The following is a 142,835-nucleotide window of genomic DNA, read 5'->3' as shown; positions in this document are numbered from 1 at the left end:
AAACAGGTACAGCACTGGCTGCTCAGTGATATGTCATTCATACAGATTACAAAGCAGGATGAGATGTTATGCTCTATAGCTATAAACTGTCTCAAATCAATATGAATTGGCTCTGTAATTAAATTTCAAGCAGTTCAAATGAAACAGCAAGTACTTTATTTAGTTTAAAAGAAAACTCTAATGAAAAACCCATTTAATGCATTTATATTAAACTATCTCGGATATGATTAGCGACTCAGGTGCTAATTTGCTGTTCTTTTTCATTATTCCTGTGAGAAGTTAGCGGTTGTGTGCAACGCTAAAGGGCTCATCAGGTTTCACTGTTGGATCCTAAAAACAGGCTCGAGCCTCTTTTCTCACCAAACAATTTCACGTTCTACTTTATATTAATGAGAAATCCAACAGAGGACACAACAAACGTTGGACTCAAAGCTGTAGCTGAGACTCGGCTCTTACAACACTGTAGCTGAGACTCGGCTCAGCTAGTTAGCAATCTACTAGATGACAAGCACTAGCACTGACAGCTGTATTAGTACGGAAGTTGAATATGTTATAGATAGTTATAGATAGAGTGTACAGATGGACAGACTAAAGGAGTAAAGCATTACTGTAAAGTATGTAATTTTTCAAAGGGGGAGGCGGGGGACACCTCCATGAAACACCTCGATGAAAGCTTGTGTTGTGTTAGCAACAAGCTAGTGATTAGTGATTGTGAGTTTATGATGTATTTACTTTCTCAAATGTCAGTGTTATACAGTTGAGGTCATAAGTTTACATACTACATATCTTATGTAGCTTCTGAAGGGTGGTATTAAATGAAAAAATAAGACCTTTAAATAAAATAACAACTTACACCAATCACCGTGTTCAAATGTTTACACCCCAAGACTCTTAATGTATCGTGTTGCCTTCTTGAACATCAGTGAATGTTTGCACCCTTTGTAATAGTCGTGCACGAGTCCCTCAGTTGTCCTCAGTGTGAAAAGATGGATCTCAAAATCTTATAGCCGCTGTTGGAAAGGGATCAAATACGCAGAAGATGCTGGAAAAGCAAAGAATGTGCAGGACCTGGAGGATTTTTCTGAAGAACAGTGGGCAGTTTAACTGCTCAGGACAAACAAGGGACTCATGAACAACTCTCACAAAACATAAACACAGTCGTTGATCATCCAGGTAACGACACACAGTGTTAATAATCAAGCGTGAGTAAACTTTTGAATGGGTTCATTTGTGTAAATTGAGTTATTATTGTGTCTTGTGGTTTATATGTATACATCTATTATGTGAAATAGTGTATTCAGGGCAGCAGTGAAGGCATATGTAAACTTATGACCTCAACTGCAGATTTAACCAACAACCATGTCTATGTTGATTGAGCTACAAGTACGTGATAAGTAAGTAAAAAAGTGGCATTTTATTTACTGTTGTCATTGTGAGCGGCCACGTAGACATGAGGTTGAGGTGGATTTTTCCTTCAAGGCAGATCGGCTCTAGTTTCAGGAAGCTGTACAGAAGTCATACGTTGCTCTGTGATCTTCGGGTAACTGAATGTGGTTCATTTGGTTTGAACTGAGAAAGCTGAGCAAGCTTCATGCTCCAGCCCTGTGTCTCATAAACACGTGTACACACATGTAGAGAAATGCACACATATGGACGTACGCACGCAGTCTCACACACGTCAATTTAACACCCTATCCGTCAACTTCATATCTGTAACACGCAAAGAACGAAAACTCAAGTTGTAAAATTTTAACACTTTCTGTCTAAATTTACATGCTTTTTTTAAAGACTTGGCTCCCCCACACACTGCACCAGTCTTTTTATGGCTCTTCTTTGTGTGCTGATGGAGAGGCACTGCAGTAATCGTGTGTGTGTGTGTGTGTGTGATTGTGAGTGTATAACAAAGCCCCCGCCTCTGTGCTGCAGGGAGGTGGGCGGACACACTCGATTATAGCCCTCAGAAAGAGGCAGAGGGTTAACAGACAGAAAGTAGAGGGAGATGGAGACACACAAAAGAGAATATGTATTAGTCCAAGCGCTGATGGTTTTGCTCCGATCACCTTGTTAGCTAGAACACGTGCTTTCTTCCAGGCTGCAGTTTGTGCGGTTACTCGATGCTGATTGCTGTTCCCTCACTAATTAAGCTGTGTGGTCATGCTTATAATAACTACGCTCATCTGCTCTGTGCTCGTTCTTTTTGATATACTATCTTCATTTACAACATTAATTCACAATTAATCACACTGCAAGACCTTGACTCTATGCGTGTACTGCATTGAGCTCCATATCCACCTTTTTACAGTTAAACCATTTCAATATAGCGGGAAATAAGAAGTGGCACACTTTCTGGAGGAGACCGTGGTGTATCCTGAGGTGATAAACCAAAACTGCAAATACTATCGTTAGAGGGAATCTATGACGGCCATTACGCAAAGATTTCCCCAACAGTGTATCTGAACCTTTATGCAATATAGTGTATGCGTAAAAAGCAATATCTTGAAAATCTACACTATAGAACTGGGGTCATCAACTCGGTTCAGATGTAAACCCAGCAAATTATTTCACTGGACTGAAACACGGACTGTAAAAAAAAAATTCTATAGCAGAACCAATAAAGGTAAATTATTTATCTTAAGGCAGCTCATCAGACCAAAAACTAGCTACAGAGGTGTTAGAAAGGGAAGGCTTTTTCATATTTAGTCTTTCTGGACTGATTAGTGAAAAATCTGTTCAGAGTAGAAGTGTGCATCAGGAACAAAAAGTTGCCGAAGCAGGCAGTTTTGATTTTAATACAGCTTGTGACACAAAGAAAAGCCATGTTCGTTAACATAGGATGTTATGTAAGGGTTGCATGCTTGGCTCTGCACATTCAATTATTCATCTTCAATAACTGCTTTATGCATGTCATAGAATTCCTAATTTGTTTATATTTTGAGAAATAGTTTATTAGAAATATACAGGGTATCCCAAAAGCCTCGATACATTACAGTAGAAATGAACACTTTTGAGCTAAATGTCTTACAAAATGTTTCTCATATATATATATATATATATATATATATATATATATATATATATATATATATATATATATATATATATATATATATATATATATATATATATATATATGCCAGATAGCCTTTAAGAATGCCTTTGACAAAAGTAGAACATATTGAATTTATTCTCACGGTTGGATCGGAAGGCTGTTGCAAGGTTGCATTGGACTTTAACAGGAAACATGGCAAACACATCACACACAACATTGTTGCCAAACCTATTAACAAATTCAAAAAGACTGGAACTGTTGCGGACCGATCGAGAAGTGAACGTCCATGAGCATCCACTGACGAAAGCACAACCAACGTGGTGCTGGCACACATAGTCCCCTATGTGTGGAGACTTTTGGGACACCCTGTAGTCTGCAGGTACAATCAGAGTAGTGCAGTGGAAGGGATTGGTCAAAATTGGACAAAAGTGGTACCGTGAAGCACTAGTGTGGAACAAAACATAACCACTTCAAGGTGTCTAATTTATAAACATTAACTAATGATTTACGGTTAAGCACTGAAAGGTAACTGCTATTAGCAGTCACACTGTACAGTATATGTGGCTTATCTGTACCTTGACCTTTACAAATTTTCATTCAATACCCCTGATATAGACAAATTGGCAAGTATGTGTGAGTGTGTATGTGTACACTGCACTTGGAAAGGTTCAGGGGTTTGCCCTCTTGTGAGGAAAAATCAATCCGTGTACATATGGCAGACTAGATGCTATTGAATCTCATGGTGCCAACTTAGCGGACACAAGAGAAATGTTCAGACAATACATGGACACGGCACGTACAGGAGCGTGTTCTTGCCTCTGTAAACATTGCTTCGTCACAGAGTGAACTTGAACTAAATTATGCCTACACCCTCTCAGGTATCGGTCTGTCATGCTGTGTGCATGCACGAGTATGAGACACGGACGAATAGGATCTTTAGGCTGCACAGATGCAAAGCCGCTGTTGCTTGGTGACACAGACATGGTGCTATCGATCCCTCCAGGGTCCTGATAAAGGGAATGTGTATACAGGATTGTGTGTGTGTGTGTGTGTGTATGTGTGTATGCCAAATGGACATCATGGCTAATGATTATTCCATCCCACTGCTCACACTAATGTTATCAGAACGTAAAGCCCAACAGGTTGATTGAATTCCCTATTCGCGTGTAAATGCCATCAGTCTGCTAACAGCCCACAGCAGGCAGACAACCCCGAGGCTTGACTAAATAGCCGTGTCATATACTGCATGATGAAACACACACACACACACACACACACACACACACACACACACACACACACACACACACACACACTTTTCATCTGAGCCATAAAGTGCTTTTCATTTCATTTCGAGTTTTGCAAGTGAAATGAACCTGGGCAATGATCTTTTGCTGACTGAAGAACTCATATAGGATGTATTTGCCTTGTGGTGGGGATGCAGCAAAGACGAATACTAATTATCGAGCGAATCGATGATGGCGCTGGGACGACATTGTACACAGTGGCACTGAGAGAGCACAGATATCCGCTTAATTAATGACTGGCACTGTCCAACTCCAGCACACTCACACACGTGTCCAGTCAGTCACTTGATTTTACAAAGCCATAATGATTCAAATGTACTGGACTCCATAAAGATGGTTGAGAACTTGGAAATTAGACAACACTCGCAGATTCGTTCCTTCAGGTGAAAATGTTTATTACAGACGGATGAATACGGGATAGAAGAATGAGAGCGCGATAGCCCGCTTGTGCTGAACATGTACTCTATATATATATATGAAGCGCAGAGCGGGATACACTTCTGTGTACCGTTAAGAAGCAGTTCAAACAGGCTTTGTTTCAGGGTCTTAGAAAATGTCCAGAAGGACCTTGAACAGAAAAGCGTTTGTGTCTCTGCATGGAGATAAACTGTACTGATCTAAGTGACATGACCTTCTTAGGCGTTTATCCTCAGATGAACATGAGCAGAACAAGATTACAAAATAAAATTGAATAATTTCCCTCACATGCTCCAAGTCACTGCATCCCCTCACCCTTCATTATCCAAGGACGTACCCTTAATGCAACACCTAAATCTCTTACTCTTGCACAGCTTCATGAGGAGTCATGGGAGTCCAGTCTACATGTATTCTGTGGACACAAAAAAAGGCCTGTGATTGTACGCCTCAAAAATGTGATGTGGAAGGTACTGCAGGAATACGGGGTATCTGGGTTACTACTGTTCAATCCGGTCTCTGTATGAGTGCAATTAGAGTGTCTATATATTTGGGGTCAAGTTGAAATTCTTAAAAGTTTAGAGTGGGTGTCGGACTCCATCAGAGGTGTCTTGTTTTCGGTCCTGTTTGTGGTTTTCATCAAGACATGGCCAAGGTTGGACAGGTGTCTGGTACAGGGAGCTAGTCAGCTCCTCTAAGTCCAAGCCCATGATGCTCTTCAAATCGAGAGGAGAGAGTTGATTTGGTTTGGGTACTTTAAAAGAAAGCCCCACAGTTTCCAATTTACACTCCCCACACAACACTTACAGCCTGTGGTGGTGAGGCAGGAGCTCAGTTTGCAGACAAAGCTTTCTGTTGACTAGTCGTATCTACATCCATGTCCTCACCTTATGGTGAGGGCATGAACTGTAGATTGTGACTGAAAGAACAAGGTCATAAGTAGAGGCAGAAATGAGGCTCCTCTGCAGGGTTACTGAATTTACTCTCCATGATAGTGTGAAGAGTTCAGCAGCCTTGTTGCTGCTCCTCTGTATCAAGAAGAGCCAGTTGACATGGTTTGGGATGCTCCACACTTTACAGAAATGAATTGGTCGCTCCCTTCAGGCACCTGGCATCTTTCTGTTTACTGCTCAAGCTACACCCCCATTCTTCAACATGTGGTCACGAGCTGTGTGACGGAAAAAAATAGTCGCAAGAAGAGGCAGAAATGAGGGTCTTCTGCAGGGTTGCTGAGTTTGCCCTCTGGGATAAGGTGAGGAGCACAAGAATAAGTGAGAATAGCTTGGAGTAAAGCTGCTGCTCTTCCAAATGGAGAGGATCTAGCTGAGGTGGTTTGAGCACCTTACAAGGATACCCCCTGGTCCAGCTTCAGCTAGAGCTGTGTCAGGTCTGTCCCACTGGACCCAAGATACCAGGGCAGACCTAGGACCTGCTGGAGAAATCTCAGTGTTTGTTTGGGAACATCCAGGGAGGAGCTGAAATCTGTGGCCAGGGATGAAGGCTCAGCCTGCTGCCATGACCCTCCTAATCTCCTACCTGCAATACATGTCTTTGGACTGGGGGATGAAACTGGAGTACCCGGTGGAAACCCCCAAAGCACAAGGAGAGCATGCAAAGTCTGTGCACACATTCAAGCCCCCAACCACAGACGTGTGATGCAAACATGCTAACCACTAAAAGCCACCCTGCCACCCCAACAGTTTATTTATAGCTACGTTGATTATTTTCATTGCAGCCAGTGTGTGAAATTGTGCTTCTTTCACAGTGAATATAAAGTATTTGTACTTGCTGACAGTTGTAAAGTTGATTGAACTGTAGTATACTGCAAGTATGTCTGAAATTAGTCTCTAATTGGCATTGAAAATGCGTCTATAATGACGCCATAAAAACTTATTTTGAAGCTTGTACAGCGTTCCCATGGACTTTAATATTGTACCTGCAGCAGGAAACCTTCATTCTGGCTCTTGAATGAATGACTTTTGGTCATGCCCAGTGAGTTGGCTAGCTATTTGGGATTAAGTTTAATGCTTTAAATTCGCACATTCAGGGATACTTGAAGAACACAATGGACAGAACGTGTTTATCCTTCAGTGTGTGTGTGTGTGTGTGTGCAGATTACTGCAACAGCATGTATTAAAACCCTGTTTATGTGTGAGCTTCCTGTTTAAGACTGATCTGGACCTCTGAACATTTCTGCATTTGAGGGGGGCTATTTTAGTCTTACAGTGTGTGTGTGTGTGTGTGTGTGTGTGTGTGTGTGTGTGTGTGTGTGTGTGTGTATGTGTGCACGCGCACGCAAGTGCTTGGGGGCTTTCTACGCCTCTCTCTCTGCCATATATCTCATGAACACAGAGGAGCTGGCTTTCCCAGATTACACCCATTCCCCGGAGAAGGAGGTTGACTCAGCATGCAGCTGCATACAGATGTGTTAGTGCATGCATATATCTGTGAGCGAGGATGGGCATTTATTCCATTGGATGATTTCGCAGCAGCAATCAACAAAAGTCCTGACAACGCAGATAGAAACATGTATTTTGCCACGTGAGAAGTGCTAGCTTGGGCGTGATTTTTCTGTTCATTTTTGCTTCCTGTTCTGTATCCTGCTACTTGCAGATTCGACGGCATAACAAATACCGGATGTTGTGTATGTGTGTGAAAACGTGAGAGTGATGGGAACGGGACATTCAAAAGGGTGTACTGTAGAAGGGTAAACTTTGCTGCATTCCTCCAGCATATCTACCATTCATTTCCCAAAAGATAATCAAGAAAGACAATCAATACAGTAAAAGAGTGCTAGAGTAAAAGAGGAAGGCTAAAAATGTGCACAAAGTGAAAATGTTGAGAGAGAGAGAGAGAGGGAGAAACAGTGGCAGATTGCAAGAGAGGCTGACAGAAATGCCTCTTTGTCTGTTATGTTCGAACACTTTCACTTCCTGTGACCCAGCCAATCATTAAACTAGAAATGCAAATGTAAGGTTTTTTTTGTTTGTTTTTTGTTTTTCCGGGGGGGGTTCAAACTAAATGCTATTTGAAATTAAAAAGTTTGTATTTACGGATTTATTCAGCATTGTTTGGAAGAAGTCTCCAGCGTCAGAGTTGGTTTTTTTGAAGGTTTCTGCCATGGGAAGATGGCACACTTCATGGTTTTCTCAGTAACACACCAAGCTGAATTTTTTTGTCTGTTTAATTTCAAGAGAGCCTGGTGAGGAAGTGGCTGTTTATAGCTGCTATAACCAGTCCGTACAGGATTTCCTAGAAGCCTGAGGTTTTTTTGCAATTCCACGACATTGTTTTGCGCTGTCTTTCACAGTGATGTTTATTTGGCCTTATAGCTGTACCCATGTTTGACACTCGTGAATCAAAGGGGGCTTTGGCTTATGCGCGTCGTATTGACGTCACGTGACGCGTCTTGGCCCAAATCTGCGGAAAATCTGCGGTAATTTTGAAAAATTGCACGCTCCTGCGAATACTGCAGCATTTCATTGATTTTGCGTTCATTCCTGCAATTGCAAAATCACAACATCCTGGAGGGACTATAATAACATTATCACAAGAACTAATCTGAATCAGGAGATTCCACAACATTAAAAATGCAACTATAAGAGGATAAAAATTACAACATGGCAAATTGCAGGGGAATAAAACATTCTGTTATTGAATAATTTAAAAAAAAATCCACTTCACAGCACATGCTGAAAAGAGAACACACCAGCTATAAAACGGCAGGGCATCATCCTGAAACGTATTCCGCGTACTCAGCAGTGGAACTGACCGTTTCCTGTTTACTAGCCCCTTCAACATGGGTCACAGGTTGAATCCGGCTTCCTGTGTTTTGACTGTGATGGTGCCAGAGATAAAGCCGTGTCTCCATTCAGAGGACCAGGAAAGGAAGGACGGAATCCTAAACATAGCCTGTGACAAGATTTGCATGTTCATCTTGATCTCCGTGCATGTGTACTCCGTTGTAATATATTAAATGGGATCTGACTCACAATGCTCTAGGCTTAATGAAGACGACGCTTTAAACACATAGAATGCCAGGCATTTTTGCGGTTTGGTAAGATTAAACAGAATCCCGCTGCGTGTACATGTTAGCCAATGCTGGAATTTTTTTCCCCGAGGTGATTCAGTCAGTCGCTGAGGCATACTCTTTTCTATAATAGCTTCCCTGAATCATCAACATCCTTTTCAGAAGATGACAAGCAATAGCTAATCAACAGCAGCTTTGAGAAGACATCAGGTTAGCAGATGTGTCATCACGATGTGTAAAGTGACCTTACATGCCTTGACTGCATTATGCTTTAATTTCCCCAGTGGAATTTCATGGTCAGCTCTGCTCATCCATATCTAGTGGCTCATTAACATTAAGGTCATGATTTCACCCTGCTGATCAGGGAGACCCTGATCTCTCAGACTTGTGTCATTGTTATTTTCTATCTATAGTACAATCAGTTGGGTGCAGGGATGCGGGAAGTTATTCTGAGATTCATTTTTTTTTTAAGCAGAAGGCTGACTATCATGTTAAACAGCATTTCCCCGATAATAAACTGCAGTACAATTTATATCAACTATTTGTTGAGGAAATGATGGCATAGGAGATATCAATGCCATAAAATAAAATAAAAATGAGAAAATGGTGGCATGAACAGATCACAAGCATGCACAAAAAAGAATAAAATACAAGCAAATCATGGCATGTGAATAGATGTCATTCATGTTCAAAATAAATACAATCAAATAAAAACTATTGAGAAAATCATGATGGATGACATTCATGTGCAATGTTTGAGAAGAGCACGACACATGTAAAAGTTTTGGCACCCCAGTCAGTCAAAAACTCTTTTTGACCATGAAGAAAAACTTTAAACATCATCATGTATGACTTCTAATTACTGCCCGTGCACAATTTATTGTTATTTGCTGAATAGAACTTTTTGGACAAAAGTTTGGACCTCCTTCCAGTACCAAGTGAAAGAGCAACACCACACTCTTTTGTCTTTTAGCTTGCTAACATCAGCTGTTTTGTGCTTCACTGCTATCCCGCAGTGCTTTGTTTGTGAATCTCCAACCCAACTGCCCAGTCCCACAGTTTGACTGCACTGATTTAGAAAGCACTACAGTGCCAAAAATATCGAAAACACAAGGTCTTATCTGTTTTATAATCAGTCAGCAAGCCACTTGTGCAGGTTAGCAGAGTGAGTGTACAAGCTGTCTGCAGGGCTCTGTGTGCATTTCTGATCCAAATAACTTGCGATAATCTGCCTGAGACAGTTGAAACAGCGGAAATGCTTCTCTGTTACGATGCCTCGGACTCTATTTAAGTCATAGAGGAAATCTGGGGCGTCTTTGGCTGTACTACTTTCAAGTACTATGACGTAGGATGAATCTGATCTGGCGTATGACGTATGATGCCTTCGAAAGTTCCCACCAATCTGAAGGCCAATTTCTATTACAGGATTGCAAAGGTGACTTGGTTACAAATAGACCCCATACAAATTTAAGGAAAGAAAACCAACATCAAGTGTCTTAGAAAGGATTGCACCAGCATGAGCCATCAGAACAGCTTGTGCCTTGGCATCGATTCCACAAGGCTCTGTAATATACCGGAGGATGAACACCATTCGTCCAAAAGATTCCCTATATATAGTCCCTCAGTTGATGTTTTGACGGTGGCAGTGGTGGTGTTGGTAGAGAGCACTGTCTAAAATCTCCCACAGGTGTTGAATTGGGTTGAGATCTGGTCTGTGTGAAGGACAAAGTAAATGATTTACATCGTTTTCCGCCTCATCCAAACCATTCACTGAGCCTTCATGCCTTATGGATGGGGGTGGAGTCACCCTGGAAGAGACCACTCCCACCTGGAGAGAACTATTTCACCATAATATAAAGGTGATCGCTCATATTCACATTATATTGATTTGCAGTGACACCTCTTTCTACAACGGAAGCCAGTAAAAGGTCTCTCACAGTACAACTGTAAAAAAAAAAATAAATAAATAAAAATAATTAAAAAAACAGTTATTCCTTTAATTTGTCAGGCTTCTATGTTTCCGAGTCTTGTTTTCTCCCTGAGAAACTAACCAATCGACTGCAAGAACACTCATTTGACTACATCTCCAGTCTTTCGAAGACTCACTAAATAATGTTCTGCAAACACAGTCAATCTGTGCAATTAAGCTTGCAGTAATTTATTTCCTTTGTTAACAGACTACTCTAGCGGTCTGTCTGTCTCTGTGTGTGTACGAGATACCCAATATTACAGGTTTCTGAGATAGATTTATTTTCCTTTCTGCCTCATTCTCCCTCCTGGACCAGATAGTGAGCATGGGTGAGTCGGTGAAATTAACTGAGAAACGAGAACTTCATTGATCCAAGAGTGTCATTACTACACTCAAATCTGGGGAAAAATCCAACAATACAGTCTAACAAATAAGACTAAATGACAAGAGTTTATGAAGTAGAACTGTTCAATATGGGAAAGACACTGTACTGCTCTTCATTCACAAATTTTCCCAACACATTAGATATGGGTGTGATCTTGAGTGTGACTGCATAAGTGTTCACCAGTTGCTGTAAAACCAACAAATTTGTTCCAATGCAACAATTTGCCATCAGAAATGATACATTTATACATAATTAAAGTGTCACATTATTTCAATTTACGTATAGCTGTTCCTGAAAGCTCCCACAGTGTGTTCGAGAACATGCCTAAACACAGCGTATCATGAAGCCCAACAAGATATCAAAACAAATCCAGGACAAAGTTCTGGAAAAGTATTACCAATCAGGGTTTAGTTGTAAAAAAATTTAAATATTCCAAACTTTGAACAGCCCCCCCACGAAAAAATTAAATCCATTATTATATTGCACTATTGAGACTGGTTAGAGGAAACCGTCCACAGAAAGTGACTCAGTGGCTGGGTTTTTTATGCAATCTTCAGAGAAAAATGCCGGCAGTACTCTGTCATAGGATTCCACCGCTGCACCAAGTCAGTTCATCAAATTTCTTCCCAGATAGAGCTGTCTTGGTGAACCTTAAGCGCTATTATTCTGAAGTGGAAACGTCTAGGATTAACAACAGATACAAAGCATTAGGCAATGCTTGTCCATGCAAGTTCACATAGCGTCGAGGCAAAAATTGCCTGCGCTCTGTAGCAACACTCACTACCGAGTTCCCAACTGCCTCGGGAAGCAAGGTCAGCACAAGACCTTTACGACATGGGTTTCCATGGCCAAGACTAAGCTCACTACGCACAATACAATACTAAGTGTTGGCTGGAGTGGTGTAAAGCAAATTTCCACTGGACTCTGGAGTGGTGGAAACATGCTCTCTGGAGTGAATCACACTTCACTATCTGGCACTGATGAACAAATCTGGGATTAAGTGGATCCCAAAAGAGCACCTTCCTGAATGAATAGACAACTATAAAGTTAGGTTATATTTTATGAAATATAATGGTTTGGGCTGGTTTTCAAGGTTTTGGCTAGACATTCTACACAATTGCATGCTTCCATTTTTGTGGTTTGGGGAAAGCCTTTCCTGTTGGTGTGGAAGAACTTGAGTGGTCAGCACAGAGCCCTGACTTCAACCCCAATGAACACCTTTTGGGATTAATTGTATTGCCAATTAATTGCCAGGCCTCCTCATATGACGTCAGTGCCTGGCCTCACTAATGCTCTAGCTGTTGAATGGACAAATCCCCCTAGTCATGCACCAAAACATATAGTGGATGGCAAACAGTCCATCCATCCCTCTTCAATACCGCTTTATCCTTTTCAGGGTCACGGGGGAACGTGGAGCCTATCCCAGGGGCATCGGCCACAAGGCGGGGTACACAATCCATCACAGGGCATACAGTATAAATCCCAATTAAGTGCATTTCAGTTCCAGTTTGCGACACTAGAAAATGTGGAAAAGTTCCAGGAAAGTATAGTTATGCAAGGCAATATATTGGTGATGTCTAACACATAACTGGTGCTAATGTGCCATTTTGGAAACAGATAGACAACTATACAAGCGCATTTTTAAAAGGCTTCTGAACCATTTTATTATTACCCAGATATTCCCCAACACACCCCAACTGGCTTCATAGCAGTGTATACAGTATAAGCCACATACAGCTTCAATAAATCATTATGAAAACTCCCAGTCTGAGGTCAAGGGTCAAGGGTCAAACGCCATTAAAGGGAGATTTCTTCTTCATCTGGATCCCAGGCTTACAGAGAGTTTAGCACAATCCAGAAAAAAGATTCTCAGAGCTGAGGTTCATAGAAAGGAGGGTGTGTGTACAGTAATTGTGAGGGTGTGTTACACTGGAAGGATGAGAGAAGAACAGAGTCCGGCTTAGGCTTGACCCCCGTTGTCGACCTCATGAACTGATGAGACATGGGGGACATAATCCCCCACATTATCACAGTTTACCACAGTTTCACCACAGCTGCAAATATTCACCTAGGCAAATGTGCAGTTTCATTTGGTATAATCAGATTTGCTGAAAGTTACTGATCACTCATGCGTACACATTCACACCCACACACTCACACACCGCTGCCTGTCCAGCCCTAAAAAGTGAGGAAGCATGATAAGGAGGACGCGCCTCGCTCTGTGGAGGAAGTGAGAGACTCCAGATGCGCTGTAATGAGATCAGGACAATCAAGGCACAACAGAACAAGTCTCTCTCGACACTCTCGTCCCTGCACTGAAACTCTACACCGCAGTTCTTCTCAGTCCAGACCCATCTGTCCTTTTTCCTCACTCCAAAGAGGACAGGTGTGGAAGCACACAACACAGCTGCTTGGCTCTATTATCCGAGAGCCAGAATGAAAGAAATGTCTGAAGAGTCCAAGATTGAACTGCTCCAGGGTATAGCTTGATGGCTGCTTTGAGACACAGATGGTCCACAGTTCAGCATCACCTCTGTGGGTTTTTTGGTTCCACACAAGCTGTGGCAGATGTGCAACCAGTGGTTTTTGGCAGCAAAATTGACAAAAATACAAAACAGCCCTCAGCGATATATATATATATATATATATATATATATATATATATATATATATATATATATATATATATATATATATATAAACTAACCAACTTTCAACATGAAGTCAGTGTGTCAGCAAGTCTGGGTATGAGTGATGGATTCCCTGAGTTAAAGAACACCAGCTCAGAGTGTTTATTCAACACAGATCATTTAGAGGTAATTCATCACTGGAGATTTTGGTTGTGCACAAATGCTGCATCATGATGCAATTAAACACCATGCACCATGAACAGGATCCTGCAAGTTGCATCGCCAAAAGCATAATCATCTAGAGCTTTCATTAGCAAGCAACACACACACACTGAATGGAATTTAATGCATTTATTAATTCTCCGCAATGAATTAAAGCAACGCATACACGCACGCGCGACTCCGGCGTTCGCTCTTACCTCTAAAGTTTGGAGAAGCCAGTTACAGTCTCGTGCACTGAAAAACTCCAGAGATCAACGGGGTATTAAAGAAAACCGTGTAAGACAACTCCAGCCTTCCTCATTGCCCCTCTTCTAGAGCACTCTTCTAGTGTTGGAGTTTGTAGTGATGTAATATGAGCGTGACAAACGCCGTGCCTCAGTCCACACCGCTCGTGCCTGTTGCTGCTGCGGGTTTTTTGAAGCTGCGCCTGCGTTTGTCCTCCGCAGTGCTGCTGCACTTCTCCGCTCCGCCTGCAGAGGTCGCCAAAAACAGCGCCGCCGCGTGATGTTCTGGGTTGCCAGATTGGGCAACTCTTTTGGAAATGAAAGAAGATTAAAAAAACAAGCGATAATGGTTATGATAACTACTGTGCGCCAATGAGACAGGAATCTGATTGGTCCAGACGGTGTTGATTCATTTTCTATAACAGCAGCTCTGATAATTATATTATATTATATGAATATACTTGTTCTGGTATCAGTAGTAGTGGGTAGTATGCTTGCGTCACACCTCCAGAGTTGGAGGCTCGAATTCCACCTCTTCCCTGTGTGCATGAAGAGCCATGTATGTGATTGTGCCCAGCAATGGGTTGGCACCCCTGTCCAGGCTGGACCTAACCTTGTTCCCTGAGTTCACTGGGATAGGCTCCAGGCTGCCTGTGACCGTGTGCTAAAAATGTGCTATGGAAAATGCATGTATGGATAGATTTTTAAAAAGGCTGTTGAGAGTACAACTGCTATAACATAAGTAATAATAGGAATTGTCTCACGGACGTTCCACAATATTAAATATAGCAAAAAAAATTTTGAAGTCGATCATGAATAAAATGTAAAATGTAATTGTTGCCAAATTGCTGTAGTATAAAAGGAATAAAACATTTTGGAACATGCTGTTACAGGAAAATAATCAACTTTGTTTTGTGCTGGGAAGCATCATATCATGCCATTGTTGATTATTTTCCTATAGGAGCATGCTCTGTCGTGTTTTATTCCATATATACAGTATCTCACAAAAGTGAGTACACCCCTCACATTTTTGTAAATATTTGATTATAACTTTTAATGTGACAACACTGAAGAAATGACACTTTGCTACAATGTAAAGTAGTGAATATACAGTTTGTATAACACTGTAAATTTGCTGTTCCCTCAAAATAACTCAACACACAGCCATTAATGTCTAAACCACTGGCAACAAAAGTGAGTACACCCCTAAGTGAAAATGTCCAAAATGGGCCCAAAGTGTCAATATTTTGTGTGGCCACCATTATTTTCCAGCACTGCCTTAACCCTCTTGGGCATGGAGTTCACCAGAGCTTCACAGGTTGCCACTGGAGTCCTCTTCCACTCCTCCATGATGACATCATAGAGCTGGTGGATGTTAGAGACCTTGTGCTCCTCCACCTTCCGTTTGAGGAAGCCCCACAGATGCTCAATAGTTTCTAGGTCTGGAGACATGCTTGGCCAGGCCATCACCTTCACCCTCAGCTTCTTTAGCAAGGCAGTGGTCATCCTGGAGGTGTGTTTGGGGTGGTTATCATGCTGGAATACTGCCCGGCGGCCCAGTCTCCGAAGGGAGGGGATCATGCTCTGCTTCAGTATGTCACAGTACATGTTGGCATTCATGGTTCCCTCAATGAACTGTAGCTCCCCAGTGCCGGCAGCACTCATGCAGCCCCAGACCATGACACTCCCACCACTATGCTTGACTGTAGACCAATGCGAGGCCTGTTCTGAGTGGAACTGTTAAACCGCTGTATGGTGTTGGCCACCGTGCTGCAGCTCAGTGTCAGGGTCTTGGCAATCTTCTTATAGCCTAGGCCATCTTTATGTAGAGCAACAATTATTTTTTCCAGATCCTCAGAGAGTTCTTTGTCATGAGATGCCATGTTGATCTTCCAGTGACCAGTATGAGGGAGTGTGAGAGCGATGACACCAAATTTAACACACCTGCTCCATATTCACACCTGAGACCTTGTAACACTAACAAGTCACATGACACCGGAGAGGGGAAATGGCTAATTGGGCCCAATTTGGACATTTTCACTTAGGGGTGTACTCACTTTTGTTGCCAGTGGTTTAGACATTAATGGCTGTGTGTTGAGTTATTTTGAGGGAACAGCAAATTTACAGTGTTATACAAACTGTATATTCACTACTTTACATTGTAGCAAAGTGTCATTTCTTCAGTGTTGTCATATTAAAAGGTATCACCAAATATTTACAAAAATGTGAGGGGTGTACTCACTTTTGTGAGATACTGTATATATATACATATACACATATAAATATATATACACATATATAAATACACACACACACACACACACACACACACACACACACACACACACACACACATATATATATATGTCATCCTGTATATTATCTGTGATATATATATATATATATATATATATATATATATATATATATATATATATATATATATATATCACAGATAAGTGGGAGATTTCTCAGTTCTCAAATCTAATTGCTCAGAAGGTGATGATTAATTTTCTACAACAGAGGTTCTGACAATAATTCCAGCTGTACTTCAAATGACTGGTGTATATTAAATGTACTTGTTCCTAATATTTTAATACAAATGTAACAATATATTTACAGATAAGTGAATGCAATGTGTCTACAGGATGAAAAAAATTCAAGTCAAAATCAACAGAACACCAAAAGTGTTTGGTCATGACCCATTTTATAGACCTGATTTTTGTAAGGACTCTGGAGTCATAACACATTTGTCAGGAGGAATGGGATGAACATTAAAACTGAGAGGATCTAAGAGAAACTGAAATTGCACTGAAATCAGTCAAAAAATGGCTGGGACAGTTATAAAGGCAAATATTGAATACATCATTCATTAGAGAATATTTATCAACAGGAGACTGCAAATTCAAATCACAACAATCTCCAATCCTGGCAGCCCAGGAGAGCAGAATTATTCTCTCAGAGTGAGAGTGACACTAGAAATTTGTGGGTGACTGTGAGCGTATATAAGCTCAGAATATGTGGAAAATAGCACTATTCAAATAGCATTACTCTCCGAGTGTGTTAAATTCAATTCAATTCAATTTTATTTGTATAGCACTTTTTACAATAGACATTGTGTCAAAGCAGCTTTACAGAAATATATAAACATGGTATACAGATATTAAAAGTGCGAATTTATCCCAATTGAGCGAGCTGGTGACAACGGTGGCAAAGAAAAACTCCCTAAGATGATAAGAGGAAGAAACCTTAAGAGGAACCAGACTCAGAAGGGAACCAGACTCAGAAGAGAACTCAGAATGAGTAGCAGTTAGATGCAGATGTAACTGCAATCTGGCAACCCTGCAATCTTCTGCTGCTCCAAACATCTGGGCACGCATGTAAAACTATGTTACTGATACCCAGATATGCATATTGGAATGTCTAAGATTAGCTCTGAAAAGCATGAGGAAAGCAGAAGGTTTTTTTTTTCTACCATATTTATAATGTTGTGTACAGAAACTGCAGCATCTGTGCCCATCTGAAGCACTCTCTTCCCACTGGGCATTTCCAGTTAATTACAGTTAATATATCTTTCCTTATTCAGTTCAATTCAATTGTATTTATATAGCAATTTTAATAATGGCCATTGTCAGTTTCCTGAGAGGACATGCAGAAAAAACCTTTAAGAGGATCCAGACTCTGAAGGGAACCCATCCTCTTCTGGGTGACAACAGATTATAACTCATTACTGCTCCACAACTGAGTATGTTGAAAGGAACATGAAAATAAGCATCATTAAACTTTTAATTTTAAGTCACATTGTATCAGACTGAAGTTATCAACTTTTCATACATTGAGACTTGAGTGTAAACTGTTCTTAACAGTTGCTGTCTTCAGGCTATCCATGTGGGGTCATCCTCTTACAGGCTGGTTCTAGCTAGTCAGGCTACTTCTATCTGGTGAGGCTGGTTCTAGCTGGCCTGGTTTCTGATCCCTGTTCATGCTGGGTCTGGCCTGTCAGGCTGGTTCTAGCTGGCCAGGCTACTTCTAGATTGTCAGACTGGTTCTATCTTTCTAGGATACTTCTAGCAGGCTAAGCTACTTCTCACTGGTCCGGGTGGTTTTGCCTGGGCAGGCTTTTCAGATTTGATTGTATTAGAGGACTTTGGACACCTGACATGCTGGTTCTAGCTGGTTGGGCTGACCAGCCTGGTTCAAGCTCATCAGGCCAGTTCTAGCAAAACAGGTTGGTTTTAGGTGGTCAGGCTGGCTCTAGCTAGAACATTAACTAATTCCTGTTAGGTTTAGTGGCAAATTAGCCAATCAATTACCCCAGCCAAAACCAACTAGATAAAGCTGGGAGATTAGCTAAACTAGCCTAAACCAGCTAAGGCCAGCAAACCATTTTATGCAGGCCTGAGTTTTTTTCTAAAGGAATAAGTAGAAAAAGTACAAAAATGTGCAGTTCTTTGTTTTGGAGCTCTATTTAGTCCTTGAGGACACAGCTCTAGTCACATATTTGTCAATGTTGCATTGACCAAATTAACCACTAGATGCCGCCAGAAATCTGTGTTTAAAAATGTTATTTATTTAGCTGCTGTATGATGGGAATTAAATCTTACTATTGGAAGCCGTAAACAAATAAAAATAAATATTATTTATTAACTAATAAATACACTATTCAACAATTAATATTGTTTATTAGTAGCACGTGAAGGTCAGGAAACCTGACATTGTTTTTGTATATTATAGATTCATAATGTTTTATCACTTTTATCTGGTTTAAGTATTATGTGTAAGGGATTATTATTTATTAATGGTATTTACAGTATACACTGTATGCAATATATATTTTATGCTGTAACTTGCATACATTCTTTCTATCTCTTTAAACACATTCCTGACCATACCATGATATCATCACATAATAACCATGAGAGCAAGAAGCCTTCGAAATGTAGATTTATTCCTAAACCAGTACGTTTGTCAGAATTCTATATTCCACTCATTAAGTCAAGCCCAGCAAAGAATTTAATCTATAAGATACTCTCGGTTACTATGACAACATGTGCCAGGGTCTGGCTAACAAACTGTGTTGTGATTTTCAGGCACTCTTATGAGCTTCCAATCACCAGTCTTGCAGGAACCAGTCCAATTTTGTAAATAGAAAGCCTATTCAGTTCCATATGACTGTAGCATATACCATGTCCTGTGTCTGTTACTTTGATGGATACATAATGAAATATTACGTTCACAGACTGATGAACAAGAAGATGAAAGCCATTATGTAATGTGTTTTGCTTCAGAGAGCCCATGAAGTTCCTGCCCCATCAGCCCTACCCATCCATCTGGTTCATGTTAATAGCCTACATTATGAGACGTTATTTCGAGAAGAAAAAAAATCCAACAGATGTGTTGCAAGGTCTAAATTCTCTTCATAATCCACCTTCCCTATTTCCCCATGTACCTTTTGTGATTTTGGAGTTCTGACTGCATTTATACAAGGTACAGGGAGATGTCACAGATTCAGGGGACTTTAGGGGTCATTATTCTCCCTAGATTATACAGACACAAAATTTTCTGCTATTACAAATGTAAATGAATGCATTTACTTCTACAACACTTTCCCTCTAGTAGTCAAATCACTCTATGCCATTAGTCATCCATCGTAATTGACTCAGAGGGTGCTTATCATTTCTTTAATTGCACTTCTTCACTACTTAGCATCTCCCTCTGATGATGCAAAGACAAGGAAACAACGACAGAGAAAATTATTATTTTATTTTACGAACTGACAGTCTAAAAATCAGGAAGGCAAAACAGTAGTTACATTTTTTTAATTAAACAACATTTCTTTCTTTCTTCCTTACGTTTTCATTTCTAGGTGTAGATATATTATTCACCCATTAAAATTCTGAGATTTAGCATGTCTGATAAGTGCATCAACCAAATGACATAAATTATATTCTTTATGGAGATGTACCTTATTGTCAGTTTTTAAACACAACAATTTATGCACATCTGAAAAAAAAAAAAGTTTGCTAGTAAATTCTCAGTAAATAAAAAAAAGGAAAGAAAAATAGTTTAATGTTATGCCGTGTAGGGAAAATTAGCTGTTTAAATTGAGCTATTGTATTCTCCATCAAATATGCAAGATAGACTAGCAGATCAGCTCGAAAGGGGGAAATTTGGCTAATTTAGTATTTCTGATACGTCCAGCGATAAATTAATGCAGGAACTTAGAGTATTCAATAATTATGCATAAGATATTTACTCCATGGGCACTGGAAATTATACCCTAACTACAGTGAGACAGCATTTGAAGAGCATGTAGCAGCATCAGCAATTTAAGGCAGTGGCCCTTATAAACAAATAAGACACGTGTGTTTAAAAATAGACCAAACTTTATTGAACTATTCTATGACACAGAAACTAATCTAAGACATAAACAACAAACACACCAATATACACACACACGCACACACACACACACACACACACACGCAAACACACCAACACACGCATGCACACACGCACACACACCAACACACGCACGCACACACACACAGGGGTTCCCAAACTTTTCCAGGGCAAGGCCCCCAAAATGACATTAACATTTGACCGAGCCCCCCCCCCCCCCCCCCCCCCCTTGCAAGAGGTCTTTAAAACACATTAAAAATGCAGACTTCTGAATATATCCCCTTTTTTATTATTATTAATAATTCATCTTACATCTTTACATTACATTACAGTAGAAATTGATTGTGTGTGTGTGTGTGTGTGTGTGTGTGTGTGTGTGTGTGTGAGTGTGTGTGGTTGTATGAGAGTATTTATCTTTCACACCAAGTTGTTGAGGTCTCCCGGGCGCCCCCTGGCGGCCTCCACTTTGAAAACCACTGCACTAACACACACGTACGCGCACACACACACTAACACGCATGGTCCACACTCCAGCCCTCTAGGTGGCGAGAATGCTCCTATTGTTTGTTTGCCAACACCAGAAGCAGAAACAGTAGAAGAAGAGGAGGAGGCACAATAGGAATATCCTGAGGCTGGAAGATCTGGAGCAGGCAGTTTTGCGCCCGTTGTTCCTAATGCGTCCAGTAGGGGGAGACTGTACAGTGTAAATCATCAGTGCAGATTTAATAACAGAACAAATCTAAAAGCGACACGAATAAGGATGTATGTTAAATAATCTGCTCAGGTTTTTGTTGTTCTTTCTGGGTGGGCCGTGTATCTGCCTGTTCCAGGTCTACACCCTCTCCATACAGTGGAGCCACGTGTGTGTGAGACGCAGCTCAAGCTCACACTCAGCCTTGTCCATGTGGAGAGAGGATTTGATTTGAAAGGAGGAATGATAGACAGTAATCTCTTCTCTTCTACACCAGGGTGAGTACTCTCCATGTTTCACTGCGTGTAGACTACTGAACATGTCGCTGGTCCTTTCTTTGAATTTTATAGTATGTTATATGATATAAAGAGTGTGATGAGGTTTTAATGTTTGCTCGTTTAATCCATTAAACACAGCGCTGCCGGTAAACAAAACGGACATTGTGTTTCATGTCGTCCTTGTATGAAGGAGAAGAAAAACATAGTCTGAAGGACTCGCTTTAAGACATAAAGAGCTCATTGAGAGGCGGATGTAATTTCTTTGTATTGGTTTATTCTTTACATTAATGTATATTTCACCCTTCCAGAGTTATGACATGTATAGCACATGTTGCTTGCGCGCCACGCAGGAAAATGACGTAGTTCTCACTAGCTTGATCGATAATGTAGCAAGTTCGGATCATTTTACTGAGTCGGCTCTTTGAATCTCGTTCAACGAAATGAACGAAATGAAAAAAAAGATTCGTTCATTTCAGCAGAATATAATTAAAATTTTACATATTCAATTCCCCAACACATCTAGTACTTAATAAACTATATATATAAACAAACAAACAAAAAAACTGTAGGCTAATGCAACCAAGGCTGAATTATGAGAAACAGAAATGATTCATTAATTGCTTAGAATTAGGTCTTCAGGCTATGCAGTCTGTTAGTTCACCTTCCAATCCGAGTTCTTCTTTCTTTTATCACGTCACGTCTGTTCCCCAGAAACAGAAAGAATTAGATCACGTCTCGAGTCTTCGGATTCGAGTCGTTCGTTTATCCCGTTTCCGGTACTGCATGAACGACTCGAACCCGAAAACTAATCATTTCTGTTTCCTGTACAGAACCTATGGGGATGTTGCTGCGCATGCGCGGTCAACACAAAAGGAATGAATGAATCACTCTCTGAGACAACTCGTTGTTCCCGAGTCATATTAAAGATTCGTTCAAAATCAACGAATCGTTCAAGAACACATCACTAATAGCAAATAGACCTGGAGTGGAAGTTTGCTTTAAATGATACGCTAAATTTATCCTACAGAGTGTTTCCTAGAGCTAAACGTTCTTCATATAAAGAACTAAAAACTGCACTTGTGTGGAGTCTCACCGTGGTTGTAAAGAAGGGTTATTTGTGTTACTGAAGCTTTCATCTTCCCATTCTCCTCTGACCTCTCTCATCAGCAAGGCGTTTTCACACGCAGAACTGTCACGCACTGGATGTTTTTTATTTTCCCGCACCATTCTGGGTACGGCCTGTTGTTGAGACTGTTGTTAGTGAAAATCCCAAGATGTCAGCAGTTTCTGAAGTACTCAAACCAGCACACTATCAAAGTTCACATTTTTCCTCATTCTGATGTTGGACGTGAACGTTATTATTTTATGCATTGTGCTGTTGCCAGATGATTTGTTGATTGGATCAAAGCATTGATGTAAATCTTTTCGGGATGCTTAAACTGCTTCAGGTTCACCAGAAGTAGGATGTTTGGAGACTCAGGAGACCAAGAGCCAGGTTATAGTCAAAGAGATGGGTTATTATGCGTGCAGAGAGACTCTACAGCATTTCGTAGACTAAGTCTTAGTCTAAACATAAGTTGGATACAGTTTTTGGCTTTTGTACATGCAAGCAACATACCCAAGGCCAGTTAAGGAAAGCATGAGAGAAAATTAAAAGAGAAAACACCTTGATGAAAACATAATCAAGGATAGAAACCCAAAAACGCCATGAGTGAACAAAAATCACATTGAACTGTTCTTAAATGATTCAATCATAATCATCTAAAGGAAGGATAAATATTTCACATCATGATTGAGTAGGTTTGCAGGTGTTCCTTTATCAAGTGTATCCAGTGTGGGGGGAAAAAATATTTAGACACCTTTGTCTTTTGACATACTTTCAGTGCATATATCAATTTACACACAATGCATTTAACTTTGTGCTTACAATGTATTATGACTTTTGTTTTTTAATTCAATTAAGTTGTGAGGCATGGATATGTAGAAAAGTCTGATTTCTTTGGAGTTTTGGAGGTTGATATTAGGTTGGCATTACTTGTAGAGCGAAATGCAGACGCCCGTTTTTTTTCTGCCGTCTCGGTTAAAGTGGTACATTGACAGTGTCGTCTGAGTAAACTGACATTAGCTGACATTAATGTATTAGCCTGAGTATACAGAAACATGCTACTCCATTAACTGTGATGTCAGTAATGCACGTCACCTGAAAAGGCAACACCACACCTCCTGGATGTGACGAGATCAGACAAAACTGTCTGAGGTTTGTGTCTTTTATACATAATAATCTAAATTAAACATATACAGTTTTGCCTGAGATGCTGAATCTAACACAGTACTAAGGGTTTAGTACTAAGTGTGGGATTGTTCAGGCTTTATTACCTGGTAGTAACATTAGCCCAATAGCTTGAGTGCAAATCTAAGACACTTTGGGATTGAAGAGATATTAGGGGGAAATTATGTAACTTTTCCTTTTTGGATAAATTAAAGCTTAAAACCATCATTACATGTTCACGATGTGCAGGAGAATCAAGATTAATCGACTAAAGAGCATGTGTGTTAATCTTTGCCTTTTATGAACTTGGAAGAAAAAAAAGTCCTGGTTTGCCCCACTGAGGGGGAACCCGTAAAGGCTCTATGCAGAAACCTACATCAGAGGGTTTCTCTTTTCAAAACGAATGTCCTTAGTATGTTATCATTTCTATAGTAACAACTCACGCAGGCACATTTATGGTTCACACGTTTGCCTCGCACCTTCAGGGTTGGGGGTTCAAATCCCTTTTCCACCCTGGGTGTGCGGAGCTTGCATGTTCTCCCTGTACTTCGGGGGTTTCCTCTGGGTATTCCAGTTTCCTCCCCCAGTCCAAAGACATGCGTTTATCATTCCCAAATTGTCCATAGTGTGTGAATATTTTTGCAACCCCGTCCAGGGTGTCCCCCGTTTTTTGCCTCGAGTCCTCTGGGATTGGCACCATTCTCCCCCACGACCCTGAATAGGATAAGTGGTACAGAAAATAGATGGAGGGATGTTTTCTGTGAGGAGTCCTCAGCATTTTTGGAAGGAGTCTCCAGTTTCAGTACTTTGTAACAGTCAGAGGTAACGGTGTAACTAAGTTCTCTGCCAATGGATGGAGGGATTTGCAGTTTTCGGTTTCCCTTTAACATGACAAAACAAGCTGTGTTGTTCTTGTCTTAATAACTTGAAGATAAGGGAGATAAAACTGCTTATTGCTATCATTTAAGTGATAACAGGAACTTGCTTTATGAACGTTCTATGACGGTAAATGTAACTATATAAAAAAATTATGTTCTTCTTTACTTATTAAAAGTTAGTGGACAGTGGGGGTAGTGGATTAACCAGTCAGGGTGGTCAGAAATCATACTGGTGTCCCTGAGTAAATGTTTCTATATCCCACTACTTATGCTTTGCATGAGTTAACATGGGGAGAGTTTATAACAAGAGGCCCAGTCTCGTGTGAAAGATTCCCAGAAACACAAAACGGAGCTCTGTGGCAACAAAGTCAAATGTATTTTCAGAAGCAGATTATCTGTTCAGTTCGCCCAGACTAAAGGCTAAAGCAGTCATCCACCATCAGCAAAAATGCTTCAAATCATTGCTTATAAAAATAAAGTTGATGGCTAATTGCTAAAGAACTACGCTAACTAAAGATAGCGACGACTTTCTCAAAAGCGCCAACTGATATTTACAGCCGGTATCGTGACTCAAATATGACGAGGGTGTACCTTTTATATTCCTAATGGACACGGAAGTTAAAGATGATTACTTGCTATGTTGACCAAAGAGAAAAACACATTCTCATGAAGTAATCTGGATTTTATTAATAAGAAACAAATGTGAATATTTTCAACCCCCATGTATTTGAAAAAATAAATAAATAATTATGTATAAGTGCCAAGACATAGCAGAACTAGCGACGACAAACAGCACAAAACAGACATACCACCAAAATATTGAGACCACATCTGTCCGATCCCAAAAGTACAGACAGTAGCATTTTTGAAAGCTAAAGCAAACGCAACCATTGATGGAATTTACGCAGAAAGATAACCACTCCCTTCATTGTAATTGAGGGTGTGGGTTTTTTTATTGTTTTAATATCTCATCAGGAGTCATGCTATGCAATTCCTAGTGAAAATATACTTTGCAGATGTTGCCCTTCCTGAGACCTATCAAACAGTTTATACCCAACTGGGGGGAGGGGTCAAAACATTATTTCATTGACCTTCACAAGCAATCTACCTTTAGATAATCTCTACCTTATACTTCGATGGTTCCATTAAGTGCACCTTTCAGAAGCCAAGAATGCTTAACTGTGTACAGAGTGCCCAAATTCTTTCAGCTCAAGAAACCTTTAATTATCAAAGTATTTGCCCTGCCCCCAAGGTGACTTAAGTCAGCCATGCCTGCCAGCAGCCAACTTAACAACCCATATCCAAACACTGCTTTCAAATGTCCATATCCCATATACACCATCAGCTTTCTAAAAAAAATTATAATCTAGAACTTTTGGGCTAAGGTTCTATGTAGAACAGAGAAATAGTTCCAAGTAGAACCCATTTAGAAAGCTAGAACTGTTAACCGTTGAGAAACCCTTTAAGATTGTTCCTGTATATTAACCACAGTCTTAGAAAATTATAGAAATAGAATATTGAAGGGTAATTTGGTTTGTCCCTCTTGTTACAAGAAGTTTAAAAATGATTTTTGCTTTATGAAACAATTCCAAGTAGAAGCTCTCCAGAAAGCTAGAACTGTTAAGCTCCCAAAGAATTACTATATAGGAACTACACACTTAGGTAAACTGGTTCCTCAAGGGTTAAATTGAGAACTTTTGGTATGTATAAATCCCCTATGGTGGTATGTATAAATCCTTTGACAAGGAAACCAAGTGCTCCAAGGAGAACCACAACAAGAAGCTAAGAACCATTGAAAAACACCATATATTGAGAAAACACTTAAGCCTAGAACCTTAAAGAGCTCTTTGTTTTGTCTCTCCAGTGAAATTATTAATGGTTCTATGTAGATGACTAGAACCATTAAGCACCCAAAGAAACCTTTTTTTTTCTAAGAGTAGTCCCTGTATAGTAACTAAATTCTTATGGTTCAATGGCTCAATCAAGATCTGTAAAGGGTTCTTTGACAGTGTTTCCATATGAGCGTGAGCTCCAAGTAGAACTTCTACAGAAAGCTATGAAGACTTAATTATCCAAAGAACCCTTGACCGACACCCTTTCTAAAAGAAGCAGCGTGATATATATAGTACCTATAGTGCCACTGTATCTAATCCCATAAAAAAGAACCAATCAGCTGGTTGGATAAGACCAGATTTTAAGACTGATGGATGTGCATATCTACAGTGCTTTCCTTTATTGTCGAAAAGTGTGCATGCGCAGTAGTCTGAGCAACCTGAAAAGAAAAACCTTTACATGTTAATTAAGCAAAGACCATTACATACTCCATTGTTTTTTGCATCTATTTTAAATCTGTGCTTGAAAGGTCATCTTGTCAATCAATTTCTTGTCTCTCCTTATTCAAGAAGATTGAAGCCAGCTCTCCTATGACTTAAAATAACTGCCTGGGCGCGTTGCCAAAATGGCCACCAAGTTGCCAGATTTTACAATACAAACTTCTCTCATCCCTCTCTCCCAAATGTCCACGTCCCACTTTGCATGAGCCAGATTTACTGTACGCTTTCTATGCATTCATGGCCGAGGTGCTGGAAGCTTCATGAGAGTCGTATATTCGACTAACAATGTGATTCACAATATATGCAGAGAGCCATGGGAAACTCCTCAGTGGTCAAAGTGCTTAGAATGAACAATCCCATAAGGAGAGGAATAAAAGTGTGCTCCTTGTCACAAGGCTCTTTAACTTGCATGCAGATTGTTCAAACTTTTTTATAAAGGTCCAGTTACATAAAATTCCTTATAAAGGTTCAAATAAGCAACTAACATTACCGAAAAGTGACAACCAGTACATTTTAATGCTTAGTCATTAGTGATGAGTTTACACCTATAAAAAACTATCTGAAGTGGCTGTTTTATCTATGGCCACTCCCACAGCCCATTTGACAACTCCCGAGGTTATTTTTGCACCTGCCAGCGATGAACGCATACTTCTCCAACTATTCACCTTTAAGCACAGTGGAGGATTTGCTTAAGACAGGGGTTCCCAAACTTTTCCAGGGCAAGGCCCCCCAAATGGCATTAACATTTGACCGAGGCCCCCCTTTTACGAGATGTCTTTAAAAATTAAAAATACAGACTTCTGAATATATCCCCCTCTTTTTTTTAATAATTACATCTTACATCTTTACATTACATTAGGAATTGATTGTGTTGTGTGTGTGTGGTTGTCTGCGAGTGAAAAAGAAAAAATCATGTATTTATTTATTTTTCACACCAAATTGTTGAAACGCCCACCACATGTTGTTTGTGTTGTTGCTGGCTCCATAAATCTGAACCAGAATAAACAGTCGGCATGTACGCTCACAAACGCAAGAGACTGGGAGAAAGATGCTCACCTTTATTGGGACTTATTTTGTCTTCGCCTTGTAGTGGCTGGCATGTGTAATCCGTGCACAGAAGTGTACATGCATCATAACCACGAAGACTCAACGTTTCCTGCAAAGCCTCGCGGTAACCCTAGTGCTTTGTTTCTGACACCAGCTCCTAGGACACGACTAAACAATGGAGACTCAAGAGGGAGCACCTCGAGACCGGTGAGTTTGATTCACTGCCTGTTTGTACACATAAAGCTATGATGTCATACCATAAATCTCCCCCCAACACCCCCCCCTCTCTCTCTACCCCTCCACCCCACCTCTCTCTCTTCACAGTTGGCATTTTGTAGGAATTATTTTCTTTATCCTTGGACTGGGAACACTGCTGCCATGGAATTTTTTCATGACTGCTTCATTGGTAACAATCTGTCTATGTATAATATATACATATACACACTCGTGGACACATGTATACACTGCAGACTATCAGATATACACCTTTACACTACTTTGGACCGTTTTGCATGACAATTGAGCTCCTTTTCCAGAAACAGGAAATCATGGCTTGTTTTTGAAAGAGTGCCTGCAGTGAATAGTTCACCTGCTTATCCACGGTTTGCACATATTGAGCATTTTAGTGAGATAGTTGGCTTCCTCGTGTCCTAAAGCTTTCCTGATAAGAATTTTTTATTGAATCTATTTAATTTTATTTTATTTATTAAATCTGGTCCTTTCAGCCTTGTGTTTCAAACCTGAGGCATTTACTTGATTACATACCATTCCATATTTTGCCCTGTGCAGTATGTTTGCAGTGTTTAATGATTAGTGACTGTTACCATATTAAATATTAACAATAATAAGTGTGTGTGTGTGTGTGTGTGTGTGTGTGTGTGTGTGGATAGTACTTCAATAACAGGCTGAACACGTCTGAATGGAGCAATGGCACAATGACGTCCACAAAGGAGTATTATTTCAACAACTGGATGACTCTGCTTTCCCAGCTGCCCCTGCTGCTCTTCACCCTTCTCAACTCCATCCTCTACCCACGGTGAGATGCTGCGTTGTTGAATACTGAACAGTGGAATTAGAAAACCTGAAAATGTGCTTTCGCGTACATTTCTCGAATGTCAGTCAAATAGCACGGGCAATTCCCTTCTCAACTCCCTGAGACGACAAGAGGAAGAAACTTTTGAGAGGAACCAGACTCGAAGGGAAACCCATCCTTATTTGGGTGACACCGGAAGTGCCATTATAAATCATTTATTTTCAATAACAATACAATAAAGTCAATGAATAATTGGGTTTCTTGTAAAAAAGACAAACACGAGATATACAGTCGTGGGCATACGATGCTTGATGATGAAAGCATCTCTCTACATTGTACATTGCATAACTTTTTTATACCCCTGAGACCTCTTTGAAGTGTATCATGACCAGAGTACCAGATGGAAGGTTCCTGAGGATCTAATCTAAGGGTTAGGGTTAAGATTCCAGAGACTGTGAGAACAAAGGCAGAAGTTCTCCCGTGTAGACCAGGGGGTCCCAGGATCAATATGTGTGGGTGAAGGTGTGTGCGTCGGAAGAATAAACGCACATTATATTGTAAATGTTATTTCCTAAACTTATATGATATTTATGATGTCACCACATTGCTCACCATCCAATGCCCTGAAGAATATTTTGGTTACGTATAGTTCATATAACCAGGTCTGGTTCACATGGTCTCTCTGATCCACATTCCTGACCACTGTAGTCTTAAACAACCGTCACATCCAACTCAAATTCGCCAGAAAACAGCAGAGAAAAAAAATCCAGCATTGTTCCTACTTTTTCAGAAAATTCATCATGGACGCTACAGCTAATTGCAAAAGCTATCCATCCATTTTCCGTACCGCTTATCCTACACGGGGTCAGGTGGGAACCTGAAGCCTATCCCAGGGAACTTGCGGCACAACACCCTGAATGGGATGCCAACCCATCGCAGGACACAATCGCACACCCGTTCACACACTACGGACAGTTTGGAAATGCCAATCAGCCTACAATGCATGTCTTTGGACTGAGGGAGGAAACGCCCTGAAGCACAGGGAGAATATGCAAACTCTATGCACACACAAGGTGGAGTCAGGAATCAAACCCCCAACCCCGGAGGGGTGAGGCAAACAGGCTAACTACTAAGCCACTGGGATGGTTTTTAAATATTTCAGTTAGTACATACTACAACTAGGAACAGAAAAGAGGAAATCCAGAATTATGGAAGTGGCATTTGAACTCCGGGCCTTGTAAAAGCATGGTGTTGTTCTGCCCAGAATTAAGAACTGAGAATGTATTCCCAATGACACGCATTGCACGCTCTTGTTTATGGCAGTGGTTCAGAGCTGCGCTCAGTTTTGTTTGTCCATGCTAAAGGTTAATGGTTTGGTTCATTTGGGAGATATTGGCCTCGTTGAAATGAACACAGGAGCCCTGAAGGCTGATGGCAGGAACTCACTGTAACAGCATCCATCACTAACTCCGGTTAATCTGTTTCTGTCAGGATCTCCGAGAAGATACGGATAGCAGGTAGCCAGGTCTTCATCCTCATCCTCTTCATCCTCACCGCCATCCTGGTCAAGGTTCCAATGGTGCAGGACCGCTTCTTCTCCATCACCATGGCAACCATCTGGTTCATAAATTGTGAGTACTGGGCGACTTTTTATTTATTTAAAGAAGACACCTTTTTATCAGTTTATAGTTGCATATAATGGAAAGTCAGCAGTTCATGTTATAACATTACTTTGATGTGTGTGTGTGTGTGTGTGTGTGTGTGTGTGTGTGTGTGTGTGTAGCATTTGGCGCAGTGCTGCAGGGGAGCCTTTTCGGCCTGGTAGGCTTGCTACCGCAGAAATACAGCACATTTTTCATGAGCGGACAAGGTCTGGCCGGGGCGTTCGCCGCTCTCGCCATGCTGATGGCCATCGCAAGTGAGAACACAATTCTACACTGACACACACTGTATATAGCAACACACTTGTACATAGTCATATGACGATAGGATACTGCTTCTTTGGATTTTTACCCAACCCTGCGCGTTTAATAAACGTAGTATAATGATAGATGTGTTTTGTGTAACAATGTGACAGGTGACACAAATGCTGAAACTGCAGCTCTTGGATATTTCATCACTCCGTGTGTGGGGACTCTGGTAACACTGATCAGCTACCTGCTGCTGCCCAAACTGGTGGGTGTGTTCATCTTTCCTTAAAAAATGCTGTTGAATTTTCACTCGGAGATTTGAATGCATTTTGATGAACGTATAATATAATAATACTATTGTCTATACTGCAAACATTGTATACATCACATAAACCAATGAAGATAAGGGAGAAAATGATCAAAAAGGCAATAACTTTACTATTAACTTTAAGAGCCATGGAAACATTCACCTTTCACGAGCTTTACAGCGAGGCTGAATTCCATCTGGCATCCTCTTCACTATAAATGCGTACTTCTTAGGGTATAACCTAATAACATTAGCATATCCACTATATAATCAAAGGATTGTGAATACCTGACTATCACACTGCCATAGGTGCTTGTTGAACATCCCATTCCAGATTTAGTCTCCACTCTTCTGAGAAGGCTTTCCGCTAGATTCTGGAGCGTAGCTGTGGGGATTTGTGTTCGTTCAGCCTGAAGAGCATTAGTGAGGTCAGACATCGATGTTGGGCAAGGAAGCCTGGTGCACAGTCGCCGTTCCAGTTCATCAACAGGTGTTCGGTGCCCTGTTGGAAAGTTACTTATATGTAACATCATATTAGGCACATAGTTTGTTCACTTTCTATATTTACAAGTAGAAAACTGATATCACTTATGACAAACATTGTTTAGGCCCAAATTTTTTTGGAAGAAATTCATGACCGGTGAGTAAAAGGAGAGCGTAAAGAGAACAACTGTCATTTTTGTCCTTTAATAACATCAAATTCATCGTATGTTCCAATAGTATTCCGCAGTGAAATTCCTTCCAACAGCTATAGTGTGTATGCTGTGTGTGTGTGTGTGTGTGTGTGTGTAGGTGTACAGTTTGTTAGTCAACAAAACTGATGCTAAAAGTCTGATTAATCCATTTTGTATACTTTACACACGTGTTGTACAGGAGTTTGCCAGATTTTACCGAAACAAGAGCAAAGGTCAAAGCTATGAGGTTGATGCTTCTAGGGAGCTTCTACCTAAAGGTACAGTCTCACACACACACACCAGACTGATATGTGAACCAGCATGGAGTGTTGTAAATAGGTAATACGATATTGATAATTCCGTACTTCACAATCCAGTATCACAATAATCCTCACAATCAGATCGAGTAGTAGCTGAAAATAAATAAATAAATAAATAAATTATAATTTTGAGGTGTAACCAGATACGAAGACATTATTTGGACTGAACAGATAATGCATCCTAAACTAATACAGATACAGATACAAACTGTAGTAGCTGGTTTATTTTCTTTGTTTGTTTTACTTAAATATGCAATTGTAAAAAACAGTTCTCACCGGAGTTCTTGGGAACGCTGCCAGGAACTTCAACTCTAAAGCCACACAAAGCACTTGAAACTAGCCCAAAATGTTCAGGTAGAGGAAAGTATAGATGCATTTTTATTCTTTTTCCTCAGTCTTTACCTGGGAAACAAGTTAACAGTGGTGCAATACATGGAACCTGCCGACCCTGCTCACAGAATAAAAATCAAGTTAACGTTATATGAATCAGAGATCCATTATTCGTTTTTCATCAGTGGTTTGCCCCAGTAGCCCAACCTAAATCCTGCCTCAGTGAGCTCCAGAGTAAAACCATATTTCTACCATTTTTCAGTACAAACAATTACAAAAATTATTTTATTTATAGAGCCGCTGCTCTATATCGCTTGTTTTTCATCCTTCTTAAATGATCGTCCTCCGGGATTAATAGAAGAAAATCATCCTGGAACATCATAGAGTCGTTTCATATAGTGAAATGCTGCATAAAGAATGCCAGAAGCACTCGGAGCGTTTATGGCTATATTGATGCATGTCAAGTCAACTGATCTTCTGATCTTGATTTCTGATCTTTCTGGAACATAAGAAACCTTAAAAACTAAAGTAAATCTCCACTAGCAGCTACACGCCAGTGGTGGTTGAGGAGATCCCCCCCACCATACTACGTAAAGTGCTTTGAGTGTCTGGAAAAATGTAACTGTAACTAAATCTATTTCTATAACTGTAACTAAAATCTTATTCTTGATGGAAAAACTGGAATTGCCGTATGGTTATGTTTCTGCTGTCATCTATCAAAAATCGATGCATTTCCAACACCGGTCTTGTACGTGTGAATAAACATTTTAAATTTCTTTGTTGCCATGAGCTTTGTTTTGATGGTAGACAAGCCATTCCCACTTTTTAATTAGGCTCGACTTTTTCAGTCACATTACCGATTTACTTGCTAGCAACCCAGAAGCGCTGGACCATAACAAACGCCTTCATTTTGGGATTGTTTACTTTTCATTCAGTCCTTATCTCAAATTCAGTCGTGTCATAGCGCCACTTGTCGTGCCTTAGCAACAGTGTGATAGGGAGAAGTAAAGGCAAGCTAGTTTCCTGGACAGGCTGAGAACGTTTTGTCAGGATGTAAACTGTCAGTTTCTTAATCAGTTTAGTTGTCCACGCGTCAACATTTTATACATTATATACACCACTGCAAAATCACAACCTTAACCAGGTTTTCACAGGATGGGGACGTGTGGGTGGGTCCAAACGGCAATTACTCAATGCTGTACCATTATGACTTTACTATTTACTTGCTAACATTAGTTCTTTCCTCGTTTTTGGATCTTCTGGGCCATCATTGCAGAAATTGGTCTGCAGAGGTTTCATTACCCAGTTCTAGATTGGCTGGTCGCTAGCATGCGGCTTGATTCTGAAGTTTCACAAGCATGACAAACATCCACTACAAACAACATACCACCAAAATGCCTTAGATCATCTTTTATAATGGAACATCAGTCTTTCGCTTATATTATTCTCTTACTCTTCTTTATGGCAGGCATACAGGAGAATGGGGAACCGAACAGTCAGGCCACTGATTCGGTGCCCAATGGATCTCCCTGCAGTCCGGAGAGTGACGTTGCCAGGCAAGCATTTGTTAGCATTGACGCTGAGCATGACAAGCAAGTAAAGAGCTCCGTGTTGGAAGTGTTAAAAAAGGTGCGTTGAGGGATTGGGTGGATCTTTTTCTTTTTCAATATTTTCACAATAACAGTAGTTCTGTACTAAAATCAGTAAGACGTGCTCCCTGTGAGATGGGTGAAGCAATTAATGAATGCAAGGTCATAGGGCAGCTGAACACGCTTGGAGGAGAAATTGGATAGAAATAAGCAACGGCGTTGGACCACCAACATCCAACCAATTAGGCTAAAGAGGCTTTCGAGGGACCACTGATTTGGATTTCATCTAATTTCCACCGAAATTGCTGACTGCACCTTTAAATCTCTTTCTGTTTAGATTTGGGTAATGGCGTTCTGCATAACATCCGTGTTCACGGTCACACTCGCTGTCTTCCCCGCCGTCACAGTGGACGTGAAGACCGTTTACGAGGGAAAGTGGGGTATGAGCACCAAAATGCATGCATCACTCTTCAGTAAAGAAAAACCAAAATACAAATGAAAACTTACTGTAGATCCTCACTGAACTAACCTTTCACTCTTTCAGAAAATTATTTTATCCCTGTGTGCTGTTTCCTGCTATTTAACGTGATGGACTGGATTGGAAGATCCATCACGTCTCATGTGCGATGGGTAAATGAAAGTTATAGTGTTTATTACTTGCTTTTCTTTCTTTTATTCTATTAATGTTTTACAGAATCTCTCTCTCTCTCTCTCTCTCTCTCTCTCACAGCCCTCTAAAGAGAGTCGGTTGTTTCCAGCGCTAGTGGTCTCCCGTGTGCTCTTCATTCCTCTGCTGATGTTCTGTAATGTTCAGGAACGTCACTTCATGCCTGTGCTCTTTGGCAACGACTGGTCCTTTGCCATCATCATGGTTTTCTTCTCAGTGTCCAGCGGTTATTGCGTCTGCCTGTCTATGTCTTACGCACCACAGTAAGTGAATAAATACGTAGTGACCATCTTTAGTCACGGCCTTCGAGCAGAATTCAGGCGGTTACCTGCATGTTAAATTATCCATATTGCTTCTTAACTTCATTTATTCTCAAATTTATATTCACGTCACACCTCTCTCCCAGGTTGGTGGCTTCACAAGATGGAGAGACAGCAGGTGCTCTGATGACGTTCTTCCTGGCACTGGGACTTTCTTTGGGAGCTGCTCTGTCTTTCTTGCTGCGATTAATCATCTAGTCTAATCTGCACACATTTGAGGTTGCCAGGCCTGATTTATGCGATTGCTTCCTGTTGGATCCTTCACCCACACCATCTGAGAGGTGTGCTCCGTTACCACAGGAAGCACTCGGGACAAAACGAGCTAATCACTTTATGTAGAATATTTTAGCATTATTTGTAAAATAATTTAGCGGAAGGACTGGAAGAAGAAGAAGAAAACTGGATGTTGGCCATTTTTATTGCGATCATTTACTGTAGTTGTATATGTTTTATTTTCCAAAAGGGAAAGGGTCTTTGACCGAACAAAAGTGAATAGACACAGCATATTCTTGAAAAATAACCCTCAATTCACTTTATACCAAATACTGCTAGAGTAGTTAAATGAAATTGATTGGCTCCTGAGTGGCATAACAAAAAAGTGATGGTGTTCCTCTCTCCTGTCAAATTGTTATTGTCTGCAGAAGAGGGTAGATAGTGCCTTCCTTTGAGTGAGTTCAGGTGTCCTGTAACATGGAATGAGCAGCATTCTGGTGGCTAGATTCATGCGACCATGAGGAAGCAAGTGCTAGCATTCGTCATCCCTGGTTGTTAGCGGTTACATAACAGACAGGAAAATAGGCAGGGGGGAAAAACCCAATATACAATTTTGCCACAGTAATACAGGAGACACCTGAAAACTACTCTTTTTCCATTTTATTTATTTTTCAGCTAAAGCAACAGTGGGTACGTCAATGGATGAATGGATGGGAGAAAGAAAGGGAATCGGCATGGTTGGATGGATGGTTGGGAGAAAGAATGGGAATCTGCACAGATGTATTGGGGAAAAAGAATGGAAAGGAGATCGGCATGGATGAATGGGAATCAGCATGGATGGGAGAAAGAAAGGGAATCATCATGGATGGCTGGATGGACAAATAGGAGACAATGGAAATTGGCATGGAAGGATGGATGGGAGAAAAATGGGAATCGGCATGGATGGGATTTTTTGGGGGGGGATTTTAAGGATTGATTTTAAAGATTTTGACTGCAGGACGTTTTAAATAATATTGACTTAAAAGGCTCTAGAGTCTTCTAGAACTGACACAACAGCCATGTACCTCCTTATTATGACCAGAGATTTCCGTTTGTATGCTGGCAGGAAATAAAGGGTTAACCAGGGGTGGTTCCTTAACCAGCAGTGTAAAAATAGATGCTGATTATGTTAACTTGTAGCCAGTAAACAGTAGCTAATCAGTAATAACTATAACCTCAGAAACATTCACATTTCACACCTCGTTTCATTTCTATGTAAAAAGGGAAAAATGATCATACTGTGGGGTTTTGGTTTTCCAGACCACGGAGGGGAAAAAGGAAGAGAGAAAGGGAAGTTTTGTGCTTATTAGTTATAAGAAACTATATATCACGTTTTAAACCTGGTTCTCAATGTACACACACACACACACACACGTAAAAACAGTAGATGAAGAACATTTAGTATATTTCATAATGGCTAGATATCAGGCTAGATATTTATTGGCTCAGTGTAAAACATTTTGCATACATTTTAAGATTTTGTTTAAGATTTATTAACACTTCGCTTTTTATACAGAGAATGACCGAATTTTAAAACCATTACCAAATATTAAATATAACAAAAGTGGATTGTAAAGGATTTTTTCTTTTTGGTCTACTTTATACTTTAAAATTCATATTCAGCATAAACATTTGTAACTGTACTCTAGTAAGGAATATGTTCTTAGAATAAGGGAAAAGGTCATTGCTTGGTTTAGAGAAAATATGTTTTCCATTGAGGAATTGTTTTGATGCGTTTTTGAAGATGGCGTGCAGTGACGCACACTTGCGTGAACGTTCCGAGCAAGATGTTTCCTCAAACGGTTTCCTATTTTCTCTGTGCTTGAATTTTAGGTGGAGTAAATTACAGGCTTTTACCGAAGCTGTTTTTCAGCTCTGACAGCTCGTCTGCGAGGTCATTACAGAGTGTTACGACAGCTCTGCGATTTGGCCCTGTTTTATTTCGACTGGTTAAAAAGGGAGCATGAGAGCTGAGGAGGACTTTTCTCATTTCTTTACATGCTTTTATGCTGAATCTCTGTTTCCATGGCAGCATTTAGAAGTGTAGAGGGATCTGTTAGCACTCAGCGCTGTGCTGCAAAGTCTGTACGCTTGTGAAAGTCGTGTTTGGAGAGTATAGGAAAACGTTTAAAGCCATATTGTTCTCACAGATTATGAATTCGCTGACAGTTAAGAGTCATCTGATGTTATTTTTAAGCATTAGAAGTTTTTTTTTTTTTTTTTTTTTAAATTGCAGTAAATTTCAGTGTTTTAATCCCAGATATGCCTGTGAATACTGACCTGACAAGTTCAGTTACCTCTTTTCTGTCATTTATTTTATTGTTATTTTTAGTGTTCTAGTTATGCATTATTAACCCTCCTATTATGTTATTACACATTTGACTCTTTTTCTCTCTGAACTTTTTTGACTTTCCTTTTAGGGTCATGTGCTTATATATGCAAATATGTCTTCTTATGGCTTATCTCGGACAAGGTTTACTGTTTGAAGCTGTTCCTTTGCGTGTATTTAAACTGTGGAAGTCATTTTGACACATAACATAATGGAGGTAACTTTTTCCCCCAACATAATAGGAGGGTTAAAGAAGCCGTTTTTAATGTTTATAGTCCTTGGCTTTCTGGGAGGTGAAATGTATGTAACTGAAAACATTAACAAACATTGACAAAACATTGACAAAATATGCCTCTTTTGAAACTGCATATGCCCCATGAGTGTTTTTTGTGGTAGGCGGCGCTAATTTCTGGTCAGGAAAATAGTGAATCCACTGCATGACTATTTGAAATCAGTATTTCTAGTTGTTTAATAAACATTACAAACGGCAGCTTTTAATTATTCTTTTGTTTTTAAATCACAATCACTTATTTCCTAACCTTTTTTTCCTTTTACAGTCAGGGGTTGCCTAATTTGACAGCTACAGTCCTCATACACTTGTTCATTATTGTTTTTAATCCGTTTTCTTCCCTTCCTTCTGTGTTTAAGCTTGACCAATTTAAGTACTTTATTTTATTAACTTGTGTTTTTTTTTTGTTGGTTTAAACTTTAAACGAGGTGAAAATGAAAGGACTAGGGTTCTCCTAGACCTGTACTATAACATGAGAGTAGTTATATCATACACTTTCTGTCAAACTGTCAATCAAAGTGTTGTGTGTGATAATTTATGACCCTCTGTGCTTCCCTGACTGACAGGTCTGTAGGGGTGGTGAGGGGGGTAACCCTATGGAGTTTATCAGATGATCAATCTGGCTCCTTTGTGTCTGGGGGTGTTGTGGAGAGGTGTGTGTTGGGGGGGAATAGTCCCCCTCCCAACGAAAGGTGTTTATGTTAATGAGTTTGGTTTTTGGTGGGGTGAAATACGTCTGAAAAGAAATAATGTTTTTAATATGGGGATGTGTTTGTGGTACTTTGTGGCGTTATTTCGTTTGTCTAAACACATTGTTAGAAAAGCATGATGTTTGAATGTGTACATATATGAGTAGAATATTTGTTTTGTGAAATAAATGAAAACAATTGTTGATTATGTTTTTTAGGGATCCCGTTTTACCTTTGAATAAAAAGTTTAGGAGTTAAAGCGTCTTTAAAAAAAATAATAATAATAATCGTTTGTATTACATACATTCTAAACACAAACCTTTAGGATGTAAAAATGATCAAAAGAGCTGTTTAAAAATAATCCGTATTACTAGGTTTCCAAAAAAACACATAAAAACTTTAGGAGGTAAAAATGGTTAAAAGAGCTGTTTAAAAAGAATAGCGCATATTACACGACTTCTAAACAAAGATCCTTACGAGGTAAAAATGTTAAAGTGCTGGTTAAAAGATGTTTAAACTAGGAGATAAGTTTTTTCCAGAGTTGTCTTCCAGTCGCTGTGTTAAGCAGTAATGAAGTTAAACTGAGACACCTCACTCTCGCTAAACCCCGCCCACACATACGTGTTTTCAGACACGCCTCTCTCTCTCCCTCTCTCTCTAAACACACCCATATACGTGTTTTCATCGTAGCCAGTACGTTCTGTCAAAATGTCAATCACGGCGGTAGAACTATGGTTTGTGTTTTTCCTGACCGACAGTTCTGTAGGTACACCTAATTTATGGCCAGGGGTGGTGGGGGTAACCCTATCCACTGTATCAGTGGGTCTTTTTGGCACCTGTATGTCTGGGTTGTGTCCTTCCATTCCTGGGGGTGTGTGTTTTGTGTACTGTGGGGGATCTCCCCCAACAAATGTGTTTATGTTAATGACACTGTTGTGAAACGTGTTTCTCCCTGAATTAATCACACACAAATGTATACCTTTTTGTGGTCTAAGAGAATGTTTGTTTCTGAACTTACTTTTGTGGTATTGTTTTATTTTGAAGCTTAAGGATGGTTTAGGGAAATATGTCTGAAAAGAATATCAATGTTTAATATGGGTGTGTGTTTTTGTTACTGTGTGGGTTATTTTGTTTGTGTAAACACATTGTTAGAAAAGCATGATGGTTGAATGTGAATATATATGAGCAGAATGTTTGCTTGTGAAATATATGAAAAAACTGTTGATTACGTGTTTGGGAGAACGGCGTGACTTTGAATAAACATTTACTGAAATAAAAACCCCTGAAACAGATAAACCATCGATGTGGCCAAAGAAATGTAAAAAATGTTTTTACATATATTCTAAACATAAACCTTTAGGAGGTAAAACGTTTAAAAGTGCTGTTTAAAAGAATCGTGCGTTTTGTTTCAACTATAAACAAGATTTTGGAAAATGGTCTGCCAACGAGGATACTTACACAGAACTGCCGTTAAATACATATGATTTTGTCTATGCTTTGACATCCCATGTCCCCACTGGCTGACAGTCAAGTCATGTACATTTAGGCCCTCTGTCACACTGTTTGATCTGAATGTGTGATCTTTCCTGGCAGTTGTCTGGCTGTGTGTGAGAGAGACATGTGATTTCTGGGGGTTTTGCTGACCAGAATGCTTACAAATGTGTATATGTTAACGAATTAAGGAGAGAGTCGTGCGTCTCAGTGCGTAAATAATGGTTAAGAAGTTGTAGTTAAAACACAGAAGAATCTCTGCAACTATCTGTTACAATGGCTGCTCCGAGAAATCCTAATACCCCTAGAGGAATGCTGTGTATTCACCAACAAGAGGATCTGTTGAAATGAGAGAGGACCTGACTTCTGCTCCAAGAAAAAAAAACCCCAAGATGTTAGTTTGGCAATTTATTCATGAAGATATTGTAAAGACGTTGTTGTTTAACCCTGAGCAGGGCGTTAACAACTCCAAAGATCGTGTCTTAAGGCCGAGGGTTTTTTTAGGAGGTAGAAAAACATGTAAAGATGATGTTTTAAAGGAAATGGGTGTTTCGTCCATAATGGTAAAAAATAAAAAATGGTTGTACGGCAATGTGAAATAAATCGGTGGAGACATACTGAGTACACTTCTGTTCCACAGTCTATAAGGATCCCCACCATTAATGTAGTGTGAAAAATGTACATACCCCCCGTGACTACATTGGTTAAGGTTTAAACATTTTTATTTTGTGATGGCAGAAACACAAAACTGTTGTACATATGGTATCTGGTGATTTTAGAATTAGACCCCAACTGTCAAATATGTTTTGACATAGAATGTGAATTGCTTTGTCAGGCAAAGAGCACCATGGTATGGAAAGAGTATGATGAGGTAATCTAATGCTGAGGAGTTCTACAGTACTTTGACTTGGGAACATTCCAACATGGCCCTCAGAGAGGCATTATCTAAAGTACGTACATATAATATAGATCAGATCACCAGTATGTCTTTACCCACTCCTGATCTGTAGTCAAAATGATTAGTTTATTTACTTGTATGGGTTTTATGACAGTGAGCAGTCATATACACTATAAGCCAAAGTTATAGAAACAGGAGAGTTATTTGTAAAGGTTTCAAAATATTTTAACAGTTGAGGCATATTTCCAACAGAACAGAATATTAGACATTTAGTGTAAACTAGGGTAAAAAAAATTCTCTGAAATATATCGGTGAAAATATTTTTCCATTTTAAAGGCCTCATATTAGAAACGATAGTACAGCCTTTGTTGATAAGTTACCAACTCATACTTTATAACAATTTGTTTAGGAGCATCTGAATCTGGCAAACAACTTTTATTCCATTTAGGCATGCAATAAAAGTTAATAAACAAATTAGGAAGAAATGACTTGTACACTACTGCTGCGGGTATTAAGTCAAACCATTTTGTTCAAACTTCAGTGTGATCCATAGAGTAGCAGAAACCTATGGCACCTTATGAATACCATGTGGAGGATTAAGTTGACTAGTCACTTACAGTTACAAAGGCATATCCTTGTGCAGGATCACCTTCGCACCAGCTTTGCCCATTGACACGTCTTCTACCATGTCAACATATAAGAAAAGGCAAAAAGTAATATGAGATGTATACGAATATATTTTATCAAATATAAGACATTATAAGGAAGAAACATAATAATATTATTTAACATGGTCTTCCAATCAGCCCTCTTAAGTGTAAGAGCATTATCAGTATTGTACGGCAGTTGGGACAGTAGTTAGCTTTCAGATGTCAGATGAAAGACAGCTTTTTGAGTCACAGTGCCAAACTACTGGCAGAATATTTTGATCCTTCTTTTTCAGCATAAAGGACTGGCATTTATTTAACAGACAGATGGCACAGCCGTATACTTGGTCAGAGGATTTAGGAATTTTTTTAAGAAAGGTTCGTTGTTTTTGTTCTTTTATCATAGCTTCAGTTTGTATACTTACTTTGGTTAGTGTCTTAAACTGTTTTATTAGGTGGTGACAGATTTGGTTAACAGGGAATGATGATAGGTGAAGATTAAGTTCATATGCATGTACAAAATAAAACTGTCTATATCTATATTTGTCTGCAATGTATCTGTTTAAGCACCACTTTATTAGCGATGAATAGCCCATTAACTAATTCATAGACCCCCTTTCTACCTTTTTAACTTCGTTATACATGTTTTGTTTCAAGCATTGTGTGCAGAAATTGCAAATCATTAATCTGAAGGTTAAGGGATCCTTAGACTTTTGCTTCTTCAGCATCAACAAAGTATAAACAAAGACTAAACTCAGAAACAATATAACTGTCTGGTTGTGATCAGAATAAAAAGCAAAGTGAAAGGTGACTTCACTCCCAAAGCGCTAAATGAGATTTCTCTATGTTCTATATGACCTTTCTACAGTATATGACATTAAGTCCTAGTTTCCAGCCATCATTACAGCATAGGAGAGGAAATCTTTGTTCATCAGATGTGTGATGTACATCTAGACAATCTGATAAACTACACACAACATTCATGTTGAGAAAATTCAGCTTGCTCTTTGTTCCAAAATAACATTGGACCAGATCCATAGTTTACATCATCTGCTCACATGTATTTAATCTGTATTACGAGTACTGAACAAGTTAGAGGAAGAGAACGTGTAGCTTTACTGTTCATTGGAACTTTATTGTTTATTTGGATCTGTCTTGAATCATTTTCATATTCAGATTTTTAAAAAAATTCATTTCATTATGATTTTTTATGAAGTACCTTCAACCTAGGAGAGTCTGGCATCTAACATAACGTATGAATGTAGGAACATGGATTTTCAAAATGCGCTCCACCGGCACCCTAGTTGAAAAGCAAGTCAACCATGTCAAATCTTCAAAGATCAGGCAGTCCCGGAGTAAGGAAAATAAAAACACATCACCTATTTAGATTATATCTATGATTAAATTCACATTCAATTAAGAAATGAAGCTCATGTTAAGGCTATGTCTTCCACAGATGACTTCAGAAGAAATTGATGACCGATTGCCTAGGCATTTTGCCTCCATTTAAAATAAACACTCACATGCAGATACAGAAGGTATGATATTGTGCACAAAGGCAAGACAGACTGGAATATTTGAAATGAAATTTATAATATTTGCAATGATGGATACGAACCATATGAAAACCAAGTAGATGAAACAGTGTGGAACAGTGGCTGGTGACTCAATATTCTTGTAATTTACTGCATTTGTAATGATGATGATTTTTCAGATGAACTTGAACACTCTTTTGGTGGATTCGTGTTAAAAATATGTTCTGCCTGTGATTGATTTCACAAAATATATCCATTAAATCTGCATTGCAAAAATAGATCAATAACTAAATTAATTTATTTTAAAAATCTGAGCAAATTTGTGATATGAAAGGTTTCCCATGATTGGAGATAATGTGCCACAAACCCTGGCACCAAGGATTCCATATAATCCGGGGCATACACTCCTTCACCTATGAACAACAAAACACAGAATGTGACCATATAGGGCCATGATCTGTTAAACCAGAAAAGTATCAGAAGTCCAGATAAGACTAATGAGTTCATTGTCATGACTTTTTGCATGGCATATGTTTCCATATTTTCATCATAGGCTGTGGAATTATATCTCGGAGTACTCTGTACAAGATTTTACATACAACTAGTTCTAAACAACCACAATAGTCCGGGATTTGTGTATTAGACCTGTACCTGAGCATTTTGCTTATAAATATATACTCTCTATCTGAAAACATTCAAATCCCTGTCAGAAATTAAGGTTAATTTTCAGACATTAATGCTAGTGTACAATACATCTAATGTATTAATGTATGGAGTTAAGTTTTTTCTTCATATGATGTGTATGTGATGTAATTGACTTAACAAATCTCTACAGCATGATGATTCATTGATGGAACTAATTTGCATTATAATGAAACTTTATAGCAACAGAGGTACATTTCATGAGGTTTGGCACCCAGCAGTCCAAATACAGGCAAACAATTAGCAATTTGCAATCTTTTCATGTGACTCCTTTCAGAAAATGGTCTTTCTTTGTTTCTTATGCACACAGAACCTACTTTTCTTTTCATGAAATCACACACCAATTTACTATTCCTGTATAGGGGTTTGAGTAAATATAGATAAACTCATTACTGTACTGTAGCTCTCAGAGTTACTACACTACCCCCACTTGGTAATTCAGGCCGTAACATCATCTTGTTAACAAATACCTCCTCAAAATCCTTGTGGCCAGGCTGAACTGCAGGAAGGAATTGTTAACAAGATGATGTTACGGCCTGAATTACCAACAAAAACACACACCCATATTAAACATTCTTTTCAGACATATTTCCCTAAACCATCCTTAAGCTTCAAAATAAAACAATACCACAAAAGTAAGTTCAGAAACAAACATTCTCTTATACCACAAAAAGGTATACATTTGTGTGTGATTAATTCAGGGAGAAACACGTTTCACAACAGTGTCATTAACATAAACACATTTGTTGGGGGAGATCCCCCACAGTACACAAAACACACACCCCCAGGAATGGAAGGACACAACCCAGACATACAGGTGCCAAAAAGACCCACTGATACAGTGGATAGGGTTACCCCCACCACCCCCACCACCCCTGGCCATAAATTAGGTGTACCTACAGAACTGTCGGTCAGGAAAAACACAAACCATAAATTAGCCCTCTAGTTCTACCGCCGTGATTGACATTTTGACAGAACGTACTGGCTACGATGAAAACACGTATATGGGTGTGTTTAGAGAGAGAGGGAGAGAGAGGGAGAGAGAGAGGCGTGTCTGAAAACACGTATGTGTGGGCGGGGTTTAGCGAGAGTGAGGTGTCTCAGTTTAACTTCATTACTGCTTAACACAGCGACTGGAAGACAACTCTGGAAAAAACTTATCTCCTAGTTTAAACATCTTTTAACCAGCACTTTAACATTTTTACCTCGTAAGGATCTTTGTTTAGAAGTCGTGTAATATGCGCTATTCTTTTTAAACAGCTCTTTTAACCATTTTTACCTCCTAAAGTTTTTATGTGTTTTTTTGGAAACCTAGTAATACGGATTCTTTTTAAACAGCTCTTTTGATCATTTTTACATCCTAAAGGTTTGTGTTTAGAATGTATGTAATACAAACGATTATTTTAAACAGATTTATTTATTTATTTTTTTTTAAAGACGCTTTAACTCCTAAACTTTTTATTCAAAGGTAAAACGGGATCCCTAAAAAACATAATCAACAATTGTTTTCATTTATTTCACAAAACAAATATTCTACTCATATATGTACACATTCAAACATCATGCTTTTCTAACAATGTGTTTAGACAAACGAAATAACGCCACAAAGTACCACAAACACATCCCCATATTAAAAACATTATTTCTTTTCAGACGTATTTCACCCCACCAAAAACCAAACTCATTAACATAAACACCTTTCGTTGGGAGGGGGACTATTCCCCCCCAACACACACCTCTCCACAACACCCCCAGACACAAAGGAGCCAGATTGATCATCTGATAAACTCCATAGGGTTACCCCCCTCACCACCCCTACAGACCTGTCAGTCAGGGAAGCACAGAGGGTCATAAATTATCACACACAACACTTTGATTGACAGTTTGACAGAAAGTGTATGATATAACTACTCATGAGTATGCTGAACTGTATTTTTGTCCAGGGAATGAATTTGTACTTTCCAATCACTATGTAGACAAGAGCCATGTTTGTGGAAAGAGATATACCCTTTAAGCTATACAGCAACGACAACCTGATGGACTTGTTTCTTTCCCTTGTGCAAGCTAAATGAGCTGCAACACAAATGTATGCATGTGAGAGTTGTCTGGACTTTATTCCTGTCCAGACAACTCTTGTTCTGCCTCCTAGTGGAGTGTTGAGAACCAAGAATGCCACAGATGGCCGAAGAATTTCTTTTTCATTCTTGAAAGACTGTTAATGAAACCATTCAACTGAAATCTTGGAATATGGGAGCCAGTTATCCATGACTGTGTGTATATGCATATTTGGAAGCCGTTTTCCTTTCCTCAGTTTAAATTATGTGTCATTTTTGTTATTTCTGAAATAAAATGCATTTTTTGTTAAATAAATTTCGTGCCTGTTTTATGATGTGGCACCACATAGAATGAAGGAATTTGATCGGAGGTAACTTTTTTTATTATTATTTATCTCCAGGAGAAAAACAACAACTCAATGTTGGTTTTAGAATTTTCTATTTGCTAACATTAATTGCACCCCAAAGGTTAATATATTCATAACTCCCAATAACTACTGCATGAGGATAAAACAGTGTGTGTGTGTATATATATATATATATATATATATGTATATATATATATACACACGTTATTCAATCATTTCCCATCAGTATGAAAGTAAAGAATTGGAAACGGCATCTGTTGTATTAGTAAAAGAATAAATAAATAAAATAAAGATAATAAAAATGTTTCTATACTGGATATTTACAGTATTCATCACGTGAAAGGTCACAGTGTGTAACATAAGCCAGTGTTTTTAAGATGATCCTGTATAATTTAGTGTCCTATGAGAGTATGGTGAGCGTGATGGTCCCTTTGTTTTTTAAAAAAAATACCAACAGCCTCCTCATGCGTGACTCCCTCTAAACTCTGACCGTTGACTGCGACTATCTGATCCCCGCGCTTTAGATGCCCATCCTCTGCGGCTGCATCCTACGCACACACACACGGAGTCAGTATACAAAAATATATAGGATACACAATTCTGAATTTGTAATAAAGACTTGTACCTTCCAAAACACTGTTTTTACATAGATGGGCAGGTTGCCATGGGGACTGAGCTCTCTCTGTACATTGCTGCATTCATGCTTTTCATCTTGAAAAGCATCCCCACAGCATGAAGCTCCCACCACCATGCTTCACTGTAGGGATGGTATTGGCTAGGTGATGACTGGTGCCTGGTTTCCTCCAGACATGACGCTTGCCATTCAGGCCATCAGACCACAGAATTTTGTTTCTCATGGTCCTTCAGGTGCCTTTTGGCAAACTCCAGGTGGGCTGTCATGGACCTTTTACTGAGGAGTGGCTTCCATCTGGCCACTCAACCATACAGGCCTGATTGGTGGAGTTCTGCAGAGATGGTTGTTCTTCTGGAAGGTTCTCCTCTCTCCACAGAGACACGCTGGAGCTCTGTCAGAGTGACCATCGGGTTTTTGGTCACCTCCCTGACTAAAGCCCTTCTCCCCCGATCGCTCAGTTTGGCCGGGCGGCCGGCTCTAGGAAGAGTCCTGCTGGTTCCAAACTTCTTCCATTTACAGATGATGGAGGCCGCTGTGCTCACTGAGACCTTCAATGCTGCAGAAATGTTTCTGTACCCTTCCCCAGATCTGTGCCTAGATACAATCCTGTCTCGGAGGTCTCCAGACAATTCCTTGGACTTCATGGCTTGGTTTGTGCTCTGACATGCATTGTTAACTGTGGGACCTTACATAGACAGGTGTGTGCCTTTCCAAATCATGTCCAATCAACTGAATTTACCATAGGTGGACTCCAATCAAGCTGTGGAAACATCTCAAGGATGATCAGTGGAAACAGGATGTACCTGAACTCAATTTTGAGTGTCATGGCCAAAGGCTGTGAATACTTATGTACTTTTTAAAAAAAATGTTTTTAATAAATTTGCAAAGATTTCAAACAAACTTCTTTCATGGTGTCATCATGGGGGGAATTGTTTGTAGAATTTTGAGGAAAATAATGAATTTAATCCATTTTGGAATAAGGCTGTAACAAAACAAAATATGGAAAAAGTGAAGCGCTGTGAATACTTTCCAGATGGTGACCTCAGAGCTCCAGCTAGAGACCCACCGGGAGGTCTCAGCTTCGGAGCTCCAGTCCGAGGTCAACGAGGCGAGCTCGGGGCCCCAGCCCGAGGTCAATGAGAGAAACTCCCAGGTCAGGTTCAGGGTCGTAGAGGAAGCCCCGCTGTCCTGTCCTGTCCTGTGGAGAAAGCTGTCCCATGGTCCTGTCCTGCCAAGTGTCCTGCTGTCCTGTCCCGCCGAGAAAGCTGTCCCGCTGTCCTGTCCCGTCGAGGAAGCTGTCCCGCTGTCCAGTCCCGCTGGGGAAGCGGTCCCACTGTCCTGTCCCACCGAGGATGTCGCCCCGAGCTCCAGCCCCACGGTGGATGTCGCCCTGAGCTCCAGCCCCACAGTGGACATCGCCCCATGCCCCAGCCCCGCTATCTGTCGGCTGCCCTGCAGAGGCCATTCTGTTTCCTGGTGCAGCAAAGGACAGGTTACCCAGGGGACCAGGACATCAGTGATGAGTTTACACCTATAAAAAACTATCTGAAGTGGCTGTTTTATCTATGGCCACTCCCACAGCCCAGCTGACAACTCCCGCAGTTATTTTTGCACCTTCCAGCGATGAACGCATACTTCTCCAACTATTCATCTTTAAGGATTTGCTTAAGTGTGTATCCAGTAGCTCATGCTGCATTCAACTTTCAGATATAAAGTGAGAAGAACTATGGATGCCTCAATGTGTTGTCTTTTGTTAGGATTGCCAGATAACTGTGATGAGAGATGAATATACGTCCTCAAAACAGCAAACAAATTTGTGGCTGTTGATTGAATTAAAGCAAATGAATTATATAATGTGGTATAGCTAATTAATTTAAAGGTAAGAAGGGCTGCTTTTCTTTTCTGTTCATGCTTTGAGCAGTCATGTTGATTTGACGTCACTTGGCAAACTCAGGGTTGAAGAGAGCGTCCCGAGTTCCTTCATTTTGGATGTCTCCATTTTTATTTGTTAGTTGGAGAGTTACTTTTTGGCTTAGTTTGGATGTGTATCTTTTATTTACTTTAATATTTATTAATAGTTTATATATATATATATATATATATATATATATATATATATATATATATATATATAAATATCGGCTGACCTCCATATATTGTGTTATAATAAGTATTTCTCTTAGTGCTTCTTCAATTCCATCAAGTGTTGTAGCATCACAGTAATAGGAGCCATTTGTAAAAACACCTCACCTGGTTCAAGGAGTTTTTTTCTAGAGATTTTTCTAGATGGAGAACTCTCCTCATTTCTGTTAATGTCCTTCTGACATTAGAGGACCAAATCCCAGAGATCATGGAGTTTCTCATCATTTTTTTATGTGCTGTAGGGAAGCAAAAAATAGAAACAGGGCATCTGTCAAAAAAAAAAGAAAGAAAGAAAGAAAAGAAAGAAAGAAAAGAAACGCCCACCACACGTTTGGCTTCTTGTTGTTGCTAGCTTGAAGCACTTCCTGTTACAAGGTCTTCGAGTTGCTGCTGCAACAATGTTTTAACTGTCAAGTTTTTCGCTAAAGAAGCGTTTTGACAACATTTTTATTCATTCGATATTCTTTTCTAAATACCTAGGTTTTTTTGTATATATGCAAATCTGAATTGCCGTTGACATTGAACTTGCTGATACCTGCAGACCCATTGGGTAGTAACCTGCCCCTCCATAAATCTGAACCAGAACAAACAATCGGCATGTACGCCCACAAACGCAAGAGACTGGGAGGAAGATGCTTGCCTTTATTGGGACTTATTTTGTCTTCGCCTTGTAGTGGCTGGCATGTGTAATCCGTGCACAGAAGTGTACATGCATCATAACCACGAAGACTCAACGTTTCCTGCAAAGCCTCGCGGTAACCCTAGTGCTTTGTTTCTGACACCAGCTCCTAGGACACGACTAAACAATGGAGACTCAAGAGGGAGCACCTAGAGACCGGTGAGTTTGATTCACTGCCTGTTTGTACACATAAAGCTATGATGTCATACCCTAACACTCCCCCCCAACTCTCCCCCTCTCTACCCCTCCACCCCACCTCTCTCTCTTCACAGTTGGCATTTTGTAGGAATTATTTTCTTTATCCTTGGACTGGGAACACTGCTGCCATGGAATTTTTTCATGACTGCTTCATTGGTAACAATCTGTCTATGTATAATATATACATATACACACTCGTGGACACATGTATACACTGCAGACTATCAGATATACACCTTCACACTACTTTGGACCGTTTTGCATGACAATTGAGCTCCTTTTCCAGAAACAGGAAATCATGGCTTGTTTTTGAAAGAGTGCCTGAAGTGAATAGTCCACCTGCTTATCCACGGTTTGCACATATTGAGCATTTTAGTGAGATAGTTGGCTTCCTGGTGTCCAAAAGCTTTCCTGATAAGAATTTTTTATTTTATTGTTTAAAATCTGGTCCTTTCAGCCTTGTTTGTGTTTCAAACCTGAGGCATTTACTTGATTACATACCATTCCATATTTTGCCCTGTGCAGTACGTTTGCAGTGTTTAATGATTAGTGACTGTTACTCTATTAAATATTAACAATAAGAAGAAAACGTCTGTGTGTGTGTGTGTGTGTGTGTGTGTGCGTGTGTGTGTGTGTGTGTGTGTGTGTGTGTGTGTGGATAGTACTTCAATAACAGGCTGAACACGTCTGAATGGAGCAATGGCACAATGACGTCCACAAAGGAGTATTATTTCAACAACTGGATGACTCTGCTTTCCCAGCTGCCCCTGCTGCTCTTCACCCTTCTCAACTCCATCCTCTACCCACGGTGAGATGCTGCGTTGTCGAATACTGAACAGTGGGATTAGAAAACCTGAAAATGTGCTTTCGTGAACATTTCTCAAATGTCAGTCAAATAACACGGGCAATTCCCTTCTCAACTCCCTGAGACGACAAGAGGAAGAAACTTTGAGAGGAACCAGACTCGAAGGGAAACCCATCCTCATCTGGGTGACACCGGAAAGTGCCATTATAAATTATTTATTTTCTAGAACCGTATACGATAGTCAATTAATAAATGGATTTCTTGTAAAAAAAAAAAAAAAGAAAAGAAAAAAAAAGAAGACAAACACGAGATATACAGTCACGGGCATACAATGCTTGATGATAAAAGCATCTTTCTATATTGTACATTGCATAACTTTTTTATACCCCTGAGACCTCTTCGAAGTGTATCATGACCAGAGTACCAGAAGGAAGGGACGCAGTGTATTTCATGGCAAGATGGACCCCCAGCTTAGTTAAGTGTAGTTTATATAACCAGGTCTGGTTCACATGGTCTCTCGTTCCCACATTCCTGACCACTGTAGCCTTAAACAACCGTCACGTCTAACTCAAATTCACCAGAAAACAGCAGAGGAAAAAAATATTCGCTGAAAAATCCAGCGTTGTTCCTTCTTTTTCAGAAAATGAATCATGGATGCTACAGCTAATTGCAAAACCTATCCATACATCCATCCATTTTCTGTACTGCTTATCCTACACAGGGTCAGGTGGGAACCTGGTGCCCATCCCAGGGAACTTGGGGCACAAGGGTGGTGGACAACACCGTGAATGGGAGGCCAACCCATCATAGGACACACTCGCACACCTGTTCACACACTACAGACAGTTTGGAAATGCCAATCAGCCTACAATGCATGTCTTTGGACTGAGGGAGGAAACGCCCTGAAGCACAGGGAGAATATGCAAAGTCTATGCACACACAAGGTGGAGTCAGGAATCAAACCCCCAATCCCGGAGGGGTGAGGCAAACAGGCTAACTACTAAACCACTGGGATGGTTTTTAAATATTTCAGTTAGTACATACTATAACTAGGAACAGAAAAGAGGAAATCCAGAATTATGGAAGTGGCATTTGAACTCCGGGCCTTGTAAAAGCATGGTGTTGTTCTGCCCAGAATTAAGAACTGAGAATGTATTCCCAATGACACGCATTGCACGCTCTTGTTTATGGCAGTGGTTCAGAGCTGCGCTCAGTTTTGTTTGTCCATGCTAAAGGTTAATGGTTTGGTTAATTTGGGAGATATTGGCCTCGTTGAAATGAACACAGGAGCCCTGAAGGCTGATGGCAGGAACTCACTGTAACAGCATCCATCACTAACTCCGGTTAATCTGTTTCTGTCAGGATCTCCGAGAAGATACGGATAGCAGGTAGCCAGGTCTTCATCCTCATCATCTTCATCCTCACCGCCATCCTGGTCAAGGTTCCAATGGTGCAGGACCGCTTCTTCTCCATCACCATGGCAACCATCTGGTTCATAAATTGTGAGTACTGGGTGACTTTTTTTTATTTAAAGAAGACACCTTTTTATCAGTTTATAGTTGCATATAATGGAAAGTCAGCAGTTCGTGTTATAACATTACTTTGATGTGTGTGTGTGTGTGTGTGTGTGTGTGTGTGTGTGTGTAGCATTTGGCGCAGTGCTGCAGGGGAGCCTTTTCGGCCTGGTAGGCTTGCTACCGCAGAAATACAGCACATTTTTCATGAGCGGACAAGGTCTGGCCGGGGCGTTCGCCGCTCTCGCCATACTGATGGCCATCGCAAGTGAGAACACAATTCTACACTGACACACACTGTATATAGCAACACACTTGTACATAGTCATATGACGATAGGATACTGCTTCTTTGGATTTTTACCCAACCCTTAATAAACGTAGTATAATGATAGATGTGTTTTGTGTAACAATGTGACAGGTGACACAAATGCTGAAACTGCAGCTCTTGGATATTTCATCACTCCGTGTGTGGGGACTCTAGTAACACTGATCAGCTACCTGCTGCTGCCCAAACTGGTGGGTGTGTTCATCTTTCCTTAAAAAATGCTGTTGAATTTTCACTCCGAGATTTGAATGCATTTTGATGAACGTATACTATAATAATACTATTGTCTATACTGCAAACATTGTATACATCACATAAACCAATGAAGATAAGGGAGAAAATGATCAAAAAGGCAATAACTTTACTATTAACGTTAAGAGCCATGGAAACATTCACCTTTCACGAGCTTTACAGCGAGGCTGAATTCCATCTGGCATCCTCTTCACTATAAATGCGTACTTCTTAGGGTATAACCTAATAACATTAGCATATCCACTATATAATCAAAGGATTGTGAATACCTGACTATCACACTGCCATAGGTGCTTGTTGAACATCCCATTCCAGATTTAGTCTCCACTCTTCTGAGAAGGCTTTCCGCTAGATTCTGGAGCGTAGCTGTGGGGATTTGTGTTCGTTCAGCCTGAAGAGCATTAGTGAGGTCAGACATCGATGTTGGGCGAGGAAACCTGGTGCACAGTCGCCGTTCCAGTTCATCAACAGGTGTTCGGTGGGGTTGAGTTCAGGGCTCTGTGCAGGCCACTCACATTCTTCAACACTATACTTGGTTAACCCATGTCTTCACTGAAGTTCGCTTAGTGAACAGTGGCATTGTCTGTCAGGTTTTGGAACAGGTTTTTGGCCTCTTAGTTCCACTGAAGGGAATCTGTAACGCTACAGCATACAAAGACACTCTATACAATGATGTGCGTCCAACACTGTAGCAACAGTTTGGGCCATATAGCGTATGTAATGCCTAACAACCCCATTTCATTTTGGTTTCAAGCCCCTGTTGGAAAGTTACTTATATGTAACATCATATTAGGCACATAGTTTGTTCACTTTCTATATTTACTAGTAGGAAACTAACATCATTTATGACATACATTGTTTAGGCCCCAAATATGTTTGAAGAAATTCATGACCGGTGACTAAAAGGAGAATGTAAAGAACAACTGTCATTTTTGTCTTTTAATAACATCAAATTCATCGTATATTCCAATAGTATTCCGCAGTGAAATTCCTTCCAACAGCTACAGTGAGTATGCTGTGTGTGTGTGTGTGTGTGTACAGTTTGTTAGTCAACAAAACTGATGCTAAAAGTCTGATTAATCCATTTTGTATACTTTACACACGTGTTGTACAGGAGTTTGCCAGATTTTACCTCAACAAGAGCAAGGGTCAAAGCTATGAAGTTGATGCTTCTAGGGAGCTTCTACCTAAAGGTGCAGTCACACACACACACACACACACACACACACACACACACACACACACACACGACTGATATGTAAACCAGCATGTAGTGTTGTAAATGGGTAATACGATATTGATAATTCCGTACTTCACAATCCAGTATCACAATCCTCACAATCAGATCGAGTAGTAGCTGAAAATAAATAAATAAATAATGTATAATTTTGAGGTGTAACCGGATACAAAGACGTTATTTGGACTGAACAGATAATGCATCCTAAACTAATACAAATACAGATACAAACTGTAGTAGCTGGTTTATTTTCTTTGTTTGTTTTACTTAAATATGCAATTGTAAAGAACGTCGGGGTTATGCATGTAACCCTGTTCCCTGAGAAGGGAACAAGACGTTGCATTTAGCATAACAGTATAGGAAGCGCCCTTGTGTGCGTGACCGGTATCTGAAGCTTGTGTAAAATCATGCCTCTACTTATAGGCCTGCCATGATCAGGTGACGTGGCAATTAAGCGTGTCGCATGATATATAGATATAGATATATATATATATATATATATATATATATATATATATATATATATATATATATGGCACCTGTGAACCACGCCGCCAGCCTCTATTATCTGAAGCGAAGACGCAATTCACAGGCTTGCCCTGGTATGACAAAGCTATTCAATGTCTTGTTCCCTTCTCTGGGACGTAACTTCGACGTTGCATTTAGCATAACAGTATGGGAAAGAGAATGTCCACTCCGTTATACCGAGGGTACGGCCTGTTCAAAAAGACCCAAGCCCGAGGGACACTGCAAGACACTCGAGCATGGGGTGGAATAAATGTCCAGGCTGTAATAACGAGTGAATTTTTGTGGCATAGACCATCCTGCAACAGCATACACATCCTGCAAGGATACCCCTTTGGACAAAGCCTTCGAGGAGGCGACCGCCCTAGTGGAATGAGCTCTTATGCCCAGAGGTGTGGGGAGACCCTGTGCCTTGTAAGCCATAGAGATTGCTTCCACTATCCAATTAGAGATGCGCTGCTTTGACACAGCATCACCTCTACTGTCACCACCAAATCATACCAGCAGCTGCTCCGACTTACGCCACTGGCCGGAGCAGTGGACGCAAGTACAGAGGGCCCTTACTGGACACAGCAGGTGTATCCGCTCTTGTTCTGGTGTGAGGAACGGAGGAGGGCAGAAAGCCTGCAACACCACAGGGTGGGCAGCCGAGGTAGGCACTTTAGGAATATAATCCGGCCTAGGATACAGGAAGACCTTGGCTAATCAAGGCAGGAAGGGGCAACAGAGAGAGCTTGTAGATCTCCCACTTGCTTGAAAGATGTCAGGGCCAGCAGAAGAGCTACCTTTAGAGTCAGAAGCTTCTCAGAGTCTGACTCTAAGGGTTCAAATGGGGCCCCTGATAGACCTTCCAAGACCACAGAAAGGTCCCAGAAAGGTATGCACAGCCTGCAGATGGGCCTCAGCTGCCTGACACCACGCATGAACCTCGAAGTTAGAGGATATTGCCCCACAGAGGCTCCATCAGCAGGGATGTGGCTGGCTGAAACAGCAGCCACGTAAACCCTGATTGTAGAAGGAGCCAACCCTGCTGAGAAACGCTCTTGTAAGAACTCCAGGACTGTAGCTATTGCACAGTTCACTGGATCTAGCTGACATTCCTCCCCACCACAAGACAAAAAGCCACCACTTGAGCGCATACAATTTCCTTGTGGATGGTGCTCTAGCGTTTAACATGGTCTCTACAACCTCAGTTGTGAGACCAGAATCTATGAGCTGGTGCCCCTCAGGGGCCAAACCCACAGTTTCCATAGTTCTGGCCGAGGGTGATAAATCAGCCCTCTGGCTTGAGACAGTAGATCCCTGCAGCTGGGAATTTCCCTAGGAGTACCGTCGAGCAGGGAAATTATCTCCTATAACCATATTCAAGCCGGCCAATAAGGTGCTGCTAGTAGCAGACGTAGATGGTCTTGGCGAACTCTCGCTAGAACTTGTGGGAGCAGAGCAACTGGGGGAAAAACATATAGATGTCACCTCAGCCACGTGTGCACCATGGCATCCAGCCCCAATGGTGTGGGAGGAATGAGGGCGAACCACAGCGGGCAGTGTGTTGTCTCCTCGGAGGCGAAGACATCCACTTCCGCTTGTCCGAACCTCTGCCATATGGACTCCACCACTTGTGGATGGAGCCTCCAACCCCTGGGCCTCAGCCCCTGCCTCGATAGGATGTCTCCCCTTACATTCCACCTGCCCGGAATGTACATTTCACTCACTGACAAGAACTTTCCCTCTGCCCAGAGAAGGATTAGTTGTGCCTGCCTGAACAGGGGGTGTGAATGTAACCCTCCTTGGTGGTTGATATATGAGACCACCTCTGTGTTGTCTGACACAACTAACACATGGTGACCTCTCAATTGAGGAAGAAAGAATTTCAGTGCTAGGAATATGGCTAGCATCTCTAAGTGATTTATATGCCACTCCAGATGAGGGCCGCTCCAAAGGCCGTGAGCTGGACAGCCAACAATACAACACTACGACAACCCTACAATAGCACTGGGGGCTATCTGCCCTAACAACCTCATGTCCCCTAATATATCCCTCCATGGGCCATCATGACCATTCCTTCCTTGCCTGCTTTGCTTTTCTGATCATTCTTAGATCAGGCCTCTTAAGGTTTTCTCCAGAAGCGTGATATCTCATCATGCATTTCTGGAAAAAAGGGGAGTTTTCTGCGGTGTGAGGGAGCTTTATATTTATTTTCACTGGAGAGGAAGCGCTCATCCAGCCTACTACGAGCCACTTCCTCTTCCCCGGGCCAGTCTATATTCAACTTTTCAACTGCCCCAGTAATCACCTCAAGTAGCTCTTTATATGCTTGAGAGTTGCTGTCGGTTTTTGGTGCAATGGCACCCTCTACCGACTCCTCGGAGTCAGCGAGGGTGTTTTGGCTTTCGATAGGGGAAGGAGGAGTCACGACGAGAGCCGGACCTGGAAGACAGAGCAAGAGATAGAGCAGCGCTCGTCTCCGGCTCCTCTTCCAAATCCATACGAGAACCCCACAACCTTAGCCGGCTGGCTGCCTCAGCAGCGGCCAGCCCAGATCCACGAGGCTCTGAAACCCAACTTCCTTCGGACGAGAAGAGAGCGAGCCGAGAGCGGAGCTGCCTAATTGTGAAATGTTCACAATGCTGACAGACAGACCCCTTGAGGACTGCTGTCGCATGCTCTACGCCCAAACACTTCACACAGAAAGCGTGTCTGTCTCCTCCTGTGATTAAATGGGAGCAAGGCGTAAAACACTTTCTGAATACTTTTTCGCTCATTCTTTCCCTCTCTTTCCTTTTTTTCTTTAAAAAAGGGATAGAAACGTTTAGAGATTTTGAGAAAATACAGAGTAGAAATGAAGCGTCTTTTGTCACACAACCAACAGACATGCAGTCTCGCTGAAGATAATAAGGCTGGCGGCGTGGTTCATATATATATATATATATATATATATATATATATATATATATATATATATATATATATATATATATATATATATATATATATATCTCATGCGACGCGCTTAATTTCCACGTCACCTGATCATGGCAGGCCTATAAGTAGAGGCATGATTTTACACAAGCTTCAGATACTGGTCATGCGTGCAAGGGCGCTTCCCATACTGTTATGCTAAATGCAATGTCAGAGTTCTCTGGAACAGTTCTCACCGGAGTTCTTGGGAAGGGCTGCCAGGAACTTCAACTCTAAAGCCACACAAAGCACTTGAAACTAGCCCAAAATGTTCAGGTAGAGGAAAGTATAGATGAATTTTTATTCTTTTTCTCAGTCTTTACCTGGGAAACAAGTTAACAGTGGTGCAATACATGGAACCTGCCGACCCTGCTCACAGAATAAAAATCAAGTTAACGTTATATGAATCAGAGATGCATTATTCGTTTTTCATCAGTGGTTTGCCCCAGTAGCCCAACCTAAATCCTGCCTCAGTGAGCTCCAGAGTAAAACCATATTTCTACCATTTTTCAGTTCAAACAATTACAAAAATTATTTTATTTATAGAGCCGCTGCTCTATATCGCTTGTTTTTCATCCTTCTTAAATGATTGTCCTCCGGGATTAATAGAAGAAAATCGTCCTGGAACATTATATAGTCATTTCATATAGTGAAATGCTGCATAAAGAATGCCAGAAGCACTCGGAGTGTTTACGCTATATTGATGATAATTATTGCATGTCAAGTCAACTTTTGTGATCTTTCTGGAACGTAACAAACCTTAACAACTAAAGTAAATCTCCACTAGCAGCTACACGCCAGTGGTGGTTGAGGAGATCCCTCCCACCATACTACGTAAAGTGCTTTGAGTGTCTGGAAAAATGTAACTGTAACTAAAATCTTATTCTTGATGGAAAAACTGGAATTGCCGTATGGTTATGTTTCTGCTGTCATCTATCAAAAATCGATGCATTTCCAACACCGGTCTTGTACGTGTGAATAAACATTTTAAATTTCTTTGTTGCCATGAGCTTTGTTTTGATGGTAGACAAGCCATTCCCACTTTTTAATTAGGCTCGACTTTTTCAGTCACATTACCGATTTACTTGCTAGCAACCCAGAAGCGCTGGACCATAACAAACGCCTTCATTTTGGGATTGTTTACTTTTCATTCAGTCCTTATCTCAAATTCAGTCGTGTCATAGCGCCACTTGTCGTGCCTTAGCAACAGTGTGATAGGGAGAAGTAAAGGCAAGCTAGTTTCCTGGACAGGCTGAGAACGTTTTGTCAGGATGTAAACTGTCAGTTTCTTAATCAGTTTAGTTGTCCACGCGTCAACATTTTATACATTATATACACCACTGCAAAATCACAACCTTAACCAGGTTTTCACAGGATGGGGACGTGTGGGTGGGTCCAAACGGCAATTACTCAATGCTGTACCATTATGACTTTACTATTTACTTGCTAACATTAGTTCTTTCCTCGTTTTTGGATCTTCTGGGCCATCATTGCAGAAATTGGTCTGCAGAGGTTTCATTACCCAGTTCTAGATTGGCTGGTCGCTAGCATGCGGCTTGATTCTGAAGTTTCACAAGCATGACAAACATCCACTACAAACAACATACCACCAAAATGCCTTAGATCATCTTTTATAATGGAACATCAGTCTTTCGCTTATATTATTCTCTTACTCTTCTTTATGGCAGGCATACAGGAGAATGGGGAACCGAACAGTCAGGCCACTGATTCGGTGCCCAATGGATCTCCCTGCAGTCCGGAGAGTGACGTTGCCAGGCAAGCATTTGTTAGCATTGACGCTGAGCATGACAAGCAAGTAAAGAGCTCCGTGTTGGAAGTGTTAAAAAAGGTGCGTTGAGGGATTGGGTGGATCTTTTTCTTTTTCAATATTTTCACAATAACAGTAGTTCTGTACTAAAATCGTTAAGACGTGCTCCCTGTGAGATGGGTGAAGCAATTAATGAATGCAAGGTCATAGGGCAGCTGAACACGCTTGGAGGAGAAATTGGATAGAAATAAGCAACGGTGTTGGACCACCAACATCCAACCAATTAGGCTAAAGAGGCTTTCGAGGGACCACTGATCGGATTTCATCTAATTTCCACCGAAATTGCTGACTGCACCTTTAAATCTCTTTCTGTTTAGATTTGGGTAATGGCGTTCTGCATAACATTCGTGGTCATGGTCACACTCTCTGTCTTCCCCGCCGTCACAGTGGACGTGAAGACCGTTTACGAGGGAAAGTGGGGTATGAGCACCAAAATGCATGCATCACTCTTCAGTAAAGAAAAACCAAAATACAGATGAAAACTAACTGTAGATCCTCACTGAACTAACCTTTCACTCTTTCAGAAAATTATTTTATCCCTGTGTGCTGTTTCCTGCTATTTAACGTGATGGACTGGATTGGAAGATCCATCACGTCTCATGTGCGATGGGTAAATGAAAGTTATAGTGTTTATTACTTGCTTTTCTTTCTTTTATTCTATTAATGTTTTACAGAATCTCTCTCTCTCTCTCTCTCTCTCTCTCACAGCCCTCTAAAGAGAGTCGGTTGTTTCCAGTGCTAGTGGTCTCCCGTGTGCTCTTCATTCCTCTGCTGATGTTCTGTAATGTTCAGGAACGTCACTTCATGCCTGTGCTCTTTGGCAACGACTGGTCCTTTGCCATCATCATGGTTTTCTTCTCAGTGTCCAGCGGTTATTGCGTCTGCCTGTCTATGTCTTACGCACCACAGTAAGTGAATAAATACTTAGTGACCATCTTCAGTCACGGCCTTCGAGCAGAATTCAGGCGGTTACCTGCATGTTAAATTATCCATATTGCTTCTTAACTTCATTTATTCTCAAATTTATATTCACGTCACACCTCTCTCCCAGGTTGGTGGCTCCACAAGATGGAGAGACAACAGGAGCTCTGATGATGTTCTTCCTGGCACTGGGACTTTCTTTGGGAGCTGCTCTGTCTTTCTTGCTGCGATTAATCGTCTAGTCTAATCCGCACACATTTGAGGTTGCCAGGCCTGATTTATGCGATCGCTTCCTGTTGGATCCTTCACCCACACCATCTGAAAGGTGTGCTCCGTTACCAGGAAGCACTCGGGACAAAACGAGCTAATCGCTTTATGCAGAATATTTTAGCATTATTTGAATATTTAGCATAATTTAGTAGAACGTCTGAAAGAAGAAGAAAAACTGGATGTTAGCCATTTTTATTGGCCATTTACTGCAGTTTGTTTTATTTAAAAAAAGGGAAAGGGTCTTTGACAATGACCGAACAAAAGGGAATAGACACAGCATATTCTGGAAAAATAACCCTCAGTTCACTTTATACCAAATACTGCTAGAGTAGTTAAATGAAATTGATTGGCTCCTGAGTGGCATAACAAAAAAGTGATGGTGTTCCTCTCTCCTGTCAAATTGTTATTGTCTGCAGAAGAGGGTAGATAGTGCCTTCCTTTGAGTGAGTTCAGGTGTCCTGTAACATGGAATGAGCAGCATTCTGGTGGCTAGATTCATGCGACCATGAGGAAGCAAGTGCTAGCATTCGTCATCCCTGGTTGTTAGCGGTTACATAACAGACAGGAAAATAGGCAGGGGGGAAAAACCCAATATACAATTTTGCCACAGTAATACAGGAGACACCTGAAAACTACTCTTTTTCCATTTTATTTATTTTTCAGCTAAAGCAACAGTGGGTGCGTCGATGGATGAATGGATGGGAGAAAGAAAGGGAATCGGCATGGTTGGATGGATGGTTGGGAGAAAAATGGGAATCGGCATGAATGGGATTTTTTGCGGGGGGATTTTAAGGATTGATTTTAAAGATTTTGACTGCAGGACGTTTTAAATAATATTGACTTAAAAGGCTCTAGAGTCTTCTAGAACTGACACAACAGCCATGTACCTCCTTATTATGACCAGAGATTTCCGTTTGTATGCTGGCAGGAAATAAAGGGTTAACCAGGGGTGGTTCCTTAACCAGCAGTGTAAAAATAGATGCTGATTATGTTAACTTGTAGCCAGTAAACAGTAGCTAATCAGTAATAACTATAACCTCAGAAACATTCACATTTCACACTTCGTTTCATTTCTATGTAAAAAGGGAAAAATGATCATACTGTGGGGTTTTGGTTTTCCAGACCACGGAGGGAAAAAGGAAGAGAGAAAGGGAAGTTTTATGCTTATTAGTTATAAGAAACTATATATCACGTTTTAAACCTGGTTCTCAATGTACTCACACACACACACACACACGTAAAAACAGTAGATGAAGAACATTTAGTATATTTCATAATGGCTAGATATCAGGCTAGATATTTATTGGCTCAGTGTAAAACATTTTGCATACATTTTAAGATTTTGTTTAAGATTTATTAACACTTCGCTTTTTATACAGAGAATGACCGAATTTTAAAACCATTACCAAATATTAAATATAACAAAAGTGGATTGTAATGGATTTTTTCTTTTTGGTCTACTTTGTACTTTAAAATTCATATTCAGCATAAACATTTGTAACTGTACTCTAGTAAGGAATATGTTCTTAGAATAAGGGAAAAGGTCATTGCTTGGTTTAGAGAAAATATGTTTTCCCTTGAGGAATTGTTTTGACGCGTTTTTGAAGATGGCGTGCAGTGACGCACACTTGCGTGAACGTTCCGAGCAAGATGTTTCCTCAAACGGTTTCCTATTTTCTCTGTGCTTGAATTTTAGGTGGAGTAAATTACAGGCTTTTACCGAAGCTGTTTTTCAGCTCTGACAGCTCGTCTGCGAGGTCATTACAGAGTGTTACGACAGCTCTGCGATTTGGCCCTGTTTTATTTCGACTGGTTAAAAAGGGAGCATGAGAGCTGAGGAGGACTTTTCTCATTTCTTTACATGCTTTTATGATGAATCTCTGTTTCCATGGTAGCATTTAGAAGTGTAGAGGGATCTGTTAGCACTCAGCGCTGTGCTGCAAAGTCTGTACGCTTGTGAAAGTCATGTTTGGAGAGTATAGGAAAACGTTTAAAGCCATATTGTTCTCACAGATCCTGTCTAACATGAATTTGCCAACAGTTAAGTCTCATCTGATGTTATTTTTAAGCATTAGACGTTTTTTTTTTTTTTTTTTTTTTTAAATTGCAGTAAATTTCAGGGTTTTAATGTGTATAACTGGTTATGCCTGTAAATACTGACCTGACAAGTTCAGTTACCTCTTTTCTGTCATTTATTTTATTGTTATTTTTAGTGTTCTAGTTATGCATTATTAACCCTCCTATTATGTTGACACATCTGAGATGTTAATCTCTCTCTTTCTCTCTGAACTTTTTGGACTTCCCTCGTTAGCCACTACATGTGCTTATATATGCAAGTATTATATGCAATGTCGGACAAGGTTTACTGTTCGAAGCTGTTCTTTTGCGTGTATTTAAACTGTGGAAGTCATTTTGACACGTAACATAATGGAGGTAACTTTTTCCCCCAACATAATAGGGGGTTAAAGAAGCCGTTTTTAATGTTTATAGTCCTTGGCTTTCTGGGAGGTGAAATGTATGTAACTGCAGTTAAAAACATTGACAACTTTTGAAACTGCATATGCCCCATGAGTGTGCTTTTTGTTTGTTTGTTTTTTATTTAATATAAAGGGGAAAAAATGGCACAGTTGAGCAGTTTTGTTCCTGTGGTAGGTGGAGCTAATTTCTGGTCAGGAAATAAACAGTGAATCCATTGCATGACGATATTTGAAGTCAGTATTTCTATGAGTTCTAACACCTTTAATAAACATTACAAACGGCAGCTTTTAATTATTCTTTTGTTTTTAAATCACAATCACTTATTTCCTAACCTTTTTTTCCTTTTACAGTCAGGTGTTGCCTAATTTGACAGCTACAGTCCTCATACACTTTCACTTGTTCATTATTGTTTTTAATCCGTTTTCTTCCCTTCCTTCTGTGTTTAAGCTTGACTTTATTTTATTAACTTGTGTTTTTTTTTGTTGGTTTAAACTTTAAACGAGGTGAAAATGAAAGGACTAGGGTTCTCCTAGACCTCTACTATAACATGAGTATGCTGAACTGTATTTTTGTCCAGGGAATGAATTTGTACTTTCCAATCACTATGTAGACAAGAGGCATGTTTGTGGAAAGAGATATACCCTTTAAGCTATACAGCAACGACAACCTGATGGACTTGTTTCTTTCCCTTGTGCGAGCTAAATGAGCTGCAACACAAATGTATGCATGTGAGAGTTGTCTGGACTTTATTCCTGTCCAGACAACTCTTGTTCTGCCTCCTAGTGGAGTGTTGAGAACCAAGAATGCCACAGATGGTCGAAGAATTTCTTTTTCATTCTTGAAAGACTGTTAATGAAACCATTCAACTGAAATCTTGGAATATGGGAGCCAGTTATCCATGACTGTGTGTATATGCATATTTGGAAGCCGTTTTCCTTTCCTCAGTTTAAAAGATGTGGCATTTTTGTTATTGCTGAAATAAAATGCATTTTTTATTAAATAAATTTCTTGCCTGTTTTATGATGTGGGACCAAATAGAATGAAGGAATTTGAACAGAGGTAACTTTTTATTATTATTTATTTATCTCCAGGAAAAAAACAACAACTCAATACTGGTTTTAGAAATGCTTATTGCTTGAGCGTGAACTCTCTAAATCAGTAACACTGAGTAAAACACTTACAGATAGATACGTGATGTACTGAAAAACAGTGTTTCCTTCCATTAAAAAAAAAATCCAATCCACTATATAAAGACACCGTGTGAAAGAACAGCTAGTTTTCTGTCTCACTAACAAATCTAAAACACTTTTTGGTGCTGGTTAGTTTCTTTCTCTGTAATACTTTTCATTTATGTCTCACTCGCAATTCACACTGTGTAGATGGCTAATCAAATCCTCACATGAACTGTATAATCAATACCAGCTGTAAGAAAGTAGTCTAGTTCTTTTCCTTTTTTTTTTTTTTGCAGTCTGGGACTAAAACTGTTGCCTGTAGTGGTGTTCAAAATTAAAAGCAGTGCTCTAGGTAAACCACCAAAACCTGCTCAGGTCTAATAAAAACTGTTGATCAGGCAAATCTGCCAAGGTAGAAACTGCTCTAAAACGTAACTAAAGCTAACTATGTTTTAGGAAGACGTTCTATAAAACTGATCGCGTGACTCTATTCAGTAGTTGCTGCATGCTGGATTTTCTATTTGCTAACATTAATTGCACCCCAAAGGTTAATATGTTCATAACTCCCAATAACTACTGATGAATGAGGCTAAAACATTGTATATATACACACGTTATTCAATCATTTCCCATCAATGTGAAAGTAAAGAATTGGAAACGGCATCTGCTGTATTAGTAAAAGAATAAATAAAGTAATAAAAATATGTTTCTATACTGGATATTTACAGTATTCATCACGTAAAAGGTCACAGTGTGTAACATAAGCCAGTGTTTTTAAGATGATCTATAATTTAGTGTCCTATGAGAGTATGGTGAGCGTGATGGTCCCTTTGGTCTTTTTTAAAATGCCCACTGCCTCCTCATGCGTGACTGCCTCTAAACTCTGACCGTTGACTGCGACTATCTGATCCCCGCGCTTTAGACGCCCATCCTCTGCGGCTGCACCCTACGCACACACATACACGGAGTCAGTATACAAAAATATATAGATACACAATTCTGAATTTGTAATAAAGTCTTGTACCTTCCCAAACACTGTTTTTACATAGATGGGCAGGTCGCCATGGGGACTGCCGAATCCTCCCACTATACTGAAGCCCAAGCCGTCTGGCCCTCTCTCCAGACTAATAGTCTTACACTGAGGAGGACTGTGGTGACACACACACACACACACACACACACACAATATTAATACTGAGAATGGTTCAAATAAACATGTAAAAAAAAAATAATAATAATAATTATAATAATAATAATATTGCTAATTTTAAGCCCTAAAATAACTTTAAGCCTTTCAGACATCTCTATTAACCCTGTGTGGAATAATTTTATTTTGTAGGTCACATCAAAGAAAGCCATTAAATAAAAAAACGGAATTACCAGACACCAATACCTTCTACTTTCACAGTAAAATTAGGGTGGTGCTTGAAAGTTTTCTAGAATTTTCTACATTTCTGCATAAATATTTTCCTAAAACATCAGAAGTCCTAAAAGTAGATAAAGAGAAACCTATTAAACAAATGAGACGAAAAATATTATACTTGGTCATTAATTTATTGAGGCAAATGATCCAATATTCCGTATCTGTGAGGGGCAAAAGTATGTGAACCTTTGCTTTCAGTATCTGGTCTGGCCCACTTGTGCAGCAATAACTGCAACTAAACGTTTTCCGGTAACTGTTAACTAATTCTAAAGGGTTCATAAACTTTCAAGCACCACTGTATGTTTGAAACATTTCACTGAGTAACATAACTATGATTAAATATCTAGCTAATGTTAACAGGACAGCGGTTTGATTTGTCAGCTTTGTTAGCTTGCTCTTGGTGTGTGGATTGAATGCCAGTCAGAATAAGGAGTGTGTTTCCATGGTAACAATCAATAAATTTAATGAATGCACGTTAATCTTCTGACGGGGCAAAATTACATTCAGCCGTTAACAGATTTGACCTCGTGCTCTCTTGGCAAGGAAGAGAACTAGAGCAAGCTGCAGCTGTTAGAGCTTCCAGGAAGTGAAGCTTCAATTTATTCTTGTTTGAGTGTTCGGTGTTATGCGGATTTGTGTTATTAAAAGAAGATAGTGGTTTGATTTGATTTGTAGAGCACGGTTTATCGCTATCTCACAGCTTTATTTAGGTTTGAGAAATTGACAGTTGTTCCTAATAAGTCCTGTTTAAGCTAAGATAAGTAGTCATCATTAATTTTTTGATCAAAGCTGTATATGGTTGTTTGTGTATTCATACACACCCCAGGTCATCGTGGAAGATGCTGCTGCTGGAGAGTCCAGATGTTTGATCCAGAGCAGGACCTGTTACTGTAGTGTCACCTCCGACAACCTTCAGCAAATATTAAACAACACGTGAGTACTGCATCTCGGTACAGAAGATAAAGCGTGTGTGCGCGCACGTGTTTGCGTGTCTACACCTGCAGGCATATGGTTCCTGTGGTGTTTTTCAGCAGTAATACAGCTTGGCTGTGGGCCATGCCTTCTGTAGACGTGTCACAGATTGATATGATCCTATCGCCAACCTGTGTGTTACAGAAGCAATGACAGAAAGAAAGACTGTAAGGTAAAGACTACTGTTGATTTAAATCATAACAATCTCAAAATAGCATGGATGGGAGAAACACACACACACATACTCGGAGTTTCTGTGTCTGTGCAGCCAAACCAGCTGGGTTCATCATGGCAATGAAGATGGGAACATCGCCCAGAGGACTACCCACTCCACCTGCTATACTTATCCCCAAGGACTCAGATGGACCCTGAAACACACACACACACACACACACACACACACACACACACACACCATAACATCTATAAGGTCAGTGTCACATGAAACTCAGTAGGTCATTCCCTTCCTCCCTTTTTTCTCCTTCATTCCTTTCTTTGTTCTTTCTTTCCTTATATTTAATTCCCCCATTTTTCTTTCTTCATTCATTCCTTTTATCCTTCCTTTTCTTTCTTCCTTCCATTCCTTTCCCTACTGGATTTCTTCCTTCCTTTTCATTCTCTCATCCCCCCATTTTCTTTCTTCCTTCCTTCCCTCCTTTTTGATCCCTTTCTTCTTTTCCATTCCTTGCTTTTCATTTATTTCCTTTTTTCTTTTCTTTTCATTCCCCGCTTCCTTTTCATTCCCTTCCTATCTTTCCATTTCTTTCCTTCCTTCTATCCTTTCCCTTCCATCCATCCAATAACTCTTTCACCTTGGACAGCTCCACAGTTCGGATGTCTTGGTCCAGTGCTGAGAGAGAACACAGAACATGTGTTGAGTAAATAAAAATGGATGCTGTGCATGTATTCAGATCTTTATCTGAGGATTGTTTTTGCGCTTACATTCCAGACTTCTGTGGCTGTCCTCAAAGTCTTCTTGTGATCTGCCAGAACCAGCAAAAGACAGCTGGCTGGCTTTATAGCTTCCACCTTCGCTTAACTACACACACACAAACACACACGTAATTTATTTTACAAGCGTCAAACTATGCTTTAAAACAAACAAACAAAAAACAGCAAAAGTGTTCCAAAGAAGTAAAGAACTTCTGAAATGACGACCCACCTGACTGCCCTGAGACAGGCGTCTCTCGGAATGGAACGGCCCTGCCTTGAAGCGACCCACCTCCAATTTGATTGGGCCAACGCAACACTAGACAGTGCAATGATCTTGCATTGATTCGTATTTACAGCAAAAAAGGACATATTGGCTTTACACCATAAATATGAAATAGACACATTGTTTTTTTTTTGTTATGTAAATGGAAAAAGCGTTTCAGTTCGTTTGTTTACCTTTAGCAGAGCGGCAACAGACTCCTGTGTTGCTGTCCGAACGTCCTCGCCGTTAACAGACAAAATCTGATCTCCCTGCAAGAGCCGTCCGTCGCTCTCCACAATGCCTCCCTTCACAATGTCGGACACGAACACACCTGTATCATTCCTGTGGGAGGAAGAAACGGAGGAGGATGTGAACATTTTGGAAATATATTCTATTTATCATGTCATACATCCCCTGAAACAGTATCTGCTCACTAACAAAACCATTTTTTTTTTCAGCTGCATGTTGTAATCCATCTTCTTGCTTTCCTCAAAGACCTGATAAGAAGTGCTTGACATCACATGACACGATTCCATTCCTTTCCCTATTCTCCATTTGATTTCTTCCTTCCTTTTCATTTATTTACTTTCTTCTTTCCTTCCTCCCTTTTATTTTCCTTCTTTCCTTTTCATTCCCTTCCTGTCACGTAATGGATCCTGAGACGGATGCAAGTGCAGATATGAAATTTAATCAAACGAAACACAGGAAACTAAATACATAAACCATGAACTATGAACAGAGAGAAATAACGGACTAAGAAACTAGACAACATAACGTCAACGAGACAATCAAAGCAAGACAAAGAGTGCAGTGCAAACTGTGACTACACACACAAGCGCTTATTAACATGAATGAGAATCAGGTGCAGGTGGTCATGTGACAGTGATGCAGAGGTGCAGTGGCTGCTGGGAACTGAAATCCAGAGTTCCTTTGAAATATCCATGACACTTCCTATCTTTCCTTTCCCTTCCACTTCCTTTGTTCTTTCCATTCCATTCCCTTACTTCCCTTCCATTCCTTTCCATACTCTGCATTGGATTTCTTCCTTCCTTTTCGCTCTCTCCTTTTCCCCATTTCCTTTCTTCCATCCCTCCTTTTTGTTCCCTTTCATCCTTTCCATCCCATTCCTTCCTTTTCATTTATTTCCTTTCTTCTTTCCTTCCTCCCTTTTCTCTTCATTCCCCCTTCCTTTCCATTTCCTTCTTTCGCTTTCACGTGACACTTTTTCCAAAAATAAAGAAAAGAAAAAAAAACCTGCTGGCAGTTGAGACAAAAAAAAAAAAATTAAACGTGAAACCAAACTTAGATTGCACTCGAGTCAGTGTGGTTATATTTTATATAGAGTAGATGGTGGTTAAATGGTATAGTAGCTGTGCTTGACATATAGCACTTCGCTCCAGTTCACTCCGGTACCTTCTTCCCACGATACTGAGACCGAGGCCTTGGCCTGGTTTCTTCTGCAGCTCCACCGACAGCACGTCCCACAGCTCCTCCTCCTTGTACTGTGCTTCGTCACGGAACACGGTCAGACGCACTCGCTGTGGAGTCTGCCTCAACACATTTATTGCTTCATCATGAGATGCTGTGCGCAGGTCAATACCGTTCACCTGAAGATAACAGAGAGAGAGAGAGAGAGAGAGAGAGAGAGAGAGAGAGAGTGAAAAATAAAAACGTAATCACAGAACTAACTGAAGGCTCAACAAGACTACATATCCACGACACCTAGCATAAATAGCTGCTTAGTGTAGCCTATACATATGCTTCACTGTATCACCGCAAAACAAATGAAAGGGTGAATAATATGGATTTATGTAGAAAGGAATACATTATGGGTTGGCATACTTTAAAATGATAGGATTGAAATCGACACGAACGGATTGAAATAATCCTGACGACATGTAACTGCACCAACAATCATATAATGGATGCCTAGTGATATCTGTCCATTATTTATTTATTTTTTTACAATTTTGTGATGCTACAATTTTGGGATTATTGTTATCTTTATATTACCCTGAGGGTGATGTTTGAAAGTTGGTAGGTGTGTGCAATCCTAATCCTAATAGTGCTATTTCGCAGTGATGTTGTGCAGTTCCTAATATAATGTTCAAGATTTTAGATTGAACATTACCTCTAGAATCTGATCTCCTGCCCAGAGCCTTCCATCTTTAGCAGCAGCACCTTCCTCGTATACCTCGTGAATTATTATAGCGCCCTGTGTAACAGATAAGGCCTGTATCACGAGTGCTCGCTCTTTCCCACACACCCATATATACTTACATAAATATAACCAAATAATTCGAACGCTTACCAGCAGTGTGTCACAGCCACCCACAATGCTGAGGCCGAGCCCTGTTCTTCCTTTAGAGATATCAATGGTAGTCTCACAACCAGGGATTATGGGGCAGGTCACAGGGTCCGAGGCCAAGGTCGCAGGGGTTGATGATCTGCTGGAATCTGAAACACCATCGCCATAACAACCTATAATCATCAGTGACCATAAATTACATAGAACGAAGGTTTTAACCATAAAAAAGGTTCATCTTTGAATCCTCACTCTTGACTGATTCCATTTCTGGGGGTGTCAAGGACAGAGGCGTGCTGGAGACCACCACCGGGTCTGACAGTCTCCATGTCTTATTGGATGAGGTTGATATTGGGGTGTGGCTATCTGTGTGGAGCGTGAGCTTGCCCGAGGTATTCGCTTTGCTCAGTATTGATGTCACCTGTGGCGAAACAAAATAAAATCTCCTGCAGTTGACAAAAGAAATCTAATTATAGTAATAATTATATCTAATTATGGTGTTATATACATTCTATAGATGGTATGCATATTACCTTCTGCACAGACAGTCCCGGTGTCATTTCATTATCTACTACCGTCAGTCTGTCTCCTGTACTAACTTCCTGAACAAACACACGCACACATACACGGATGCATCTAAGAACATTGAATATCGTGGAAAAGTTCATTTTTTCCCGTAATTCAATTAAAAAAGTGGAACTTTCATATATACTAAATTCATTACACATAAAGTGAACTATTTCAAGCCTTTTTTGTTTTAATCTTGATTATTATGGCTTACAACTGATGGAAATCAAAAATCCAGCATCTCAAAATATTAGAATAAAGAATTTATAATACAGAAATATTGCGCTGAGAAGAGGTTTCCTGAGGCTCTAATCTCTCAGTCTGGTTCAGTACACACAACCACGATCATGGGGATGATAGAAGTAAATTTTGCATTTCATATGGAAATCAAGGTACTAGAGTCTGGAGGAAGAGTGGAGAGGCACAGAATCCTCGTTGCTTGAAGTCCAGTGTGAAGTTTCCACAGTCAGTGATGATTTGGGTTGCCATGTCATCTGCTGGTGTTGGTCCACTGTGTTTTCTCAAGTCGAGAGTCGATGCAGCGTCTACCAGGAGATTTTAGAGCACTTCATGCTTCCATCAGCTGACGAGCTTTATGGAGATGCTGATTTCCTTTTCCAGCAGGACTCGGCACCTGCCCACAGTGACAAAACTACTAGTAACTGGTTTGCTGACCGTGGTATTACTGTGCTTGACTGGCCAGCCGACTCGCCTGACCCGAACCCCATAGAGAATCTATGAGAGACACCAGATCCAACAATACAGACGAGCTGAAGGCTGCTATCAAAGCAACCTGGGCTTCCAGAACTCCTCAGCAGTACCACAGGCTGATTGCCTCCATGCCACGCCGCATCAATGCAGTAATTCATGCAAAAGGATTAAAGCCCCGACCATGTATCAAGTGCATACATTTTTCAGAAGGTCGACATTTCTGTATTATAAATTCTTTATTCTAATGTATTGAAGTACTGGATTTTTGATTTCCATGAGCTGTAAGCCATAATCCTCAAGATTAAAACAAAAAAGGCTTGAAATATTTCATTTTATGTGTAATGAATCTAGAATATATGGAAAGTCCCACTTTTTGTAAATATTACGGGGAAAAAAACAAACTTTTCCACGATATTCACATTTTTTGAGATGCACCTGTACACACACTACTTATTTACTATTTAGCAACTGTAAAAATGGCACTGACATGATATCCGGTATCAGTATCTAAATTGATTCTGTAACACATCTAGCATGAAATATCACAGAATTGTTTCGTAGGTCATCAGATGATGATAATAACAGCCACTTTCTGTTGTTAGCATAAACACAGACTAGCTAGCTATTTAGCAAAGCGTGTGCGGGAGGCAACTGAATCTCGCCACAAGTTCAAAACGATTATTATTATTATTATCATCATCCATATCATCTTAGGGATAAATGAACCAGAAAAATAACCACACCAATGGAGCACTGTTCGATTTTGAATAGAAGATAGCAAAGCTTGTTCTACATGACATCTACAGTACAGTACATGAAGTTCCACAGCAATAACTGGGTCTGGCAGAACATCAAGCAGGAAATTGTTACCATTTTTACAGGCCAACATGGCAACATTCCTGCCAGCACTGTGCGAAAAATGCTGCTCGCATAGTCACACACAATTGGAGGCATACCCCGCCGGTTTTCACCGTCGGAAAACAAGTGAGAGAACCTGTGCATGAATGTACACGTTTATTACAGATAAACAATATGCTGTATTCACTTGAATAGGCCTAGACTTGCCTGTACCTTTGTGGCTGCTCCATCTTCTTTAACATCCTGGATGATCGTGCCATTCTTGTCCTCCTCACTAAATACCACTCCTTCCTCTTCCTGTTTTGCATATAAAGAAAGAAAGCATGGTTGTGAATAATATTCGTATACGGAGAAGAGACGAATATGGTTGCTGCTGCGTAATGTGTGAGGTCTGTTTAAACTTGTATCGCTATACTTGTCAGGACCAAACAGCCTTAGATATCTGCACTAGACAGTTCTAGCGTGTATGCATGCATTATATACAAACAAGACTTAGAAACAAAAGTAAAAGAGTGGTTTATCACTTTGCATGTAAGTATTGCAATGCTTACTGTGGACGTGGTATTCATTTGAATTAAAAACATCTTGTGTACTGACAAAGAAGAGATGAAATGAGGGTGTGTGTGTGTGTGTGTGTGTGTGTGTGAGAAAGAGAGACAGAGAGAGTGAGAGAAATGTGACTTACGACTGGTAAAAATAAGCTCTGTACACATTTAGACATGTCCATGTCAGACAGTGAGGAGATGAGAGAGGAACAAGTTTGGGATTGTGAGAAGAAGAATGATGGATTATCAAAAATAGAAATTCCCACAGAAACAAAGTATTTTTTTAATGCTAGTATTACGGCCTTGTTATCTATCTTAAGAATGACTACATTTACATGGACAGCAGTAATCTAATTATTGACCTTACTCTGAGTAAGACAATATTGTGATTAAGGTGTTTACATGAGTCGCTTTTAGAATATTCCTTCCATGTACCAGTTTTATATGTTACAGAACATAATTAGATTAATGACACACATCATTACGTCCCCACGCCATGCCATCCGATGTCCCTCCAGAATTTCACATATCAACATACAATTCGTTTTCGTTATGGTACCGTATACAGTTTTGGGTGTTTTTATTAAATTTTTTAATATCGGATTATTGTTGTCCATGTAAACGCACTGATTGTTGCTGGCCACCAGACATGCTCACAGGACTGTTGAATTCTCAAATAAAAAGGATAAATTACTTAGGGAGCTTATAATGAAAATCATCATCTTTGGGGTGGTATCAGTAACCACTGATTATTTTCCCGTAACTGCACACCTCTAAGTCTTTTCTTACATGTACAGTACTGTGCAGAAATCTTGTAAAGAAATGCCATAGAGCAACGATGCCTTCGAAAATAATGAAATGAAATGTTTCTCCATTAAAAAAAAAATACTATAAAGTGCAGTAATATTTATATCAATAATAAATGACACAAAGGCAATATTTGGTGTGACGAGCCTTTGCTTTATTTAAAAAAAAAAAAAAAGTAGTCTCAGGTAGAATTGGTGCAGTTTTATAAGGAAATGAGCTGTAAGTTTTACTGAGCACCAGACACAGTTCTTCTGGAGACTTTGACTGTCGCACTTGCTTCTTATTATCCAGCAGCCTTCATTATGTTTTTTTTTTTGTCTGAAAAGTGTCTCTTATCACTTAATATGCTGCTTTCTTTACTGACATACAAACATTTTCCTGTAACATTTAATTTCATGCTAGAAAACTAACGTTTGGAAATATAAAATGTTTTTGTACTGTCTCGATAATGTAGAAAGTCATAAAATAAAAAATCTATAACAAAGCTTGTACTAAAAAAAAAAAAAGGGTGTCTAAGACGTTTGCACAGTACAGTGTGTAAACAGTATTTTTAGTTACCTCTGGTTGTGTGTCCAGGACATGTTCGAATTCCTTCATCGGGATGACAGCCATCTGAGTGAGAGAATCTGTGTTTCTGAAACACACAGACACACACACACACACACACACACACAGTGAAACGATGTAAGACTCTGCACAGTAATAATAAGCTTTTAAAGATATTTCAGAGGGTTGTTTTTGTGGTTCTGGCACACAGACGTACTGTAGACTAGTCCCTTACTCTGAAGGTTGAGACTCTTATAAACAAATAGTTTGATGAAATTCTTTGCGCAGTGTTTCACTTACCCCAAATATATTAAAAAAAGAACATTTTTCATTGACATATTTTTAACAGTTCTCATTTGAAGGAGATATATATATATATATATATATATATATATATATATATATATATATATATATTTGTTTGTTCTTTTTTGACTCACCTAATGAAGATGATTTTAACTTTGGAAGGGGCGCACTTGATGATGGATGAGGCGTTCTGATGGGAGCGACCATACAGAATCTGACCGTTGATCTGCAAAGACGGTGAGTTAAATAAGGAACTGAATAAGCTGTGCTCTAGTGGATAGTTTACAGGAGACATGTCATCATCGAGTAACAATGTTAAATAAAAAATATACATCTGAGCATCAGGTCTCACCTCCAGCAGCTCATCTCCTACAATGATGCGACCATCTCTCCCAGCTGCTCCGTTGGGGTCGATGCCTACTACGAAGACACTCATTCTTGAGCGATCCCTGTTCCCTGCCAGACTCAGGCCTAAACCACTTCTGCCCTTCTCCAGCTCAATCATGTGCAACACACCGGGCAGACTCCCATAACGCTCGACCACCTTTTCTGCTTGCACACAAAGTAATCACATCTCGCTGCAGGCTTGAGCTATCAAACACTGACTGATTTATTTTGTAGTAGGTTTTATAGGTTATATCCAGCAGAACAACCTCAGGGCTGTATTTTCCTTGATTTACCATTGCCTTTAGAACCTTCTAAAATTTTGTTTAGGGCAGTATTTCAATGATCGGAGCAGATTTAATACCTTGAAAAATCACTACGGATCCTAGTGGAGCTTGTGTTTATAGTGTGACCACACTGCCCTCTGCTGGCATGTGCTCATCATTGCAACATGACTTACTCCAAGTGTAGCCAAACTCATCCTCCTCTTCCTCCTCCGTGTCATGAGGAAGGGTGTGATGATCGGGGATCTGGGTCAGCGTGTCCGTGTCCGTCTCACCTATGCGTGGCACCGAGAGGAATGGCATCGTCGTCGGGGAAATTTTCCCCGGCTCTCGATTCAGCTGCCAACAAGAAGAGAGAGAAAATAAATATAACGTATACTGCATATTAATAAACTGTACCACTTTTTAATTCAAGCAGGACTTAAAACCATAATCAGGAATCGGTTTAATTTGCAGACACTTTTTTTTTTTAACCATGATTTCTGAAAGCCAACTCCTGATTGGGGCTTTAATGCAAGCAGTTTCACTGCACAGGACCAGTTTCATTCATACCATATTGTATAAACCCCAGTCATCACAATAATCATCACTTTCCTCACAAAACAACATTGTTCACCAAAGCCAGTGGGGTAAAGCTGAATTTACAACTGCTGTGTGCTACAATTACAAACTATAGATCAAGCAGTCGAAATGAATATCATCAACGCTGCTGTGATGCGAAAGCCAGAATATAGAAGGGCAATTCCACAGTTATATAAACTAATGGACCAAAAACAAAGTTTCATATTTCTAATAGCCCGTTTTATCATTTCTATTGTGCTGTTACTTGTAGAACAAGATATGTCCTACTTCTATACACCTAAAATCATTTTAACTTAACCTATAACAACTTCGACAACAATTTCTAACTGCTGCTCATACTGCGTCACAGGACGGCATACGATATTCAGATGAAAGAGCAGTCCTTACTCTTCCAAGTACGTGAGCTTGCAGATGTCCATGAATGCCTAATGCTGCTCTGATTGACAAGGGAGCTCGAGAATGCCGTCCCTCCATGACAGAGGTCAGAGCACATGTGCTACATGATCATATACTTGTTCATTTCCCTTAGTCTGTATTAATGCACTCTGATAACTATCTTGTCATCATCTTGTCATTTTGCTACATTAGCTACCATTCTGAAGTCTGGTCAGTTAGGCTTCCAGGCAACCAAACCATGTGATTTAGCAAATACCCTGGAGCTTCGACTCGCTCCGTGGGATAGCTAATAAATGTATTCTTTGTCCACACCTGCTAGTAGAATCACTACATTCTCCAGATATTTATCATGATACTGATTAGATTCACATATCGCTTGCTGGGCTGAGTTTGGGAACCCTGCCCTGTTTCCTGGTTTCTTGATTTGGATGTTGCTTAATTTGCATTTTGTGAACAATAAACCTCTGCATATGAATCCTCACAGCCAAGAATCAGCTACGCGTTCATGCATTCAATATTTTAATAGTCTAAAAGGAATACCACAGCTATAATGATCAAAACGAAACCTTGTTTGGTTCAGTTTTCAGCACAGGTAACTGGTAATTGCCCTGTGTTACCGTTCTCAGAAATCACCTTACAATGAGTGACAAAGACACACAGAAACAGGAAGGGTGTTAGGGCCACATGCAAGTGGAGCCAATGTGAAACACATCATTGATTCAGTTCCTCACACCACATACGTGTTACATGGAGCGAGAGTGCACACACAAACACAAACACACACACACACACACACACACACACACACACACACACACAAACTGAGGCACAAACCTTAAATGGAGTAGGGGTGAAAGGGTTAGTTGGGGAGAGACGGAGGAAAAGCCTACTGTGACTCTCAACATCCTACAGAGAAAAGAGAAAGAGCAAGCAGCACCCGTGAGGGAGACAGAGAAGACACAGAATAGAGAGAAAGAGAGAGAGAGAGAGAGAGAGAGAGAGAGAGAGAGAGAGAGAACAAGAAAGAGATAGAAAGACTACAGATAGAGGACACACTGATATATGCATTGCTTTTAGTTCAAATCTATCTGCCATAACTACTATTGTAGTCAGTTTAATTTCTTTTTTTTTTTTAGATTTTACATTAAATCAAGAAACAGAAATCATGTCCCCCTTCATGAACTTTCTACATCTAACTGCGTCACCATATTTCTTCTCACATCAAAATACTGACCTTGTTGTTGGGGTTTGAGACTCGTGAAGCTCTGCATTCCATGGAGTCTGCTGCTGATGTCTGTTACACGAGTACAGTGATGAAATCAAAAGAAGTGAAAGCGCTTAAACGTGTCTAGAGCAGAAAGAGATTCTTCATTTACAACAGCTGCAATAACACTGTCAGTACGCCTCTCTAGCAGTATGTAACTCTCCAAACAAGGCCGTCCAGCATAATTAAAGCGTTCTTTAATGGCAGACTGCTGGCAAGGAGTGGCTCCAGTGGTTTAACCTTCTTGTTTAGAGACTTTCAAATAATGAAGAGTTTTAGTGGCCATCTGCACAGAGACAGCTGCAGTGGCATGATATAGAGAGACTCACTGACTCCAACATCTGGCTTGGGCTTTTACAAGGCTTACATTGAGCATCAAGTTACAGGACTTTCGCTGTAAATAAAATCCGAGATACGCTGAACAAAAAAAAATGTGCGATTTGGACTCATCGGAAAAGTTGAGAAATGATCTTTCATATTCACTGTAATTTATGCTAGCTCTTTTCCAGAAGGCCAACATCTGGATCCCTCACAATATTATTTCATGGTACCGTCATCAACAAATTTAGGTTTGGGAGCAGAACATGACAGGGCTGTTAGTGATAAGTTGATTCTTTTGTCAAAAAGTGTTAAAAAGTGCTTTATTCCTCGTAAAACATAGCAATTAGTCAACTCTATATATTTTATTTATTTTTTTAATTAATTGAATGACTGATGCATCATAATTTTTTTTTTAACCTGTTTATACAGTAGTTACTTTTAATGTTATGGATCAGTTGTGAAACAAGTTATTGCTTCTTTATTGCAGCTATAATCAATCGTTCCCTCACCAGCCTCTTGTTAGCTCTCTCCTGAACTTAATAAGACAAAAATGAAAATTGTCATGTGACGCAAAAACAAAACAAAACAGGAAGACAGTTAAAGTTACAGCTTTACTGTTAAATAAACGCTGCATAAACATCTCCTTACATTCATTGTTCATCATATCAGTGATATGTTTTTTTTCTTCCTGTTTATGTGGCTGGGCTTCCGTACAAATTCCTTTGCAAGTTGTTACTGTAAAAACAATTACGTACTAGAACTAGCGTGTTCATATAAACCTGGTGTCTGGATCTACTTTCAGAAAACGAAATCTTAACCGACATATTCTGACTAATCTTAAAAGCACTTTTAACAGTGATATGGATATGTACGTGCTGGAGTATCCTATGATGAGACATTTCTTTCCTGATGGGTGTGGTCTCTTCCTGAATGACTCCACTTTCATCCGCAGGGTGCAAGGTTTGCAGAAGGATTTACTGAATGATATGAAAATGATATGTTATGCTATGAGCATTATATTACAAATCGTAGGATGTGGCCTCCTCTGGTACCAGTGTGGTTCTCATTCAGGGTCGTTTTGGGACCCTTCAGTCCCTAGAAAGATCCCAGGACCTCAGTGGAAACGAAGATGTAATAGAGTGTGTGTGTGTGTGTGTGTGTGTGTGTGTGTGTGTACATTCACTGACCCTGGGTCTGTTGATAATGCTCTGCACCAGGAACACAACAGGGTTGCCAGCTTTACGAATGGCGTCTACAGCTTGCTCGTGACTGGCATCTCGCAGATCTACACCGTCCACCTGAAACACACACACACACACACACACACACACACACACACATAAATATTAAAACATACAACATGTGTGTTTCTTTATACAAATCTTGAAAATCGTTCAACACTTTGTCAATGTTGTGTCTAAGACTTATATGAGCGTGCTGTGAAAGTGTCATGGAAGATGACCTGCTGATAGAAGTTGGCGTGATAGCTTACTTCTTGTGCAGTGTGGAGTTGTACCTGCCGTCGTCGTCATTGTTGCGATAATGTGCGAAACCGTTACAAACCTGTACGATTCTGTCTCCGGTTTTCAGAGTTCCGTTGCGTCCTGCGGGGCTGTCTTCGAGGATGTGCTTGATGAAGATGCCTCGCATCACTTCCCCGTTGCTCAGGCGACTGCCCATGCCCCGCCCACCAACAATGCTGATACCCAGAGATTTTCCCGCCTCCTTGTAGAGCTCCACTCTTTATACACACACACAGTTTCCTTATATGTTTTACATTAGGAACTTTGAAATATTGCCTTAAATATTGGAATGTGTATCCTAATTTGCTTAGCACTAGATATGAGCACACGTGTGTACTGTACTCACGTCCTTGCTTGGTTCCAGTTGCTGAAGTTTGCTGTCTGTAGTTCGCTCTCCTCCCCTTCACCATCCTCCCTCTCTGGAAGCTCTGCTAAAGAGCTGAACATTTTTCAATAATTAATTGATGCTCTTTTTTGTTCAAGCAATGTTTGTTGTTTCACTCAATGCTTTTATAACAAATGTAGTTACCTTGGTGTGCTTGATGCATCCACAGCAAAGCAATCATCCTTGGCCTGCTTAAGAGCCTTGTATTCCTCTAAATACTCCGCTGGTACATAGGTAATGCTGTAAAACATGGACCAAGGCATAGATTCACATCAACCTAATCACATGCATGCACACTCGTATACAAACAAAGCAAACACTGCACACACACGCACACACTCTCAAATACCTTTCAGCTATTAGATATGTCATCATCACAAGTTTAAAAAGAATAATAATTTTAAAAAACCCAAAGACAAAGTGAACAGCTTATTACAGTAATTATTTAAGTTTCACTTGTGATGAGATATTGTATTGGAGATTAAATTCCAACCTTGTAAAATAATTAGTATTCAGTGGCATGCTTGTCTTTAGACAAGCATGGTCTGGATTTAATGAGTTTTCTGCCTATCACAGCCCAAAGTGTGATTGCTAATAATGTCTTGGAAAAACTTGCCATGTCATGTTCCTGTGTAACAAATCTGTTTTGGCGAGATTAAGTTGCCATGCCAAATACACAAGTAATTCAAAAGTCAAGAGAGCTTAACTATAAAGAGCCACTTTGGTAAGAGGACTTGGTTCAGGAACGAAATCAACAATCAACTGTTTTGGAAGACTTTTATATTGTAAAGAAAGATGACAGATCTAACAGAAGTGAATCAAATCTCATTTGGTTACGTACAGCATGCAAACACATGGCACAACAAAAATGAATTGGAGTTAGTCCAAATAAAATGAATTAATGAGTAAAGAAAAGTGAAACGAATCAGATTGAGGATTAAATGAATCAGAGTTAAAACAAGCAAAATGGATCAGCATTAAGAAAAGTTGAATGAATCAAAGTCAACACAAGTGAAAGGAATCAGAGTTAAGACAAGTAAAATGAATCAAAGCTAAGTGAACTAAAATGAGTCAGAGTTAAGAACCGAGAAATGAATCAGAGTTAAGAGAGTGAAATGAATCAGTTTAGTAAAAGCAAAATGAATGAGAGGTGAGAAAACTTAAATGAATCAGACTTGAGCCAAGCAAAATAAATCGTTCAGACAAGTGAAATGAATTTGAGTTAGGTAAATCAGAGTTGATCAAAAAGTCAATCAGACAGCAAGTTTCAATCCCATGAGCTTAAATGACTCAGCACGCATATTAATAAACAGAGTACTGTGACAGTAGTAACGAGGACACAATTAGACACACAACTGCATGCTAGGTGTAGACACGGCTAGAGTGTAAGTAGTTGCACTTGTGGTAATGTGATAATCCAGATATGAGCAGCAGATATTAATCACTAGGAGTGTTAAGACCTCCTCAGAGTAGTTAATCAGATTTATCCATAAAGTAGCACAATTATGCTTCAGACAGCTACACTTCCCCTGCCACGTGAATGTTTCTCATTAGGTAAAATTATCTAATTAACCCTACAGTCGTTTAATCAAAGCTTATGTTTTACTAGTTATTGCTAACCCTGCTTAACTTGCTTAAAATGATTATCACAACAATTTCTCTTGCAAATTGAATATAACCAAGCTACAAATCTAAAGTTACCATAATGGAATTTTGGTGTACTGTATATTATCAGAAAAGAAATGCTCTACTAATATGGATAAATTTTGAGCACACAAAAAAGAAGGAGTTAGACATGCAGTGCGATAGACACACTCAAACCAAGATCAAGACTGCACTCAGTAGGAGTTAAGACATACTCACATATAAAAGGGGCAGAGCTCCTCTTCCGGAGCAAGTGAAGATCTAGAAATGTGTTGAAATGTGTTTAAGTGCTGCTGCTGAGACAGGCGGTTTATTCAGCAGCACTCGAGCAACTAAAGTGGGTTTCAGAATTCAACCAATCCTCTTGCAAAGCCACAGAAACCATAAAAGGTTTCTGTATGCAGGACTGACAGTGGCGTCACCACTGGCGTCGTAGATAAGCTTAAAGTATTTCAAATGGAGCCTGATAGGAATGAGCTTTGGTTTACATAGACTGGTGTTACATGGAAGGTACACTCATAACTAATAATAACTAATAAGTACTAATAACGGAGTATAGGTACACTTTAAAAGGTCTAGCGAAATGCAGTTTATTTACATGTGTTGTACACACGAATGTTTTAAACGGCCACACAATCATCTGCAAGGCTTGGCGAATATTCGTCCAGACACGTTTCTTCCTCACCCTGTTTCCGATCCAATGAGCGAGTGTCTGCGCAGCATGGCGCGTGCCTGTGCGTTGGTCAGGGTCCCGGTTGCTTCGCCGTTGATGGCGAGAATGAGATCTCCAACACCTAAACGTCCGTCTCTGCTTATGGCCCCACTGTGAATGATACTGCGGATCAGCATACCCGCACCATCCTTCACTGCGCTCACCGTCATACCTGGAGCCGAGTTAACATTAACATTGACATGCATCACCTCTGCTACTGGTATTAAAAAAAACAAAAAAAAACAAAAAAAAAACAAAACCACTTCTATACTTCATAACAAAACAAAAGATAAATTTATTTTGTATTTAAAAAAAGTACACATGGATTTTATATATATATATTTCTTTAATCTGAGAATTATAAAGACAAATCTAATACATCGACCTTAAAAAAGGTTATATAAGGTTATCTGAGATTTAATAAATAACAAACCTAAACTTGAGTTGCCCTTGACGACAGTGATGGTCCTCTCAAAATTGCTCCCTGGAGTCATTTCATGTTGATCGGTTTCTTCCTCTTGAGTTTTATCCATTGGGAAATCATCTTCCTGAAGGTTTTGCACAGAAACACAAAAATTGCGGCAGGAAAAACACAAATATTACTGCTTGAGGCAAGGTCAAGCAGTCCAGGGAGAGGTGAAAACTACCTGGAAGGCTCTAAAGTAAACATAGTTTCTAATGAGAAGGGCAGGGATGGAAAAGGCAGGGAGGATTGTCAAGAACAGAACTGTTTTTATCTGTGCTTTTGGACCATTTGTGGTAATCATTTCTCTCCTCTCTCCTGACAGTTTGAAATATTCAATACAGAACTCTTTACCTCTTCTTGAGCTGCACGAACACATCTCTCTGCCACCATCGGTCCTGTTTCTTTGTATAATGTTGATGCAAGTGTCTCTTCTTTACAAGTGGAAGCTGGGTTTGCGTTTGTCATCACTAGGTCCATGGAGTCCATTCTCTCGAAATCACGCTCCGTAATCAGATCAGAGTGGGAGGAGCCAAGTCTTACAGTCGCTGCTTCAAGGCGTACGGATGCTCCGTTCTCCTCGGGAGAAAACGACGGACTGATTTCAGGCGCCGTCGTAAAAGGATACTCCGTGAACGAATCCAGGTGAGTGTTTCTCTAGATAGGACAACATGTTAACGTCACAGTACAGCACAAGCTTTATGAGCCCAATTATGACCAAATGGAATGCTGATAATCTTCTAATCAACGCCTGGACCGATGATGTAGCGAAGTTTGTTCACAAACCAATGGAGGATAAATGACAACAATCACACAGGCCAAATACCCCGCATTACTAACTCTGGCAGCGTTTCAGATGGCTATAACACGGCTCTGTTTCTCTAACTGATTCAGCAAAGGCTCGGCACTAAATTTCAACAGTGACCGAACCCACGAGGACCAATAAAGTCTCAAATAAAATCAGGGTTGATGGGCCTTACTGCAATATAGCCCCGAACGTCGGCGCAGAGAGCCATTATACAGAAGACAAAACGGCAGGCTGAAGTGTTTCCTGTGAACGGGAGCTGGGAATTGGCTGCTTTTAGATAATGTCACTCAGTGGGTCATGGGGGTCATTTGGGTGAGAGAGGGATAATTTGGAGAAGGGACTGAGGATTTCAAATGATGATACATTAGCTGACAAAGTGGGAGGCGCAGAATTACCGAGGCATGGCTCTATCAGTAAAACGGTAGGGTTACTAATAAAAAAAAAAATAGAGACATAAAAAAAAAACCCCCAGCTCTACTCATTTGTGTGCGCTAAAAGACTTCGCTTGGCTATAAATACCTGAGGGGTGGAGGTTTGCACGGCCATCTGATAGGTGAGATCTGCACTGCAGGTGCTTCCGTGAAGGGCGATCATGGACGCCTGAAACGTGTCGTCTTCCTCGGCATCATAATGACGACGGAACTTCTCGTCTGACAAGTCCACGTCGTTAGTGTCGATCTGGAATATGTCAGTCATGCTAATCAAATTTGATCTTAAGCAGATTTACACCATGGCTCCAGGCATATACTGTGTCTGCCTTCTTATGTTATTTCAAACTTTTATATTATATGTGTAGACTTTTATATAGATTGTTCATTTACTGTTTATGATCCTGAAGCCTAATTCTCTGCTGTCCAACACGTTTCTGTTGATTTTTAATCAAGCTTCATTTCTGCCTTGCGCTAGTAACTTCCTTCAAAGTATCAGCATACCGGAAACGATTTTCCTTTATACCACAGCTCAGCTCTGTCAGTAAATCACGTCGCGGGTTTATATGAATGCGCTTGTTCTAATCTGGTGTTGTTTCTATAGTAACAGTTTGTTCACGGATGCTCTACATTATCTAACGATATTGATACAATCTTTATATATTTTTTAAAACACCATTATCTAAGAAAAGCATCTCTATGGATATTGATACATTTTCTGTTAGGAGATGTTTATTTAACATTTATGGAAGGAGTCTCCAGTGCGAGTCCTTTGGAACAGTCTTCAGGACAGAGGACGTTGTGCTCGGTTTCTCTGTAACAGGACAAGCTGCATTTATTTATTTTTTTTGTTGAGAGAGAGGAAAAAGAGAGAGGGGCTGGAGAGGGAATGACTGTTTATAGCTGGGATTAAACTTGCCCTGTGAATGTTCCACTACATAAAATGTAACTATAAGCAGTTAAAAAGTATGACGTGTAGTAATGTATTAATACATTTTCGAATTTGTGACCGTCGGCAAAATTGCTGTGGTATAATAAGAAGAATAAAACACAATACGGGGCATGCTGTTATTGGAAAATGATTAACTTCATGGTGGTACCAGTAGCTTCGATTCATCACACCGCCATGCTGTTGATTGTTTCCCTATAACAGCACACCCCCCAAAAAGTTTTATTCCTTCATTATGAAGGATTTTGGTAACAGCATGTCCCATAAGCACTGACCAGTACTGGCTCAGCACGGAATAAGACTTCTTCCTCCTCCTCCTCCTCCTCCTCCTCCTCATCTCTCTCCATCATCGACAGAGCCGAGAAGATAGAGGAAGGAGTCTGCGAAAAGAATGCCGTACAACTTTTCTGAACAATTAGCACAATCGTGCAACTCTTCCTGACAAACGTGATGTTTACTGCATTAGACTGCTCTGGATTTAGAAGAATGATTTGATGTTTGATTGAGTGAATTAGTAGTGCAAGGCATGTTAGATGGACGACTTCGAATTCGAATACTGATCACTGACCGCTGATTTGCTTTCAGTTTGATTTGGGTTAGAAACTACAGACGGCGGATTTGTCGGAAATTTCGTAGAGAGAATTCGAACGGTCTAGCGCGGGGCGTTCTCGTATTCTGAGTCTTAGCCGTGTGAGCTTCAAAGTGTTTAGATGAACTTCAGCAAAACCGCAGTTCTGAGAAAGGCTTTAGGAATGTGAAGTTAAATATTGGCGAGAATGGAGATGACAACCCACCATTTGCATAGTCCTTGAGAGAATGAGAGTCTGCATGTGTGTAAGGGAGGAATGCAAAAAAATTAAAAAATGATACCGCAATGAAAAGCAGGAATGGCCTTCGTAAAGATCCAGAGTTATGAAAAAAAAACATGCAATATTTAAAACTATTGTTTTGCTGAATAATGCACGCATGTCAAATTCATTTTTGCTTGAATGAAGCAAAAACAGTGAGCTTTAAATTTCAGGCACATGCAGGGCTCTTGCCTAGAGCATGAAATATTTAAAGGACCAGTAGAAGAATCAGGTTACTGAAGCACAGGCTTCTATAGCAGAAAGAAGCATGCTCATAAACACACACACACACACACACACACTAATTGTCATAAATATGTATCTGTGTCTTACAGGCAGCGGTTTGGCTACTCCGATGTGGACGGTGCCTAAGCTGGCCCCCTTCAGTGCCTGAACTGCCTCCTCCAGACTAGCACTCTCGAGGTTCATGCTGTTGACATACATCAGCCGGTCTCCTGGCAACAAACGTCCATCCAGTTCAGCCACACCTTCAGGCACCAGGGATCTGATCACGATCACAGTCTTAGCTGGGTCCATAGGGTCCTTTACACACGCACACACACAAACACACACACAGAGTAAATACATGTTTCATGGTTCACAATAGTTCAGCAAGTTAATTCAGGAATGAAACATGTTTTTCCACTGGAGGAATTTTACACTGCAGACTAGGTTCTATAGGGGTGGAGCTTATGGTTCTGGACATCGTTGATTGGTCAAATGCAAATACAGAACGACCAATCCTAAAATCCTGCATTTAGGGTTTTTTTCTCTTCAACAATTGATTATTAAAGCTTGTTTTGTATCAGATGGGAACCTGACTAATGAACAGCTTTGGACAATTGTATGGTTGAGTCCAAGACAAAATAGGAGTGTGTGTGTGCATGTACATGATTCTAGTGACACCATTTGTTGTAAAATGCCTCTTTGTAAAAGAGCTGGTTACAAAGCTACATGAATGTTAACATTGTATTTGTGCAGAAAAATAAAACAAAAAAAGGTAGCAAACAACATTAATCTCCATTCACGGTGACTGTGTTGATGTCATTTTCATGTGCACTGAATTGTCAGAACTGCAATATGCTGTAAAAAGCAAAGCAAGAACTATATTGTTCCTCAAATAGTTCCGGAAATCTTTCAATCTCCAAAATGTACCAAGACTATGATGGAAACGTATCTCATTATAAGAAATAATACGCAAACGCCTACTTTATTTTACAATGCACAGTACCTGCAATTCCCCAGGCCATGTTCAGCATGGTTTATTCAGACACTATGCATGTTTCCACCTTATAAGGAAGTGTAAAAAGCCATGTCCGCTTTATTATCAAGTTATCTAATTGTCCTGCATGGCTACAGTGTGCTGTTACAGTTATTCTGACTGTCATTTTAATCAAGGAAATATCTGCAATATCTTTATTATCAACGTAGCTGGCCACACATGGTGCAGAGCTGAGTAATAACTAAAGTGCCTGAGAAAGAAACACACCATGTTCTTCTCCACTAATATCAAACCAGACATGAACGCAATCAGGACAACCTGTTTTTATACGCCACTTTTCTGATCCCTGTCTATTATTACTGTTAAGGGGCTTTGTATACCAAGATCTCGCCAAGATTCAAGATTCTGACCTTGCCTGTTGTCAGAGTTATATTCAAATACCCTCTGACCCACTTAACATCCATCATCACAGCCTCTATGACTCGTGTTTTTCTTACCTGGTAGTCTAGGATGCTAAAACCAAGCCCACGTTCTCCTTTCTCCAGCTCAATGTCCTGGATCTCTGACTCCCACATTGCCAATGACGTTCCCACAGTCTCTTCTTGCATGAGACCTCTTAGGCTTGTTTCTGATTCGCCAGGCGTAAGGAGGTCCTCAACATCGTCGAGGTCCTTCAAAAAAAAAAAAAAAAAAAATGAAGAAAAAAAAACCTACGTAACAATCTCTATGTATTATTTACTGACGTGAAAAACAATAACCGATTATAAATAATCCCGTTCTATTGGAAATAACTGGTGTCTTGTCTCTCTACTCTCCTTACTGGTGCCAGTGTCTCAGTGTGCATTAGGGCTAGGGTTATAATCTGTCCACCTGTACAGTATAATCTGATATAATCCATTCTGAGGGCAAATTTGGCAGCTATTAAAACTGGACTGGTCTTAAAGATGAATACACACACAAGAAAGAAAAAAAAGAGCTCTTTTTATGCAATGCAAACGCTCCGAAATGAACCGATCCTTAATAAACTGTACTAATTATTAAGTAGTACCTGTTAATACATTTATAATAATGCAATCGTTTGTTCGACCTTTTCTGTCGCTACTTCTTCCAGCCGTGGTTGGCCAGATTGACTGTCAGTCGAGGGCGAAGGGGTGGGCCTACAGCAAGCCATGCGCACGCACACGGGCAGCTCCTTCAGAATGCTCACCACTTCCTTATGTGACTCGCCTCTAAGAAGTATACCGTTCACCTACGTAAATAATCAAACATTGACTTTATGCAATGTCGGTAATAAACGTGAGGACGTTCATGCTGATGTTGATGGTTTTGAGCGGAACTGCACTGCACCTCCAATAGTTCGTCTCCGCTGTAGAGCTTTCCGGAACGTCCTACAGGTCCCTCGGGTAAAACCGAGCATATGTAGTGGTGACCGGCACTCGCTTCCAAACTGATCCCCAGTCCACTGCTCTCGCTGAATTTCTCTACCTGTACCACCTACACACACACACACACACAGAAGATTAAAGTAAGATTTCTTCACTTACTGAATGTTATTAAGTCCTATTAACATTGACTGAATTCTAAAAAACCTCCTGTTACTGTTAGTCTCATATTCACTCACTACAAACACAAGCATTTCTACTTCATCATTAACATCAAACTGGTAATATATAGGCCTAATGTAAACTTTTTTATATTAACATTAACTGGATATGAAATATACTACTCTACAAATATATTTTTCTGTGAAATATATACTTTTTTGTCAACTCATCTTCATTTAAATCTTTCAACAGTGTACTGGCGCTTTAATTCAACGCGAGCAGCGTGGCAAAATAAAAATAACACTCGACACCGAAACTCCCGCTTCACTGCTGCGGCGTCCGGTGTAAAATTTTAGCAGTGCAGAGATTACAGAGCTTACAAACTGCAATTTTGTCGTCGTTCCACACAAGAGACATCATCTTTACACACAGCACACAATCGATGTGTTTTCCCGCCCTCTTTTGATTGACAGGATATAATCGGCCCTGATCATGGGATGTTTTTAAACTATCGGCCAATAGCGGGAAAAATAGCCTTTATCTGCCGATACCGATTATGAGCCGATACATTGTTGCATCTCTAATATAAATGTATGTAAATAGGTATGCATCGAATTACATTGAGAAATCACTCACAATAACTTCGTTGCTAGGACCGAGAGCATTTAGCCATTTCCTCCTCAGCTCCTCTTCCTCATCGACATTCAGTTTGAATCCTGCAGGAAATACACAACATTATATATTATATTATATTATATTATATTTTTTATATATATATATATATATATATATATATATATATATATATATATTACATTATATTATATTATATTATATATACATAAATACATACACACACACATACATTTTTAAAAATCCACAATAAAACAGTACAATTTGAAAAAGTGAATTACAATTTCAAGAACCTCTTACCTTTCTTTTGTTCAGGTGTGGAAGGTGAAACAGCAACAGCTACATGTCTGGATGTTTCCATAAGGTCTATGTGCACGCACATGAACAGACAAAAATGTAAATTCATATGTACAGTATATACACCTTAAAGCATGGGCATCAGCACAAATCTCATTCAGGTCCTTCAATCTCTGTCTCTCTCTACTCTGTCAATTTCTGATAGAAAGACACACACACTCTGTCTTATGACTGGGTTGTATTTTCCTCTCCTCCTGTGCCTCAGTAAACACAAGCTGGGAGAGGAGAAGAAGATGATGGGATGAGTAAAGGCGTAAACTTCAGGCTGGGTTTGGCTATGGGTCTAAATCTAATGTGGTAATTATGCTAAAAAAACTAAACATGCATGCACAGGCATATAAAACCACACACACCCACACAGGGAGAAAGAGAAAAAAAAACAGGAAACTCCCCTTTTACATAAAAGGCCTACAATAAATAGTCATGACCCCACTCTAGAGTACAGGAAAGCTATCATTTGAAAAGATCTTTATTACACACTGAGGAGAGATGAGGTGAATTATTGGTTGCTGTTCTTGGCCAGACTGATGGCTGTTCAGCTACGAGTCGTTTACATATCTGATTAATATTATGTTTACCGTGCATGCTGTCCATGGCGACACACTCCTGTCTCGGTGTAGCCTCAGTGGTCACAGGTGTGATCGGCAGTAGAGTGTCTTCTGGTCTAAAGCCGTGGCGGACGAGTTTGAGATGGACCGTTTGACCAGTGTGGCGTAAGAGCTCCACTGCCTGCTGATTGGTGTAGCTCTGTATGTTCACACCATCCACCTGCAGAGGGCAGACATGAGCATAATTAACCCACGACCTAGAAACAACAACAGAACAAGCTCCTGAAGACTTGTTTATGTCAAGGAATATCTACATCTGCTATTGCACACTGAGACAGACAGACACACTCACACACACATACAGTGGTGTTTGAAATTTAGAATGTTCTAGATAATCTGCATAAATATGATCTTAACCCATGTGACATCTCAAATAGGCTTATGTGGATTTTGTCACTGTACAGCAAAAAAAAAATCCTTATTTTCTGACGCTCATGCTTTGTCAGTCTTCGTGACTGACTCACTCACAGCTATGATCTGATCTCCAACATGGATGCGGCCATCCTGCTCCACAGTACTTCCTGCTGTGATGCTCTTCACGAATATCCCAGAGGCCTCTGCAACAAATTGCACACAGCACGACATGAGCAAACAAGAATAACATTGGGAAAGCTCGAAGAAGAGATTAGGGCCACCAGAAAGCAAAGTGATAAATAAGTCGACACTACGAAGCTGAGACGAACTCAAGTTAATGGCTAAGCACGGCAGTATGCGCTTTCTTTTTTTAAACTCTATTGCTGTATTAGGTAAAATCTCAGAAATTACCTGACACGAATCGAAAGCATAACAAAGTTCATAAAAACATCGGCACATCTGCCCGTATAACTCACCAGAGTTCTTGTCTCCTACATATCCTGCGATGGTGATGCCGAGACCCTGAGTGTTCTTCGTCAGGCTAACATCGAATGCATCCTGCTCTTCTTCTTCTTCTTCTTCATGGTCCTGCCACAAAAGGACAGAAGTACAGACTGGAATATGGAATCATCTATACCAATTTATATGAGGTTTCTCCAAAAAAAAAAAAATACTCTAAATACTCTAAGGTGCACTTTTATAGATGAAGTGCAGTAGAATGTACAGTGTCTGTGCTATGCCATGTTCAGGCATCCTTCAGGTTCACCTGTTGCTCAGTAACTGTTGGCAGGGGTACAGGCGCAGGGGAGGCTTCATCCACGGTTGCTCTAGTGATGAGCAGTTTGACTCTGTTGCCGCACTGCCGCAGCACCTGAGCAACTTGCTCACTGCCCAAACCATACAGGTCAGTGTCCCCGATACGCAGGATGTGATCACCACTGCGCAAGCGACCGTCCTGTAAGAGAGCGTGAATGAGAGGGAAAATAGAGAGATGGATTTTAACGAGTCCATTAAATAATTAACATGTATCTACTGGATGATAATGGATATAGTCTATCGATTAACATTATAGATTAATACGTTAACACTCCTAGAACAGCATGCTTAACCTTACCTTATCAGCGATACCACCAGGTAGAATGGTCTTGACAATGACGCCGGTAGTTTTACCCCCGACGATACCGAAACCCAGACCAGTGCCATCATTGACTAGCTCTATAGTCTCCATATGTGTCCAGTGAGCCTGCACAGGACAAGAACAATATAGAGATAAAAGCAGTTCATATTATAACATCATTTACAAGCACAGATATCTGAAATAAACTAATACATTTTTTTTAACTCAACTCAGACAAGTCCAGACACACTTCGGTAATTTATTAATGATTTTTCCTGTTTCGAATTGTAAATAGAGGGAGAAGTAGTTTAATGACTCGATTAGGGAATAGATTGATAGGAAAACAGATGCATGGACATGTGGGCTGGTTTCATGAATAAGTTTTCCTAGTACACAAGAAAAAACAAGAGTAAATTAGAAGGATGGATAAATGTATAATTAAGTGGATAAACAAATAGAGATAGAGATAAATAGACGGATCAATGAACAAATTGATGGGTTTAATGAAAAAATGGGTTGAGTGATGGATGATAAGATGTATGAATAAATGGTTGGATGGACGGATGGATGGATACATAGATAGATGGATGGATGATTGAAATACTGGGTAAGAGATAAATATATGGATCAAGGAACAGACTGATGAGTAGATGGGTATAAATGGAAAATGGGTTGATTGATGGATGATTAAACGTGTGAATAAATAGTTGATTGGATGGATGGATGGATGGATGGATGGATAGATGGATGATTGAAATACTAGGTAAGAGCTAAATATACAGATCAATGAACAGATTGATGAGTAGATGGGTTTAATGTGAAAATGTGTTATTTGATGGATGATTAGATGTATGAGTAAATGACTGGATGGATGGGCAGATAGATGAATGCAAGGATGGATGGAGGGATGGATGGATGGATGATGAAATTAATTATATGCTCAAATGAAGAAATCAATTAATAGATAGTTGTGGGTGATTGGATAGATTATTGCATATTTATGTTAATTAATACACAAGTAGATGAATTATTGTATGAAAACTGGCCGTTACAATTTCGGGTATAAATGGATGTACATATGCGTGTGCTAGCTCACCCCACTTGAATGTGCAGACAGTGTACTAGCAGCACTAGGTGTTCTGGACACCACTGGGCTGGAAAGCTGAGGGATTGCCCCTCTGGCAACCGTAATCTGTACATGCTCAGATGCTCTTTGCAGCAGCACGATTGCCTGCTGATGGCTGATGTTCTGCTCCAGTAGCTGTCCATTTATCGCCAGGATCTGATCTCCTTCCTTCAGGTTCCCATCACTGATAAACAAAGCACGCAAATAATATGCAGTGTGACCGTACACGTTCAGTTATCCTGGTCCCGACACAAACGTCTAATAAGACCTAATCTTACTGCCAAGATCCGATCTTGCTCTCTTAGTGGGTCATCACTTTTTGTGCAAGTGAGAGAGATAACCTGGGGTAAAATTGAACTCAGAACAGTCAAGCAGTTTATTGCTGGATTTTATTCCAACAATTTATTGCTCAGGTTCTGTAGAGCAGTACTATAATTTAGTGCTGACCTCCTTTGGTTCACCAACATTGTGGCCAGACAGAAAGGGCAGAAAAACATGCATGTCCCAGGCTAGATACACTGCCATCATTTATTTTCACGACCATTTAGCCTGCCTTCACTGCTACACAACGGAAAGAGACATTAAGGAACAAAATTGCACCCCTCCACTGAAAGCTGCGAGGTCGGATCTTATATGCGCATGAAAGAAGAACATCGAGGCAAAGATTTCAGAAGTCAGCAGTTCAGAGACCAGCAATTTAAAAATCTCGTTTCAGAGTGGCAGGCTAGTATAAAATTGTTCAGTTATGACATTCAGGTTATATATGACCTTATTTGTGTGTGAGACAGCCATTACCAGTATGCGACACTCCCTGTCTGGATTTCCTGTACGAAAATCCCAAGTTCTCCTCGGCTTTCGTTTCGCAGTCCTACCACGCTAAAGCCCAGACTTCCTGATACCGGCTTCACCAAGTCAACTTGAGTTACGTACCGACCCTTTTTAGAAACAAACACACACACACACACACACACACACACACACACACACACACACACACACACAATAGGCATATGTACACACACATGCTTAAATAATCATATGCCATATGTGGTGGTTATGGCTTTGAGCTACTGATTGGAAGCTCAAATCCCGACACCACTTACCGTAGTGGCAACTGATGGGCCCTTGAACAAGGCACCAAACACTCAACTGCTTCATTGTGTTTGATCCCAATTCATTCAATACATCAGATAAAAGTCGCAGACAAATACAAATGTGTGGCAGTCTGGGAAAAGCCATTAAAAACAGCCAAAAAATTAGCCAAAATCTTTTGTGGTCAGATTTGGTCAAAGTCATGTGGAAAGAATTGGTCAGTATGCCTAAAGACATCTAAAACCTCGGTGACTAAGTGTAATTTCCTGGTACACCATAGCAACATAGTCATGTCTAAGCGATTCAGTTTAGGGAGGGGGTTTGTCTCATCAGGTCTTTTGCGTGAAAAACTAGAATGGTTGTTTGAATATTGTCACATTTAAATTGTGGGAAAGGTACATTATAAGTAGATGTTAACTATCCTTCATTCAGTGTGTGTGTGTGTGTGTGTGTGTGTGTTACCTGAGCCATGGTGCGAATGATGCGCTCTTGCTCCTCTGATGAGGTTTGTCCATTAATCTGACCCAAGTCAGCATATCCTCCATTTACACACGAAGGCTGAAAGAGCGAGAGAGAGCGAGCGAGCGAGTGAGTGAGAGAGAGAAATAAAGAGACAGAAGAAACGGTGGGGAGATGTTTGGTTAAAATGAAATATTCTCCTGCTCCATGAGAGGGTATAATTGTCTTTTTATTTATTCATCGTCCAGGAATATAAATAGTCGTGCTATTATGAGAAAAAAAAACCATTTGTTTTTATCATTACAGGATCATTCCTCCATATGGTCACGCATGCTCGTCATTAAACATTAGGACTGCGTAATTAACTTCCATATTTACCAGCTTGCCCAGGTCTTGATACAGTGCAAAATATTTTGCATCGATTATCAAGACAGAATATGTTTCAAAAAACATCTGTGCATAATTCGTAGGTGCTTTTGTTAAACTGTCCAATGTGGCTTGTGTAATTGTTGCCTGCTGAGGATGGTTTTGGAAATGAAAGTCCTTTGGATAACCTTTTTCAATGCTGTGCATTGTTCTCTCTGATATAAATCTACAGCAAATTACTGCCAAAAATGCGTCATGAAAATAAGAAATACCTATTCGCTACTCGATAAAGTTGCTCTGTAAAAGCATCTAAAACAGCCTACATTCCTATAATAATAATAATAATAATAATAATAATAGCACTTTTTACCACTCATCTCACTGTGAGTGGTAATATACGTTAAATGAACTCCAGTGTCCCATTTTGTACAGTGCATTAAAAATCCCGATCAAGTGCACTCCAGGAGGAGAGCTGTGGTCTCTCTGGATGCGTTAACGGTTGAATCAAGTGGGCATGTGTTCATTTCTCAGCTTTGCTGAGAAAATGTGGGTTCTTCACAAACGGTTTCAGCCACCATTGTCCTCTTTTCTGACCTCTCACTGTGCTCTGGTCACCATGGGGACAAAGACAAAGCCAGGACCGTGTGGTTATTATAAACCTTGAGACAAAAAGTTCTTGATTATGTTCTTTTTTTCTCAGCTGCTGAATGCTTTCAAATGCCTGAGGCGCTCAGAACCGTATAAAATCTTAAGGATGATTTGGAATAATGTTCAAGGCACCGTTTATTAGAGTGACAGGCGAATCGTGGTTGAATAACGCTGCTTTTGTGCTTGCTTCTGACCTCAGTGCTAAAATAATAGATGACAATTCATAAAAGAAGAAAATGAGAGGAAAAGAAAAAACGAGTAAGGGAGAAATGTACGTGAAGGGAGTAAGTGAACACAGCGAGTCGTTAAGCTCTAATCTTCTGCAGTGCAAGCCTCCCCCAACATACCTAACATAGTTTCACTTACAGGGTGAACTCAGACCTTCAAGACAGCTCGGAAAACTCCTGAAGACTCAAATACGCATGTATTATACACAATCATACATGCAGCTCTCAACATTTCAGTACGCTAGCACATGAAGTTATTATAGCAACTATAATAATGACAGTATCACATGTGTTGGTATTACTGTCCTTTATATACACTAAAAGGGGGATTAAATATACAACCCCAATTCCAAAAAAGTTGGGACGCTGTGTAAAATGTAAATAAAAACAGAATGCAATGATTTGCAAATCTCATAAACCCATATGTTATTCACAATAGAACATAGAAAACATATCAAATGTTTAAAATGAGGAAATGTCCCATGGCCAATTAACCTAATTAGTTACAAAATGTTCCTCCAGCTGTTTCTTTTTAGTAACACTTCCTTTTCCAGCCTTTTGTTGCCCCGTCCCAACTTTTTTGAGACGGCCATTAAAATCAAAATGACCTTATTTTTTCCTTAAAATGGTACATTTCCTCAGTTTAAACATTTCATATGTTTTCTATTGTGAATAACATATGAGTTTATGAGATTTGCAAATCATTGCATTCTCTTTTTATTTAACATTTTACACAGTGTCCCAACTTTTATGGACTTGGGGTTGTAATTACACATTTGTCTGCTAAATGATTTCGCTGTATCTCAGATACTTCTGTTTAATCTTGCACATACTCGTGCAAGCTGTACTTCCCACTCTAATCCCACTATCTCAAGTCAAGCGGATAATGATAGCTTTCCTCTTCTGAGTTGCAGCTTCTCTCAAGGTTTCCTCCAAATGTTCTTATGGACCGTTGTTATCACTGTTTCTTATCACGGATTTCTGTAAAGTGGCTTTCTGACACTGTCTTTTGTTAAAAGCACAAAAGAAATGAATTGAAATTGAGCACCGCTTGTGTGTGAATGCGACTTTCCCATGTAGAGCCAAGAAAAAAGTCTCGAGTTGATTCTAGTGGTGCGATTTGAAACGTTCACATTCCTGAATGAATGAGGAGCTAAAGTTGAGTTGAGGTTTTACAGAAGTCAGAACCGTGAGGCATAATGCCGTTTCACTATTCCTTATTACTGTAGTGAAGAAGTAACCCCTGAGCACGGCCTCACCAAACACATTTATTTTTTTGTATCATATGTATTTTATGACTCGTAATGAAGAACGTGGCATGGCAGTGTAGTTGTAATTTCCATCCATCTTCCGTACCACTTATCCTACACAGGGCCGCCTGGAGCCTATCCCAGGAAAATCAGGGCACAAAGTGGGGGACGCCCTAAACGGGCAGGGAACAATTGCACACTACGGACTACGTGGAAATGCCAATCAACAATGCATGTTTTTGGACTGTTGGAGGACATTACCCGGAGGAAACCCCTGAAGCACAGAGAGTATAATGCAAAGCCTGCACACACAGTATGAAATCGGGATTCGAACCCCCAACCCTGTGAGTGCGAGGCAAACGTGCTGACCACTGAGCCACTGTGCTCCCGTAGTTGTAATAATTGGACAACTTTAAATTGGAAAATGGCCAGGCAATGTTTTTCCGATGTTGAAAAGGTGAACCTGTAGCCTCAGAATCCTGGTATGGGCTGACAGGACTGAAACCTGATGTGGTCTTCTGCTATTGTAGTCCATCTGCCACAAGCTTCAATCTTTTGTGTGTTCTGAGATGCTTTTCTGCTCACCACAGTTATAATGAGTGGTTGCAGCTCTGGCTGCTTAAACCACTCTGGCTATTCTTCTCTGACATCTTTTATCAACGAGGCATTTTAACATACAGAACTGCTGCAAACTGAATGAAATTGAGTTTTTTTCCCCCCCACACAGTTCAGTGTAAACTCTAGAGACTGCTGTACATGAAAATCCCAGGTCCGTTTCCAGTCTAGTGCCAACAACCGTGCCACAGTCGAAGTCGCTGATTTTTCCCTGATTCAGAGGTTTGATGTGAACATTAACTCAAACTCTTGACCTGTGTCTGTATCTGCTTGATTTTATACATTACACTGCTGCCACATGAATGGCTGACTGGATAATTGCATATTTCGCAGGTTTAGAGGCTGGTGAGTGTGTATACAGACGCATTGGGTTACTACTGTGTCCACCTCTGACGTATCAGATATTAGACATGGAACAAAGTGCAAAATTGTCATTGAAAAACATAGAGCGCAATTGTAAAATCAAATGGATAGATTTGTGCGATATGGATATGACTAAACCCTCACAGTTGTGTATGAGCGTTGTATGAAACAGCTGAAAAAGGAATTAAGAATAAAAAGCCCCTTCATCAGACTCCAACTGTAGACATGCATAAAATATGGGTCTCGTGATGGTTCTATTAGAACTAGTGCGCTGCGGCTTAGAAAAACATTCCTGGATCCATGGTTAATGACACCATTTCCTTACCAGATCGATTAGAGAGGTTAGACCTAAGTTAGCATAATATGTTTAAAGCATATTTTGTTCCTGGTGAGACTTTCGACCGTTGAACTGTAAGAAGTGCAGTACGAATTCGGAAGGTTTTTTGATACTGTAGTTTTGCACTAACTATACGTATGCTATAAGCTGAACAGGATTGAGGGGAGCGTAGCTTGCGTACAGTACCTGTTCCTTAAGATGCTGTACTGATTTCTGGAGGGCGAGGATCTGGTGGAACAGAGGGCTTTGCAGGACGGATTTGAGCAGGTTCAGTTTCTCGTCAGAGGGCACGTCGCCTCCTTTCTCCTTCAGACGAGCCTGCAGTCGTTCCACTGCCTGAAGGCACCGCTGCGTGTCTATAATGCATCACACACACACAAATGCACATTTCAGTCATATGTTTCCCATGAAACAAACACACAAAGCTGATACTCATCACTCATAACTGATACTCATAATGTCACACAGCTTCCAAAATTAATTGTTGATAAAAAAAATAAAACATCAGGATTGTGGTTTGTCTTTATTTGCACTGACTGATTGAATGTGACAAGTATTTGAAGCCTCCTGAATACTAGCGTTTGCTCAAACCTTTGCATTTGCAAAGCTTTCACTCTGCTGGTTTGTGTGTGTGTGTCATGTTCTGTAACAGCAGGAGGCTTCGTGCCGGGACTGTGTAATAGAATCTGAGCGCAGGATGCCTCCTGGGTAACACTACCTATCCCCAATAGATCCAACCAGGTGAGCTGAAAATGAAGTGAATGATTGAAAGTGAGAGAGGCAGGGACAGAGAGAGAGAGAGAGAGAGCAGGGCCAATGATACAATTCATAGATTTGGCTTAGCTTAGCCTTACCACTGTCAAATATGACTCAGCTTATCTCTCTCCATCTCTCTCTCACTCACTCTCTCTCACACACACACACGTCTCTGAGCTTGAGACAGGAAAATGAAAAACAAAAGATCTCTGAGAGTTGAATGTGTGTGTGTGTGTGTGTGTGTGTGTGTGTGTGTGTGTGTGTGTGTGCTTGTGTCTGTGTTTCCCTGCCAAACCCCAGCTAGGCCCCTGAATCTTGACTCTGATATCCAGGTGCACGAGTTAGTGCAGCAACGCAGAAGAGTCTGGATCAGTGGAGGCCATTTTTGTGCTCATAGAGCTTGACTAATCCCAAACACAGTACTGTGTGTGTGTGTGTGTGTGTGTGTGTGTGTGTGTGTGGGGGGGAGTGTCGGAGCTGTTTAACAGCCCTCTCAGTGCCTCTTCACAAAGCACTGACAGAAAATCCAATAACAACTCACAACTCTTGCTACAGTCGCAGTAAACATGAGTACGTTTGGAACAAGGCTGAAATCCTCCTCTATGCTGCTCACACACAAAAAAAAATTGGTACACATTGTTTACTTTGAGTATACCTTTCAAAGCTGGCGTAAAATTGGGCATACACTACCGGTCAAAAGTTTAGAAACACCCATTCTTTATTTTTTACCCCTACATTTTAGAATAATAATAAAGTCATCAAAACTCTGGAGTAACACAAATGGAACTATGAGAATTATGTTATTAAAATAAATAAATAAATCGAAAATAATTTAGTATTTTAGCATCTTCAAAGTAGACCCCCTTTTGGCCTAGAATTTTCAGAAATGTATTCTTATCATTTTCTCACCCGATTTCTTGAGGAATTCCAGAGATGCTTTATCAACAGGATTAAAGGAGTTCCCACCTACGCTGGACACTTATTGGCTGTTTTTCAGAAATATTTCGCTCCGAGTCGTCCTTTTAAAAAAAACGTTCCTTGTAAATAAAATGTTTGTTTTCTAATGAAAGAAATGAATACGTCGGCACGATTCTATTTTTGTCTATGACACCGATTTCAAACATTTAATCATACACCTTCAGATCAAAAAGTTTTTAAGATCATAAGAAACATTTCAATCGAGTGTCCACAAACTTTTGACCGGTAGTGTGTGTAACTGGGAGATTTTATTTTTTTGGATTCCAGTGTCGAGGCATTTTATCTGGCTTGGATGCGTGTAAGTTTATGTTAGCAGACTTTCAAGAGGTTCCTCACATAAGTACTCATGATGCATCAGTATGACACTATTAGCCAACAGTTTCAACAAGGAAATACTTGACTGTTCTGATATCATAATTTGTAGCTACAGTTACATCAGCTACACAGTGTGATTGTGCAGTGGCTAGCATTGCTTTCTCACACCTAACTCCAGGGTCCACGGTTTGATCCTGAGCTCTGGTCAGTGTCTGTATGGGGTTTTGTATATTCTCCATGTTTGCGCTGGTTTTCTCTGGGAACTCCAGTTTCCTCCTACTGTCTAAAAACATGCTGGACTGGCTACAGAAAAAGTGTGAATGTGTGTGCGTATGTGTGCGAGCATGATGCCCTGTGATGGACATTCTCCAGATCCACCATGACCCTGACTAACATCAAGCGCTTATTGTATCACATGGGGGAAGGGAGGATAGTTTATTTCCTTTGCTCCACTGTAGCTAAATGAATGAAATAATGAAAAAAACAACAGAATTGATTCAGTTCAAGCTTTGCACAGAAGATGAATCTACTCAGCTGTCGGTCTTCAGTGCTTTAACACTGATCTAGACAAAAACAAGGATCGAATATAGTATCTAAAAGAACTCCTTCCTGTAGTCTCAGGTAAGGAAACAGAACTTATAAACTGTTATAACTTCCAACTTATAAACCATAACAAATGCGTTGTTCCCCGAGAAGCAAATTAATCATCGCAAAATCTTCTCGGCTGAATTGACGTCACTCCTGCTTGTGGATGACTTAGAAATTAACCTGGGAATAATTATGAACACGCTAGGGAGTAAGTGTCCATACTCTCAAAGGATAGAGATCACTTTATAAATGTGTCTTAGTTCTCTTTGTGTAATTATTAAACATTGATTTAGATTCTCATCAACAAACTAGGTTAGCGTGTGTATTGTAAGTGCAATAGCAATACATACCAATTGTTTCAATCATCTTTTTTTCCACCTTGTTGATTTTCTCACTTAAAAAGACACCTGTAAATAAAGAAGAAAAAAAGAGAGAAAAAGTTGTTTTAATAAAGGAAAGCCATTACTTTATGAGTTAATCATATATTGTTTTAGCATCCCAGTATGTAAGTCATCACACAATGTCTGCCACTACTGGAACAACTTTAATGGCAGTGATTTAGTACAGACAACGCTGACTGCTATTTAAAAGTAAACAGACACTGCTGTACACTATATATATCACAAAAATACAAGTTTCATACTTCACAGTTTAAAAAAAAAAAACCCACTATGAGCAAAGTGGGCAATTTTACAGTGATTGTTTTCCCCCCTATGCTCACAGCTCTATTTTTTTTCCAGGGGAAGGTTGACATTTGATGGCATAAAAGCAAACCATAATATTAAACCATGCAGGGAACTGCTGCTGCCCTCCAAATGTGCACCCTTGTTGAGGAATCTCACTTATCCTGGGGCCTGATAATGTCTGTTATCATATCAGCTCCTAGGAGAAGCACCGGGGCTGCAAAAGTCAGAGCTGATAATCCACACTCTCCTAAGGAGCCTTTTATTGTAGGGTCGTTGAATTTTTGTATTGGACTAAAGCTTGTATATATGTACTACCGTCCTCCTTTGGCCGGCTCGAACCTGCAACGACTAGATTTGTCGTGTACAGTACAGCATGGATTTCTAATTGTTGACCTTATTCTGAATAAGACAATATTGTGATTAAGGTGTTTACATGAGTTGCTTTTAGAATATTCCTTTCATGTTCCTGTGTTACATGTTATAGAACATAGAGCGATTAACGGCACGCCGTCTGACGTCCCTCTAGAATTTCACGTACCGACATACAGTTCATCTTCGTTATGGTACCGTATAGAGTTTTGGGTGTTTTAATTTTTTAATTTCACGAAAGCTTCAAGTGAAGTTAATTATTAGACATGCTATACATGCAAATAGACAACTGCTTGAAACCTTGGGCTGCGTCCCAAACCAGATACTTACCGACTATATGGTAACTGAAATACATGTATTACGCCTACTATACAGCAAGTAAGTACGCGGTTTGGGACGCAGCTGTGCTCTCTTGTTTGTCGTAAAAAGGTTGAGCACTGCCGTGTGTGTACGTGTCCTGTCGTAAAATGCGGTGAAAACTCCCACACGACGTTAATAACGTGATTAAGGTGTGTACATGTCTGTAACACATGTCGATAATGCGCCAAAAACAGGAATACTCCACACGTCTTAATTCCATTTGTTTTTACTTCTATCAAAATAAAAATAATCTTCAGACGCTTAACGATTCATGCAATCCACAATTTCAACATCTTTGCATCATAAGTCTTAGAAATATCTGGTGGGTTGGAGTTTTTAAAACTGTGCCAAATAAGTCATAACAATCAGAAGCTGTCAGAAGTATGACTCTCTCTCTCTCATATATATATATATATATATATATATATATATATATATATATATATATATATATAAGGAACTTACTATATTACTAGCTTATAGTATACAGTAATAATCAGACTTGCATTGAAGTGTTTGATTACGAAACATTTGGTATATAGTGGTGCAAGTAAATTAGGCAATATTACTACTACTGTACTATAAATTACCATAGGTAGTTATATAGTATACTTGATATAGTTTAGTAATTTGCTTGGTCACTAGGAGTTCATTATAGTATAGTAAGTTACTATAATGTTGTAGGTACACTGCATATCTAATATAGTGTTATATACTGTTATTATTATTATTATTTATATTATTTTGACCTGCAAACGAGACCGTGTATTATTCTGGTTTATTGTTTCCATGATAATGCTTACTGTAAATCTATGTTTCTGTTTGTAAATGAATCAAACTTGTTAGCTTGAGAAAGCTAATGGCTTTAACCGCCACTCCAACACTTCAATCCGCTTTCAGCTGTTTGGACCGAGGAAGCAACAGGTCACAGGCTGTTAAAGTGACACATAAAACAACAACAAAAAAAGTGTGTGTGTGTGTGTGTGTGTGTGTGTGTGTGTGTGTGTGTGTGTGTGTGGATACGACGATGCGTTAAAACACCAACCAAAGTGATGGCGAAAATGGGAAAGAAGACTGTTTGTATGATCTGATGTGATAAGGAAAGAGACGGTGTTCCGTTAGAGTTAGCGTTAGCCGCGGCTATCTGTATCTCGCTACATTGTTACACACCAAACCGGACTTCGGACCAAAAGTGACCAAACAAACTCACTCCCCGCGGGTTGAAAAAAAGCTTTTGAAGTCGTCTGAGTTTACTCCAGAAACAAAAGCGCCACTTACCCGACAGTTAATCCGTTATAACCGGTTGTATCAGGACGGGACGGGACGCGGCTCTCCGGTTAACGGGACCGTTTCAAAGATGGGCGATGTGAGATGGTCAGTCACAGCGCGAGCTCAGACAGCGCGAGAAGCCCCGCCTCAATTCACGCTAAAGCACCCAGCGCGCTGGCTGCCATGGTTACTGGTCCGCGTGCCCATTAAAAAAAGTCAATAAGAAAGACAGGCACATCCAATAATAATAATAATAATAATAATAATAATAATAATAATAATAATAATAATACGTACTGACAGATCTGAAAGTAAAACTTGTTAGCGTTGTTAAATATTATTCGATGTTTTATAGTATAGCATTTTTTATGCTTACATATTGAATTTGTAAAAAAAAATTTTTTATTGTTCGATTGTTGATAGCATTATCTAATTTAAGGTCACACATAGGGATGTCAAGATACCAAAAATCTAGTCAGTCATACTGATACCACCAAACCAAACCAGGATACTCCATACCAAAGTCGATACCACGGTGTGGTTTTAACAAAATAAATATATAAATGAACATTTAAAAATAAAATTAAAAACTCCTGGAGGATATCCTCCCCTGGCTAATACTGGCAAAGAGAAAGCGGGGGGGTATACACGTTCTGACAATGACTAATTAAACAGTGCTAAGTGCTAATAACAAGTGCTAAAGTGCACTCCTAAATGCGCGCGCACACGCACACACACACACTTTATACTCTGAATGCAAGCATTACTTTAAATTCACTGATATGGTGGCAGGCCAAAAAGATTTATTCAAAGCATAAACATTTAAATAATTATTAATGACATTAGGCTACATTTAGCTGACAGGACACGGGCTGAATGGCGATGTATGGTGGCCCATTAGGAGGTAGTTTATAACACTGCAATGCGTTAGCCTCGTTAACAAATAACTGGCTATCGCTAACATTAATATCTCAACCCACTGTTTGCTAATGAAACTAATTATAAATGGGGGGAGGGGGGGTATTTTTGTTTGTTTGTTTTCCATTTTTTATTTTTAGTTATTTTTAACTTTGTGTAGAATGAATTATCAGTGCCTTGGGATGTACACAGACACAAAAAATAGTTTTGAAAAATGTATCGCTTAATACCACTGACCTGCACACATCCATATAGATGCAGTGCCTTACATGTACAAGTTTTATTTCATTTTTATTACTAACCCACACACTGTTCAGTATTATGGGCTGTACTGTGTAGATTTATTACATAAACTCCCATGTCCATGTTGTAACAGTGCAAAATGTGTAAGGGAGGTGGGGGTGAATACTTATGCAAGCCTCTGTAATCCACTACACTTTGGAAAGTTCATTTCTTGATTAGCAGATGGAGAAAAAAAATCATCATACCCACTGTTAATTAGCTATAGCCTGGTCATTTCTGTATGACAGGGTTCTTGTATGAAATCTAAAGGTCTCTCTGTGAAGGCTGCTAAAATTAACTTAGTGAATCTGTCATACTCAAATGACCACACGTCGTTATTATTATTAACATATTTGCCAGTTGCAGTTACACCATCCTGAGTGTAGGGGATGCTCCAGCACCCTCACATCACACAGCACCTTGAGAAGGGCGTTGAAGATCTCCTGAAGAATGATATGTAGTTTATAGGATTAGAAGCTCTTCATCTCTGCCCAGATGTGCCTTGCTGATCAAATCTGATTTAGTGTCAGTGCCTGTGACAAAGTTAAGCTCAAAGTTAAATGTATCAGCATTCTGCAAGGACTGTGTGCTCTATGTATGCCTATGAAGCATTGTTTTTTTTTTAAAAAAATTGTAAATAATTAAAAAAAAAATAATAAACTTCCTTTACAGCAGAGCCAGGGGAGCTGAACTCCCCTAACCTATCACACACACACACACATCAGCCTTGAAAAACTGACATTTTGACCTCAAATCACTCATCTCTGACATGTCTGTCACGATTATGCAAAAATAACTCATAGCTAACTGATGGTTGTAAATTTACATATGCCTTGCAGAATCTGCAAAATGTTTATTTTATTTTTTAAAGAGTGATCATAAAAAAATTGCATTTTGTTTTTTATTTAGTTCTGCCCTGAATAAGCTATTTCACATAATAGATGTTTACATATAGACCACAAGACACAATAATAACTGAATTCACACAAATGAACCGTTCAGAAGTTTACACACGCTTGATTATTAACACTGTGTGTCGTTACCTGGATGATCAACGACTGTGTTTATGTTTTGTGAGAGTTGTTCATGAGTCCCTTGTTTGTCCTGGGCAGTTAAACTGCCCACTGTTCTTCAGAAAAATCCTCCAGGTCCTGCACATTCTTTGGTTTTCCAGAATCTTCTGCATATTTGATCCCTTTCCAACAGAGACTATATGATGTTGAGATCCATCTTTTCACACTGAGGACAACTGAGGGACTCGTACACGACTATTACAAAAGGTGCAGACATTCACTGATGCTCAAGAAGGCAACACGATACATTAAGAGCCAGGGAGGTGTAAACTTTTGAACAGGATGACTATTGTAAATTGTTATTATTTTGTTTACAATGTGTCCCAGAGGACAAAACAATAAAAATTTACACCGATCATCGTGTTCAAAAGTTTACACCCCCCTGGCTCTTAATGTACCGTGTTGACTTCTTCAGAATTGATGAATGTTTGCACTTTTTGTACGAGTCCCTCAGTTGTCCTCAGTGTGAAAAGATGGAACTCAAGATCAAATAGCCGCTGTTGGAATTTAAGGACATACTTTTGAATGGAAGGAACTCAGAGAACCCAGAGGAAACCCACATGGTCGCATGGAGAACAGGAAAAACTCAGTAAACTGAACTCAGTATTGCTATCCGTTCTGCCTTGAAGACAGAGTAGATATTTATCAAACATAGGCTTGTATTTATTCATTTATAAAATACATAAAACCACAGGTGCACTGCGATGGATTGGCACACTGTCCAGGGTGTACCCCGCCTTGTGCCCGATGCTTCCTGGGATAGGCTCCAGATTCCCCGTGACCCTGAAAAGGATAAGCGGTATAGAAGATGGATGGATGGATGGATAAAACCACAGATAGACCTAAGTGCTAGTGACATTCATGGTCTATTAGGTATATTTTGTCATTCAGAGATGCCATGCAAATATTTTGCTTTATTTTTGTACTCACAGTTTATTAAATTTACTAAATGTGTATATAGTTTTAAGACATGCCATGGCTTTAGAAAACAGAAACATTTGTAATGAATTGGAAAAAAAAACTGTAAAAGACTCCTAGACCCTGACTCTCTGACTCCATCCTGCTGTGTTCTGTTTCCGCATTAAGTCGAAGCGGCTTCGCGTGAGACAAAGCAGACAGTATTAGAGCCATAATAACCGTTATTACTGTCTCACACGGCGGGAACGATCACTCAGGTGCCGCAGCTCCATGTCAGGCTGCCAGCAGGAGAGTGACAGAGAGGAACCTCACCCAAGCCGCCTCTAATGATCCACTAGGCTCTTCTGTTCTCCTGAACACAGAGAACAAAATAATGATATTATAGGCTTCACCTATATATATATATATATATATATATATATATATATATATATATATATATATATATATATATATATATATATACATATATATATATATATTTGGATGTTTATATGATCATATTTACAGTATGAGATGTTTTGACAGCCCACGCTTGGCTTTGAAATATATCGATGTGGTATTTGTGCATGTTGTCATCTGTAACATCTGGTGGATTTGCCAGAGTCAGGACGCTACAAAGGCCTGATCACTATAGTGTGTGAACATTTTTACTGGTTCTCGGTAAATCTTCATCACCTAATTTCAAAGAATTAAACATTTATATTGGGACAGCTGGTATAAATAAGCCCCCACTTCCTCTTAAAGGTAAAAGAACACCAATATAAAGTTTGGTTTTTGGCATCCACATCAGATGACTTGCTCTTAATGTCTTAAATGTCTTAAGCAACACCAGCAGCTCATAACCGTAGATCTTTATAATGACATAGCCCCAAACAGAAGTAACTTGAGAGGTTATCACACTTGACGTATGCTATAGTCTACTACAGTATCTAGTGATTATTAGAGTAACCCAGTAATTGGCAGCTGAAAGTCGACAACATTCAATGTAGCGTTTTGTTTTGAGCAGTTTTAGATGGACAAAAACGTTGTTTGTCCAAACTAGCACAAAAAAATATGGGCATTGGAAAAGGGAGAGAAAGTTTTCTTTTCTTTTCTTTTTTTGCACACTCATTGCATATAGGAAACAGGGTCACCATGGTGCACACGCATTTCTAATGTATAGACATTATCCACTCCATAATCTACTTTTACCTTAATTTTTGCAATATATCTTACAATAAAAATGGTTCTGTACATCATAGACACACTGTCTGCACTTTATTAGATTTTATTCCCATTATTTGCTATAAATCACAATCTTGGAATTTTTAAACAACCCCATTAACAGTTCTGTATGCTGCTCCTCCACTGAGCATGGGGCAGAGTGATTCCTGCCCCAATTAGTGTTTCTTCCACTTCACATTTTTACCTAGAGGAAGCTAAGTGGGTTAGTGCATGTGCCCCACCTTCCCCTATACATGAACCATTACTGGTCTTAAAGTCCCATGAAATCACAAATGAAGTTTTGTGGCTTTTAGTATGAATAAGGTATCCTTAAGGCGCTCCAAAACAATGACAAAAGTCACATTTAGAAGATATGTGCATGCCAAATTTACATTCTGTTTCTACCACCAATACAGATCAACGTTTTGATGACATCATTCTGCATCAGATTTTCTATCCAACAAATAGAAATGCTCTCTAGAATCTGAAGTGTCCTGTCCCAAATGTGATAAAAATCCAAGGTACTTACTGTCAAGTATGGCTTAGCCTGGGCTATGAGATAATCTAAACACTATTGGCTATTTAAAAAGGGGGCGGAGTCACCAAATATGTGTCACCCTGACTTCCTATTTCAGTGAAAATTACGTCAACACATCGAATAATGCTGCACGTTTCAAGGACCAAGTACAACACCACCACCAATGGTCATAAAAAGTACACAGGTCAGTTTTTTGGCCGGACCTCATTCCTGAAGGGCCACAGCACATTAGTGTTTAGCAATCTACCTTATCTAACACACAGCTCATTACCATCACTTTCATGGGCTGAATTTGGAGTGTTAGAAAAAGGAAAAGACAAATCTCTATAGGGATGCGGCACTCCAGGGCAACCTATGTGGATTAGTTTTAGAGATAAACAACGTCAGTGTTTATCTCTCTTTTCCCAAGCTCTAGAAAATTCCAATCCAAATAAACAAACTGTTTTTCTACAGACTCCAGGTTGGACTGATTTTCTGTGATTTTGCATGCAAGGGTTGCCTCTTACGTTAGGTTTTTGGTTGATACCGCATGCTGTACCTTTTCATATATGAGCGTGCATCCCGAGATTTTTAAACCCGTCTGTTAGTCGTGAAATGATGAAATAGTCTGACATATGTAGCTGCTATGGATCATTTCACTTCCTCTTCATATGGTGTTTACTAGGTGCCTGCTAGAAGGACTGAAAAAAAAGGTCAAGCTTAAATCCATCCATGGATGGATGGATGGATGGATGGAAGCTTAAAGTCAAAAATTAAAAAAAATTTCTAGTAAACATGAGGAATAATATGCATGGTGGTGCATGCTGTAACAGGAAAATAATCAATGATGATGTGGTCTGATATCCCTGAAAGAGATTATGTTCCAATAAAAATATGGACCAAAGCGTTATACCACAACAATTTGGGAGAGATTCTTTTTTTTATTATTATTAATTAAAGGATGGCATGTACATTTTTTTAATCAAGTTATTGTTACATTTAATGTTATGGAACATCCATGTACCAAGTTACTTCATGTTATCACTTATGTTATAGCCGCTATAAATGGTTGTTCTTTCACCAACTTCACTTCTTCTCTCTCTTCAAATGTAAAGGAATGTGCTATCTACCCTCTTCTTTGGCAAGACACTGAACCCCACGTTGCTCCCGATGGCAAGCTAGCACCTTGCATTGGTGTGTGTGTGAATGAGAAACAGTGTAAAGCACTTTGTGGAACTGCTCAGGTTAAAAAAGCACTATATAACTGCAGACCACATACAACAACATCCTTTTATAAGTTGTTACTAAAGAAACGATACCATATTAGAATGACAGAATTAATCTAAACCTTGCAGCAGGAACTACTGTCAGGATCAAATATTCAGCAACACTGTGGTATAAGTCAATATAGCACAAGGCTTTTTGACAGTAATTTACAGCTACAGCCAATATATTGCATCAGTTAATAATCATATATGCTACAACATCATTATGGTAGTTTTCCAAAAAATATATTCATGACCCATTGAGGTACTGTACAAGCTCATTTTTTTCTCCCCAAGGACAATATAAATGATAATTAAGGTCTAATTTTCGGCTCTAAATGAGGTTCATATCTTCTAAGTATTTTAACTACGTAAAAGCACAAACAGTGTGCTTTTGGAGGTACAACCCGAGTAACAAGTGATATTTAACTGAATGGGATATAACATTTACAACAGAATATTCTCTGCCTAGGATGATTTTTTGTTTGTTTGTTTAAAATAAAATAAACAAAAAGAAACTTTCTTGAAAGTAAAACTTTCTTTTCATAGTCATATCCTTTGCTGTGTTTCTTTTAAGTAATTTTTTAAGAAACAACAGGGCCCACAGTGAATCATTACTTCGACCTTTTGGTGTTTGTTCCCGCATTTGAAAACCAAATGAACCGTACTTTTTCCACAATGTAATTTATGAAACATCAACCTGTTGCCCTGCAATAAATACTTCAATAGTGACTTCAATAGTGAGAGAATGAAAATATTTTGCTGTTGATTGAAACGGAGCAGTTCATAATAATTCACGTTTCCAATTCATTCATATATTGCATACACCTTATATACATTACATATATACAGTGCATACACAGTATATACACACTGTAATGCAAACATGACAACAGCTTGATAAGATTGTGGCTCTTGAACTGTTACTGCGCAAAGTTTTCTTTTGTTATGGGGGGGGGGGGGGGGGGGGGGTCGGACAACCAGACAAGAGTGGAGCGTTTTTAATTTATTTTATTTATTTATTTTTTAAGCGGGTACCGTTTAGTGTCTGGTTTATACACTCCTAGAATAAAGGTTCAATCTAAATCCCATAATGTAAGGATGTAACTAAATCTGAATACATTACTTGGAATGAACAGATAATGTGATGTAAGCAAACTCAAATACATACACGAATAGGAGAAGCACTATTCTTTTTTTTCTGGTTTCTGGGTTTTCTGTGTTCTTTTCTGGGTCTTACTTTCATGCAGGCATGCAGAGCTGTTCAGATACAGAGCTCATGGGAGAAAGTTAGTCGGCGTTTACAGTGCTGCATTTACAGCATTCATATCTTTAGTAATTGCTTGGTCAGGGATGAAATTGTTTAAATTTGGCTACAAGTTTATTTGTATTTTAGGAAACAGAACCAGCTAAATGCATTAGAAAATCTCTTAGGCAGGTACAAGTAAAAATAATAACTCTGGCTCCTGGAATATAAAAATAATCTTGCACGCGTCTCTAGTCGAGACCATTTATGAACTCAAGTGATGTAGCTGAGGTTGAGGAGCTGTAAGAGTCTGAATTCACACACCATTCTAATAGTGCTTGCATTTCTATCCCTGGGATCCGCCCCTCCCCCTCCCCCCAGTGTTTTCTAGTGTATCCAAGGACATAGTGGTAGGGTTCGTATTTAATTTTCAAAAACATTTCACACTTTGGGTTTAAATCCGAATACAGATACGGACATTTGGAGCACTAAACAGACACATATAGTGATGTTGCATTACTTTAATGTTTCTTCAGTAAAACTCCAAAACTAAGGTGTCAGATTCTCAGAGAGAATCTTGTAAGTAGAGCCACTTGAGAAAATATCTTTTAACTAGTCTCAGAACCCTTGTGAACCCCTTTTCCTGAGCGTGTCTTTGGTGTCTGGTACTGGGCACAGTGTATTAGAATGGTGAGTACACTGTTGTTTAAATCCAGAACCCAATGACTGCACATACATCCAACCTATTGGATTTACAATGCAAAGCTATATTTATCTTTAAGGTAAAAAAAAACTTTGCGAATCTTTATATCTGCTGATCCCTAAATCTGAGAACTGACTGGAGTCCATTAGTTAAAACAATTATCAGTTACTTAGGACTTAATGGCTACATGCATTATCTGCCACACCAGATTTGCTCAGCGATGAAGCGATTGCAACTGAAAGATCAGTCATTTTTATGGAATTCATTTTCATCCAATTCCTCAACATCATTACCTCCTGCACGCTGAATAAGATCAGCTCATTGGAGGTGCTGGTGGACTATGAAACCTCTGTTTCCGACAGGAGCTTTCTGAGAAATATCCTGTATGTCTGGCAAGCTGCACGTCCAAACTTGATCAAGACCATCCAGGCCCATCTTCAAAAAAAAAAAAAAAAAAAAAAAAAGAGAGAGAGAGGGAAATATCGATCTGCTCTGGGCAAGACATCATATCAGCTGAAAATTGGATGATCTATTGCATCTGAGGAACTGAAACGAACAGGGAAAAAAACAGAATGAGACAATGTTCTACTCCTTCAGCGCCGGATCCAGTTTTTAGTTTGTCTAACAGCATCTGTGAAAGTGGCAGACAGAAAAAAAACCTTCATTTTAGATCTGAATTCAATGGGTTTTGTTTCGGGTGAGCAATAGAGCGTCTCTTTGAAGCATTCATGTCTTAACTTTCTTGGTGCGCTCAGCACATTTTAAGATGTGCGTAGTGGTGGAATCTCAATTAGCTTTTGCTATTGTGGATTAACTCCACTGTTTACTGAGGTTAATTGCACAGTTTGACGAATATGCAGTGGTAAATTCAGGTCATCCTAGAGCACTGCTCATTTAAAAGATAGCACTGACCAATATTAACATACGCTGAGTCAATAGAATAGAACAAATTTGAATACAAAACTAGGAAATCCCTGTAGCACTTTGTTTGAAGGGGACCTACAAAGGGCCTTCAAAACACATTCATAAAGGAATCTTTGACGATTTATGAACCGTTTATGCCAAAACTTTGTCAGACTTATGAGACCTTGAGACAGCAGACACTCTGATATACCACACTGCTGTGGAATTCCCCATTTTGATTAGTCAAGCAGTGTTGATTAATTTTCTACACAGCTCAGATGTTGTACACTGGATGTTTATACTAAAAATTATTACTTCGGTCAGACTTTGTGAGCCTGAGAGTCATTCATTCAGCTGACATGGGCTGAAGATGTACTGGAATGGCACTTCATAATAGTCTTGAATGCAGATGGTGCACTATTCTAGATGAAGAGCACACATTTGTGTGTTTCTCTATGACGTAGATACAGTAAGTACACTTCACAAGATGATAGTTGGACACTTCAGAGAAAGCAAAGATGTCAGCAGAGACATTAGAATAAAAATGTGTGGTTTATTACCAGTTTGACCTAACAGTCGACCCATAATGATAACTGACATTTCTTTTCTCTTCTCTCTTTCATCATTCACATAACAACACAAAACATTAAGATCACCTTGCAAGTTTTGACATAAGGATTTCATCAATCCAACAGATTATGAACGGGTTATGACACAAGCGCTAGTCTAGTCACCCTTTGAATGAAGTGTTATCAAATTCACATCTTCCTGATTTTCATCGTTTTTGTGTATCCCTGCACATTTGGGGGGTTTTCTTTTCTTTCTTTAAATAGTCTCAAATGTGGTTGAATGTGCTCCCCACAGCCTTTAATGCCGGTAACACTCTGAAAGCAATTTTTCCCCCAGTTATAATACATCACCTTGTTACTGCTATTTCACTCTGCCACTCATGTTCAACATCCTTCAGTAATATGATCACTCACTTAACACTGACTGTGGGAGGAGCGGTGTTTATTCCTCTTTTACAGCCCGCCTCTAGGGGATATAATAGATGGGGCTAAACTATGAAACTGAACAAGCCGGTTCATAAGGCTGCCCTTTTTAGCAAGCTCTTGGCCCTGAGACACATTTTTCTTTCTCTGTCTGCCGATCCTGGATTGCATCTTGCTACACAAAAATAAAATCTGCTATGAACCAGCTACCAAGTATGCCATGAAGGGCAAAAATGGAATATATAGACCACTAGGTGTGAGAGATACTGTATACAGATCAAGCCTTTCAATTCTACCTAGGCTACGCCGTCAACCAAAAGTCAGTGACAGAGTAAGATGCATGAATCATAAAGCAGTCAGGTGGCTATAGATAACTTTCAGCATGGTGCTCCCACCACCGTGCTTCACTCTGTGCTTGGTGTTCTCAGGGTGATGATCATTGTTGAGTTTCCTCACATACAATTTTGGTCTCACTTGACCAAATAACCCCCCCCCCCCCCCGCTTCCACAGCATAGCTTTTGGCTAACTCATATGGCTTTTTGTCCTTCAAGGTTGTAACATTACTAAATCTGAGGGGGAAAAAGATCAAGAGGGGTGAGTACTTGTCCAAGCCACGACACATTATTAAATGACACCTCAGTATATATAAATAGGTGACACTGCAAGTAAAGGAATTGCCGGTGTGTCTTTACCATGCCATGTTCCTGCTGAAATGTGCTGGCGGACACATCGCTGGCAGCATGAGAGAATGAGTTACGGGATATAAGTGCTTAAGTAGCGCCATTATTTTGGGTATGATGTCAAAGTGCCAATTTTCGTCGACATTATCACCCACTAATGGATAGATGACAGCCCAACTGCTCGGACCTGAACCCATAAGTATCGCAATCTCCGTTAAATCCCTTGCAATTAGCCTGAGAATACCTTTCACTGGTGACGGATCAATCAGCATGATTGACTAGCAGCTGCGTCGAGGAAAGATTTTCTTCCTACCCCAGCGGTTTTTGTGTGGGCTGCTATTCACAAGTCCAATTGTAAAACATGTCCTTGGAAATAGAGTTAGATTAGGTCCTGGTATTTAATGGTATTCTGACCATGTCCTGCAGCCTCTCTGTACACCACATTATTATTATTATTATTATAATTTCTTTCTTTTTTGGATAATGAAATTCCAAGCATTTCATAGGCTGAAGAATACACAGTAGCAGACTATGATTGAATATCACTGCTGGAACACATCCTTCTCACTCTAGCAAGGTAAAGTTTGGACATTATATTATATTTGAGAAGCCATACTGTTTAGTAAAAATTCTGAATTTACTAGCCATCTAGTAGCTGTTCTCTTTATTGTTTGGTTGTGGATTGGATTAAATTAATTATATTTTATACAAAAATATGGTTGTGTGATGGGGGCATGGTGGCTTTGTGGTTGGCACCTTTGCCTCGCACCTCCAGGGTAGCGAGGGTTCGAGTTTCCTCGCCAAGTCCAAAGACATGCATTGAAGGCTGATTGGCAGTTCCAAATTGTCCATAGTGTGTGACTGTGCACTGTGATGGGTTGGCACCTTGTCCAAGGTGTCCCCCGCCTCGTGCCTCTAGGTCCCTGGGATAGGCTTGAGGCTCTAATGTGACCCTGTGTAGTATAGAATCTGTATGGAAAATGGATGGATGGATGGATGGATGATTGTATGCCAGCAAAAAAAAAAAAAAATAGCACTGCATGAAACCATGCTTTAAAAAGCAAGAGCTCAACGACATTTTTATTTAATTAATACAAAAACAAATTAGGGCAGGATGGTGGTGCAGCAGCTAATTGCCACATCACAGCTTCAAGGTCCCTGGTTCGATACGTTCCATATCCATGCTACCCTGAGTATGTTAATGTGGTTACTGAAGATGAATGAATGAGTTTCAAATTATTTAACCTTTAAAAGAGATTAAAAAAAAATAATTACATCCAATCATGTTAATGGAAATAACAATGCAGTAAGTCCATGTTATACAAGTATATAAAGTATATAAATTGTGACAATACCCACAATTTGTAAATTGTGACACAATACTAATATTATCATATTGTCATATACGTCAGTGAAGTAAAGAAACAAATTTGACAATACTCTGACTTATAATATATACTTCTAAAGATATATACTCACTGGCCACTTTAATAGGAACCTTCAAATTGACCCAATTATCCAAATCAGCCAATCATGTAAAAAGACCAGGCAAAGTTTTCCAGTTTTTTAACTATACAATTTTGGTTAAAGTGTGCCCATTGTCACTGTCACGGCATCAGCATCCTGTTCTTGGCTGGAGTAGAACTTGATGTTCTCTTCTGCAGTCGTAGCCCATTCATTTCAAAGTTCAATTCATTGTGCATTCTGAGATGCTTTTCAGCTAACCATGGTTGTAAAGCCTGATTATTACCCTAGAGTTACCCTAGATGTCCTGTAAGCTTAAACGAGTCTGTCCATTGTTCTCTGCCCTCTCTCATCAACAAGGTATTTCCACTTGCACTGGATGTTTTGTTGTTTTTCGCACCATTCTGTAAAACTATTGTGCAGGAAAATTCCAAGAGCTCGACAGTTTCTGAACCACCCAAACCAGTTCATTTACATGTTAACTGCTTGTTCTTTTCCAATCAAGAATGGTCAGTAAAACTGGTCTGCTCAGACAAGAGTCAATATAATCAATATCACACTGTAATAACTATGAAGAAAATCAATTGTTGAATGAATTAAAATAGTGATGCACCCCTATCCCAATGGAAATATAATGATTTGATGCCATGTTCATCATAGTGCTTTCAAACAAGTCCTTATTGTGTCTTGTAATAATTCTGTAAACATGTAGCTCAGTGAGAAAGCTATCCCACACTAATACAAACTCACCCAGACACTGATGTTATAAAATGCATCATAACTTGATGAACGACGCTGGAGCACTGATGGAAAATTCACATTACAGTCACATTACAGAACCATTTCGGAGTTCTGTCTCACTGGCTCCTGCTGTTACTCTACCTCATTTTGTCCTTTTTCCTTTCTGATAGTGTAGTCATTTACGCCGTGATTGGTCAAGATTAGGAAGTCCTGTAGATGACACAAAATCATTTTGTTTTCATTCCCCCCCCCCCTTACAAACTCTATGCGGTCTATTTATATCTCTTCCCAGTTCTAGGCCTGCACTGTGCAGTATTTTACTATGATTACTATGTAGTAATCTAAAAAAATCTAAACATATCTTTACATCTTACATTGGAGATGTTTTAAAGTAAAGAATAAAACACACTATATGCTGCTATAGGAAAAGAATCAACGATGGTGTGGTGTGATGCATTGCAAGGGATACTGAGCAGCCAAAGTTGATTATTTTCCAATAACAGCATGTGCGGAAGTGTTTTATTCCACTCAGTTACACTCTTTACTTTAGTAATAAATGTCACGTGGTACTAGTTATCCATTTATAGTTACATTTAATGTTGTCGAACATTTGTGAGACAAGTTTGTTCCTGTTCATACTTACGTTATAGTGTATAGCTGCATTGTTTCCTCATCAGTCTCCCTCTCTATTGAAGTTAATAAGACTAAAGACAAACAACCAACCAAACAAACAAATGCAGCTTGTCATGTTACTGAGAAACCTGAAATGAGCAAAGGTCCTCTGTCCTGAATACTTTCCGATGATAGAAAAAAAAAAAAAAAAACTTACTGACCACTACAAGCACCAACACTGGAGACTCCTTCCATAAATGTTAAATAAAAAATAATATTCAATAAAATTGTATTAACCCTGTACTGTGTGAATCATTACATTTACATCAAAAAAGTTTTTAGGGATTTTTATTACTTGAATTAGTTCAAGTAAATAGTAACATTTAGGGGGTGTAGTTTGTAAATTGTTGCTGTATGGCAAAAATAACACAAACGGTATGAGATTGCAATTCCAATTCCTGCATTTTCCAGACTATATGTTGCAGAGGGTTGTTTTTTGCCACCTAGTAAACATCCATCCATCATCCATCCATCCATCCATCCATCCATTTTCTATATCACTTGTGCTTACTGGGTCACAGAGAACCTGGAGCCTATCCCAGGGAGCATGGGGTACAAGGCGGGGTACACCCTGGACAAGGTGCCAATTCATCGCAGGGCACAATCACATACACATTCACACATCCAATTCATACTCTATGGACACTTTGAGACATGCCAATCAGCCTACCATGCATGTCTTAGGACTGGAGGAGGAAACCGGAGTACCTGAAGGAAACACCCGAAACACAGGGAGAACATGCAAACTCGGCACACACAGGGTCGTGGTGGGAATCGAAGCCCCAACCTTGGAGGTGTGAGATCCAAACATGTTTTGGGTGAAGAATCTGTTTGTTTTTTTTGCTATTGTAAAATGTCTGAAATAACATGTTTTTCTTACTCTGAATGTGAAAAATGTAAATATATACTAATATACTATGTAAATATATACTAATATACTATGCCATTATCATATGTTGTTGCCATATGGCAACAATTACATTTGACAGTTTAAGAGAATACAATGTAAATATATAAAATAGTTTAAATGAAAAAATTAAATGTTATCTGATCTCAGATAATGTTTCATTTTTTCGTTTAAGCAGTTTTGCCTAAATATTAAAAAATGAATCAAATTTGTAGTTTTGTATTGCCTATCAAAATATTGGAGATAAATTTATTTTTGTCATATGGCAACACCGTGCAGTAAAAGGTAAAAACTATTGTCACTTCTGACCAATCAGGTTCGAGAATTTGACAGTGCTGTGGGATAGATTTAAATACTGACTGTTTTGTATTGACTGTTAAGGTGTAAGTTGTGGCTGATGGGACAGTTTGGTTCAAAAAATGTCCATCACCACACTCTTCGTTTGTTCCTACAGTATATAATTTGCAATCTCTCAGGCAATCTCACACATGTACACTCACACATGAACTTTGAGTCATATGAAATGCTTCCCTTCCCCGATGAAGTGCATGATAGGCTTAACAATTCACTAAGGAGTTGACTCAAGTGTGTTGGAGCAATGAAAGGGGTAAAGTGTGCAGAAGAAACAGGATTGAACTGGATCCCGATGCAACAAAGTGACAGACATGACTATCTTTTGGCTGGAGGATCTACGCAGTAATTAACGCCTATTTAATATTGCATATCATATCTGGGAAATATTGAGAGAGAGAGAGAGAGAGAGAGAGAGAGAGAGAGAGAGAGAGAGAGAGAGAGAGATCATCATGACTGCTAGGTGGAGCTCTTACACTGCTGCAATATGAGTTTCTCCCAGTCCACCTTGAGCTGTAGTGAGGGGTTGCCAGATTGGCCAAATTTGCTGAATTTGTTCAAGTTCTATTATGAGGACATGGGCTTAAGTGGAAGACAATAGGTAGAGGCTTTAGACTAAAGGAGGAAAGTAATACAGATAAAGAATAAACCTTTTATTCAAGGGAATATGTTACATGTTTATAACACTGCTAAACTATAGCAAACGCAGACGTATATGTGATCATATATAGCCTTATGCTCTATAAAATATCACTGGTGCAATTGAAGTCATGGCTCTATGCAAGTATGAGCAAGAATGGGTCTAGGGTATGACAATGCATAGTGGACATAGTGTATTGCAGTTTGTAAATTGTACTAGTGCTCCATACCTTATCAGGATTCACCGGTCCTAATAAAAAGAATCAGTATTGGTGCCAAAACTTGGTCTAAATCAGTGTATTGGTATTGAAAATGCTGTGACAAATTTTCCTATTTGACTCATTGACGTATTTGTTGTTTGAATGAAGGTGTGCACATGCATGGTGCCCTGAGATCCTATTCAGGGTGTGTTACTGCCTCACATACAGTGTTCACAGGATAGGCTCCAGATCCAGCATCAGTCCTGACATGAATGAATGAATGAATGAATGATGTAAATACGGGATGCGAAATGTCTAAAAGAAAATATTCATTGCTTGTTTGATGTGAATATGTAAGGTATCAGATATCAACCAATTCTCAGAGCTCAAATATTGACATTATATCAAAAATGTTTTTAAAAAAATGGAAAGAGGAATTTATTGCCTTTTATACTATCTTATCTTATTGGAGAATTTAGTTCTGGTCAAATATACCTGATTAAGTACTTGAACAAGAGCCACAGTTTGATCAATCTTGGTTGAGTCACCTAAGCGAGGTGGGTATGATAATGATAATGAGTCTTTATTGATCACATATATGTTACAGCACAGTGAAATTCTTTTTTCTTCACATACCCCAGCATGTTAGGAGGTTGGGGTCAGAGCACAGGGTTAGCCATGATATGGCACCCCTGGAGCTGAGAGGGTTGAGGGCCTTGCTCAAGGGCCCAACAGTGGCAGCTTGGCAGTTCTGGGGCTTGAACCTCTGACAAGTAACCCAAAGCCTTAACCGTCAAGCCATCACTGCCCCAGTCATCTGTGATGAGATGTTGAAAGACCTGAAACACCCGATGAGCCCTGGAACAGCACATACTGATTCGTTTTAGGGCTGAAACGGAATCTCCAGGAACAGAGTTGATGATTGCAGTTGAAAAAGGAAAATCAATACAGGGGAAAAAACACACTGTTGCAACATATTTGAAAGCCTAAAAATGCCTATGTCACAATAGTGTTTTCTAAATCTCCACAGCCTAAATAAAACTGAAAAAAAAAAAAAAATTAAAAACACACAAAAAGCTGTGATATCTGGTGACACGATTGATTGGTTGACTTTGTGAACACCTGGCAACCCTGCAGCTCAGCCCCGCAGTCCGCTCGCGCTGAGACTACACTGATCTGCGCGTGTTTCCACACAGCCGCGCGCGCACAGACACGAGTTCCTTGGAGCTGCTTTAATCACAGCGTGATTATTATTATTATTCTTTTCTTTAATTTATTCTTTTTGTATGCATTCTGAGCTCGAGCAAAGGAAGAAACCTGAGCACACGGACGAAGCCGCTGCTTCTTCATTCAGCCTGCGGGAAGGAGAGCGCGATGCGGCCGCGCCGCCGGAGACACGGTGAGCGCCTGTGAGAGAGAGAGCGCGAGAGAGAGAGATAGAGAGAGAAATGTGCGCGTGAAGCATTTCACTGGCAGAGGGGGGAAAAAACAATACAACAACAAGCGGACACTTTTTCGTGCATCTTGTTAACTCGAAAGCTCAGTTTTTTTTAAAAAGCTACCCACTGGACTTGCTCTCGTGCGGCGCTTGGAGACAAACCCGAAGGTGCAGAGACGCGTTCCGGTTTGGTTCAATTGCACGCGCTCACCTGCGTGCTGCATTTGCGCGCCTCTTCTACAATATTTATATATTATATGCATATTAAAACAACCCCACAATTTCATTTTTAACACATGCACAATTTTGGTTTTACTAAGACTGAACCTTTCTAATGATTGATTCAACCCTTTATTGATTTCTGCACCCTGATATCTATAAGCTCATAATGCTTCTGATGGCGCGCGCGCTCTCTCTCTCTCTCTCTAATTAACCACTAATATAATAATAGCAGTAATAAATCCATTCCAAAAGAAACCTTCAAGGAGCAGGAGAAACATCATTGGACAGGCTGAACGGATTATCGCAGTGCAGCCGATCTGAGTGTTTTTGTTTTTTTTTTGTCCAAACGGATCACCAAGAGTCCATCCGTCTGAGCAGGCTATATATTTCTATAGAGAGAGAAATATAAGGTAGGATAACTCGAAAGCTTTGTAAGATTGAAATTGATCAAATGCATTAAAGTGGATTTTTTTTTAATGGGTGTTCTGTTTGTACATATGAACCTGATTGGTTATTTAGGAGCAGTACATTTTGCTTATGGAATCAATAAGGGTGAATGATTCCATGTGATGAATGGTAGGAATGCTGATGAGTGTCATGGGAGATGCTATGCAAGTTGTAGTGCTTTACTATAAGCAAGCATGCATGTGAAAGAATCTGGGAATGAAATGCTGCATCTGATTTGACTGGCGTGTTGGGATTATTGGAGCAAATTTTGGTGACTAAAATCCATGCATCAAGGTGAACCAGGGATTCGTTGTTTTTTTTTGTGTGTGTGTTTGTTATGCATGACAGAGTGTACGCTGGAGTGCAGCTGCTCCATACATAGAACAGTTACAGACCGTGCCACTTTAACATAGACTCATTCATTGTCATTCTAGAAGCCCCATAAAATGTCTGCAAACTGTATTCAAACAGTCAATCATTCATTCGTTCATCTTTTGTAATTGCTTTATCCTGGCCAGGGTTGATGTGGATGTGGAGCCTATCCCGGGAATATTAAGCATGAGGTGGGAATACGCCAGTCCAAAACCAAAATCAAATCATGCAAAGATTGACTCTGGGATAAAACTCGCACATGATGTACGGTTTGGACTCACACACGGCGTGGTTTTAATCAAAGGAGAAGGCGCTGGAATCTCAGATGAGGATTGTGTCAGTGTGGTTCATGTTGTAGAACATGGAAAGAATTACATAAAAGAGACACTCGGAACGATACGTGCCCATGCTGTGGCATTAAATCGTAAATTAGAGCTATGAGATGTGATTAAACATATTAAATTCGGACATAAATCATGGTTCAGGTCCTAACACTTTTGACAATTTGTTAAAAATGTGTGTTGATCCTACAGATGCAAAAGGTTAAGGCATGATATTACAATTTGGTCACATCAATAATGTTTTTTTTAGCGGGGGGGGGGGGGGGGGGGGTGGGGGGGGGGGTTTGGTTGACAAACTGCATCTATAACATATCTCGTCTAAAACCATAACAATAAAATGCAAAACTCGTTTTGTTTCGCTGATTTATCCACTCACTGAAGAAGGCTTTAAGCTCCTCCCCCTTGACGCAATGATGTCATAAATTCCTGGATGTGTTTTTATGATATACATGTCAGTTGCCTTTATAAACACTTACTAGAGTAGAAACACATTAAACCAAATTGTATTTTTTCCATCTATCTATCTATCTATCTATCTATCTATCTATGCCTCTCTCATATATATATATATATATATATATATATATATATATATATATATATATATATATATATATATAGTTATTATGTTGTTTAAAGATCTTTTTTTTCATTTTGTACTGCCGTTCAGACGAAGATAGTTACATGTCTCCCAGAAGACAAAATACTAACAATTTATACCAATCATCCTGTTCAAAAATGTACACCCCTGTGGCTCTTAATGTATCGTGTTGCCTTCTTGAGCATCAGTGAATGTTTGCACCTTTTGTAATAGTCGTGTACGAGTCCCTCAGTTGTCCTCAGTGTGAAAAGATGGATCTCAACATCATATAGTCTCTGTTGGAAAGGGGTCAAATATGCAGAAGATGCTGGAAAAGTAAAGAAGTGCAGGACCTGGAGGATTTTTCTGGAGAACAGTGGGTGGTTTAACTGTTCAGGACAAACAAGGGACTCATGAACAACTATCACAAAACATAACCACAGTCGTGCATCATCCAGGTAACGACACAGTATTAAGAATTAAGGGTAGGTGAACGTTTGAACGGGCTAATTTTTATAAATAAACAACGACATGGGATTATCACTCTTATTTTGTTAACAGTATTAAGATTTAGCAGATTCTGTAAGGAGTATGCAAACTTTTGGGCACAACTGTACACACACACACACACACATATATATATATATATATATATATATATATATATATATATATATATATATTGCAAAATTGTCCTTCCTCAAAATCATTTTTTTTTGCTCTATATGGAACAAAAAAAACCTCGGTTCCTAAATGACCTGCACTCATGAATCCATTATGTTCACTCCTATTCCTATTTTAAAGGACATTTACCAAAATGTATTCTTGAAGTCACGTTTTGGATTTTACACTGAGAAATGGCGCGAGATATTTTTTTTTCTAGAGAGAGAACACTGTTTTCCTGATCAAACAATAACAAGATTATTTTCAGATTTTTCTGTAAAAGTTCTTTCTCTTGACAGCGAAACAAATATTCTAATCCGAACATCATCAAAAGTCTAGCGTGTTGCATATTTAATTATTATACAAAGCTTCATTTGCATAAACATATTGTGAAAAAAAAAAATCCAGGACAAAAAAATAATATTACATAAAAGGCAAAAAATGATTGTGATATCTGTTGTTTTAAAAAAACAACAACTATTTACTTGTAATGTCTTGCTTTAATTAAACAGTTGGGTCTACCTCTGAGAAGCGAACTGCATTTTAAACCAAAAGATTACAAATGAGCATGTCCACGATCTATTTAACTAAATGAAGTCTTCATGGCATCTTGTGTTTTGGTTCAAAATGCTCATTAAGCACTTCCTACTGTTAAAATTTGTAAAATTTGACCTGGCTGATAGCAAAAAACACATGAATGTGTGTGTATAGGTTTTCTAGCATGTTCCTTGTATTGCTAGTTCTAAACGGGAAAAAAAAGATGAATAGAAGTATTGATTAGGTCAACCATTGTACTAATGATAGCATTTATTCACACCACTTCTATCGCTTAGATGCTTCCTGGGTTTGATGCTGAGCGTGTGTGTGTTCGTGAAGAGAAGTACTTGTGAGATTTCCTTTTTTTCCCCCTCTAATTGGTTGTCAGTGTGCTTTTTGTGTCCCATGGACTTGGCCGCCATTTCTCAGCCGGTACCAGTTTCCACGCAGTAGACAATAATATCTTTAGGGACGTGTGTGAATGTTCGTGCCCTTAGATTGCATAGAGAGCTGTTGACCTCGGCCCTTCTGCATTGAGTGAATGGCTGTTGGAGTGTTTAGCTGTTAATGCCTCTCTAAATGACCAGAGAACCTCGGCAGTTAACTCGGCAGTTAGCGCAGCATTAACCGAGACCTCATCACAGAGTCCTGGGAAGGAGGTGTGCTGCTTTTTTCGGAACAGCCGTAGAAGAAGAAAGGCAAAGGACTGAGGTGTGCTTGGATGTGTTTAGGAAGCGATACAGTTCCACCGCTCTTCCTGCATAGATGTGACTCAATATGAATGAACAGATAATGTGTTTTAAACAAATACAAATACAGAAAGGCTCGCTGGGCATCTGGTTCAGACTAGAGGTGTGCATCAGGACTGGGATCTCACGGGACAACCATTTGAATGAGCAGGAGATTATATGAAGCTCACAGGACAAGCAAACACATGCATACATTTACAGTGTTCATTTATTCATCCTTATAACTGCCTGGTCAGGGTGGTGGTGGCTTAAATTAGGCTACTATACAGTGTTTGAGGCAGGAACAAACAAAAGTAATAACTGTGCAAGCATACAGCTCTATTTGAGAGCAGTTATGAACTTGAGTGATGTAGCAGAGGTTGAGGTACTGTCAGAGCATCAATTCAGGGCCATGCTGATAGTGCTGGCATTTCTACCTCTGGGTTTTTCCCAGTGTTCATATTTAATTAATTACAAAATAAAGACTCACTCACCTCGACACAGAGACTGATATTTGGAGCACTAAACAGATATATATAGTGTCGTTGCGTTACTACATAGTCTACATAGTCACCTGATCTATAGAAGCAGCGCTTTGGGAAATTCATTCATAATGACTCTATGCAAATGAACTTGCAGTAAATAAACCCTACAATGACCCGAGTATGATTTTTTTTTCTCTCCTTCTAATCAGCCGTGTCATATTTCTTTTTTTCCTGCTTCTCTGCAGTTTTTCATGGGGAAAATTGATCTCCTTGGCTGGCCCTTTGACCCCATCTGGTCACAGATTAAATCAGCGGGCTGCACTAATCAATGATTATTGGGTTGGGGAGGGTTTTTTTCTGCGCTGATGGTGTTTGAAGATCAGGAAGTGTCATACTGTGACCAGTGTGCGATGAACAGATTGTGCTCTATGGATTGACAAGAATGCCTCTCATCCAAAAAACAAAAAAAACTAAACAAAACCAACCCTTCTCATACTCTCAGCTTATGTGTGTGTGTGTGTGTGTGTGTGTGTGTGTGTGTGTGTGTGTGTCCATGTGCCCGGGTGATATAAGCACTGCATTTTTCTGTCAATCTACCAAATATATGAGCTGATGGTTCTCTTAGTGGAAGGCCTTGCTACAGGGCAGCCGAGATATTGCTTTTTCTTTATCTGTTACATTTTTTGTATTGTTGTCAGCTGAAATTTCGGCCTGCAAACTGCACCTAGTCTCTCTTGCTTTGCCTGACATGTCAGTCAGGGTTGCCAGATTCCTTAGGTACTTAGGCTGAATTTTCAAGGTTTTGCCAGGTCTTTAGTGTGTTTACACCCCCCCCCCCCTACACCCCCCAATCCTGCCACATGATTTAGCTCTTCTTACATCAGCTGGTGTTTGGTTTCTCTCCTAATGAGGCCGATTTATAACCGTGCAGGTTCATTCGAAGCCCTCAGACAGTGAGCTCTGTGATTCGTTAAGCCCATTCTGACTACTTCCATATGGAGCAATGTTACTGGCTTTCATGCTGTTCCTGGTTTTAGCTCCCGGAAGACCTCTTCATCCGTTCAAGTAGATCTTTTACGCCCGTTGGATTTCTAAATGGCGTTATGGGATAAAATGAGGCATGTAGCATTTCCATTAGCTTTGTTGAATTTAGCTGGTCTTAGTACAATTACAGTGGACTTTTAAGATTTTTTATTTGGACACTTGGGGGCACGGTGGTTGAGTGGTTAGCACTTTTGCCTCACACCTCCAGGGATGGGGGTTTGAATCCCGTCTTCGCCCTGTGTGCGTGGAGTTTGCATGTTCTCTGTGTACTTTGGGGGTTTCCTCCGGGTACTCTGGTTTCCTCCTTGGTTTCCAGCGCAAGGACATGCATTGTATTGGCATTTTCAAAATGTCCATAGTGTGTGAATGGGTGTGAATGGCTGTGAGTGTGCATGCGATGTGTTGTCCTTCGCCTTGTGCCCCGAGTAACCCTGGGATAGGTTCCAGGTGACCCTGCGACCCTATGTAGGATAAGCGTTATGGAAAATGGATGGATGGACTTGTCACACAATATGAGATGATCACAATAAAATCATGATTATACATTGAAGATCCTCCAAGGATAAACCTGCATGTTTCGTTTACGTTGCAGCATTACCATATTTGAAGCTGTCTCGTGAGTTTTGTGTAAAACTATTGGTACTCCTGATGGCTTTTCGATGAGAACCATAGAAGCGTTCACGCAGAGATTTTAAGAAAACATTTCTGACACTGTCAGCACTTTGTCATTGGCTATCTTTAGTCACAATGGCACCAAATCTTCGTTCCAAGACCGTCGATTTCAATCCTTTTACAATGTGCGATTTTTGCCCGCAACAGCCGAATCAAGTACAAATAAAAAGTACAGTGTAAATCCAGCTTTAGTGTGGAGAACTTTAATGTGTCCCAGGGCTAAGACTGGGAACAGTACTCTTGTGTTATTTTACTAATTCAGTGCGAGGCGGGTTCTCAAAATAACAGAGCTTTCGCCTCAGGGGGTGGAGAAATCGGTCAGTCTTTCTCCTGAGAAACTTGATTTAATAAAGCAGTGGGTCTCTACATGTTGTAATGAGACAGAAATCCAGTTGTCTGGCCTCCCAGTGTCAAAAGAAGACCTGGTCTTGGATCAACTCTTCTGGTTCTATGAGGAACATACGCGTAGGGTCAATTCAGGGCTGGTCTGATATCAGTGATAAAGTTACTAAGCTCAAGGCCATGGTATAAAGATAAAACTCTCTCATGTTGCAAAGATGCACAGAAACACACTAACGAGAATTCGTTTCCCATGAACAATTCCTGATCGTAATTATAAGAATAAGAAAAAAACCCTCACTGTGAGAATCCATCCTTTCACACGATGTTGCTTAGCTGCATAATGAGACCTCACTTTTCCAGAACAAGCACTGAACCATCATTTTCCTCGCAAACCCTGTCTAGTGGTGAAATAAAACAAAATTAATTTAGATAACAACCTGCTTTTGAATGGGACTTGGCTTCCTCTTGTAACCGAGCCGTCCCAAAAACAATGGGAACGTGCGGTTTGTCATTTTGCGGTTTAGCCGTTCCACAGCGTGACTCTGTTCTTAAATCCATCTCAAATGAAAAAGTCCTGCCTCCCAGCTGGAGCGAGTAAAGTTGTTAGAGAGAGAGATGCACACATATGTAGTCTCGCAGCATAGCTCTGTCAGATACAGTTTTGAGGAGGCGAACAAGAGAAGTCTATCTTCCCAAAATAAACACCTCCCTTCAGGGGGGAATTGAACTTGTTCGCCTCACGCCCTTGCCACGCGCTGATATGAGAGTGAACACCTGGTAGGAAGAACAAATCTTGTGATTAGAAGCAGTGAAGTGACATCTAATTGTAAAGCTCACCAATCTTGTGTGCCCACCCACAAAGACGCGCTACCGTTCAATTAAGCTGTTCAGAATCATCCATTAAGTCAAATTAGCGCAAGGCTATAATTAGCCACAGCGAGGGTCGTGGCGAAGGTGAACAGAAAGACGAATATAACCCGGTATTGCTATGAGGTTCTGAAATGGTATCAGACACAGAAGACTGCTTCTCAGTTATCCGCTAGCTCGTTTGAAAAAGTATTAAGTTGCCGTTAAGGTATTAAAAAAACGTCAGGGATGCATAAAGGCTAGGAAAGAACTTTCTTTACAACAAGGTTTTTTCGTTTGTCATCAAATTTGCTTTGTTTATGAGCCTTAACAGGTAATTTGGTGTGATGGAGGCCTGATGTTCGACTGCAAATGGCGTCAGCTGCTCTGGCATATATCTGCTATAGCCATTTGTTAGCGCCCCCATCCACATACATTCTGTTCAATTAACGAAATTAATTCCTTGCCCAAGCCAGGAAAACGATTACAAAGGGAGGAGGCGCCTACAGCACCTGGTACAATAAATTGAGAAGTCTGTACAGTATGTGTATGTGTGTGTATGCTAACACACAAACATTTTGTGTATGTTTTTAACTGCTAACATGTCCATTTTTTATGTTAGCTCAAGGTTTGTATAGGTTGCACCGGTGACAAGTTGACTTCTAGATCAGCTCTGAATAGAAACTGTAAAAAAAAAAAACATCTTTGTGCAAAATATGATTATATCAGCATTCTTTCTTTAGGCTACTGGAGTACACAGCATCAGTAACTACTGCTGATATATACCATCTGCATAAGCCTGCACAGCAATCCATCTCGTTCTCTTTCTTTCGGCCCGTATCTGCCTCTGTCTCTCGGCGAGGTATCGGCTCCATCAGCAAGGTGACATCGGTGAGCCCTCGAGGGCTTGTATGTGACAGGAAATATAGAGATCGTGCGTGTACGTACGAGCGTTTTCCGACCGTGAGCAACGAGTCAAGCGTCTATTTTGCCTGGAATTAAAATCACTGCATCGCATTTCTTTAATGCATTAAAGCCGACTTGGCGGAGGAATAGAGCTCAATAGCAGGAGCAGCTGCGTCTTGTCTGAGACAGTAGTCTCGAGAGGAGATGAATTTTAGATCGACACTTGGCAAACATGCATAAACTTTCACAACCAAACTCTCAGCTGAAATAGCCTCTTGGCTGAGCTGTGATTTTCCCAGCTCAAGCAAGATTGCTTTTAAAGTATACAACAGGAAGATTAAGAAACCTAACAATCCAGGAGAGTTTTGATAATTACCCCTAGGACAATTAGGATGAGCTGAGAGTGCTGTGTTTTTGTTGGCATCAAGGACTGCTTTTTTTTAATAGAATGGACCTGTTAATGTGGCCCATTCAGCCAAGGCTAAAAGTAGCACTGTTTAGATTTTTAACCCAGAGGGCCGAAACCCTATTGTAATTGTAAGGATTTTTATTGTTTACAATTTTTTTATTCTTCTGCCCTAAAACTGATCGTGGAGACCAAACCGTAAGTCCCAGAGAACTGAAACTTTGAAGGAAGTTGGTACCCCAGAGTACTACAGAGTTGTACTCTGTTTCAGCCTGAGCGGCCTGACTGTGGCGCTATAGTGAGCATTTCTAGAAAAATGGACATAACTTTTGAACTGTTTGTCTTATATGTATGGAATCTGTGGGACCAGAAAAACAAAACGATTTCATTTCCACCTATAATAATTCTCCGCCATCATGGATATTTTGTAAAACCTACTTTTGCGAACTAGTCCTAGGTTTTACGTCCGATCGGGACCAAACCAATGCCAATTGATTCTATGTAATCTCAGTATCAAAAGTTATCAAAAAAAAGTTTGAACTTTCGACTCGACGTATCTACGGTGTGCAGTAAAAACAGAAGTAGGTGTGGCCACTTTTACGTAAATGGTTATAACGCTTGAACGAAAGGAGATATCTTCACCAAATTTGACATGCTTAGGTAGGAGGTCAATCTATGGTCGCCAATAAATTTTCGTGTACCACACGTTGGCGCTATAATACCAAAAAATTTGAGATTGGCTGCGACTATGGAAGTGTTGATCCGATTGACTTAAAAATTTGCATAGTGTCTTTGTGTTCAGGTGGCACCAATGTCTATGAGGACATTCACGTATGTTGGAAAATATGACTGCCGTCGTCCAATCAGATTTCAGCAGCTATTACACAAGGTTAACAATGACTGATCGGAACGAAACTTGGTTGACCCAATTGACTCTTGGTCTAAGAGGTTTGTGCAAAGTTTGAAAAAAGTGTGGCGATATCATGATTTTTTTCAGTGTTAATGGTTGTATATAATGCACTGTTTTGAGAAAACACAAGTAATATATATCGAATGATAGGTCTTCTCATTCTAAACAGCTTTGCCTCGAGAAGCATTGGTGTTCGTCAAACCGTTCGGTAAATATTTCAGATAATTTTAAAAATCTACTTTTGTAAACTAGTCATAGGTTGATTGCTCAACTGAAATATAACTATTGTAGGACAATTCTTTGGACGGCTTAGAGCAATAGTCATATATATATATATATATATATATATATATATATATATATATATATATGAAAAAAAAGTTGAAATTTTGATTTAAAAGATGGGCGTGGCCACTTTTACTTAAATGGCTATAACGCTTATTTTGTGTATTTTCACCAAACTTGGGATGTGTACGTATGGGCTCAATCTGAGGAAAAAGATTACTGAGTGTGACAAGTTGGTGGCTCTATAGCAGAACAAAACATGAAATTGGCAGTAAATGTGGAACACTGGTCCAATAGACTTGATAAATAAATCTTGCAAGAATTGTCCTTGTCCAAAGTCCAATCAGCATATACAAGGACAACTGTGAATCTTGAAAAACATGGCCGCCATCGGTCAATCAACGTTCAGCAGCTATTTGACAAGCTTAATGAAGGCCGATATTTCTTAATATTATCTTGGGTTTTCTTTGATTTAGGTGCTTATAGGATTGCACAATATTAAGTAATATGTTTTAACATTTTAAGGTCCCTAAATGGATTGAACCCCTATAATTGCTGCTTGCAGCTATATATTTTTTTGTTTTTGTTTTTTTCCCGGAGTGAGGTTTTGTTTTGGTTTTATGTCAAATGCTTTAGACACCACGCTTCCTTTCTCAACAAAAGAAGTTAGAAAGACAGTTGAGCCTATAAGAGGTTCAACCAAAGCCAAAAAAGCCAAAGCAGCAGGAGGTCCCCGAATCATTTCTCTCGGGCGAGTCATGCTGTCGTCTTTTCTCTCCGTTTTTGAAGAGGGGGTAGGATGGAGGGGATATGGCTGTAATACGGAAAATGCCATGGTGTGCAGGCTCATGGATGAAAAGAAAGGCTTCCTTTCTAACCCTGTTTTTGTGTGAGGTGTGAACTCCGGCGCTGGCGCTCCATAATGAAGAGGATTAAGCGAATCAATTCCAGCTCCACTCTCTCATCACCCGTCCGCCCCCAATTATGCCAAGTTGTGCGGTTCGGCCCAAAGCTGCACTGCCAAATGGGGATTTACCCCTCAGCTGGGGGGTGTTAGTGCAGAAGGCAGACGGCCGAAATCATGGAGATGCCTGGGCTTGAGCCTGCGCCCAGTGGGCATGCCTCAGCCACAGCTAGACAAACAGTGAGTCAGCCTCTCATTTCTTCAACTTTCAAGGATACTGGAGGAGTTTGGAAGATATGAAGGTGCCCATCTGGGCTGCTCTGGGACCAGCTTTGTGGTTTCTCTTCTACGCACAATTGACTCTGTGTGTTTAGGTAGTTATTTCCCAAGCCTCATTCCGGTAAGCTCCGGTTTTGCTTAAACTTTTTTCGTCTCTAACGAACGCCTAGGCTTGCAAGTCTTTGTTAGAGAGTATGATACACTTTGTCAGTAAACATGGTATAGAAATGACCAGTTTAACAGAAAGAGTAAATTAGGTTGATGTGGCAGATGACCAACCACAGGTTATATCTTTAATTAAGCATTTTAATCAGTCTGTGTTTTTCTCAGTGGAAATCAGCACAAGATTCTGAAGCTTGGAGCCAGAAAAGTGTGCAAAAGACCTCAGATCCTCTGTTTCCCATGGACTCAGATTAACTAACACAGCAAGTTGAATCAGGATGACTAGATTAAGTGTAATGTATTTGATGGCAGAGAAATAACATCCCTTAGACTGGGATCGGGAACCACTGGGTTCAGATGTGTGCCATCTGGCTATCTCTGCAGGCTCAGACATGATCCGATCTGGGAGTCTTCCCACCATCCAGAAGGTGTTTCTGGGTGGGACACTTCCCATCTGGGATGCTTTGAGACCCGTTTTGTGTTTTTTTTTCTTCTGTAAGGATGTGGCTACACTCTCAAGGGAAAAAGGAACTATATTGTACCTTGCAAATATCATTTCTTTCGTACCTTTAGAATATATGTTTTAACTGGCAGTGTAAATATATACGTAGTGTACCTGAGAATGAGTTACGGTACAAATTTGGACCTCGAGTACTTAGAGTAAATCTTTAAAGGTACACTACATGCAACTTGCCAGGATGATGTATCCTTACAGGTGCCAACCCCATTGTCAAGGAAAGGTAAAGTTTAGTAGGTTATTGATTAAATGACTCTCCGATCAGATCAAGGGGCTAGTCGCTGTGGTAACAATGGCTGGAAACAGAGTCATCACGATCTTCCTGAGCCCTGTCAGAAGAGGGGCTGGGTTTCACTCTTGTAATTTATGCATCCAATCTGAATAAGAGCTCGAGAGGGCATGATGCACGAGCAGTTTGCCAGGACGAACAAACACATCTGGAACACACACGCACACACACACACACACTGTTTGCAGATCCACTTCTCAAACCCATGTGTTCAGTCAGAGAAACACTCACACTCTCCCTAATGTGCCCCACGTTTCCTCTGTCTTCCCACATCATTAGCATAGCCCTCAGGGTCAAACCACTTATGCGCTGCCACTACACACAATCACAAGCACAGACGCAATAAGCACAGGGTAACTGAAGCAGTGTGTTCCTTCTTATTTAAGGAACTGTTCCTTTCCTTCTTATTTAACTCATACAACAATATTTGCACTATTATAACTAAAGCTAATTGCAGAATTTATCTCTGTATGTGAATAGCTGTCTGAAATAAAAGCATGTTCTTCTATGTGTCAGATGCCAAACGAATCAACCTGAACATTACTGAAGTGTCTCGTTGTTTAGAGATGCATGAGTAGGTCAGTGAGGGTTTATGAGCCTGTTGTTTTCTCTTAATGCATTTAAACTGCAAGCGTAATGTCTGAGTGTAGTGTTTGCACATGCTTTAATTCATTCTTCAATGGGCTGACCTAAAACTGAGCACAGGAAATACAGCACAGCGGGGGCCTCGTCCTCCCCAGAGTTGTACTGTCACTGGCTGAGCAATATGCCATTTATCTTAGCTTGTCACACCTTGACTCGTGGATGGCTAAACAGTATGACTCGTGGGATGAATGACAGGTGGGAAATACAATAGCAAGCTTTTAACTGAGCCAGGAGGAGATTAAGAGTGAGGAGTTAATGCCAAAATGCAGACTTATGCGCACCTTAGAAGCTTGGAGTTTGGCAAAAAAGTGCTTATCACTTATTTTTCACTCTAGTGAAAAATATTATTTTTCACCACTGACAATTTATTATTATTATTTTTTGGCAGTATAAAATATACACTCAAAAACTAGAATTATAACATGCGGTAAGTAGAGGCAGGAAGCAAGTACAGGTGCTGAATGTAATATTTCTTGTGGACATGTATGAATGGTAGCCAGAACACGTATCAGGGGTTAAAACACTGGCAGGGGTAGTTTTCATTTGCAAGAACAGGCGAGGGTGCGATGAGACACAGAACTTTGAAAACAACAATAAACGACTTCACCACCAACATTGACACAACAGGGTATATTTAAACAAACGAATCAAGGACTTAACACGGAACAGGTGAACACAACTGGGTAGCAAACCACAGACAGGACAGGCATGGAGACAGGACAAGAACAAAATTCAAAACAAACATGTGCATGGTGCACATCAACATGAGAAATGCATGGGAAAAGGAAAACCTTGACAGGAATGAGGGTCATTTTAAAAATCTAACTATGATATTAAATAAATAATCGAATAAATTATTCACATCTCAGCCACTCCAGTCCTCAGTGCTTTCTGGTGATCTCGGCACTGAGCACTTGGTTTTATTTATAGATTTATTTGCTTTATTGTTTGGCTTGCTTTTGCTACAAACTACCTTATTAATAACGCACTATTTGATCGGTTGCAGTTTTCAGTATGGTTTCCTTCTAGTGTCGACTCAGGGAGTTTTTTTTTTCTTGCCACTCATCAGGGACCTACATCTACATCCCGATTCCTGTAAAACTGCTTTGAGACTATGTCTGTTGTCAAGAGTGCTCAAGAAAAACCTGGCAATCATGGAGGTGTGAACTCCACACGGTTTCATTTCAATAATCCGGACGGGCCGCCAAGAAAATCAAGTAACGTCTCGGCACAAATCTCAATAAGATCTCTGTGTCTAACTGATGTGATCTTTTAAACCTAAATGGCTGTGGTCCACATAGCACCACGAAACAATATTCACTGTCATTGCGACACACGAATTACGGTTTTGGCTTTTTCATGTAACTTCAATAGCGGAACTGTGAAAGGAGAACTTGTGTTTGTGCGGGTGGAAGAGAAACAGTGTGTGTGTGGGAGAGACCTGGGACACAATGCTTCATTGATACTGCGGAAAAACAGCGATGCCTTAGCCAACGGTTCATTTAACATAGTTCTTCACTCCCCACCCGGCTGAGAATTTGCTCACACCCAGCCAAGCCCTACGATTACAAGCCGCGTAATAAACCAGTTGTAGTGACCCGTGCCTGTATTACTTCCAATGACATTTAGCAGCCCTGTAGTCACAACGAAATCTGCAGGAATGAAAATTTGGCACGTCTGTAGGTGCCCATGCCAGTTCGACTCCGCATAATGGACGGATAAGAGTTGGCGAGGCTGCACTCGTGCCAATTTCAGAGTTTATTACGGATAGTTGATCTAAATTAGAGCGTTTACTGACAGAAATTGAATTGGCTTATAGAGTTCCGGCTAAGCTGCTCTCACTACAGGCACAGTCCAGCTGCGGCATAGTTACCGTCTTGCTTCGGAGCCATTCTGGCGCTGTAGTATAGACCTTCTTTCGATCATCTCTGACAGCTACAGCTTTATTTATGCTTTAACCACCCCCTTTTTTGTTGCTCTGTGCTGGGAAATGTGGTTTCCTAAGGCGGGGAGAGCGAACGATTATTCAAGGGCCTTAGTGAAGTTAATTTATGGCACATTTGGAAAGTGGGTTCGGGCATGAATATGTAATGCAAAAGTGCACCTGCAACAGAATGCTAATTACCGTGCATACACACACACACACAGTAACATTGCTAGGCCTCCCTTTTGCACCACTAATTGGACTTCAGTCGCCACTGCGGTGTTTGGTACTAAAGTTTGGGAATTTAAATGTCACAATGCTGCGCACTTCGTATACATCCACCATGCTAAATGCGCTTTGTGATGTTGAGGTTATCGAAAGGTAAATGCCATCAGGTTTATAATATCATCTGGTCAACTCAAGGTCATATTTTTGTTAAGAGCATAAATTCAATGTGCGTCGACCGTGTTTTATGACATTTTTTCCCCCATTTAATCTTCAATTGTTAAAAAGAACGGTCGAACGAATCGAATGAATGGCACCATACTAAACATGTTGATATGGCCACGGTACTCCTCGCTCCAAGGTTTCAGATGAATCGGGCACCTCCACTTCAGAGAAAAAAGGCTCACAGCACACAATTCTCTCCAGTTACAGCCTGAAGAGCAGAGAAGAGTGTTGAGGTCAGCTGTACTGCTCCCGAGAGCGCCTTATCTTCAGCATGATAAAGATTCCAGCCCATTTTCTTTCTCTTATTTCATCATTTAGCCACTTAAACAAAGTGCAACCTCATAAATAAAGCATCACACTGCTCTGATATCACTCAGCAATTTTTGGCGGCGCTCTTTAACTGTGGCATCGTGTTCACTCTCAGAAAATGTTGTATATTTCAACTGCACCAAATTGCAAACGGTTATGGTTTATGCATTTCGTTGTAAAAAATATATAAGGAATTCAGTACCGGTGTATGAAAAGGTAGGAACAAAACAACACCCAAACAGGTAGAACTCGGACCTTAGGGCTCTTCTTGAAGCTTATAAAAGACAGCAAGTGTCAATATGAATGATGTCAAAAGAAAAAGTAGGAATGCTAGCCCTGCGTCAAACCTTGACCTTTAAATATATTTATATAAATATTTTCTTTCTTTCTTTCTTTCTTTTCTCACTCTACCTACTTCATTACTGACATTTAATCCGAGATGCTTCTCCTCCTGCAGCATTTTCCCCCGTCTCCCTCTTGGCTTAGTGACTTAGGCGCAATTGATTTTCCCCCAATCGATAGTGCGAAGTTGGAATTAACAGGAAAGTGAGCGGTGTGTCCCGCAGGATCGGAGCAGTCAGTGGGACTGATAGATCTGGCTACAGCAGCCGCTATGCACACAAGAGGAAGGTGTATCTGAATTCAATCCATCATCGGACACATACAGCCAATGATCTCTGAAGCAACTCAAATTGCCAACCAATAATCTCCCTCACAAAATCCCCCGTCTCCTCCCGGCCAATAACGCTATATCCCTCGCCACTTTCCTGGCCTTCCAACAAGGCTCGGATTGATGGAGGGGACCGGAAAGGCAGCGCGTTAAGACTATGACACACGTCTCTCTCACCTTGAACTTAATTGACTCTCTCTGAGCTTGCGCTTGGAATTTGCTGACGCCCAAGGTTTGTGTCCATCACGAGAGAAAGTGCCGGTGTTGACGAAGAGCCGAGTCCCTTTGTGGCATGCCGCAGATGAATTTGGCTGTCATGTGTTCGTTAAAGGTTGCAAGAGAGGTAAGGACAGCTCTGATTGAACCAGGTAGTGTAAGCGACAGTTTGATATGTCAAAAAAAAAAAAAGTGTAGATAGATGTCCTCTTGTTGGAGCCGTTTAGACTAAATGTGAGCGTAAAATGGCAAAACATATGAACATAGTCCACCGAGTTGGGGACCCCCATTTGTCTTTGCTAGTTTGCTTGTCAGCTTGCTTGACAGTCATAAATGCCTCATGAGCATCTCTGATAAAACAGACACAGAGCTCTTACTCATCTCTCAATGTCCCTGAGCTCCAAAAGAGAGACACACGGAGAGGCGAAATGGAGAGACAAAGGCGGGAAAAAAAAAAAAGGCCAGACAAAGTCCCTAATGTTTCATTGTCCCAAACGTCATGGGGATTGTCATGTAACCACAGCGAAGTGGGCTGTGCGTGTCAGGTTACTAGGGTGATGTGGACCTTGTGTGTCAGGTTGCTGCAGTGATTCGGTCTCGGCGTTTCCCCCCAGTGATGATCCATCCTTTCAGGGTTCCTCCGGCAACAGACGGTAATCAGTCATGATGCTCTGAAGGCTGCTGGCTCAGGTCAATAATGAGCAGGCAGCGAGCTGGGCAGCCCCTTGCAATGCAGGTAGGACCCCTCTCAAGCAAGAGCAGGGCCATTTCTTTCCCTTACAATCAGTGGAGCATTTCAAGCGGGAGAAAGCTAGGAATGGGTATGTGTGGGTACTGTAGATGAGATGGTGAAATCCGCTAATCATGTTTTCTGTGGCTTTAAGTGCATGATTACTGTGGTTAAGCCAGGAGAGCTTTAACATCGAGGTTTGTGCTGCACCTCAGGAGTGTGGATCACGATGATCCATGTGGTGAGCTGATGCTGATAACCAGTATCCGGTGACTGTTTAATGTTCAGCATTTCCAACAAAAAACCTCTTTCTCCAACACCAGATCGTTCCTCTCACTCCTGACTTCTGTTATTGAGTGACTCGGTAGGGTGACTGGTGCCATATTGCATTCATTCATCACAATCCTGACAGAGTGTCAGCAGGGTGCTTGTCCTCTGTCTTGCAGACTCTCCACTAAAACCCAGGAAATATTATGAGAAGGTTTTATGCCTGAGTGGTTGCAGGTGTGGGAGGACAAGAGGAAAAGACTGAGCTCATTACTCTAGTGGTAGTTAACCATTAAGTTTTAATAAGTAGATTTTTTTAAAGAAAGTCATAGTCCTGTTTCACTGTGTAATTGTAACGGTGTTTATTTCTGTAAAGCTGCTCTGTGACAATGTCCATTGTTAAAAGCACTATATGAATAAAATTTAATTGAATCGAGTGTTTGTTCAATTGAGAGATACTCAAAAATACGCCTCATAGATAATGCCATAATTAGTCTGGCTAATGTGAATTAGCTACTAATGCATCCCTGCTGAAAAAAAACAAAACAATAGAAACCATGACAGAAATTCTAATGATTTCTACTACAAATACCATTACAAACCATCAGCTAACAATTAAAACCATTACAATTATCATTGTAGGTCATTAATGGTATACACTAGTTTTAACAAGCCACCAATAGAAGGCAAGAAATTACCAGTAGAGACTAGGGTTGTGAAAAGTATCGGAACTTCAGTACCAAGTCGGTACAAAAAAGAATAAAAGTTGACGGTACCAGACACCATTTTTACGTTAGTTAGCACTGATTTGGCCTTTTCATTCTTAAGTTTTCTCTTATTTAAACAGAAAAGGAAGAACCTTGTGTTCTGCGAGAACTGTAAACTTGAACTTTGGTGGATGTGCTCAGGGATGTGTTTGCATGAGGTGTGTAAAGAGTGTCTTGAGTGTGAAATGAGGTGTGTAAAGAGTGTCTTGAGTGTTAAATGAGGGATTAGGGATGACTAGGTAGAGCAAGGTGAGAAACTTTACTGCGGTAGAAACTGTCGCAGAGTGATCAGGTTCTCTCCTTGTCATCCTTGTGTCAAAGTTGAGATGAGGGAGAAATACTCCTTTCGTGACAGGGTAGAAGTATTTCAATTTTGTGTTATTTTATGTTATGCTAGTGTAGATTAATTGATAATACTATACATGGCAACTTTTTCTGCCTGTGAACGTTAGCCATGCATGTATAACAAGCATTTCACATGCGATGAAGGGTGTGAGCAGTGGCGGGAGTGTGTGAGTGCGATGAGAAAATGTCGATGTATGATCCCGGTTGCTCCTTGTCATTCCCACATTTAGCGGCAGACAGTTGGAGCTCAGCGGGAGAGGAGCAGCGTCTCACCTCCTCCACATGCTAAATGTCAGGAAATAAAAGCGCTCCAGTGCTCCAGCAGATCATCCTCTTATCGCTAACGTCCTGTTGCTTTCAAGTCTGCCTGTCCTCTAAGAGCTCACATGGAAAAGTTTATATTACCAGAGCAAAGCTGTAATACATATATGTAGAGCTGCAACAACTAATCGATAATAATCGATTATGAAAATCATTGTCAATGAATCTCATTATCAATTAGTTGGTCTGTGCGGCATGGGGTGCGTTTACTCACTACGTTACTTCTGTTCTGAAAACACGCCTCGGAGTGTAAATACTAAAGTTGTGTCCCAAATCATGTACTATACACTTACATTATGCACTATGTACTCTACTGTCTAGTGTGTGAATTCTAGAAAGGTAATATCATCTCAAAATGAACACTAGCGGGTTTTTTACTAACCGGAAGTATAAGCCGTTTCCTAGTTGTGCGGCACATGATGTCATACGCACGTAATGCGATGCCGCTAGCTTTAGCCTAATACACAGAGTCACCGACAATAACTTTTTTCAGTTTACTGTTTATGCCGTTACATTTTATAAAAAAGTAGTGCATAAATACTATTATATAATGTAAACTTACATATTAGTTTCTATTATATATAAGTATTTATATACTGTTTTTTATCGATGCACAAAAGGCACTGAATTAAACTGCAGTCCTAAATGAATAATATATATTCTGGCACGTGTGTGTGTGTGTGTGTGTGTGTGTGTGTGTGTTGGGTTCTTTTCAGTCTTGTATAATTGGACAAACAGTTGTGTAAAGTTTTAGACTGAAGTTTATATTTGTAACACTCAGTTTCTGGATTTTATTTAAAATAAATGAAAAAAAGGTGCTGAAAGTTTGCCCCCCATCCGATTAATCAAAATAATAATAATAATAATAATAATAATAATAATGATTGGCCAACTAATCAATTATGAAAATAATCTTTAGTTGCAGCCCTAGATATATGCATAAAGAAATGCAAAATAGGACAGGGATGTTAATATGAATGCAGTATTCATGGTATGTTAAATGTACACATCATACTACACTGTTATACATAACAGGTGCAATAGATTTAGTGTTTTTATTTCTGGCTTCAGAGTTAACGTGCGTATTGTGACAGCTGTGCTGACATTATAAAACCTCCTCAGAGCATTAGTCGGAAATGAGTAAATTAGACGCAAGGCACAAAGAATCAAGTTAATGATACAAAGACGTATCAGCAACACTCAGGTAATTAAAAAAGATATAGAAAAAAGCAACCTTTCAGATAGACCCTTTTAGTCCTTTTAAGTGATTTAATGAGATCCTCAAAAGTTGATAGACTCCCTGTTTGGCTGCCTCAGAAGGAAATCTTAGGGACATAATAAAACTATATGTATAAACATATATAACATATACTCTGACTGGTCACTTTAATAGGAACAACTGTACACCCGCTGATTCATGCAATTATCAGCCAATCATGTGGCAGCAGTACAGTGTATAAACTCATGCAGATACAGGTCAAGAGCTTCACATCAAACACCAGAATTGGGAAAAATCTCAGCGATCTCCATGACTTTGTTCATGGCATGGTTATTGGTGCCAGATGGGCTTTTTCAGACACTGCTGATCTCCTGGGATTTCCACAAACAACAGTCTATAGCGTTTAGACAGAATGGTGCGGGAAAGCAAAAAAACATCAGTGAGCAGCAGTTCTGCACTCAAAAAAGATATTGAGGAGAATGGCCAGACTGGTTTGAGCTAACAGGAAGGCTACAGTAGCTTAAACAATCACTCTTTATGACCACAATGAGCAGAAACATATTTCAGAAAGTCGTACCTTCTGCTGTTGACTTTGCCTCTGTCAAAATCATATTTTTTCCCCGTGAGCATTAATTGAAAATCTTGACCTGCATCTGCATGATTTTAATGCACTGCGCTGCTGCTACCCGATTGGCCGATCGGATGATTGCATTAACAACCAAGTGTTCCTATTAAAGTGGCCAGCAAGTGCACGTGATAATCATTTATGTCTAGAGGGGTTTTAGAGTTTGGGAGTTTATTCTTTCAGGTTTTCTCAAAAAACCTGTCTTGCCTGACTATGCATGATGCCAGAAATCTGTTCCTAGAAAAGCATGCGATAAGGTCTAATCATTAGGCGGCTTTCATTCTTGATGGTCTGATTAATTCATTTTTAATATCTTTATTGCATGCTTCATGCCATTCCTGAAATTCTAATAGTTGTACTTGTAGTTCTGAATCTCAAAGACGCCTCACTGAGACAGTACAATCCATGATACTTTTAGAAAGATTTGCATGGTAATGCAGTAACTATTTCTGGCCCATAAGGTTATTTTTTTCCTGTAAGGTGACACTTATGGTGAGGAAGAAAAAAAAAGCTTAAAAAAAACCCCCAACATTTCAAATACACACATTATTTAGACACGTTAGCACACAATATCTTTGATCTTAGTAATTCAGGAGCAGACATGAGCCTGAGATCAGCTACTGCTGTGCCATGCTTATAAATTTATTTATTTTTAATCTAAGTATTAATGAAATATTATTTGCTCTTCTTACTAAGTCAAAATTTCCATCTTGAATATTCCGTTATCACGTTATGATCCCATTTTCCTCATCATCAGTCATGTGAGTGTGAATGTTCTGGCATCTTCTGTGCCTAATCTATGCTGTCACACAATGTTAATTAGTCATTTTACCAGCGTGTTTGATTTTGTTTGATTTTGAATTGTTCCATTGCTGCTATATATATATATATATATATATATATATATATATATATATATATATATATATATACATATATATATATATATATAAATATATATATATATATATATATATATATATATATATATATACATACATACATACATATATATATATATATATATATATATATATATATACATACATACATACATACATATATATATATATATATATATATATATATATATATATATATATATATATATATATACATACATATATATACTTTGGTTTTTCAGCAGTATCTAATCGATGTGTTTCTCTCAAACGTTGAGACCTGCCACTCTAGTGACTTTCATTTGACCCGAAAGCAGTTCTGCTTGTTTTGATCTGCGTCTTAAAGGGTGTTTCTGTGTAGTTTTAGTGCGAGTTTTGTGTTCACGCTGGGGCTTTCGGCGAGTTGCCGTGTACTGTTATTACACTGTTAGTAAAATGACATACGGCATGTCGGATACTTTGTGCTCGGCGATCGCAGCCTGGTCTACGTAGCAGAAGGGGTGGAGCCTGGTTAATATTGAGCTGAAAACACATGGGTGAGATCGGTGATATCAATTGGAAATAAATTCAAAGCAAAATATTTAAACGAGACTGTATGGGCATTCGAATTGACATGTTCAGGTTGGTGATGTTCAGTGATGAGAGGTAATTTGTCTTTTCGTTTAGTTAGCGTTCGGTGTGTTAGTACTACCCTATAAAAAACGTACTACATATTCAAGTGTATAGTATGTAGTATATAGTGCATAGTTACACCATTTGACAAGGTGTTAGTGTTTATTTTCCCCAAGCACAGCCTTAATCCAGTGGCTAAATTCATTAGCAATACTTTGAAGACCTCTTAAAAGTCAGTGGACTAGTTCAACAAAGACTTCATGTACAAACCATAATGAACTTTCTTTTACGTTCACACTATCCGTTGTTACCCAGATGTGTTTCCTTCTGAGTCTGGTTCCTCTCAAGGTTTCTTCCTCATATCATATTAGGGAGTTTTTCCTCCCTCACCACCTTCGCCACCGGCTCGCTCAACGGGGATAAATCCACACGCTTAAAATCTG

General features: G+C 39.9%; 5 protein-coding genes across 36 annotated transcripts in view; 3 read left to right on the top strand and 2 right to left on the bottom strand.

The window, feature by feature from the left end:
* Positions 1-14,445, bottom strand: part of LOC108261011 (RAS guanyl-releasing protein 2) — a 47,086-nt gene extending 32,641 nt beyond the window's left edge. The window contains exon 1 of the mRNA XM_017461822.3: positions 14,204-14,445. The gene's annotated coding sequence lies outside the window, so the exon portion shown is untranslated. The remainder of the gene's footprint in view (positions 1-14,203) is intronic.
* Positions 14,446-21,216: 6,771 nt separating this feature from the next.
* On the top strand, positions 21,217-39,050 carry LOC108260785 (equilibrative nucleoside transporter 2). Of its 6 annotated transcripts, XM_017461352.3 has the most exons (14): positions 21,217-21,601; positions 28,172-28,227; positions 28,276-28,335; positions 28,453-28,534; positions 29,019-29,164; positions 30,653-30,792; positions 30,945-31,079; positions 31,239-31,336; positions 32,252-32,330; positions 34,171-34,331; positions 34,629-34,731; positions 34,836-34,921; positions 35,022-35,221; positions 35,365-39,050. In XM_017461352.3, the coding sequence occupies exons 3-14, from the start codon at positions 28,304-28,306 to the stop codon at positions 35,474-35,476; spliced, it is 1,374 nt and encodes a 457-aa protein (XP_017316841.1). In that variant the 5' UTR covers positions 21,217-21,601; positions 28,172-28,227; positions 28,276-28,303; the 3' UTR covers positions 35,477-39,050. The 6 variants fall into 6 exon arrangements, 5 of the variants coding, with proteins under 5 accessions (XP_017316841.1, XP_017316842.1, XP_017316838.1 ...); XR_006981440.2 differs by lacking the exon at positions 28,453-28,534 and having other exon boundaries at positions 28,172-28,335; positions 35,365-35,559; positions 36,167-39,050; XM_017461353.3 differs by lacking the exon at positions 28,172-28,227 and having other exon boundaries at positions 28,283-28,335.
* A 10,592-nt stretch (positions 39,051-49,642) lies between these two features.
* LOC108260786 (equilibrative nucleoside transporter 2) lies at positions 49,643-64,304 on the top strand. 6 transcript variants are annotated; one of them, XR_008393816.1, is made up of 13 exons: positions 49,646-50,146; positions 50,260-50,341; positions 50,848-50,993; positions 52,353-52,492; positions 52,638-52,772; positions 52,925-53,022; positions 54,057-54,276; positions 59,492-59,652; positions 59,949-60,051; positions 60,156-60,241; positions 60,340-60,539; positions 60,683-60,877; positions 61,486-64,304. XR_008393816.1 is itself a non-coding variant. In XM_053677691.1 (13 exons), exons 1-13 carry the CDS (start codon positions 50,115-50,117, stop codon positions 60,792-60,794), a joined length of 1,407 nt encoding a protein of 468 aa, XP_053533666.1. In that variant the 5' UTR covers positions 49,647-50,114; the 3' UTR covers positions 60,795-64,304. The 6 variants fall into 6 exon arrangements, 5 of the variants coding, with proteins under 5 accessions (XP_053533668.1, XP_053533665.1, XP_053533667.1 ...); XM_053677691.1 differs by having other exon boundaries at positions 49,647-50,146; positions 54,057-54,089; positions 54,198-54,276; positions 60,683-64,304; XM_053677690.1 differs by having other exon boundaries at positions 60,683-64,304.
* A 56-nt stretch (positions 64,305-64,360) lies between these two features.
* On the bottom strand, positions 64,361-103,468 carry LOC108260783 (multiple PDZ domain protein). 12 transcript variants are annotated; one of them, XM_017461340.3, is made up of 49 exons: positions 103,347-103,468; positions 101,004-101,060; positions 98,203-98,372; positions 94,214-94,309; positions 93,455-93,594; positions 92,630-92,843; positions 91,531-91,659; positions 91,183-91,371; positions 90,893-91,004; positions 90,531-90,619; positions 90,033-90,222; positions 89,398-89,463; positions 89,101-89,180; positions 88,268-88,414; positions 88,008-88,169; positions 87,418-87,591; positions 86,032-86,241; positions 85,126-85,230; positions 83,993-84,151; positions 83,020-83,322; positions 82,636-82,750; positions 82,176-82,374; positions 81,710-81,751; positions 79,991-80,086; positions 79,808-79,900; positions 79,502-79,679; positions 79,126-79,236; positions 77,588-77,647; positions 77,188-77,259; positions 75,552-75,714; positions 75,060-75,256; positions 74,842-74,933; positions 74,414-74,489; positions 73,189-73,269; positions 72,717-72,800; positions 70,901-70,969; positions 70,620-70,788; positions 70,374-70,543; positions 70,194-70,277; positions 69,476-69,669; positions 68,257-68,404; positions 68,030-68,116; positions 67,810-67,906; positions 67,680-67,717; positions 67,113-67,235; positions 66,894-66,998; positions 66,717-66,805; positions 65,497-65,620; positions 64,361-65,418 (listed from the first exon to the last, which is right to left on the bottom strand). In XM_017461340.3, exons 2-49 carry the CDS (start codon positions 101,017-101,019, stop codon positions 65,272-65,274), a joined length of 6,054 nt encoding a protein of 2,017 aa, XP_017316829.1. In that variant the 5' UTR covers positions 101,020-101,060; positions 103,347-103,468; the 3' UTR covers positions 64,361-65,271. The 12 variants fall into 12 exon arrangements, with proteins under 12 accessions (XP_017316829.1, XP_053533660.1, XP_047008273.1 ...); XM_053677685.1 differs by having other exon boundaries at positions 70,374-70,519; XM_047152317.2 differs by having other exon boundaries at positions 73,189-73,206.
* Positions 103,469-120,109: 16,641 nt separating this feature from the next.
* Positions 120,110-142,835, top strand: part of LOC108260972 (adhesion G protein-coupled receptor L3) — a 338,157-nt gene continuing 315,431 nt past the window's right edge. For 3 of the 11 annotated variants that reach the window (XM_047152304.2, XM_047152305.2, XM_047152308.2), the window contains exon 1: positions 120,113-120,414. The gene's annotated coding sequence lies outside the window, so the exon portion shown is untranslated. Of the gene's footprint in view, positions 121,086-142,835 lie in introns of all 11 variants that reach the window. The other 8 variants (XM_053677424.1, XM_047152312.2, XM_053677423.1 and 5 more) reach the window with 6 other exon arrangements.

This window comes from Ictalurus punctatus, chromosome 29 (genome assembly GCF_001660625.3).
Source record: "Ictalurus punctatus breed USDA103 chromosome 29, Coco_2.0, whole genome shotgun sequence".
NCBI classification, from domain to species: domain Eukaryota; kingdom Metazoa; phylum Chordata; class Actinopteri; order Siluriformes; family Ictaluridae; genus Ictalurus; species Ictalurus punctatus.
This window is presented reverse-complemented; position numbering and strand designations above follow the sequence as displayed.

Excerpts from the sequence above, each read along its gene's own strand:
- LOC108260783 (XM_017461340.3), bottom strand. Across the intron at positions 86,242-87,417 it reads TTAGCATCCTAGACTACCAG|GACCCTATGGACCCAGCTAA; the intron begins GTAAGAAAAACA and ends GCGTGTGTAAAG. Across the intron at positions 68,405-69,475 it reads CTCAGTATCGTGGGAAGAAG|GAATGATACAGGTGTGTTCG; the intron begins GTACCGGAGTGA and ends TTCCTCCCACAG.
- LOC108260786 (XM_053677690.1), top strand. The coding sequence starts at position 50,115 with ATGGAGACTCAAGAGGGAGCACCTAGAGACCG. Across the intron at positions 50,342-50,847 it reads TTTTCATGACTGCTTCATTG|TACTTCAATAACAGGCTGAA; the intron begins GTAACAATCTGT and ends GTGTGTGGATAG. Across the intron at positions 59,653-59,948 it reads TGTTGGAAGTGTTAAAAAAG|ATTTGGGTAATGGCGTTCTG; the intron begins GTGCGTTGAGGG and ends CTTTCTGTTTAG.
- LOC108260785 (XM_017461349.3), top strand. The coding sequence starts at position 28,180 with ATGTGTAATCCGTGCACAGAAGTGTACATGCATCATAACCACGAAGAC. Across the intron at positions 31,337-32,251 it reads ACCTGCTGCTGCCCAAACTG|GAGTTTGCCAGATTTTACCG; the intron begins GTGGGTGTGTTC and ends CGTGTTGTACAG. Across the intron at positions 34,922-35,021 it reads TCACGTCTCATGTGCGATGG|CCCTCTAAAGAGAGTCGGTT; the intron begins GTAAATGAAAGT and ends TCTCTCTCACAG.